We start from the raw sequence: 144,179 nt of genomic DNA, 5'->3' as shown, positions 1-144,179 counted from the left end.
CATTCATTGTTTCCAGAGTGAGCATCTTTACTCACTGAGCTGCTCCTTCAGTCCATTAAGTGATCTGATATCATGCTTACTAATGGAAAAGACGGTTATATCAACAGCTGTTATCACTAAAGTATCCACTTAAGGTACAAGCACATTCAGCATAGATCTGCGCATACTACAGCAAGAATACTACATGGCGTGAAAAGTAGAGATGGTGCAAATGTTTTGCTAAAAATGGAATTCACTGTAAATATTCACAAATTCGCAAAAATATATATTTGTAAATAGGAAAATATGCACAAATTCAGCAAGAAAAATCGGTAAAAAAAACTATTGCAAGTTTTTTTCAGAAATGCGGAAAAACATTTTTTAATCAAATTTCGACTAATTCACCCATCTCTAGCAAAAAGCCATGGGCTGCTAATGAAATAGTAGGAAGCTGGATTAGGCACTGAGGATAAGACCTGCAGACCGAGCCCTGCAGAGGCTTGAACAGGAAGTACAGAACTGATGGAGTTAAACAGAGATTCTGTATCCTTGGGAAACGGTTTACATAGCAGAAATGTTTATTGGCGACAGCTTTATTCCTTTATTTTGTAGCTGCAGCATATTTAACATGGTTCTGTTCCATTCCAACAAGGATTTGCCTGGAATTGAGAGCAGGGTGTGATGTAATATGGTGTACTATTTTACTTTTCAAATACACGCTTATTTGCCAGTAATCTGCAAATGAAAATAGCACTTTGCATGTATAAGACAGGTCTGCAACCCTGCTTTTCACCATTATCTCCTAACATACAGTGCTTCCACGGCAGCAAGGGATTCTGGGAAATGACATGCAAACAGTGCGCCTCCTTTTGCTTCAATTCCATCTTGGCATGGACCCCTATAAACGTATACAACTTATGCAGCTTGAAGCATCACACAGCTTTTCAGCACAGCCTGGGTTAAAGTGCATAGCGAGAAAACCTACTTTTTTACCCACCATAACCCGTTTATCTGCCATACTTTGCAACTCGGCGGACAAACTCTAAACTCTTTTTATTCTGGTAACAAGACATGCATTCCAGATTTACTTCTAATTTTGATTGATTGAATGCGAACCAAACACTAATTAAGCAATATGATTGTAAACAGGGAAGGGAATGGGAGTTGGTCTGGCTAATTGTATTTGCTGGCACGAATATTAGGCAGTTTTGGTAATGATCTCCTAAAACTTGCACAAATAGAGTAGTTGTAATCATGTACGGAGTTATCCCGGCCAGCAACCCAAATCAGTTTATCAAGAGGAAGCCATGTAATGCCTCAACAAAGGCAGAATCATTTCTAATCTGTTACTGATGGATACAGTTGCTCAGAACAAGCTGTACTGAAACACATCCTGAGTAACTGGTCCAAATGCAAATGCAAACTGGTCCAATGCAAATTGGTAACCGGTTTAGACTGGGCTTTGTTTGCACAGCTATCTTTCTGTAATTCAGTTTGTAGAGAAGTCTTGTGATATTCTGTAGCAGGAGATACCGAATAATGCCCTAGAATAGAGTTTGTGGAAACAAAAAACATACTTTAATATTACAAACTGCAGAAAAAAGCAAAAATGTTAAAGATCGATGTGTTTATTATTATTATCGTTGTTTATTTGTAAAGTGCCAACATATTCCATGGCGCAGTACAATAGGTGCACAATGTTATGAATATTACGTAAACTGGATGACATACCAAATAAGGACAAACAAGGGCAAAGAAATACAGAAGATAATGAGGGTCCCATGCATCACATGACATCCCATACATCACGAGGGTCCCGTGCATCACATGAGGGTCCCATGCATCACACGAGGGTCCCATGCATCACACGAGGGTCCCATGCATCACACGTGTGTCCCGTGCATCACATGAGGGTCCCGTGCATCACATGAGGGTCCCATGCATCACATGAGGGTCCCATGCAACACATGAGGGTCCCATGCATCACATGTGGATCCCATGCATCAAATGTTTGTCCCATGCATCACATGAGAATCCCATGCATCAAACGTTTGTCCCATGCATCATATGTGTCCCATGCATCAGATGAGGGTCCCATACATCACAAGGATCCCATGCATGTCATGACCCATACCGGCTGCATTTGTTCAACAATATACATGTATCCATTGCTACTAGTGGTCCCTGTTCCAAGTGTTAAAAAGTAGTATCCTTGTGCTAAATGTAACCCTTCCAATGCAAAGATTTGCGTGCGCCTCTTGCAGTGCAGGGGTTAAACAGAAAGGCAGAGACCCTTTAAACATATCCCATTTTATTTCAAAATAAAATGAATGTAATCCCTTCCCAGTGCATGCATTTAATAATAAAACCGTCACTAGGCTGCCCATTCTCGCGTGTGTGTGTGTGTGCGTGTGTGTGTGCATGTGCGTGTGTATGTGTGTGTATGTGTGACCTCTTCCTGAATGTCTGTTTGTGATTCTCAAACTAAAATAGCCTATTGTGAGTACTGGAAGAGGCAGTTTCAACTTACCTTAAAAATGTGGAATGACCTTATCAGTGGCTTCTTTATGGTTGGTCAAAAATCAATGACTATTATTTTTTTATTTTCAGCAGATAGTGCATTGTTCCATGTTGTTAATGGCGTATTGTTCTTTACCCCTGGACTTTGGGCTACAATAGGATCACAATCACTTTTTTTTTTTTTTTTTTAACAGTAGGGGAGGGGGAAAGAAGAGTTGGCACCAGGCCAAGTGAAGAGAAGGCCCGAGAAACTGTATAATCAGGTAAAAAGGTTATGCAAAGGTCAGGGTCGGACTTTGACCTACTGAGGCCCTAAGCTATGCCCAGTTTAAGAGGCCCCAACATTTAGAAATAGATTTCTTCTTCTGACTGCAGGGACCATTGAAAATATAAGCCTGAAACTGAAATGAATGGCAGCCTTATCCTAGCATTGTTATATACAAAGATGACGGTGTGAAGCTAAAACGAAGTGTTAGCACGTCACATTCATTTTAATATTAAAACATTCTCTTTGGTGATTTTTGGAGAGTAAATTCATTGATGATATCTTCAAACGATAAGCTACAACGTTTGTCACTTTCGATGCACATGGTGCTTAGGGTCATATTTGAACGAAAATGTCCATATTTTTAGATAATCTTCTTTTCCCCATATCTTCTTTATTTATCGTCCGATTTTTACCGTACAATTCATACACTTGTCTAATTTTTAATAGGCATTAATCTGGTATATTCAACCAGTGAAACATGTCAATGCCATTAGTTTACTTTGGTCCAGGTGGCATTACGCCTTTAAATAGTTAACATTTTTATATTATGCAAGGGTGCCAATGGGCAATGCCCTCAATGATCAAAAATGATTTAGAGATTGTCTTCCGTACCAGGCAAGACGAGGTTTTGTGATTCCACCTTCCACATGGGCCTGTATCAATGAATGGAATATTTAATGCCAGCGTCAAAGATTTTAAAAAAAAACCTGGAGGACTGAACTCACCCCGTTGAAGATAATTACTCTTGAAGTAAGTGTCCCCAGTTTACCACTAAAGACCAGATGGGTCAGAGATTAAACTAGAGAACCTCCTGTCTGGGTTTCACTTGATCTCACTTAACCTTCTGAGAAATACAGCAACAATCTCAGAAGAAGGTTGACCATATTCATCTCATTCAATGCAAATGCAGCAATTCATATTCAATATCTGCCCCAGAAAATGTACGTTGTGCACTATACAACAATAATGTATATCACTACACACTTTAAAACGTGTAAGCTTATTTTTCTAGAGTAGTAGAGACCCAAAAGGTATTGCTTTGAGTACCTTGTTAGGAAGTCCAATCTGGCACACCCGGATCGTCTTGATTAATCCACAGAGAAGTGTCTCAGGACATGCGGGATTAAACACAAGAAAACAATCATAGTGTATACTGCTACATGAGACAGACAAACAGAAAAACAAACAATACAATACTAGCACACCAAAACACAACAAACAGACAACAAACTACAGAAACCACACTACAAACAAATACAGATAGCAAAGAATAGATAAAAATGGCTGAAATACAGTTAAGGTAATTTTTTAAAAAGACAATAAACTTCTACAAACATAGTGGCGTGGGGCTACTGGTCTGGTGGTAAAAGCCAGAATCCTACTCACAACAATGTGGAGTAATAAAGGCACATCCAACTATGGCAAATACTGCTACTATCTCCTCCATTGCAGGGGGACCTCTGTATGGGCGTTCCGATGCCGTCTATGTGCTCGGTGAAACGAGATCGAGTACAGGAGCAGACGCCGGGGGGAAGTACCACTTGATGCTGCTTAGTCGTTTTCACAGTGCCTAGAACGCTGCGCATGCGTCTCTGGCAATTAGTTGTAACCTCTGACCCTACACGTTTCGTGTGCGTCACTTCCTCAGAGGTATATGGTTGAAAACCACACTATGATTTTTTTCTTGTGTTTAGTCCTGGATGTCCTGAGACACTTCCCTGTGGATTAATCAAGCCAATCGGGGTGTGCCAGATTGAACTTCCTAACAAGGTTTCCCAATACCATCTAGCAGCATATTTGAACATTTATAGGACATTTTTGAGGCGCCGGTTTGTATTTGTTATATGTAATTGTGTTCTGAACTTGTTCGGTCAGTTTGACATCAGGCAGCCCTGCTCATAATTATGCGTTTTCCTTACACTGTTGATTTTATTTAATCACTTGAAGTCACATCACATTCTTTTAGAGCGAAAGCGCTTCCAGGACCTTCTTTTGTGATATATTGCTTGGAGTATGCCATTATTACAACTGAGAATACTCACTGTGCAGAAGGGCTCTATTCTTGTTCACTACTTGGGCATGAGATTAACAAGAGGCATCAAATAAGCAATGCATACTGTATCTGTCATGGCAAGTTCAAAAAAACAAAGCGCAAGTGCCTTCAAAGTAAAAAAAATAGGTAAAAACCAGTGCATGTAATAACACAAAGCTGTGACTCAGGTCATTAATAAACAAGTTAAAAAGTAGGAAAATTCTTATGTACTGAGCTTAAGTACAGAGAGCCCTGTTGGAAGATCCTGAAGGTCACGTCACGATCTCCTAGTAACTGTATGAGCCTTCTGGGGTAATAAGTTGCTGATGGTAAAATCCCAATTGTTTGCTTATAGGGTTGCTAGTATAGCTTTTGGACAAGTTAAATGAATCCCCTGACATAGTAATTTCAATATATAACGGGGCAGAGGGCATTGGTGATTAGCAACCCCTATATTCACTTATAATAATAACTTAATTTCATATGGTGCTTTTCTCCCAATGGGACTCGGAGAGCTTCACAATTACAGCACACGGTACAGAGCACATACTGTAAGAATTTCTTTCAAGAAATAGCCTACAAGTAAAAAGGACAAGTGTCAAGTGGTACCCACATGATGTTACTGAGTGTAGGACTTATCCCTTTCATTACATATGTCATACAAAGATATATATGATGGGACATATTCATGGCACAAACACATCAACAGGTGGATCTGATATTGTGTTATTTTCATGGAATAAACTATACTATGCTTTGTAATGATTAGAGGGACTGTAGAATATGTTTGTGTGGCCTATTATTGTATGTAATATTGCGTGTACAATAATGAAACTATATTGGAACAAGAATTACCAAGAGACAGAAGTTGCCAAAATATATAAATATATTTTATTCACATACAGTAAATTCACTGCGTGAAATTATATAAATGGACATTTTTAACATATGTATATATATATATATATTAATATGTAAAGCATGTGACAATGTATAATTCTAAATCCTAACCTAGCAGTATGGAAACTTGGTTCTCACTATCATGCAATGTCAATTTAGGCATAGCTGAAGGGGAAGGCAATCGTTTGGTACTCCTGTTAAACATCTTTAATTATCCTGATTGTGTGCCTAACATAATGGCCACCTTTCCGTTTCAATCAATCCTTCAGTCAGTATAACTCAAGAGTTACAATGTATCCTTATATTACTAAGGTAACATTATCTATTGGTACACTTTGCAGTTGAAACTGCTGGGAACATTGACAATAAATTATCAGAAACAGGAAAGAGCTGCAAAAAACTTGCACTGCTGGAGGGGGGGGGGGGGGGCGGTGGCAGGGGATAAAAAGGTCCTTTTCTGCCCGTGTATCTTATATGTCTTCTCTTTCCTGGTCCAATGAAGAATAAAAAAATATATATTAGTATGCACCACCCAGCATATCTCCCTCACCAAGGGCCTACCTCGCAACCCATGGGACAATCTGCTGCTGTTTCCATGTCTACCAAAGTATCTCTGGGACATAACACCCAAGTTGGCCCAAAGGTGTCTCCCAAAGAGAGGCTCCCCAATATGCCTTCACTGCCCCCTGTCCACTAAGCCAGCATGGACGGGGTTAACAGCATGAGGAAAAGATACAATTCAAAGACCACCTGGAATTCATCAGACCTTCACCCTATATGTGTGAGGTCCTATGTCCTGCTGTTTCATTTCTACCAAAGAATCTATGGGACATAACACGCGAGTTGCCCCAAAGGCATCAGCTGAAGGGCAGCCAAAGGGTGTCGCCATTTGCTGCTGTTACAGCTGCTCGATTATTGGGATGGGTAAAGTATTGAAGCCTTTCCATCTTCACACATTATCCTGCTCTCACAGCTCCATCTCTGCACAGTCCCACTTACTGCTTCCCCAGCGCCAACTCCCTCAATAAACAAGCAGCTATCAGAAACACACCAACCTGCTTATCCCCTGTACCCCATGTTTCCTCTTCCTTATAGATTGTAAGCTCCCTGGGACAGGGCCCTCCTTACCTACTGCAACAATGTATGTTTGTTACTTATTGTTTTTTTGTCCTCCAACCCTATTGTACTGCGCTACGGAATATGTTAACGCGTTATAACTAATAATAATAATAATAATAATAATAATAAAAACAATATTCTTCCAAAACGTTGCACTGTCCCTTTCTCTGTGTGATGGAATGTGCTACTTGTTCATAGTGGTGCATTGTTTCTTTTGTTACTGAACTTTTGTGGCGTTGCTAGAAATTAGATGAAGTTATTATATATTTAGCTTTTTTTTCTGGATGAAGTGTTTCCACATTATATAGTATCAGATTCTTTGTGACAAAGATTGGGCGTTGTCTGTTTTATTTTCTTCGATGACCTTTATTATGTGTTTTTAGAAGGCCGTCTGAAACCCCCATTTTTGTTTTTAAATACCAGTAATTAGCAATTGCCTTCCCCATTCAGCTATTCCTAAAGTGACATTGCATGATAGTGAGAACCAAGTTTCCATACTGCTCTGTGGCAGAAGTAAGTATGTGTAACGTAGAGTTAATGATGCATTAGCTTCATGTTCAAGTTAATGACCTTGAACGCAATGGATTGCACGCCATTCTTTCAGCTAGGAAGGGAATTATGGGCAATCTCAATAGTATTCCCCTCTGTTCAGAGTAATTTAAGTAAATGACAGTTTCTTTCTAAAATATGTATAGAAAAAAATGTTTACCTGTTGTAAGATAAATAGTATAATAAAGTAGGATACATTTGATTCTATGGGCCAGATCCACAGAACACTGTTGTATGTATGTTTCTATGTATGTTTGTATGTATGTTTGTATGTATGTATGTTTGTATGTATGTATGTATGTATGTATGTTTGTATGTATGTATGTATGTTTGTATGTATGTTTGTATGTATGTATGTATGTATGTTTGTATGTATGTTTGTATGTATGTATGTTTGTATGTTTGTATGTATGTATGTTTGTATGTATGTATGTATGTATGTATGTTTGTATGTATGTATGTATGTATGTATGTATGTATGTATGTATGTTAACTAAGAACTCATAATGTGACATTACCGAAAGGTAAGCTTATTTTCCCTGAGGTTAATATCTATCCACAACTGCCAGCCAGGGGGTCAATTGCCTCCTGGGCTTCAGTCAGCGTGGGCCGGACGCAGTCTGTCCCATGCAGCGGCCGGCCCGGCCTCAGCATGCAGCCGCGGCCACTAAGGAAGCTGGCGCTAGATACTGCTAAAGAGCTAGGAATGATAGCTCAATAGATATGATATGTAAAAATAGGAGAGTACTGTATATGTATATACATAATACTATATATATGGGAGGATAAACGTAATGTGTGTATAATGGGTAAATTATCTAAATAATCCACTTGTGTGACAATAATACACTAAAAGAGGGAGTGCAAATGCTGAGGAAAATGGCAGTTCTTCAAGGAATAACCTATTCCTAAAATACATCAAACCAAAAAAAGGAAGAGCACACAGTCCTAGTGCATGTATGAATGTATAACAAATTTATTTAAAATAGGACAACCTAGGTTCACCAGCAGAGATAATAAAAGTACAAACAATGTATAAAACAAGAGATAATCAGTAGGACACCAGATATACTGTCATCTCTCCAAGGGGAGGAGAGGATAAGTAAACTCGAGGGCTTACTGTGTCTCTGGAGCTGGAGATATAGGTGGGTGTGGTACACAGACAATTGCCTAGCACTCAAAACAGTGTCGGACAAAGTCCCGTAATTACTCTATGTGGTGGAGACAGATGTAAAGTTATTATAACCAATCCGGCAAATTGTAGCAGATCCAAAAGCTTTTCATGGTAAATCTTCACTAACCTTCCTGCTCCTGAAGCGGAGAATCCCAATTATGCTGATAATACCCCTGATGAAGTCAACAACCCAGCTGACGAAACGTGTTGGGTTACATCATCACGTCAGATACAGATCAGCTGTTGAGGAGTTCCCACCAGAGGAACAGACGGCTGATGAGAATTGTTTGCTCTGGAGCTTTTTTGTCTGTTACGGACTGAGTAAAGTTGTCCTGCTGTGGCCACACAGATTCTTCTGGCTACGGAGGACTCTGGGATTTCTGCAGCGGTATTCCGCACTTGTAGACATCTGTTGTCTTCCATGCAGTGATTTCTGGCTGTGGAGGATCAAGGGAGTCCCATGGCACCACCTGACATCTGCGGATACTTTGCTCCAGTGGTGGGGCTATTCCAGCTTTGCCTATTTCACACGCCAGAAGATCGCCTTAATTTACCATGAGCTGACCTTGCCTTGCTCACGGAGGTCCCAGCTGACGGGTGCGCAACTTGCGGAAATCCCGAATCAGCATAATTGGGATTCTCCACTTCAGGAGCAGGAAGATTTACCATTAAAAAGCTTTTGGATCTGCTACAATTTGCCGGATTGGTTATAATACCTTTACATCTGTCTCCACCACATGAAGTAATTACGGGACTTTGGCCGACACTGTTTTGAGTGCTAGGCAATTGCCTGTCTACCACACCCACCTATATCTCCAGCTCCAGAGACACAGTTAGCCCTCGAGGTTACTTATCCTCTCCTGCCCTTGGAGAGATGACAGTATATCTGGTGTCCTACTGATTATCTCTTGTTTTATACATTGTTTGTATTTTTATTATCTCTGCTACGGACCTAGTTTGTCCTATTTTTTGGTTATATATAATATATGGACACACACACAAAATCATGCATGTGCCGTACATGCATGTCTATAAGTATACTGAATGTATATACAGTACATGTATTGTGTGTGTAACCCCTCTCCTTACCCGGCTCAAAAGGAGGGTGTTGCACAGTGAGGTAGTGTTTGTGGAAATGCAGGTGGGGTGTACTGGGCTCTGTTACCTTTGCTCTCTGGGCTGGTGTCCGGCTGGCTGGTTATAGTAAACTTGTCTATTTTTGGTAATGGTGAAAAAGGGCGCCAGAGACTTTTAGGTGACAGACACAATAGACATACTTTATTCTTCATAACATGATAGGTTTTCATACATCATTGTTACGTCCCTGGATCCCACACAGGGTTGATCCAGAGAGGTCCACATGGCTTTAGTCATCACAGCATACATTCTTGGCAAGGAACATCATTGACCATTTTAGTTACAAGGAGGGTACACATCCTTCAGGGCTCTCACTCCCCGTCATCCTATGCATACTTCCCATCAGGCTCTTACGTATTAAGTAGTCTGCAGTGCGTGATATGAATGTCACAGTATACGCACATCCAAATATGACTTGGCACACACTGTTCCCTCATAGCTAGAGATAGCACGGACTGTTCCTTATAATAGTGGCCCTATTTCTAATAGGAGTACTTTCCCTAATGTGTAAAACAACAAAAGATGACTTCAGGCAATCACATAGAACAAGTTACACATTACCACATGGGACAGAGTGAGACCCACACCTTCTTCTACCTTGATGCCATTAGGCTCCTCCTGGGGTCTGAGGCCTTGAGCCCTCACCCTCAATATTTATAGGCCATCTTGACATCATAGATCACCATGGTAACCTGGTCGGCAACTTGGACTCTTTTAACATACACCCACTCTAGATGGCAGAGTGGGTCCTTTCTGGAAGAGGGGCGGAGCCAGACTGAATTGCTGAACTGCAACATGACTTACTTTAATAAGAAAAAACTTAACCCTTGATCTCCCAAATAGAAAACCCAACAGTAAATACTGTTCTAAATATTTACAGTACACGACTGGATTCCAAGAGAGATTAAATGACCAAGAAGGCGACTAATAATTAGATGGGTGGATGAAATCAGAAAATGTGTTGGAGAAGAGAGGCCGCAACCGCAGTACCTGAAAGATCACTGGGGTGGCTTCATCCAGCAGTAGATTGATAAGGGCTGAAGATGATGATGATGATGATATATACAGGGGCACATGGCAGACATACTGGCCCGGGCGATTCTTTCAATAGCGGCCCTCCTCCTGCAACATCATGACGTGACGTCACGTTGTCGTGGCAATGCGTCGCCGTGTGCCATCGCGGTGTCATTTGACATCATGACACAGTGTCGCTGCAAGAGTAGGGCCACTCCGGAGAAGGTAAGTGACACCCCCCTCTCACTCACACACACAGTCTAGGGACCCCGCAGCTTCCTCCTTCAGCACCCTCCTCCGGCCGGGCAGAAGTTGAACTTAAATTCTGGCGCCAAAAGGAGGAGGAAGAGTATTGCAGACAGTGACCGCCGGACTGCTGTATGGGGAGCCAGGGAGCCGCCGCACCGACCCACAGGGGCAACCCTGATCGTCCAATAAGGCAATCCAACCCTGGATATATATATATACACACACACACATTTATATATTGAATATGTTGAAACAGCTGTCTGTGAGTAGGGTTACTGACTATGCACTTCTTTAACCCAGGCTGTGCTGAAAAGCTGTGGAATGCAGCAGGCATTGGCTTATAGGGGTCCGGGTCAAAATGGATTTGAAGCAAAGGGTGACACTGAGTGCTCATTTGGATATCATTTCCCAGAATCCCTTGCTGCAGTGGAAGTAATGCATGCTGGGAGATAATGGGGAAAAGCAGGGTTGCAGACCTGTCTGAAACTTGTGAACGTGCTCACAAGTGATATTTTCATTTGCTGTATGTATATCCAAATAATTTTGCCCATGTTGAACTATGTTTAAGAAAAACTAACGCACAAAGCCTTGCTGTTTGTATCACACAGTTATATTGTAATTATTTCTCAAGCATCTTTATCCAATTCAGTGTTCTCATTGGACACAAGTCAAGCATCCTCATGTTTACTCGGCACAATAGCATCAGGCACCGATGCTATCATATCATTTCCAAACCGACTGAGGACGAACGGAATATCTGACTAAGTGATAGATAGTACTTTTTGTGTTCAACCCTTTAGGGCCAGATCCATAACGCACCGTTATATGACCTAACGTGATGTTAACCTACGATACTGTCACATTTTGCATTGCCGCATATCTTCAAAGGTCAGCCAGGGCCGTGTAGGGTTGCCAGGTGTCCAGTATTCAACTGAACAGAACTGTATTTGAACAGCCTGTCCAATAAAAAAAAATTGAGGTAATGCTGGACATGTATGTGTCCGGTATTACCTCTCTGGATATAGTAACCTGACCTAATTGGGGGCTGCAGGATTTCCCCAAATAGGGAGAGAGCAGGGCTGTTGCTAGCGGGCTGCATAGCCTCCTCCATCCTGATTGGCTGCATTACCCAGCAACAGCCAATCAGGTGTTGTTAGGAGCCTGGGGGTGGGGCCAATAAGATGTGAGGTGTGTGTGTGTGTGTGGTGCGCGTCACACTTTTCGCCATTGTGTCCAGTATTTTTGGAGAAGCCACCTGGCAACCCTAAGGGCCGGCCTTAGGGCAAAGCAAGCACTGTGGCCGCCTTGGGCCCCACTCCTTTGGGGACCCCTTGCTTCCTCCTCTCCCTCCTGTCGGCGCTGGGAGCCAACTTTCACCCGACCGGAATGGGGAGATGGAGGAAGCGCATGGCCTCCGGACTGGCAGAAAGGTAGGTGTGTGTATGGGGGGGATGGTGGTGGTGAGTGTATGTTCGCTCTTACCTTCTTCGCACAGGGCCACTTCCTGCAGATTTGTATTGCCATGGCGTCACATGACGTCGCATTGCCATGTCAACGTGATGTCACATTATTCCGACATCACAGGACGCCAAGCCATCATTGCACCATAACGCTGGCAGAGGATGGCTGCTGGTCTAGGTAAGGGTTTGTTTACATCTGGGCCCCGCTGCCAGCATGTTGCCTTGGGCCTCGCAAAGCCTAATGCCGGCCCTGATTTAATATTTTATAGTAGCATTGCATTAAGTAAAATGGCTGTTAGTTATGCTAAAGAGACGTTCCCGCTAACAGCGCATATCTACTGAAGACCGTTAGGGTTAATGTTGGACTTGAAGCGGCGATCCAAGCGCTTTTTTCCCCCATTTATTTAATTTTTTTAACACAGGTTTGAAGCAGGGGGTGTCTGTAGCGAGCTGACCCCCTACTTCCTTAGAAATGTACCTCCATACTCCATAAGGGGTGCCAGTATCCGCTACGCTACCAGGGTTCACATTATTTATTTATTTTATTTATAAAATGTTTTACTTGGAAGTAATACACTGAGAGTTACCTCTCGTTTTCAAGTATGTCCTGGGCACAGAGTTAAGATGACAGATACATGGTTACAAATACATAGTTACATTAAATGAGCAGGGTTATACATTACATATAAGACATAGCATGCACAGTAAGAAATAATATGTTATAGGCGTTTGTAACAGTTACAGACCAGATTAAATGTGAGACAGCTTTAGATATTCAAAGAATTTAGACTGGTGGTGGCTGTGAGAGTCTCTGGTAGATTGTTCCAGTTTTGGGGTGCACGGTAAGAGAAGGAGGAGCGGCCGGATACTTTGTTGAGCCTTGGGACCATGAACCGACTTTTGGAGTCAGATCTCAGATGATAAGTGCTGCATGTGGTTGGGGTGAGGAGCTTGTTCAGATAGACAGGTAGCTTGCCCAGAAAGTATTTGAAGGCAAGACAGGAAAGGTGTTACGATTGTGCTCGCCACAAACCGGGACCGGACCGCGGGGCTGAGGTGAGGTTATATAATCACCGGCCTTAGTCCGCGCTGACTGATCCGGAGTGTGCAGTTCGGAGTCGTACATAGCAGGGTCAGGATTGGAGAAGGCAGCATCGTCGTTATTCAAGCAGGAGTTTGGCAACAGGTAGTCAGGAGTTCCCCGCTTCAGCTTTGGAGCGTGAGTGCAGTGGTGGCCTGTGCGCGAGGAGCAGGCTCGGCCCATGACGCCGGTCTCAGCAGGGTGAGACAGCAGGCTGGCCGAAGTACACCGCGGGGCAGTGTCTGGGAAAACCAACACTTCAGCACAGAAGTCCAAAGCAGGCCTCTGCATGGAGAATAGCAGCAGGCTTCTGGAAACGAAGGGTAACCTCTGCTAGGGGAGAATGCAGCAGGTACCAGGAATCTGTGCTGGCTAAACAACGCTTCAGCACAGGAGTCAGGAACAGGCCTCTGCGTGGAGAGTAGCAGCAGGCCTCAGGATAATCAGTAAACACAGGCCTCTACGGGAAGAGTAGTAGCAGGCCTCAGGATACTCAGGAAAAACAGGCCTCTACGTGGAGAGTAGTAGCAGGCCTCAGGATACCCAGGAAATACAGGCCTCAGGAACTCAGGAACAACTAACGATAATTAGAGAGGTTAGTACACAAGGAGACAAGCCAGATGGCTTGTGGCAGAGACAGTAACGTCCAGAGAAGGATTATGCTTGGCTCGGATTCAGAGCCAAAGCACAACATATAAAGGGCGGAGATCCAATCACAGGGGGAGGGTGTGTGAGCATTCCTCCAATGGAGCACAGGGCAGAAGCTGCAATGGGAGGCAGCACATGTGCCATTGATTGCCAGAGGAAGCCCTTGTAACTGCAGAGGTCTGCAAGGCTAGAATCAAAGCCAGGAGAGGATTCCTTACAAAAGGTGAACTTTGCGCCTAGACTCAAGTGATGACCAATCTAGTTCTTTGAGCATTTTGCAGTGATGTGTGTTGTAGTTGCATTGGAGGACAAAACGGCATATTGAACTGTAGAGTGTATCGAGTTTGCTAAGGTGGGTTTGGGGTGCCGTGCCATATACTACTGAATGTCCACATAGTCTTTAATTGGCATTAGCATCTGCTGTGCGATACGCTTTCTGACCAGGAGTCTTAGGCCTCAATTATACCAGAAACTGCAGAGGTGCAGAGAGATCCGGTGATGTCATCGTAGCGACGCTACACGTGCACATGCAAAAGCGATTTGAAGCACTACTGCAGAGGAGAAATGACCAGTTCATCACTTCCTAGTTTGACAAGGCCAATCACAGTGCATCTTAAAGAATCACGTGATGCAGCCGTCGCTTGTGAAAAACAAAATCTCAAATCTCTTCAAGAGACAGAAGCTTTCTAGTACGTCGCAGTGCTACCGTCGCGATTGGTATGTGCGCTTTCATTGCATTTGATTGTTTTGTTTTGAAGCTGTGCGGCGTAGCACCAAGCAGCGTCGTTAGCAATTTCTGGTATAATCACGGCCTTAGGGAGTATTTCCGGTAAAGTACACATAGTTTGGCATAGGCTTTGGATGTCAAGGTATCAATGTGCAACCCAAATGTTAAATGGGAGTCAAACCATATGCCCAAGTATTTAAAACTAGTCACAGGGGCTAGAATGGTATTAGCGTTGGTTCAGATCTGGAGCTCATTCATTGGAAGCTTTAACAATGTAGTCTTGTTCCCACATACCATTTTTACAGTCTTGTCAGTGTTTAAAAACAGTTTGTTTTGGGAAATCCCATTTTCAAGTCTTAAAAAGTCAGATTGAAGTACGTGTTCAAGGTCGGAGAAGATAGGGCTGTGTGCATATAAGATTGTGTCATCTGCATACATGTGTATTGAAGCTCCCTTACAAGCTGTAGGAAGATCATGGATGAACACTGAGAAGAGTAGGGCCCCCAGAACAGAGCCATGCGGGACAGCACAGATGATATCCAAGGGATCAGAGTTAGAGCCTTAGATAGACACATGTAGGGTTCTACCTGATAGGTAGAAATTAAACCAGTTTTAGGCCTCGGCCATGTTTACTATTTGCTGGCGGAAGCGTGTTAACGCGCGCTCCCACTCAGCACTGAGCCCCTACAGCCCCAATTAGAGCGGCTTTAGTAGGGGCTCACCTGCGCTTCCGCGTGCTTGCGGAAGCGCAGGTCTTAGGGGAATTTAAAATTCCCCCGCTTGCCGGCGCGACAGGCTGGTCACGTGAACGGTTCGCCCAATGAGGGCGAACCAGCTCCGTGACGTCACTGGCCCGCCCCCGGCCAGTGACGCGCCCGCCCCCCGCCCGGCCCGCCCCCTGACGGCCCGCTGACGGCGCGTGCGGTAAGCAACCGCAAGGCCAGGGAAAGCACCCGCTTTCCCTGAGCCTCAGCGCGCCTCAGCAAGCAAGCAGGGAGCATGGACTCAGCCTAAAGCATGCTTCCCTATTCCAAAGCACTGGAGTTTGTTTAGCAAGAAAGCATGATCAACAGTATCAAAAGCCTTTGCAAAATCTAGGAATACTGCAACAGTGAGTTGTCCCCGTTCCATTCCACACTGGATTTCATTGCAAACTTTTAGGAGGGTAGTTACCGTGGAGTGTTTGGGGTGAAAGCCAGATTGGAATTGGCTAGGGAAATTTGTCTTTTTATAGTTATCGCTTAACTGGGAGTGGACACATTTTTCCCATGACTTTGGATAGTATTGGGAGAAGAGAGATTGGCCTGCAGTTTGAGACCGTGTTTTTGTCCCCACTTTTGAAGATAAGGAAAACTCTGGCAGTTTTCCAGGTCTTGGGGATATGGCCTGCACACAGAATAGAGTTGACTAGGGAAGCAAGCGGTTTGGCAATAGCTGGGGCACCAAGTCGTAGGAGCTTAGATTGAAAAAACTCAGGTCCACATTGGCTGCTTAGTTTTATTCTGAGGAGCATTATGGCGACGTTTCAAAGCTCCCACACCCTGCGAGACAATAGGAAGCTGGGACATCAGGTCTGGATTCCTATTGATGTAAAGATACTCGGTGGTATACCATATACCACTGTGCTATTACTGTGTGTTTGATCTGAGCTGTTTATCTGTTGTGTGAGCTACTTTACCTACTAATCAGTGTATTATCTCTGTTTTCTATACTATCTTGCGCTCCCCTACTCTTTTCCCTGGATTCCTATTGGCCCACGTGACGCGGGAGCTTTAAACTTTAAACCCCAGCTTCCTCAACCAGAGCGGCTACCGGCACCCCCTACAGAGGTAAGAATCTCTGGAAGCAGGGAGCTCCCGGAGCTGAAATTCATGGGGTCTAGCACCGGAGGCCCTCTGCTCCAAACTTCTGTAAAAAAATGTTTTTTTTAAAAAGGCACTTGGTTTGCTCCTTTGATGTTGCATTAGTTAGGTCATACCTAAACTTGGCGTTACTCACATCCAGACGCTGGAATAGGGCTTGTACAGGGTGCAACGGCACAGTTAAGTATGAGTTAACTAGCAAAGCGTATCTCCAGCTTCCCTCGCATTTTTTTTGTTTTTTACTTTACTTAAACAAATATTTCAGGGTCTGGATGGGAGTAAGGTTAAAATACATGGGAGGTTGTGTTTTCTGCAAGCTTACACAACATTGCAGTACAACAATGCCACTTTAAGCCTGTGCTCATGAGCTATAGGCTGGCCGTTGTGTTTGCATAGAGTTAGCTTTGTGGCTACGCATGAAGCTGGGGAAATAACATGTGTTACTGTTTTAGGTGATGTCACTTTATGAGCCACGATTTCATGGAGATCCGTGAATCTGTCCCGAAGTGTTTCCAATGTACTCCTGTGATAGAAGGAAGTCGTGGCGATTTAGTGGTCAGTGGTCCCTGTAATTGCAAAACCCAGTTTGCCAGCTCATGTGACCACGGGCACTTTACCTGCTAGAACACAGGTGACAAACTCCAGTCCTCAAGGGCAACCAACAGGTCAGATTTTCAGGATATCCCTGCTTCAGCACAGGTGGCTCAATCAGTGGCTCAGTCTTTGACTGAGCCACTGATTGAGCCACCTGTGCTGAAGCAGGGATATCCTGAAAATCTGACCTGTTGGTTGCCCTTGAGGACTACAGTTGACCACCCAGGTAATAGCTCTTCACCGCCCAAAAGCATGTCTCATTCTCTGTGATTAAAAGGCAATTGGAAAGCAGCATCGCAGCACATTACCATCTGAGATAAAAGTAGCTAAGTAAGTAGTGTGGAACAAAAAGGCTTCGACAGGGAAAGTGAGCAGCGGTACGATGCAGGAAATCGGAATCTTGATTTTCTTCAAATGCATTATACAGTATTTGTTATCATTTAACGGAGCCGGCAAAACCTTGACGTTTTTCCTACATAAGCAGAAATAGTTACACAAAGTTATATTCCGTCGCCGCATAACGATTGTGCGGAAATGTACATGGATAAACTTTCAATTACATCTGACTTCTTTTTTTGTATAGATATTCAATGATAAGCTGCGCACTCGCCAAACAAAATCTTAGTCACGTTTCTAACATGCCAGCACTTAATCCAGCTTGAGCCATCAGCAAGAACGACAAACAGGAGACAGGAAATATTAGAGTGTGGGGCTGTTCCTGTGAATTCTGCAGCTCCTTCTTTCCAAGTTGACAAACTCACACTTGCCAAACAGATAGGGAACACGAACAAAGTTTAGCCCATTGTTGCAATTTGATATCAAAGAGCATGGACGTGGAAAAAGCTCCCTGTCCGGGCTCTGAGACAGTGCAAGTTTTTGGTGGTGTGCTGGAGAAGGCGGTTGAAACTAAGTTAAGGACATTTTGTACTGACATCTATTGCTATGCCAACTTTCAGCTGCGGTAAATTGCATACAGGCCTGTGTACTTACTCACTGCGGCCAGTTTTATACAATATCCTAATGTACTAAGTTTGTCTGCCAGACAACGACATGCCAAAAAGGAGATGGCAAAAACTCTCCTCTGGAAGTGGTGTATCCACATCAAGGCTCAATACAGCAGAGGAGGAGAAGAAAAGGTTGTAACACATTGTTGGGCAATAATAATCTTTTTTTTTTTTTTTTTTTTAATTTAAAGTGTCAACCTGAAGCATCATTTCCAGTTAGCAAGGTTCATCATCCATGCACTAGAAGAAAGCACTCACTCCTGTAACACCTCTCTGTAAATCAGATGGCTTTAGTAAGTAGAATGTGTTTAATACCATTATAAAATTGTGTTTGTAAGCCATACTACGGTAGAGACCATGTTAAATATTGAAGGATATAAAAAGACACAAAACGTGTGTAAGAATGCCACACCTAATTATACACGTGACTGTTTAATAGTGTTCAGCATCCAGCTCCTTAACATGTAAAAGAACCCTAAAAATTATGTAATGACAAAATGGCTACATTTGGGGTAGACATATATTATTGTTATCATATATTTATAATGCGCTAACATATTTCATGGCACAGTGAAATAGGGCTGGAGGACGAAAAACAGTAAAATAACAAACAATAACATACATTGTTGCAGTAGGGAAAACAGGCCCTCACCAAGGAGCTTACAATCTATAAGGAAGGGTAAGTGGAAACATCTGTAACATCAGCAAACGGCTGACACCCAATATTACCCGACAAATACAAATAATGTGAATTTTGGCATAGTGATGAATTAATTGTCAACATTCACCCCCCATAAAAAGCAACACAAAAAGTAAAGAAATGCACTGGTTTTTCCACTCATGGTTGTCAGAAACACATGGTAAACTTTAACTTTGTAACAAATTGTGGAAACTTGTTAAAAAGTAACAGAAATCACATGGTCCACGTTTTGGCATAAACCACTGATTTTAAACCAGTCTCATAAACTTGTGTTTGCCTAAATAAGGGTTAAAGATGGGTTTACAAATGTTGTATCTACATTACCTGCTACTGCTGGAATTTGAGTGCATAGCACACTTAGCATACTGTAGGTCATTAGTTCCCATACAAACAGGTCGGCTTTCTGAACAGCTTGTATTTGTCAGACCAAGCAAGAGACGGGTTGTGCAAAAGGCATCATGCCTGATTAAAACACGGGCCAGGTCCCCTGGCTCACGTAGGTTTTAACACAGCAAATAATCTGTAACAGATCTGCAACTGGCTTAAGTGATACTCTTAATTTGAAGACATAAGCAGCAATATGCACTCAGTCTCAAAGTTGCACTCTTCCATATATATGTATGTAAGTATATTTTTATTTATATAGCGCCATCTATGTACACAGCGCTTCACAGCAGTAATACACGTGACCATAATATAACACATAATGGGAATAAGCACTAGAGACATAAAAGTAACATTGGGAAAAAGGAGTCCATGCCCCTAAGAGCTTACAGTCTAAGTATATATACATTTAGATGTGTGTTTCTGTGTACAGTATGTATTGTGTTGCATTATTGTTTAACTGTGTATTGTACCACATTTCCTTAATTGTGATGACAAAACTGGACATACTCAAGAACTGTAATTAACTGAAAAGATTCACTTGAAGCAGGGATATCCTTAAAACCGGAACTGTTGGGGGTCTTGAGGACTGGAGTTGAATACCATTGCTGTACATCCTAGCATGTAATATATATTGAAATAAACCATGTAATAGGTAGGCATACCATGCGTACATTTATATTGACACATATAAGATTATTTTTATTATTTCTATTGTTTCGTTCTTGTTTACTTTACTAGAACTCAAACAATGCTAACTGCACACACATGATATCCCCTAATGCGCCCATTACACGCTTTATTAAATGAACAATAATAAATACACATGTAGGAAACCAAGCGATGGATGGATACATAATTCCGTCATTACTTAATGTAATATAATTTTCATAAATTGACAAAACGATTAGGTTGCACCTTCCACAAAAATATCATACAGTATTTTAATGTCACAAGGAGCTCAATTTTCTACAATAAATGTGCAGACACTGTACACATGGGAAATGGTTAGGAGACTGCATGTTATCTTGTATCTATTTATATATGACATATTGCAATGTCTCTTTTCAATGCCGAGCATGATGCTGATATTCCAATCTGTGTGATATTTCAAACAAACACATATTAGCTAAACCAATCCTGGTTGTCCTTGGTACCAAAAAAAATATTCTGCCCATGCAGAAAATCAAGACGGCTGTTGCATTCATCAATATAAAAATCTAAAGGTCGAAAGATTAGAATTCAATTCTGCAGCTATCCATTTATATAGGAAAACATTGCATGATTCAAATATCATTTTTCCATCCATGTCCAGCAGAAAAATTGGGATGAGATTCATGTTTCTTTATTACGCCCAAAGAAAACTCTGGAGTACTTAGCAGTTTTTATATTCATTGTAAACTGTGAAAACTACCACTGAAAAAAAATGATTCCATACTAGCATCTATATTTATCCAAAATCAAGAGTCTACATTACTATTTTATGTGCAAACGAAAAAAAAAAAACTATTTATTGCAGTCTTAAAAAAAAACCACACTCTGGAGCCAGCAACAAATTACATGCTAATCCTTAGTTGTATAATTTACCATTGTCAAAACATCTTCCATGTGCGAGAAAGAGCCAAAACAGTCTATTTTTATATGCCATGAAACTTGACAAGAAACCAACTATAACACACAAGAGGAACGGGATATGAAGTTGTGAGGTCAAAGAGGAGAGGAAACTTCAAGGGGCTTCCCGGGGAATTAGGGTTTATAAATTACCCAAATCTGAAAGAAACGCATTTCAGATTTCCAAAATGTCATTCTAAATTATTTAATATAATGCGATTGTGATTAAATTGCCAAGAAAACCATTCACCGAATGTATAGACTGTAGAGTTTATCCAGATGCCTCACGCGAATCCCCCAAGCCTGTTCCAGGTCTTTCAAACTTCATGTTGCGTTTAAGTTGTAAAAAGGAACATGCTTCTGAATGTGGACATGGAAAAGAAGCAGTGCAAGTACATCCTTTTTAAACAGGGATTGCCCTAATGCTTGGTTCAAAGGACATGAAGATTCTGAAACCATTTATAGACATCTGTGTTATGATTTCTGACTGCGCACACTGAGTTTCGTTCGTGGTTTTGTACCATTAGGATAGGAGTAGGTTGCACATTTTCTCTTGGCTGTACAATATGTTTAATGTTAGCTGAAGCTTCAAGGGAACCCCATGAGTCCAAAAGGGTACTTGGATTTAAAAGTAAGTAATATTTGTTACCCCGCAATCCTATTCAAAAGCGTTTAGAGGGGTGGGAGGCAGAATTCACAAACATTCTAAAATGACCTTACATTACCCTTAAACCTATGCTTTAAAATAATATCTAAAGAATATTGTAGGATTATAATTAAATAGAATTAGGCCATTGCAATGGCTAGATCATTTGTTCTTAGGGGGGGAAGGGCATTTTAGAGCTTGCATTCCTTTAGTACTCACTGTAATGGAACAAATAAATAGTGCTGCACCAATCGCTGTCAGGGGTCTGATCCTGTGATTGATCCCGTTGTGTGAATAGATTCAATAGCAGGAAGGCATCGGGCTCTCGTAGAGTTGAAAAAAAAAGTTTTTGTATTGAATTTTACATGTTCTTCCTACGCGTTTCGGTCCCAGGTGCGACCAAAACGCGTAGGAGGAATATGTCAAATTCAATAAAGAAATTTTATTTTTCAACTTTACAAGAGCCCGATCGATGCCTTCCTGTTATTACATCATTTGTCCAAAATTCCCTTTGTGATGCAGTAGTTACATTTCAATAGCAAGCTGTGTGTACAGGTAACCCTCCTCGCATTTCATTCAGATAACTAGATTTACATAGCGTGACACCACTGAAAGCTTTCTTTTTCCGTTCCGTTTTAGTGCTTTTATCATTTGGGAAATCAGTTGTAAATGTCCTAACGTTCTTCAAGCCTCCTGATTTCACACACCTGTTACCCAAGGCCAGAGCCATTAAATCATTGATCTGAGTTTGCACAACTAAACGATTCTTCTTATTTTCTTAGTTGGTTTTCTTGGTATTTTCTTATTCTGTCGCTTAGCATTTTAATCTCTACCTGACCTCTTTGGTTGACATATTCAATGTTCAAATGGTTAAGTTATAAACCAGAGCCAATTTACTCTGATCTCACAAACAATAGGCACCCAGAGATCTGATAGATAATTAAAACGTTCACCTAAAAACCAAAGTTAATCTTGGTTTTCTCTTTAGAAACTGTTGTTTCTGCGATCTTTTCTGGCACTCGGTTGAATAAGTGCTATTGTCTTTTTTCAGGCATAGCAGAGTTTAGACTCTATTACAGAGAGCGGCTAGAAGGAGATATTGAAAAAGAACTAAAGAAACAATTCCAAATGTTAAATACCATGATAATGATACATTGTAATGTATGTAATGTACTTTGCCCCCTCAATGCCCAACTACTCTCACTGAATCCCACTGCCTCAATCCCCTCCCACAACACACGCATATTACCTATAGGGTGAGGCCTACGGTGCTGCACTAATCTTGTGGGCGGATGCAGAAGTTGGGCTCAACTTTTGGCTCCATCAGGCACGTGGGTGGGGGTCTTACAGTGAGAGCTGGGCCAGGACACAGAGAGACAGAGAGAGAGACAGAGAGACAGAGAGAGACACAGAGAGAGAGAGACAGAGAGAGAGAGAAAGACACACACACACAGACACAGAGAGACAGAGAGAGAGAGGGACAGAGAGAGAGACACACAGAGAGACACACACAGCGAAACACAGAGGGAAAGAGAGACACACACAGAGAGACACAGAGAGAGACAGAGAGATAGAGACAGAGAGAGAGAGACACACCCACAAAGAGAGAGAGAGAGACACACGAGAGAGAGAGAGAGAGAGAGAGAGAGAGAGAGAGAGAGAGAGAGAGAGAGAGAGAGAGAGAGAGGGAGAGGGAGAGGGAGAGGGAGAGGGAGAGGGAGAGGGAGAGAGAGAGAGGGACAGAGAGACACAAACAGAGAGAGAGTGAGATATAAAGAGAGACAGAGACACAGAGAGACACAAACAGAGAGAGACAGACACAGACACAGAGAGACACAGAGACAGACACACAGAGAGAGAGAGGGACAGAGAGATACAAACAGAGAGAGAGACAGAGAGAGAGAGACACACAAACAGAGAGAGAGAAAGAGAGAGAGAGAGAGAGAGAGAGAGAGAGAGAGAGAGAGAGAGAGAGAGAGAGAGAGAGAGAGAGAGAGAGAGAGAGAGAGAGAGAGAGAGAGAGAGAGAGAGAGAGAGAGAGAGGTGGACAGAGAGACACAAACAGAGAGAGAGAGAGACAGAGAGAGAGAGACAGAGACACAGAGACAGAGAGAGAGAGAGAGACAGAGACAGGGAGACACAGAGAGACACAGAGAGACAGGGACAGAGAGATACAGAGAGAGAGAGAGAGAGAGAGAGAGTGAGAGAGATTCAGTTAGTAACTGTTGTTGCGTTGCACACAATACTCTGAAGTGAGGAGTGCCCACCTAGAGAAACTCACTGCTGTTATCCAGAACTTTAATAATACAGAAGAGAACCAAAAAATAGCGATCCTCCTGGGAGAAGATGAAACCACAGCAGAACTGGCTGCACACTATATCAGCACCTGCCACAAGCTGAGAGACGTCCACTAACCCCCACACCCCTGTGTGAAACTGTTACCCATATACCCTGCAATCATTATACCCTATCCTTAGTATTCGTGTAATTATTGTCCCCCACCCCCTATTATTCACGCTTTGGCAATACTGAAATGTTCTTTCGTCATGCCAATAAAGCTGATTTGATTTGATTTGAATTTAGTAAAGGAGTCTGAAACCAATGATATTGCCTCTGAAGAAGGGGGAGCTGGTTCAAATTGCAGTGTTAGCTCCTTGTGACCTCGGGGCAATTCATTGTGTCCCCCTGTGCCACCAAAATTACATTGTAAATTCTACAGAACAGGGATTTATAGTTAGAACAAATCCTACCGCACATACATTTAAACCAGGGGTCGTCAACTCCAACCCTCAAAAGCTACCAACAGGTCAGGTTTTAAGGATATCCCTGATTGGGCACTTGATTGAGACACCTGTGCTGAAGCAGGAATATCCTGAAAACCTGACCTGTTGGTAGCTTTTGAGGACTGGAGTTGGCCACCCCTGATTTAAACTATTATATTATTATAAATCCACATAGAAAAAGCGCGTTTTTGGCTACTAATATCCTGGTTGAGCTAAAGGCTTCAGCTTCACATTGGCCCTTCAACTCTTCCAGCCATTATTGACAGACATTATTGACCACTAATGTTCGCATGAAAAAGGTAATTCAACTCATTAGGGAGTCCCTGCCAGACAGAGCTAAAACAGCTCATCTCCCATCTATTGAAGCAACCTGGCCAGCCTTCAGGTTGGATTTAATGGAAATACTAAAATACCAACAAACTGGCTCATATGCGAGATTGAGACATTTGGGCCATATCGCAAGGATTTGCAGAGCCGAATGAAATAGTGTCTAAAAAAAGCCTTTCCCGCACGGTTTGCACATGCGATAAGGGTAGGGTGGGGAGAGAGAATGGGGACGGAGAGAGAGAAAAGGGAGGGAGGGAGAGAATGGGGGGAGAGAGAGAGAATGACGGATGGGGAAGAGAAGGGGGGGCGAGGGAGAGAGAGAGAGGTAAGGGGGGAGAGAGAAGAAAATGGGGGGGAGAGATAGAAAATGGGGGAGAATGAAGGGATGGGGAGAGAGAGAATGGGGAAGGGGAGGGAAGAGAGAATTAGGGAGAGAGAGAATTAGGGAGAAAGAGAAGAAAAATAGGGAGAGAAATAAATCAATAATACAGCATAAATGGGGACACTATTAGACAAATACCATCTTACGATTTATTTTTAAGTGACTGAGCCACTGATTGAGCCACCTTTGCTGAAGCAGGGATATACTTAAAACCTGGCCTGTTAGGGCGTCTTAAGGACTGGTGTTGAGAACGCTTGCTAAAAATGATCAGATAAAAATGCATTGTATTTGAGGAGGCTCTCTAGTGTATGTAATAAATAATATGTATTTTGACCATAGGCGAACACAAAGTTGGGGACTCTTGTCATAACAAACTATATCCACAAATCAGAGGGAAACCCCTATTAATAAGACTTAGGGATGTAACTCTTATTTTTACAGGCTTAAGCCATATTGCTATATGAGCTGCCTGCTTAGGGCACATAAGAATCGATGACATGGGAATGATAGAGGCTCGGTGGCTGTACACGGTTTAAACATACAGTTTAAGGGACACCAGCAGACCAAAGAAATGTGTTGAAGAGTTTAATCTCCAGGAAAAATTGACTAAACCTGAACAAATTAGTCCACACATGGGACAAGAAGCATAAGAACACATTATATAAATGTGTTTTTGTAGAGTTTCTTGACTACATTTCCTTCAATGTGTACGTATCCTGTAAAAGATCGTAGGTTATGTGAAGGTTTTTTTTTTTACTGCCTACAATATAATATTCATAAATTAGAGAAACTTGGCAGAAGCAAGTAAGCAATTAAATGAATACGTATTTATGAATGTATTAGACTTGAAACGAGAAATGTGCAAAACATTTGTGCCCATTTGCAATGTGTGGAATTTTTAAACCTCAAAAAATGTAAAATATGCAACAAAATTGCTAATATTTTTACTTAGTCATTTTCCAATAAAGTTGCACAATTTTAAAAAAAATGTATGACTTACAAACATTGGTGGTTTTCACAAGGCCATTGATGAAGTTATAAAATGCTGGGGAAATGCTCTTATGTTATAAAAATAAATAAAAAGAGTGTGATACAGGATTTTACAGTTTTGTCAATTATTTCCCCAAACTTTCAGACACTTTTTTTCCCCCAACATGCACATTTCTCAATATATTTGCTCAGCCCGTTTGGCACTGGCCGGCAGACTATAATTTATAGATTGTAAAGTCATCATTTAAAGGAGCAATCCAATTGCTTTTATTAACATTTATTTACATTTTACACAGGATTGAAACAGGGGGGGTCTTCAGAGCAGAACCCCGTTCAGTTAAGCTCCGGGGACACCCCAGGCTCCGGAGATACTTACCTCCTCCGTAGGGGGCGCCGGTAGCCGCTCCAGCTAAGTAGCTGGGGTTTAAAGCTCCTGTGTCACATGGGCCAATAGGAATCCGAACCTGATGACTTCACAGCTTCCTATTGGAGGTTTGAAACGCAGCCATAATGGGAACCCTGGTAGCCGAGAGGAGCGGTGACTGCCACCCTCTACGGAGGTAAGTGTCTCTGGAAGCAGTGGATCCCCAGGGCATTAATTACTTAATGGGGTTCAACTCCAAAGATCCCCTGCTTCAATCCTGTTTCAACAAAAACATATATTTTTTTTTAAGTGTTTGGATTGCCTCTTTAAACAGCTCAGGAAACATTACTGTTGGTTTACATGTAATACAAGGACAGGCCTCCCACTGAAGACTGCATAATTAATTATCTGTTAGTATTCCAGCAATGTGTACTGTATTTAGGAATAATGGCCCAGATTGGCTAAACTGTGCTAATCCATGAGGCACCACGGTGCATCAAAATAAATGTGCTTTAAGGTGCCTGAAAGATTAACTTGGGCCAATGTCCTTAAACGGTTTATGGCAGGACAATAGTCCCCTGCTGACCACCACTTCAGGACAGTAGATGTCTATGTAAGGTCACTAATTGGTGTTCAGACTAAATGCATTCTCATGCGTGTTAATCCATTGGTGATTCCTCAAACCTGGTGTATCTGGGGTTTCCTGAGGAGAAGGTTTGTCAGTTAGGACCTAATCCAGAAGTAACTGTATTAAAAGTGATATATGGATTGACTGCTGACACAGAACACACCTACTCAAACACACACAAACACATATATATATATATATATATATATATATATATATATATATATATATATATATATATATATATATATATATGTAGCCATGCATAATAATGACTGCATACTTCTTCTCTGTTAGCAGTAAGTCCTGGTACACACAGGCCTGCCCACAGTAGTTATGGAGGTTTTCCCTCACACCCTAGTGTGGTGCCCTGTGTAAGGATGGGAGTGGCTGTATGCTCTGAGTCCCTGGATAGTGACCTCAGAGATGCGCCTGCCCCCTGGAGTATAAAGGGCACAACACTGACAGTTAGTGTTGTTGTTCGGAGCAGAGAGTAAACCGAAGATACAGATATTGTAGGAACACTTTTGTGACCCTAGTGCAGTAACTAGCGGGAACATAGTGATAATTCCAGTGTGTTTACGCCACGCTATGTCCAGGGACCTGGCACAGTGGTGATCTCCCTAGGAGAAAGGGAATCCCACTTCAATACGGGAGGGCGTACCTGGCAAAGGGACAGCACGGAGAGATGTGCGGCTAGAGCCGGCAGCTGCATGGGGCAGTCTGCTACATCCCTGTATTCAATAAAGATGTCCTTGAGAAAAAGAACCCCACTGTGTGAGTGTGAGATTACTCAACAGTGGATGGCACCAAGAAGGAGTTCCTCACCAGGACCATCTCCCTGCGGAAGCACAGATCCTGATGAGGTGGAGGCGCTGCCCATGATGTAAGTTGGACTCGTACCCACTACCTCAGCTACCTGTCCTGATGACATCCCCTAATAACACCAAGCGGGAGACTCAAGAGTCCTGTTACTTGCAGGTGCACCACCACACACGCCTTGTAATGGGAGACTGGTTAGACTACACGGGCCAATATGAGATTGGGGGGGTCAGGCCAGAGGGAACACCAGTTACAGTTGGAGGCGCTGCTGAGATACCTGTCAACAGGACAGGCTTTTGCTAGGCACACAGTAGGAATTAAGGAAAGTGTCTGCTGCCACTTTGTGCTTGAGGGACGGAGCCAGGGGTAGTCAGGGAGATGCTGGAGATGCATGCCGCAAAGACGCCTTGGGATCCGTTAGGGGTTAGGGTTAGGGTCTGGAGCCGGGGGCTATTGCTGTTCTAGTCGCCTTGAGGTAGCGCTAGCGGGGGACGCCTGAAGGGGTAAACTGGTAACTGAGAGCAGGAATTCTGGACGGGTCCGCACTAGGCTAGCCAAAAGTAGGTCGACGCCCAAAGTGCTGCATGGAAGAGCCAGAGTACTCTAGTCTCCATTCCAGATCACTTACCAAGGAGCACAGACTGGAGGACGTGTTACGGTAGACACAGGAAGGGTGAGCCTAGCCTGAGGTAGTGCACACACGAGTCAGATCTACGTTAGGTACACAAGGTGGTGCACAAGGCATGTTTGTTGTATAGATGTGGTAGCTGCCCAGCGGAGCTCCACGTACAGAGAATCGGTGTTCAACCAGAAGAAACAGAGAGAGAACTGTCAAAATGGAGGATCTGTACAGAACAGAAGGTCCAGGATGGCAGGGAAAGAGAACCACAAGAATGGAGGATCTGCACAGAGCAGAAGGTCCAGGATTGCGGTCGATGAAGAACAGGCTACAGAAGAGACTTTGTAGGCTTGTTATGGAAATGGCGTGAAACCGTGGCTGCGCCGTGTTTGTCCTGCATATGTTCTCGGGAAGATACCCCTGAGAATAGTGAGGACGAAAGTCTTACGAGATGGGAGGAACGAAATGGACTTTGTTATACCCCAATTAACAGACAGCCAGACGTTGCCTTCAGTGAGAGAAAAGACAGTGAAAGAAAAGACAATGCTTACCCAGATGGCGGTTCCCGCGTTCCCGGGACACCGCGTGGGCATGCTGCAAAAGATCTTGCAACTTTGCAGTCTGCTAAATGTTGGCCAGGATTGGCGCCAACGAGGAAACTCCACCCCGATGGGGAGTTTGGCGCGAAAGCTGGAGCCGCGCCCTCATGGACTATGACTCACTCCGCCCCTGTGCTGGGTCAGCCTACAAGTCTACGAGACATCCCCCTAGTTTCAACCAGGGGGAGTGGTTGCGGTTTCACCGGATGTCGACAGAGAAAATGAGAGGAAGGGTTGCTACATCAGCCCATGCCTTTCAGTTGCGAAGAGCCATTGACCAGTATAGACCTCTGAGACGAGTGCCTCCGCTGGTAAAGATGGCTGAAGCTGCTGATAAAGTGGACCAAGGTCCTGTGATTTCCACTCACCCTTATTCGGCTCCAGGAGGCTTCCTGATAATCCGGGTGGAGGGTGTGGAGACTGTGGCGTGTCTTTGCCTGCAGTGCAGACTGCCGGGCGGAGCCAGTGGGCAGCGAGGCCCGATGCCCCCACTGCGGACTGCAGTACATGTGGCCAATGACCACATTCGTACCGGTGCAAACTGTGGGAATGGCCGGGAATGTCCCGATTCCAAGAGAAGAACAGCCGGGAGCTCTCTGGAACAAGAGTGCCAGTCCCGCAGAGTCGGAGCCATCATTGGTGCTTCCGATAGAGAAACTCAGCCATCGGAGAGGTGATCACCGAGGAGCCCATCGCCGGTCTCCTACTGGGATGCCTCGGCCGAACTGCAAACTGGAATCCTCGGACGAGGAGTGTGCAAGGCTGGCGAGTAAGACAGTCATCAGACGAGACTGTCATACCATTGGTACGCCATGGAGGGATGAAATTCCTCGTGGTATGGAGACGCGGAGTCGAGTGTCTCCTGTACCGCGACCACCCGATCGCCGGAGTCCCACTGCCGTGGTGACTAGTGGATTGGAGGCGGGTCGATCAACCCCGACCCTGCACGGGACTAAGACACCGTGTCTGTCGCAGACCCAGGGAGTGGAAGATCCGGAGGAGCGAGTCCAGAGCCAGACGGATCGCGTAGCAGAATGGCGTTGGAGGAGATCCTTGTGGAGGAAGAGATTCCGCTTGGGAATCCACCGCAAGATGGCGTCGCAGCACGTGCGTGTGCGGAAGTGGTGCCGGAAGACCAGGGAGGCCCCGAGTGGGAGATGGTGCCGCCTCTGCGATCGAGCAGCGGGAAGCGATCCCCTATTGTCCAGGGAACGGACGGTTGAACGGAAAGCCCAGGAGTCCCAAGGTTGAAGACAAAGATGGACTTTGTGGCAATGCTAAGGCAGGTACCGCTGGAGAGCAGGTGGAAACCCTGTCTGTGCCTACTGTCGGTCCCGTCCCCAAACCCCGTCCACCCCCAAGGTTAGTCCTAAGGCCCTAGCTAAAGCCCCTGTACCCGTCCCTATCCTATTTGGATCTAGTTCCAGTTTAGGGTTGTCCGGGGAGTCACGGGGTCCTTTTGATGATCGGACTGGGAGCCTGGACTTGGGTACGTCGGATGATGGGTCGAGGGAGGAGGGAGCATGTCCCGACAAGTGTCGGTGTTCAGTGATTGTCCTAGCGGGATGAGTATCACTGTTAGGAATACCTCTCATCGCAAGGGAATTAATACCCGATCTGAGGGTACATCTGGAGTGTCTTCTGGTGGGCCTGATGAGGAGTCCCTAGAAGAGAATGTAGATTCTAGCTCCGAGGAACGGAAGGAGACTAGGTGGTGGGCCCCCTTGTACGAGGGGTATGTCTCGTGGTTTGACCGCACCCGCTTTATTTTAGAGAGGGAGGGGGTGGTTGATCACTGGTGGGCTGCCGGGGATTTTGATGATGAATCCTACCTTAGGGCTCTAAGGGTACGATGGGACCGTATACAGGCAGGCCTAATTATCCCTAAGGGTCCGCAGGGTTAGATGATCCGGTGGAGACACATGAGCCCCTATCATGGGTGTTGCCCGGGACGGCTGGTCAAACCAGTTTAACTAGGGCTTGCAGAGCTGAGCGAGCTATCATTGCCAAGTACCGAAGTCCCATGGGCTTGATTACCCCTATGTCCCTGAACCTCTAATGACAGAGATAGAGGAGAATAGGGAGAGATGGCTCAAGAATGATATTCAGTATCATATCATTGAGAGAGGGGGAGCCATTAAAGGTATACAGGCCGAGCAGAGGGTAGCTCAACTGATGCGGGTCTGGAAGATAGGGCGCCAGTGTACATATGCACAAGGTGGTGTACTGTAATGAGAGAGGAGTACCACGGGAATACAGCGTGACTGTGCATGATGCCGCGGGGCGAGAGGTGAAGAAAGCCAGATCCTCGGCATTACTATTGAGTGTCCAATAGAGTGGTCTGTTGTTTCTTTTGCGCTCCCTGCTGGTCAGTGAGTGTACTGAGCTTTCATTATTATGTTCATGTGATGATGTTTGCTGTGTTATTTGTGTGTTCTTTTGCAGTGTTTCCTGGCGCAAGGTACACCAAATTTAGGTCCCAGCCGGGACGGTGGGTATTCACCAGGGGGAGTGTGTAGCCATGCATAATAATGACTGCATACTTCTTCTCTGTTAGCAGTAAGTCCTGGTACACACAGGCCTGCCCACAGTAGTTATTGGAGGTTTTCCCTCACACCCTAGTGGGTGCCCTGTGTAAGGATGGGAGTGGCTGTATGCTCTGAGTCCCTGGATAGTGACCTCAGAGATGCGCCTGCCCCTGGAGTATAAAGGCACAACACTGACAGTTAGTGTTGTTGTTCGGAGCAGAGAGTAAACCGAAGATACAGATATTGTAGGAACACTTTTGTGACCCTAGTGCAGTAACTAGCGGGAACATAGTGATAATTCCAGTGTGTTTACGCCACGCTGTGTCCAGGGACCTGGCACAGTGTGATCTCCCTAGGAGAAAGGGAATCCCACTTCAATACGGAGGGCGTACTGCAAAGGGACAGCACGCAGAGATGTGCGGCTAGAGCTGGCAGCTGCATGGGGCAGTCTGCTACATCCTGTATTCAATAAGATGTCCTTGAGAAAAAGAACCCACTGTTGTGAGTGTGAGATTACTCAACAGTGGATGGCACCAAGAGGAGTTCCTCACCAGGACCATCTCCCTGCGGAAGCACAGATCCTGATGAGGTGGAGGCGCTGCCCATGATGTAAGTTGGACTCGTACCCACTACCTCAGCTACCTGTCCTGATGACATCCCCTAATAACACCAAGCGGGAGACTCAAGAGTCCTGTTACTTGCAGGTGCACCACCACACGCGCCTTGTAATGGGAGACTGGTTAGACTACACGGGCCAATATGAGATTGGGGGGGTCAGGCCAGAGGGAACACCCGTACAGATACATATACGGTTATGTATATATATATATATATATATATATATATATATATATATATATATATATATATATATATATATGTATATGTGTTTGTGTGTGTGTGAGTAGGTGTGTTCTGTGTCAGCATACATGGGGACCTGGACACCCATGGGAACCACCCGAGGGCCCCAAGACACCTGTGGAAACCACCTGAGGGCCCCCAGACACCTGTGGGAACCACCCGAGGGCCCCAGACACCCATGGGGAACACCTGGAGACCCACAAACACTTGTGAGGACCACCCAAGGGCCCACAGACACAGGCAGGGACCACCTGAGGACCCCTGGACACCTGTGGGGACCACCCAGGACACCCGCCGCCTCTGGGATCAATCATGTGTTAAAATAAATAAAATTGTTTATGTGGGGCACAGGGGGTGGGTTGTGTTTTGGTGGTTATTACATATTGTAATGTATATTGGGGGCAGAGGGGGTAAATGAAGGGTCAAGTACCTTCTTCAATCACCCCCTCGGCTCTCAATAAAGCTACTATTGTGCTTAACACCTTCATTGCCTTAGCGGATATCCGCTAAGGTAACGAAGCTCCTTTAATATAATTATTATTATGAGTGTACAGGAGCAGGGTGTCTCCTGTGCTGAACCGCGTTCATTTGAGGTTCGGGGACTCCCTAGTTCCCGAGATACAGGCCCCGTTATGGGGTGCCGGTATCTCTTATGCATTGAAATGTCCCGCGTCACATGACCATGGGAATCAAATGCATAGGAGATACCGGCACCCCATAACGGGGCCTGTATCTTGGGAAACAGGGAGTCCCCGAACCTCAATCAACGCAGTTCTGCTCCGGAGACCCCCTGCTCATGTACACTAGTAAAAAATGTAAATTAAAAATATATATATTTGCGGGCGATATTTGCACAGAGAGAGGCGGCTCTCTCTCTCTGCAGCAGAAAGAACTCGCAAGTGAGCCCATTTCAGAGGGCAGATCATCCCGTCGTTGGCTACCCGCCATTTTTGCAAATGGTGCTATCACTTTAATTCAGGGCTTTCTACATACCGTGATAGCAACGCTGTAAAAAATGGCAATTTAAAAACCCTGGAGCTAAGTGCATAGGCCCCTACAACTATTTACCCTTTACCGTGCACCACACTTGCTTCTGCTAAGGCTTTTTCAGGTGTGTGCTGCCATTCATTCTCTCATTCTCCTCTCTCTCTCTCTCTCTCCTCTCTCTCTCTCTCTCTCTCTCTCTCTCTCTCTCTCTCTCTCTCTCTCTCTCTCTCTCTCTCTCTCTCTCTCTCTCTCTCTCTCTCTCTCTCTCTCTCTCTCTCTCTCTCTCTCTCTCTCTCTCTCTATATATATATATATATATATATATATATATATATATATAAAAAGACAAAATACAAAAGGCGCAAATCAGAGACAACAGATTAAATGTCTAACACCTGTGGATAAATACGTAGAATATCCTTATAAGAATCCAGGACGAGATATGATCTATAAAAGAGAAAAATGCCAATATAGTGAAGTACGTTTTATCATTTGAGTAAAGCGCACGAAAAATAGCTACTTACAATGTAGCTGAAATAAACAGGCATGTGAGGATAAAATCCTTTCTGTGACTGCAGCAGAGAGGCTGGTCGATGTCAGGAACTCCTCTCAGGTTACACACTGTGTTCACAAGCACTGAAGTTCCCTTGGTTGAAAGTGAACTACACAGTCCCAATAGCCTTGGATAAGCTTTGCAGCACAGGCAGGAGAATAAAATGTCCTTATTTCAGTGTGTGCTCTCTCTCTCTCTTCTCTCTCTCTCTCTCTCTCTCTAAAAATATATATAATATAATATATATATATAATATATATATATATATATATAATTAAAAAATAAATAGATGATACTGTTCTGTGGCTAACGAAATGCTTTTATTTGTGCGAGATATCGAGATACACTGATCTCTTCTTCCGGCGATGTTACAATGAATGAAGCAAAAGGTATACTTATAAACAGTGTCTCTTGGAATGTTATCTGTGCTGGTCCTTCCCCCGATGTGGATGTGTTTTATGACTAGAGGTGTCAAAAGGTTACTGAAAGCAAGTGAAGAAAGAGTGTGTATGTGTATCAGTGTGAATAAAAATGAATGGAGAGCCCACAGTATATACAGTGCTTTACACAAGGTGTGAGTGGAGTGGATACTTTACACAAGGTGTGTGTGGAGTGGATAATATATATATATATAACAAAACACGGTACTGATACCTCTACATGAAAATATGGAAGATACCACATTGTACCGCACTCAAATGAAGCTAAAGGATTTACTGAAAAACCGGGAAGGACCAGCACAGATAACATTCTAATAGACACTGTTTATAAGTATACCTTTTGCTTCATTCATTGTAACATCGCCGGAAGAAGAGATCAGTGTATCTCGAAAGCTCGCACAAATAAAGCATTTCGTTAGCCACAGAACGGTATCATCTATTTATTTTTTGATTATATATATATATATATATATATATATATATATATTATATATATATATATATATATTAAAAGTAATTTATCACAAAAGAAAGGACATACTAGTCACTTACATATGAGTTAAAATCCCTGGGTAGCCTCTATGGGCCGCTGGCGTCCCCATAAGATGGTGAGGTCACAGGGTTTTTGCGTCCATCTTATGGGAACGCCGGCGGCCTGTGAAGACTGTTACACCTGAATACACGGCAGGACTCTAGCGCGCCGTTATCCCAAACGTATTTGTTGACATCTATCTAACCATACTTGTGCAATACATGGCTGCCGGCGCCCGGTGATTTTAACTCACATGTAAGTGACTCCTATCTCTTTTCTTTTTGTGATAAATGACTTTTATACTTACTCCCAGTACAAACTTGTGGGTGTTTTTCTTTTTGAGATGACCCCTTTGAGGGGTTTTACGTGGGCGGGGAGCACCCGGCTACATGAGCGCTGCACGAGGGAAGTGATTGTACTACCAATTTGTTTGCTGAGAGTCCTGCACACAGTCACCTGTGTCGGACACAATAAGAGTGCCCCGCTTCAGTTTGAATGTGATATAATTAGTACGGGGGAAGGGTGCTGATGGGTAAGATAAATGTGATGAAATTACATATCCTCTTAGAGTTAATTGATCCAATCAACCTCAATTAACTTTTAGAACTATTGATCCAGGGTGTCACATTACACCCGACATAGGATTAATAGCGTGCGTCCATTATATGTCTATTTTAAACACCTTTAATTTAACATTTATGATCATTAAAGTATAAGTTTTAAATTTGACATTAATCACTCTGTTTGGGAGTTCGAGGGCTATCTGTAGGGTTTCTTTTCTCTCAGAGTATCACACAGTCACCTGTGTGTGTATATATATCAAAAAACAAAACAGAAAGGGAGCACAGAGCCACATCCAACGTGACAAAAAATACACAGTGAAATACTTATATATTTATCTCTTGAAAAAAGGGTCATTTAGTTTAACCCTTTGGCCAAAGCATTATAAGCCTGCTAGCCACTTCAAGGCATGACCAGGTATCGCAGGTCCTAACACTAACTGATTAAAATTCTTATTTACCTGTATAATTACAGGAAGAATGATCTGCATTGGATCACAACCAGCTGCATGAAAAGACCTGTATCCCTCTCCCTCTCCCCCCCCCCCTCCCTCCTCCCCCTTTCCCCCTCCCCCTTTCTCTCTCTCTCTCTCTCTCTCTCTCTCTCTCTCTCTCTCTCTCTCTCTCTCTCTCTCATAAAGTTAAGAAGTCAGCAATGCAACCATGGTTTTAATATTTTCAAAATGCATTCCCCAGACTTAGGCTAAGGCCCCGGTCACGGCGCTGTAATGCGCGGCCGCGCTTTTGGCTGCGCGTTCCGGCGATTCCCCGGTCTGCAGCTCACTGCAGGAGCAGAGACTGGGGGGGGGGGGCGTGGTGGAGGAGTGACGGGGGCGCGGCCATGACGTCACCCGGCCGGTTCACCCTCATTGGCTGAACCGCCGGGGGGCGTGCCTAGCCGCTCGACGCGAGTTCCTGCTCTCAATTCTATTGAGAGCAGGAGTAGCTCTCGCGCGAGCGCTGCGGCCCCCCCTCGCAGCGGGCCCGGCGCCATTGCGGGGAGGGCTCTCGTGAGCGCAGCGTCCGCCACAGCGGATGCTGTAGCAGGCAGCGGGGGCAAGGCCTTAGCTTAGCACAATAAACACCACAACAGATATTATGTGGTTGCCATATGCAAATAAAAAATAAATATCACTGGAATTACTAAGTAAGACTGCTCCATTAGTGCCCATATTATTATAATAATGTCTTATATTTTAATGGGTTCAAAGTCAGTGTACTTACACCAACCTTTATCATTCGCTTAATTTAAAAATACCCATCATTCTACATGTTGTCAAAATAAAATTGTATAAAGCGACACTGAGCCCTGTGTCAGTGCTCTGTGCTGAGCCCTATCCTGATGGGGTTATGCCTAGGTAATGACCTCTTATAGCCCTTCCATTGACAGATGGTAATCTGCTTTCTTAATTGTCCTAGAGAGGGTGTATCAGGGTTTGCATACAGCTTTTGAATATTCCAGAGAGAAGAAAAATATCGATTGCTACTAAATTGAAAACTATGCCAATTATGTAACAGTGCAGCCCAACAATTTATGTACTCTAAGCAGCTTGTTGGAGAGAGAGAAACTAATATTAGTTTACATTAAAATATGGTTAAATGTGCAAAGCAAGGATCAGCCAACAGCTACCCCTAGTGGTCACACGAGAAACTCGTCCTGGCTATTTCTCGCGCGCAACAGGTTGGCTCCTTTAATATGACACTTCCCAGTGAACGCACAGTAACCAGGCTTCATTTCTCTTATCTGCCAGAACACATGGGTTACTACTGTACGTGCAGCCACGTCTCGATCCCTTTTTGTAACCTTTCCAAGAACACCAGGGTTAAGCAGATAAGCGTGCCCGGGGCAGACGTGTTTAGCAAATCGGTCGCCAAGGAAGGCAAGAGATAAGATCGGGACCTTTAAAGAGAAGCACGTTTCCCACGGACCCTCGTATCCCTAGTTATGTAACGTGTCCTGGTGCGGAGCATATGACTCCCTGTTGCAGCATGAGGGGCTGGGCCAGCCCAATGTGGCACAGCCATATCAGGGGATTCCGATGTGATTTCATGACAAGTCAAAAGGGGACGTGTTGTGACCAGCCCTGCAAATGCAGATCAGAAGGAAACAATGATCCGGTTACATTCAGAAACTGCCATTTCAAAAATATATATAAATAAAATTAAAAAAATAAACCAATGATAATAAGCCAAGCACTTGGCAAAGTTGCACTTGGAATATATGTCATGCGATCTGCTCTTGTGGGTGTGGTGGGTGACATTAGTGGTGTTTGAGGTCTTGTTTGTAGGGTCTCGTGTCCTGTGTGGAACTGTGACCCTCAGCACTACGGTTATCTGTAGAGAGGGGTAGTGGGGGGGGTGGGGTACATTTATCCTTTGCCTCCCTCACCCCCCTTTCGTTTATTTGTAGGTCATTTGGAGTGGAGTGGAGGGGTAGGTAATCCCCAAAGCTCAAGTACAAAGAGGCGGTGCTGTCCGGAGGTGGAGTCATCCTTTCATTTAAATCTGTGGCTATAAAATGGGGAAAAAAGGAGAAGCGGGATCTCAGATGAGCCTGGGAGTCCCCCCCTAAGGAGGTGCGGGACCCGGGGATTGCGCGCCAGGCACCATGCTGCACTCTGCAGGCACCCACAGCAGCAAACTTCTCAAACAGGTGGCAGCCTGCTGCCTGCTGCTACCCCGCTTCCTCCTCACAGCCCTGATGCTCTGGCTGCTGGATTTCCAGTGCATCAGAAGCAGGATCCTGCTCGGAATGAAAGAGGGGGGGGAGGAGGGGCAGGGGGAAAGCGTAGACCTGGATGACCCCCCAGTCTGCGTCTCTGACGCCAACCGCATGTTCTCCCTGGAGTCCCTCAAGGCTGTGTGGCACGGTCAGAAACTGGACTACTTCAAGTCAGCCCACCTGGGTTCCCCGGCTCCCAACACCGAGGTGGTCACGCTGGAGGGGCAGCAGCTGTGCCGGATCCTGGACTTCTCCAAGCGCAGGAGACCCCTGGTAGTGAATTTTGGGAGCTGCACCTGACCACCCTTCATGGCTCGTCTGCAGGCTTACCAGCGCCTGGCAGCCCTGCACTTTGACATTGCAGATTTCCTGCTCGTCTACATAGAAGAAGCCCACCCTTCGGATGGCTGGGTGAGCACAGACGCGTCCTATCAAATCCCCAAACACCAGTGCCTCCAGGACCGGGTGGCAGCGGCTCAGCTCATGACGCAATGTGTGCCAGGGTGCAGGGTGGTGGTGGACACTATGAACAACGCGTCTAACGCAGCCTACGGTGCTTACTTTGAGAGACTTTACATCCTCCTGGAGGGGAAGGTGGTATACCAGGGGGGCAGAGGGCCAGAGGGCTACAAGATCTCTGAGCTCAGGAACTGCTTGCACCAGTACAAACACCACAGAATGGACAGCAGCACAGTGGTGATTCAAATGTAAATGTTTCATAATTATATATCTTAAAAAAGTATTCCAGTACTGTAAACTATTGCAGCCCAGCAGTATTATGTCCCCCCCAATTCCCCCTAAGACTGACAGGTGAATGGGGAGTATGTGGGAGGGGGGGGGGAGAAGGGGTTAATTGGAGAAGTGACCATCTATGCGAATCATGTTGATTTGTAAACTGCAGAAATAAGCTAGTGTGTGTGTGTGTGTGTGTGTGTGTGTGTGTGTGTGTGTGTGTGTGTGTGTGTGTGTGTGTGTGTGTGTGTGTGTGTGTGTGTGTGTGTGTGTGTGTGTGTGTGTGTGTGTGTGTGTGTGTGTGTGTGTGTGTGTGTGTGTGTGTGTGTGTGTGTGTGTGTGTGAATATTTGCCTTCCTTGTTTTAAAGTGTTTATTTCCAGAGTGGAGGTGTGTGTCAGTGTGTGTGTGTGTGTGTGTGTGTGTGTGTGTGTGTGTGTGTGTGTGTGTGTGTGTGTGTGTGTGTGTGTGTGTGTGTGTGTGTGTGTGTGTGTGTGTGTGTGTGTGTGTGTGAATATTTGCCTTCCTTGTTTTAAAGTGTTTATTTCCAGAGTGGAGGTGTGTGTCAGTGTGTGTGTGTCTGTGTGTGTGTGTGTGTGTGTGTGTGTGTGTCAGTGCTGATCCTGCTGGTATTTTAATGTGACGACCGATTTTGAAATGGTTTCACCAGAAAACCGTGTCTGATGTTCCGAAGTACCTGCGCCCATCAGTATTCCGTTCAATCGTTTTATTTATGTGATTTTTTTTTTTGTAAGCAGACTTTTATATAAATGTTTTTTTACGATTAAAACACAAGTGATATAAGGACGTGTGTGTGGTGTGTTTTTTTCTTTTTTGTGTGTGTACAACCCACAGGCTACAACTTGTCCGGAGATCAGGAGCTGAGTCCGTTCATTAGGTGTGTCCAGCAGGACGGTGCGCTGTGCAGAGCCCAGAGTATCTGTATGGGGGGTCTTCAACCCAAGCCAAATACCGGTGGGAATGTGGGCAGTTGGTTTGATTACTACGTTTGAGGGACAAAAACATGTGAGTCTGGGGAACATTTTGCAATGTGAGCAGTATTGGTGGTGGGGATTGTTGCTAATGGATTATACTTCCTAGCCCTTTAACTTTTTACACAATGAATAATAATACATTGCAGTGAGCTGTGGGAGGTTATATTAATATGTATACAGTTGTCTATCACACACATTCAGATATATATTAATTACAGTTGTCTATCACACACATTCAGATAATTGAATCACCACTCCTGTTATACAAGTAGTGTATGTGTGTGTGTGTGTGTGTGTGTGTGTGTGTGTGTGTATATATGTATATATATATATATATATATATATATATATATATATATATATATATATATATATATATATATATAGTGGTTTTGAAGCAAAAGGTGGCACTGTGTGCTAATTTGAATGTCATTTCCCAGAATCCCTTGCTGCAGTGTAAGTGCCGTGTGCTGGGTGATAATGGTGAAAGGCGGGATTGCAGACCTGTCTAAGACATGCAAATGAGCATACAGTAATATTTCCATTTGCTATATATGTATGTGTGTGTATATATATATATAACCTACACTTTCTTTTAATCTGTCCTCGTTTTACTTTTTAGTGAACTTGAGTTATTTTCTTTTTAGTGGAAAAACTGGATTGCTTAACATCTTAAGCTCTATAAGGAATTATATTGCAAAAGATGTGCTGATTTTACGCTCTAACCCCTGATATCAGTGAGGTAGGACATGAATAACCTTAACCTTTTGTGGCATTTCAGCACTGAAGGTCATTCCCTTCTATACTGTATAACACATTCAGTGCTGGAGGGGCCTGATTGCCAAGACCTTTCACTACCATTGCTGGAGAAGCCAGTCAGTATTTCACGGTCCTGTCTCTATATTTTGGTGGCTCTCTTGGGGCCTTATTCTATATATTCCGAAATGGCAGTTTTGGGGCAAAAAAAAATCCCATTCAAGTCAATCTAGATTTTTGTTTTAAAATGTCCCAACCAGGCGCTTCGGATATATAGAATTACCACCTTAGGCCCCATTTTTACTATGTTGTTGACATTTTCCCTGTGTTGGAGATGATCTCTTCTCCCGCAATGGGAAAACTGCTCATTGAATTTGGGACTTAAATGCTAGATGGCTTTTGATTTGATCAACCTTACAATTTCCGTCTTCCATAGGCAAGCAACATCCCCTAACTCTGGTCCATGTTCAACACGCCGTGAAGCTGCTTCTCCATGTCAGAGAAGGCCACCAGCTCCATTTATCAGAATGTAAATGAGTCTTCCTTGACATGGAGTAGTGGCTTCTAAGCATATTAAATGGGGGCCACAGACCAAATAAGAAACAGGTCACGTTTCTCTCTTTGAAACCCGGAGGCAACCATTTCCCCCGGCACCTTGGACAAGGAGTTCAAATCACATGCAGCACTGTCCATGGGTAACTCCTTCAAATACCCCAGGTTCACGCAAGAGCTATAAAGGGTGGTGGGCGCAAAGGGGAAATGAACAGTGATTAGTAGTAATAATATACTTTTCAAGATAAATGAGCTCGATGGGTGGGGGGGAGTGGTGATTAAAATATATATATATATATATATATATATATATATATAAATACTGTACTCACACGGTCGTGTGTGAGAATGGCTCACATCGGTGGGTTCTTTATGCATTGTTGTGCCACCTTCCGTCAGTGGCTGATTCTCTGTATCCCTGTGCGGTGTATACGCAGACGCCCAGCGTCCTCGCGATAGACCCAGTAAGGAAGAGAGGCAGCCGCAGGGAAGATGTCAAGTTTTGCCGTTTTATTGATTAAAAATGAGAGTATGAAGTTACTCGCATGTAGAAAACTCGTCTCCGGTATACGCAGCCACTCTCAGCATCTCAGCACAGTGTATTCCCGCGTCCGGTCGACAGGACTGTGAGCGAAGCGCTTAGGGAAGCTACGGTGGCCATCAACGGACAATAAGCTACACGTCCCAGCTTGGAACTACGCGTTTCGCGTACTGTGATGCTTCGTCAGGTTCCTGTTGGGATCTTGTAGTGGACGTGGCTTTTATACCCTTGATAAGTATGGTGTTCAATTAATCAGAGATTGTACTTACATTTGTTCTGATACAATTTCCACCCATCGTGATAATCACTCAGAGTTCCTCTAATGTTGGAGTTTCTTATAAAATCTGTAATCTTGATTGATACATGGTACAAGCACAAAATAATATTAAAAGTTCTACATTGTGATTTAAAATACTTGATACACAATCCTTATGCATACAATAGTTAGTTCATAATATGGACTTGTCTACCAAACTCTATATCCTCCACATCAGTGTATTGTTTCGCACCCTCTGGTATAAAAAACCGCTGATAATTGTAGTGGTAGATGCCATTAATGCAGTAGTCCATATATATACAATTTAATCCATATCATTCTTGGCATGTCTTATTACATATTTTTAGCATAGTTTTATACATAATTGTTAAATTATTACACAGCCTGTATTTTATTTTGGGCGTCCAAATACAATTATTTAAATATTCAAAATATTAAGAAAAGTATTAGAAATATTTAAAAATATTAAAAAAACATTAAAAAATGTCTTTGTGTGTGGTGTATTTAGAACTCTCCTTATTTAGGATAAACATGTACACCAAATGCTAATATTCTATTGTTATTGGCCTGCAAGACTGCAAGAGCGTCATTACAATCAAAAGATTTAGTCATCTGATGGTATCACATCGCTTGCTGTGCACAAGCACACAAGAAATGAAATGAAGGCGTAAGTTGGTTTCTGATACCATAATATTTTGAACACTTACAGCCTCCAGAGTTATAGCTGAAAGTAGCCCCAGTGAAGACCATCTGTCATGTTCCTTTGGTTGCAGTTAGGGGGTCATATTATTTAGGGAAGGAGCCCAATGCTGCTTTTGGGTTCTAGCAGTTTTATGGGACCAATGTGTTCTTTAGAAGTTAACATCTTTTAAATTCAACCAACTACAAAAAGGTTGTGTATATTAGAACACGTATTGGCCCATTTGTATGTGTATGGTATATGCTTCAGTGGAGACATTGTAATGCCACAGGTACGAACCTAAAACGTAAAGCGTTATAGATGAATGCAAATAACTTACCTTAGTTCAACTCGAAATGAGTTTCCTACATCGCAGAGTTGAAGAAATTCAGTGAAGTATATTGAAAGAGGAGGGACTGGATTTAACTGTGGTTCACACCTGCCTCAGGCTGACAGGCACCACAACCTGAGGGGTATTTCATTTATAGAATGTGCAGAATAACCATGTAGTAACAAAGGAGGGAGAGGGAGTAAGGGGTATGACGTATTTTATTGGACCAACAAGTAGTTGATATGTTACAAGCTTTCCAACCTCTCAGGGTCCTTCATCAGGTCCAAACGACCCTGAGGGGTCCAAAAGGTTGTCACATAACTACTTGTTGGTCCAATAAAAGGTATCATACCACCTACTCCCTCTCCCTCCTTTGTTACTACATGGAATAAGTGATAAAAAGAAATTAAGCGCAAATAACACCACTTTAACAGAAGAAAACAAATGGATATACTGTCCTTAGAAAGTGCAGCTCCCGAAACAGGACTCAGACCAAATCCAACCAGCAATCGATGAAGAATAGCAGGTGCGCAAATTTAATCAGGACATAGAAGAGATAAATGAAGACACCAAAATAGTGCAATATTGTCAAACACAACAGTGTAGTCAATGTTGAAGTTTCTATAAAGTTTGCATTCACGTGTTAAACGTGATACCCAGGCGTTGTGGTTGTTAAAAGTAACCAACTTTACTATTAACCGGACAGATGCCCTTAGACCGCATTCAGACCACCCTTGGAGTCGTGGATTACTAAGTGAGACTTTGTTGGTGACATTCAGAGTGGAGGACTGCATCGTTCAGCCCAGTGTATGCTATATCGGCCGTGGAGCAGAAGCTGTCGCTGTGTGGAGTGCTACCTGTTCATGTGACCCAGGGTGGTCTGAATGCCTACCACAAAGGCACTTATGTAAGTGTAATACTTTGTGTTTTTAATATTAAAAAGCAATATTATACTATTTTGCTTTTTCCTTTTGTATGTGGATTTCCCTTCATTCCTATGGAATAACATCGGTGTTGATCCGGAGCATCTGTCCGGTTATTAGTAAAGTTGGTTACGGTTAACAACCACAACGCCTGGATATCACGTTTAACACGTGAGTGCCAACTTTATAGAAACTTCAACATTGTCTACACTGTTGTGTTTGACAATATTGCACTATTTTGGTGTCTTCATTTATCTATTTTACTACATGGAAGAAAGGACCAACACAGCTACCTACCCTTTGCCCAAAATAACCTTGGGTTTAATTAGTCACCTGTGTTGTTTGTTCAACAGCATTTGAGATGTGAATATATTTATGCACCATAAGAGCTGACTTGTACACTTTTAAAGGGTTTAGGATTGCTTAGAATACGGAATTATAAGTATGTATATCTTTATTTGTATAACACTTCAGAGCCCTAATACACCCCCATAAATATGATACATAATGGCAATAAGAGCTTCAAACAAAGTGAACATGAGGAAATGATATCCCTTCTCCAAAGAGCTTACTTCTCAACTCCTTGATTGAATTATTAAGTTGCCCCTAAATCTCCCGCCTCGCATGTATTTCTCTTCCCTGTGTCTCACTCTTAGGGCCTCATGCAGTAAGCACCGATAGGGCTTTTATCGGCATTTTCCCACCAAAATTGCATTTGAGATTCAGTAAGCGCCGATAAGTGCTCAAAATCGGCAGTTTTTCTTGCCGATAAAAATTTATCGGCATGCGGCTGCCGATAACCCACTTATCGGCACTTTTCGGCACTTTTTGAAATCGGCTGTATTCAAGTAGCCCCAAGCAGCTTATCGGTGCTGATCGGCACTCAGAAATGGAGATTTCATCGGCAATTGGTCCCGCCAACTAAAGTTGGCAAGTTGGAGGGGAGAACGATCGGCAAGGTTGCCGGGATGGCACTTAGAAAAAAAAACTAATCTCTACATCAATGGAGTCAATGGAGCGGGGTCGTATAACATTATAGTAGTGTTTACGTTCTGTTGCTCATAATACAAATGTGCTTGGCATTACAGTGTCGAGGTCATTCACTTCATCGTGTCACCCCTTACGTTTATTATTTGCATAACATTGTACTTTTCTATGTTATGATGATTTGCGTGTCACATTAGTCTTCATGTTATGATGTGTCAAGGGAAAATCCTATACTCAACTCTTAAAGGAACAGGTCACATCATATCAAACATGTTACTTAAGTGTGCTTCAATTTATTATATGATGTAACACATTTCACACATCTAACACATCCAGCGTATAGTAATGTTGCAAAACATTATACAATGCTTGTAATGTGTAACGCATGATCAAACGTAAATATAGCTGTTTGTTTTCATGTTTACGTGTACTTTGTGACCTCCCTCTTCTCATGACGTCCGCAATTGGACACTCAATAACATTGCATGTTTACATTGTACACGATGCATTACAATCACTTCATGTTAACTTATACATACATCTAGAATAGTTACTCATTTTTACACGATTGAAACTGAATCAATAGCAACTATCCTGATGCCATTAAATTATGCATATGCACATTACAATAACTTCATGTGAACAGGTGACAATAACATGCCAAATTACACATGTTGCAACGTAGTTTCTCAACGTCAATGTCATGGTTGTATCCTAATTAGATGACTGAGTGTTGCGTTCAGAAGTGGTACATGCATTACACATTCCAGAAATACTTGACAATAAATGCTTGTACAAAGCTTAACGTTACATCATTCTCAAATATCATGATTGCCTGGTGAACACACATACATAATTATTTTAATTGCTAATGCATACACGTTGGGAGTGAACTACTTGGATATGTTAATATAACACCTTGCACTTCAGCAAGTCACCTGACATCATCACATAGGTATTTAAAGGAGGGCAATTACCTGCGCATTCACAGCTACAGACCTGAAAATGATGCGAATGTTTATGAGATGGAGGAACATTCTATTAGAGCAGAGGCTTGCTGATGGAGAGGATGTCACAGGCCAAGGAAGGGACAGGGACAGACGCAGGGACAGTGGCAGGGACAGTGACAGGCACGCGGACAGGAGAGGTCGAGGGAGAGGGCAAGGAGATGAGAGGAGAAGAGAGAGGAGAGAAGTTGTGCCTTGTCCTCGTTTGTACAGGGAGAGAACCCTGTTAAATGGGATGAGTGAGGAGGAGATTGTAAGTCGCTATCGTTTGAGTTCAGCAGCAATCTTTGCTCTTTATGAAGAGATACAGGGAGATTTAGATTTTGTGACAGCCAGAGGTCGTGCAGTCCCTGGGCTTGTTAAAATGCTGTGCTCATTACATTATCTTGCTTCTGCGTCATTCCAGACAACTGTGGGCATAGTGGGCGGGGTCTCGCAATCTACATTCTCGCGGGCCTTTACCCAGTTTCTATGTGCACTCAATAGGAATTATATTAATTTTCCTACAGAGCACACAGAGTGGCTGGGAGTCAGGAGTGGCTTTTATACCATACCCGGGATACCATGTGTGATGGGTGCAATCGATTGCACCCATGTTGCTTTGATCCCGCCTAGTCAGAGTGAGCATGCTTACCGCAACCGTAAGCACTACCATTCCCTGAATGTACAGGTGGTATGCGATGCCACGATGAAGATTATGCATGTGGTAGCCAAATTCCCTGGTTCCAGTCACGATTCCTCTATCCTGAGAAACTCATCAGTCTTCCATGCTTTCGAAGAAGGCTATTTTGGACCTGGTTGGCTTGTGGGTGAGTACATATTATGATGTGTTAACAAACAACTCTTGGTTTTCTAGGAAATGTTGTATGTAATAATGTTAACACTAATTGTTTCATATTTGTGCACGATGGATTGTAGGTGACTCAGGATACGGAATTAGGCCATGGCTGTTGACCCCTGTGGCAAACCCTCAAAGTGAAGCAGAGGAGAGGTACAATGTTGCCCATATATCTACGCGATCCGTCATAGAGAGGACATTTGGGCTTCTCAAGACAAGATTTAGGTGTCTCGATAGAACTGGTGGGGCACTTCAATATAAGCCTGCTAAAGTGTCTGATATTATAATTGCATGTTGCATTTTGCACAATGTGGCACTCCGCAATAATGTACAAACAGACATACGTCAGGGTTTGGAGGAGGAGCATCCCGTCAATTTACCAGCTGACAATGACCAAACAGCCAGTGGTGTTGATACACGTCTGAATGTCATAAACACATTTTTTTCATGTAAGCAAATACATATATGTTCATAGTACTACATAGATGTATGTAGTCATTCTTTGTTATGATAAATACATTTGTCCAAATACCATTCACTTAGGAAACAGATGAATATGGTTCGCACACCTTTCTCTTCTCTGCTGTGTGGACAATTGCATGTGGCACCGGTATGTCATTCATCAACAGCTTGTATTATACTTCTTACCAATAAAAGGTGTTGTGTGTACATGAAGAAATAATGTGTACTAAATCTATATTTTATGTACATGCTCTTTTTGGTTATGCATACACAATAAACCTACTATGTCCATAGTCAATAGCTAGTGCAGTATGGTTACATGCAATGTTTCTTTTGCAGTGTGACATGTGAGTCACAATGATGTGTACACTATTGTGTATTTCTGATCATATTTGACGTATTCTAGATGTTGTTTCATATCACACACAAAATGGTCAATTTTGTGTGTTGCTTACCTTAATGAACATGTCATGACAATGATTTATATTCATTCATGTTTTCTTTTTCAAGGTATATCAATCACTTCAATGACTGCTCATGGTATGTATTTCAATTCACATCTGTCATAAGATGTGCAAACCTCGATACAGGTATAGTTACAGGATGTATAAACAGAACGTAATGAAAAAGATGTGACAATTGAAACATGTCGTTTCTGTATTGTGTATGTGCGTTTAGCTACACTTGGTGGTTATTGTGCAGTGTCTTTTAAAATCATTAGGGACATTACATAACATGTAATTTAGCAAACGTAACAACATCCATTCATGGAATATAAAGGTGGGGGAGAGAAGGGGATAAACCTTGCTCAGCTATTGGTTATGGGAGGAGAACATCCCTTGATGCACATGAGCGATGTTAACACTCAATGCATGTTTGTATGAAAAGACACCAATGTTTTAAACATCATTAACATTGCAATGTATGTGATTAGTTGTTGTATCACTCCATGTTCATGTTGATTACTACATTGTCACATGTGTATGTATAAGTCAAAGATGTGTGTTGATTTGACGTACATGTAACATGCGTCAAAATGTTAACACCATTGCAAAGTATAGTTATTTGGCTTCTCAACTTGTCCTAATTCATTCAACACAATGACAATGTTGTTAATATAATTTTTATTTCATTCACGTCAGTTCTTCATAATGATCATGATCCTTTATAACTAATGTCAACATATGAACATAAATTAAGTGGACATTTGTATAAGTAGTAGTTAATAGCAAACAAAGCCTCTTTTGAGCCATAAAGGCCTGTACTGTTAATTCTGATTATATATATTTTATATAGAGTGCTAAACTAAAGCCATTCATGTGTGTAAGTAGGCCTTGTTGTAATCATATTGAAAGTTAATTACAGGTGAGTGAATTATGGGCTCAATCATACTGATGCCATAATTTTAGCAAGTGTCCTAACATTTATATCTCATTAACACAAGGCCTGTTTGCTGACAACAGTGGCAGATATATATATATATAATTATAATTATATTATATATATACATATATACATATATCTGTATTAATCAGTTAATATATATATACACACACACACACACAGTGTGTGTGTGTGTGTGTGTGTGTGTGTGTGTGTGTGTGTGTGTGTGTGTGTGTGTGTGTGTGTGTGTGTGTGTGTGTGTGTGTGTGTGTGTGTGTGTGTGTGTGTGTGTGTGTGTACATATATCCATAGAGATACAGAGAGACTACAGATATATTCGTACACACTAACAGATCTGTTATTGCAACCAAAAATCATACATGATCACATGCCAACATTATGAACTATGAAAGAAGATTAAGGTAAGTAATGTGTTACAGAGTTAAGACACCAGAAAACAACCCACCCAAATGTATGCTGTTATATGGATAGTTACTTAAAGTTGTATGTCAATAATATTAGCATGAAATGACTATCTACATTACCAAACAAACCCACATACATCTCATCTTGAACAAGAGCTAAGTGAATGTCAGCTTCTATAAACATGGCAAGTGTGTAATGTTGTACCATTAATCAACTGATGATTAATACATATTCATATGTTATTAAATATGCCTTAATTCAGTCAGTGAACATTTCTAAACATTCATGTGTACGAGGACATACTTGAATGTTAGCAAGCATCTGTACATGATCATACATACACTATGCATGAAATAGAGTGCACTAAACACCACCAGGACACCAACACATTTAGTGAATGTAATTATTTATTTTTGTTTATCCTTTTGAGAGCGAGTCACAGGCCTGCTTGTTGGCTGTTGTGTTTGCCTTTTCCCTTTGCCAAGTACTTTGGCCTTAACTTTACGACTTGTACTGGCCTGTGGCACTTCAGGGGCACTGGGTGTGGGCTGTGGCACTTCAGGGGCTGGGTGTGGGCTGTGGCACTTCAGGGGCACTGGGTGTGGGCTGTGGCAGTTGTGAACCAGTTGCTAAACATTACACGACTGAGGTTGGAGCAGTTTCTTGTTTTGGTGTTTTAATCTTTTTCCAAAAGCTGGTTAGTAGTAATTGTTGCCCTAACTTTCTTTTTCGTGTCTCATTTGTAGGTGTCCGTTCCTGATTTTGAACAGATGTAAGCGGTTGGATGTTGACAGGGACCTGCACAGAACTTGCACCTACTGTACCGGTATCATCCACAACTGGGGAATGAAGAACTGATGACTCTGGAGAAAAAGTAGCAGCATGTAAAGATCCATCCTCAGATGGGGTAAAGTGGAATTGTTGTTCTCTAGCAGTAATTCGCAACTGATTTGCTTGGCTTAGATTCACAACTATTGCTTGTAATGTCCTGTTTAAATTTTGTATTTCTTTAGGAACTTGGATGATGACTCTTTCAATTTGTGACATTTGTGATATTGACCTTTCCTGCAGTGATATCATCCTTTCAAGCACTGACATCATTTCTGAATGGCGACGATTTTCTTCACCCAAGATTCTTTCTTCAGAAGCTGCAATTGCTGAGTAGGTGTCACGAGCAGGAGGACTTGAATGCTGGGTTAATCCACGAGTGGGAACATCTTCATGGTCACTTGAGTGAATTTGTCCTTGAGTGGCAACATCTGCTTCTACAAATAAAGAAAGACATTATGAACTGGCATGCAACTTGCACTTGTTTTTCAATATAATGAGAGTTGTTCTCACAGTGTAACACATAACATGTTTCCATAATTTATAATTTGTGTCCAATTAAAAGATGATGCTTGAAGTAACAATGATGTTTCGACTCAGTGTGAAAGAAGAATGAATGAAAGGTTGTTGTAACCTCACAACTCCTAGCTGATAGTTTACAACACACACAATACATGTTGTCATGAAAAACTACATCTTCTGTGACAATAACTGATGTGAAGTTAATTACATGTGAAAGGCATTTATTTCGCATGGCAAATTAACATCTAGAAATGTACACATTAGATGTGCTGCACCTCATACCTTCCATGCTTGATGATGAGCTGGATGAGCCAGATGATGAGACATGTTCAGTGTCAGGTGACACATGAGCTTCAGGAGCAACTATATAGAAGAATAACATAAGAATTTTATTGACATGTGTACATAATTAACATAAAGTTTGTGTAGTGGGAGTATTTATGGCTAAATATCAGCATCACATAAGGAAATGACAAGATGTTTTTGGCAAGCTGTACATTATCCATCTTAACATCAATGTACATGTGAACCTAATTGGCACATTTATTGTTAAAACCATACAACATACAATGTTCATGCAGGAATGCGTTGTAAAATTAAGTGTTCTGTTGGACATACACTGCATATGTTGTGTAGTAATCTAACAATAATAATGTACATCACTACCATGACAGCAAAGTTGAGTCTGCTTGTAATTCAGTACCTAATTGTGGAAATGTGAATGAATGTTTTTAGTGATCTGTGTGAACATTTAAGAGAAGCAGGTGTAGCGCTCAATGTGGCTGACACTCATCAACACATGCAGTGTGTCGCTCCAGATGCTACTGGTGTGACAATGTGGCGTATCTAAAAGGTTAAAAGAAGATAGGAGTGAACGAATGAGTAACGTACGTTTTCATATATAGTGGCCTGGTGGGTGAAAGTCTTCAGAGAATTACCATTTCAAATGAATGTGATGAACTTCTGTTCACCTTGTCAGCTTCTAACAACTGTAGTCCCTCCCCCAAGACGTGACAGCACCCTGACCTTTACCTGTAAGGCGTCCCACAAGACTTGACCGTAACCTGACCCTGTGATCTGGCTCGGTGCCCAACCCCACCCCCTGTGTTCTCCTCTATGCTGTGATTACATATTAATAGCAGCTGGTTTCCCACACCGGTACATGTGCGAAAGACAAATCTGAAGTGAGCTACATATGAACACAATTAAATACCATATGGTACATGTTCCTATTTATGCTCTCAGTATACTACATGAAGCGAAAAAAGATCTTTAATTAAACATAACGAAATGTGTTTGTGCAAATTATGAATGTTCGCCTTTGAATGCACTATCTTCCATGCCAGACTTGATGAGGCAGTAATGGCCTGTTTATAGGTGTAACATAGATTATCACTAATTTATGTATATATATATATATATATATATATATATATATATATATAGCAACTGTAAATATTACTGTATGCTCATTTGCATGTCTTAGACAGGTCTGCAACCCTGTCTTTCCCCATTATCGCCCAGCATACAGCGCTTCCACTGCAGCAAGGGATTCTGGGAAATGACATGCAAATGAGCACTCAGTGCCACCTTTTGCTACCATATATATTAATTGTTACTTTTTGTAGGACAACTAGATATAAATCTAGATAGATAGATAGATAGAGAGAGACATATATACAGATATATATGTAGGTATGCTTATATTGGGAAGAAAGTATAAGTTGCAGTGGAAATATAGATAAGAACTGTAACCTACGACACGCCTAGTACAGTAACATTTGTCACCTGGTGGAAATGGAGTAGAATAAATTCCGATATCTCTGTCCCCGGGCAAACCCTCCACGACGACAGGAAGAAATTTTTCCCGCATCTGCTCCTCCAATGGTGTTAAGATTAGAGCTTGTGCTGGTGGCCCATCTCCAGTGCCAGAAGCATGCATCCATTGTGCTTGTATTTTTTTCTTTAAGTTTGCCCTGATATCATCGAATCTCTTCTGACAATTCGCCCGGTCCCTGACATGATTCCCACACGCAGACACAGCCAAGGTTATTTGATCCCACATTTCTTTTTTTGATGCTGAACTTGTCCGCCCTTGAAATACATACAAAATATATGACGTTAATTATTATTATAAAAATGATCAGTTTCCTAAACTGCTAGCTGTTCCAAGAGATACCAAACATGCTGGTTTAGGTGTAATATGTGTACCACATGAGCATTTACGTGTAAACATAGAAATGTAAGGAAGCTTGCATGAATATTGTATGAACTTTGGCAACATTTTTTGACTGATTGTTATGGTCGTTCTAAAGCATGAAGGAATATGTGTGTAACAATTAAGTTTACTTGATAGATATTATACTATAATACTTTGATATTAAGACATCTCCCATGACCTAGGATAACATGTCTTTGAAGAATGAATGCAAAGATAGACTTACCTAGTAAATGCCCATACACACAGTCATAGTGCTCCAGAATCCCTGTGACAAGAACTCTGTTTTCCTCTTCATTGAACCGAGGATTACGTGGCCGCTCAAGACGTTTCTTCCGAATACGTGCAGGCCCAGAGCTTGGCTGCTGCTGACTGGACTCTCCTTCTTCCAATGGAAGAGACTCCAAAAGCGGGCCACCAGCAACCACCCCACCACCAGATACCCCAGCAGCACCAGCAACAGAGCCACCAGCAGCACTCGCACTCACAGCAACACCACTCGCACTCCCAGCAACACCATTCGCACTCGCAGCAACAGCACTCCCCTGAATCCTACGTTCACTCAGACGCGTACTCACACGACTACCAGTATAACTCACACCAGCATCACTCTTCCCACGCCTTGCGGCCATACCTCTAGCACTCACAAAGAACAGAAAAGAAATTTAAAGCCAATCGCACTGAACACTTACAAAGTGAAAACAAGACAAAGATGTAAACAAAACAACACAGGACAAACCTCTCACAATACACCACTACTGTCTCAGTCAATATGAAATATGTAAATCGGCCAGCTGTGTGTCTCTCTCTATCCCTCTCTCCCAAAAACACAGAGAATGAATAAAAATACACGCCGCTCAATCCAAAACATGTTTGCTTCAGCAGATTCAGCAAGAAGTTTCATTGGGGAACCTAACACCACCTCGCCATGCACGCCGATACACCTGTGTGTGATCAGCAAATCATCGACAGAGTGGGAGCAAATGTTTTCGGCTTGATTCGAAAGGGATTCGGCACTTATTGCATACGGAGAGGGAAAATCGCCAGAATCATGCCGATAAGGTACCCTTGGCGATTACACTTTTTCAGCGCTTACTGCATAGAGCCCTTAATCCCTCTTTTCCTCATTCACCCACTCTCTCCTCTCTCTCCGTCAATTACCCCACGCTCACTCATTCCCTCCCCCCTCACACAATTCACCCCACAAAATATATACTAAAAGACTTCCCACCCCCAACTACATACAAAAAAATCCCCCCCCAAAAAAATATATGTTTGTATGGGAGGTTATATGTATTGTTTTTTTATATATGTATTGGGTAGGTGGTTTTTTTGTACACATATACACGTCATATAAAATATACACATATATATATACACATCATATAAAAAAACCAACCCTACCCAATACATATAAAAAATACCCAAAACCAACCCTCCCCAATACATATAAAAAAAAAGACTTAACTTGTGGATGATCAGGCCGTGTCCACTGGATGTGGAGGCCCGGCGGCTGGCATTGCAAGTTGGGCTCGACCTCTGGCCAGGCCGGCTGCCGGTGATCTCGCGGTCGGACCCCGACTCTCCCCTTAGCAGCAGCCTGCATGTCTCCATCCCTCTGTCCCATGCCGAGCTTCCAAAAAGCCTCCCTCTCATGCCATCGCACGGAAGCAGGAAGCGCTGACGTCAGCATGGGATAGAGGGATACAGTCATGCAGGCTGCTGCTAAGGGAGAGCTGGGGGCTTGGCCGCGAGAGGACCGGCAGATCGGCCTGGCCAGAGGTCGGGCCCAACTTGCAGTGTCGGCCGGCCAGGCCCCCCCGACTCACCGGACCCGGGACGCCAACCCCGGCAGACCCTCCCTGCTGGCGGCCCTGGCTGTGTGGGTGGCACTGGTTTAACTTACTTAAAAATCTGCCTGATTTAATATATCAGCAATCTCTGCAGCACACAAATGATGGAGCTATGGTTCAAATCAACATTTTCTGCCTTTTCTGGCAGAATCAAAGTGACACAACATTTTTGGGGGAAAGTCCCTTTGTCAGGTGCGATGTATAGTAGTGCGTACAAGTGATTCATACACATTACTATACTTTGAACCTGACAAAAGGGTGCGTGTGTCCTGAAAACATTGCATCACCACTTTGATTCTTCGAAATAAATGACAAAATGTTTCATTATTTCATCGTGTTTGGTGGAGATCCCTAAAATAAGCAGCAAGAGGAATCCCTGCCCCTACTATGCCAGCACCATTGCACTGATCCAGTTCAACTACTATATGGAGAGTACACAGGTATCCACATTATTTGTCCTTCTATATAAAATATGCCATGGAGAAGTTTCTGGTGCAAAAAATAAATAAGGGAAGTGAAGGTATCACTATTTGTAGTTACAGGTCAACTTACTTAGCTTAAAACAAGTTGTGTAAATATTGTCTTTACTATTTATAGATCTTGATCGCATACATAAATTATTATCGTTTATTTGTAAAGCGCCAACATATTCCACAGCACGGTACAGTGTGTGTACAGAGATTTAATATTTACATAAACTGTTACTTTCATACAAATATGAACAAACATGCACAAACAGATAGAAACAGGTAAAGAGTGCCCTGCGTGTGAGAGCTTACACTCTAGATGGACAATGTTGAAACAAAAGGTAAGGTGGCTTCTCATTGTGGGACGGAGTATAACTCAAGATGGAGTATGGACAAGCCGCACAGCTGGTCCCATTAAGGTTTGAGGGTGTGGATGTTAGGGAGGAGTTTGGTCTAGCCATGCAGCTGGTACCAATAGGGTTGGGGGGGAAGAGAGGGGGTATAAGGGGTGTGTTAGATAAGCTTCCTAGAAAAGGTGAGTTTTTAAATGACTGAAAGCTGGGTGGGAGTCTGATTGTTCGTGGTAGGGAATTCCAGAGAGAGGGGGCAGCACGGAAGATGTCTTGTTAGTGGCTTGAGAGGAGGTGATAAGGCAGGAGGAAAGGTGGATGTCAAGGGCAGAGCATAGAAGGGGCATTTAGGTATATATTTGGGGATGAGATTTAAGGGGGATCAGTGTCCTTAAGAACTTTGTACGTCAGAGCTAGGGTTTACATTTGTTTCTGGAGGCTATGGGAAGCCAATGTATGGATTTGCGTACAGCAGCAGTGAGGTAGAGGAGTCTGGAAGCAGCATTTGGGATGGATTGGAGTTGGGATAGGCAGACAAGGGAATGAAAATAAGGAGAAGGTTGCAGTAGTCAACGCGGGACAGGATGAGTGAGTGAATTAGGATTTTAGTTCATCATGAGTGTGAAGTGGGAGTATCCTGGCAATATTTCAGAGGTGTAGATGGCAGGACTTTGAGTGACTGAAGAAGAGATCAGAGTCAAAGATCACCCCTAGACAGTAGGCTTGAGGTGTTGATGAGATTGTGGTATTATTGACAGTGAGAGAGAGTTTGGGAGTAGGGGTGACAGTGCGAGTAGAAGTTCTGTTTTGGACATGTATCAGTGGGACATCCAGAAGGTGATTGCAGAGAGACAGTTAGTGAAATGGGACAGGATAGAGGGGGAGAGGTCAGGGAGGAGAGGTACATTTGGGTGTCATCATCATAGAGATGATCCTGAAAGTCAAAAGATTGTATTAGTTCACCAAGAGAAAGTGTAGAGTGAGAAGAGCAGGGGCGAAGGACATAGCCTTGTTGGACTCCAACAGAAAGAGGGAGTGAAGAGGAGACACCAGAGAAACAAACACTGAAGGAGCAGTTGGATAGGTAGGATGTGAACCAGAAGGCTGTGTTATGAAGGCCAATAGAGAGTGTTCATGAGAAAGGGATGATAGACAGTGTCCAAGGCAGCAGAAAGATCCAGGAGAATTAGTAAGAAGTGGCCCTTAGACTTAGCTGAGAATAGGTAATTGGCCGCTTTTGTTATTGCTGTCTCAGTGGAGTGTAGAGGGCAGAAACCAGATTGCCAAGGGTCAATCAGGGAGTTGCAGAGAAAGATAATTAGGCGGTTGCATACAAGTCACTCAAGTAGCTTGGAGGCAAAGGAGAGAAGAGAAATAGGATGGTACTTAGAGAGAGAGGCTCAAGAGAGGTTTTTTTAGAATGGGTGTGATGAGTGCATGTTTAAAGGATGATGGGAATGTGCTAGGGGTGAGAGAGGTTAAAAAGGCATGTAAGGGTGGGGCTTAGTCTGCCAGAGAGGGAGCAGATATGTGAGGGAATAGGATGAATAGGGCAGAATGTAGGGAGAGATGATGAGGAGCACAGAGACCTCATCCTCAGTCACAGGAGAAAATGGGCTGAGGGTGGATTTAGGTGTGCAAGGGGAGGTATGTGTTGCGTGTAGAACTTGCCATGTCTAATTGACTTAATTCTGCCTGTGAAGATGGTGGCGATGTCTTGGGGCTGAGAGGGCAGAAGGGGATGCAGGTGTAGTCAGGAGGAGAAGGGAGTTAAAGGTGGTGAATAGGTGTTCAGGGAGTAGGTTCAAGCAGTAGGTTTGCTTGGCAAGGGAAAGGGCAGTGTTATAGGAAGAGAGTATGAATTTACAGTGGAGGAAGTCTGTTTTAGAACTGGATTTCCTACAGTAATGTTTCGTCATGTGAGAGCTTTGTTGGGGGTAACATATGGTGGTGGGAACCATTTTGTCTAAGGTGTAAGTCTAAGGAGAGTGTACTGTCGTAGAGAGTTGCTAGATCAGTGCAGGAAAGGCTAGAGATGGGGGTGAGGAGATGTCATTGAGATGCTGAAAATTGGAGGGGATCTAGAGCATGTAGGTTTCTGTATGTGCATGTGGAAGTAGGTTTTATGAAAGTTACAGAGGGTAGAGCAAGGCTAAAGTTTAGGAGATGATGGTCAGAGATGGAAGGGTGTGTTAGAGGAGTTAGACAGAAGAAGAAGCAAGAGAATCCCAGGTCAAGGGAGTAAAATGTAAAATACCGTTGTCGTTGTCGTTTTTATTGTAGAGAAATATTGTTGAAAAATTGATTTTTTAGAATCATTAGAATTTTGAACCAAACTTGCAAAGATATTATTAACATTATCTAGAATTCGGAAAAAAAAGTATGTATATTTTTATTTATATACAACCAACGATGTATGCTTTAAAAAATACAATATAATACTTAATGATACAATAAGTGCAACAAATAAACTTGAACAATATGAAAGGAAATCCCTGCCCCGGAGAGTTTACAAGGGCCTTAGTCTATATTATCTGAAGTCGCTGATTTCGGCTGAAAATGGCCCAAACTGCCATTTCGGTCTAATAAAGAATGACCCCCTCTGGGATAAACTACCTCCAGTTTATTTATTTTGTATCCTGAGCATGTTTCCTATTAAATCTTCAAGTTGGTTTCTATTTGGAGAGTTGATGTACAATATTACTAAAAGAGAACTTTATCACTACAACTTCGGAATATCCGATGTATCTTTTCATTATTTAATGGAGTAACAACTAACTTATTGAAGACCTATAATGAAGCACTATAGACTTCATAATGTTCTATTAAACAATATATTTTATTTACCATTCTCCTTTATTTATTCAGTCATCTTCATTACATATTACTTTGTAAAACCAAGATATTTGTTTTTATATAGGAGAAAATTACCGTTCACAGCTGAAAACTTGCAGCAAGTGTAAAGTATAATTCTCTCATTCCAAATTATTTATTTAATAACATTTGTTTTTCTAAATTATTCGAACAAACGGTCCTTTAAATCCACGTACCCAGTTATGGAAACTGCATACGTTTGACACTGAATGTATTATTTCTGCCTCTTGAATACGTGCAACATTCCAGCATTGTGTATTGCTGCGTGACGATAATGCCCGGGGCTCCTTCTTATTGCGGCACTTTCATATTGACATTTCTGCTTTTTGTCTTATGTTCACACTCCAGATAATACTGCCAGGTTACCCGAGAGCATTGCCTTTCCAATAGATATTAAGCACATCAACAATAGAAAACAGGGCCACACCCAGCCCCCAAAATAAAGGTACAAAGTAGAGCTTTACTTACAAAAGTATTTTTTTTCGGTAATATCCCATTTATTTAGGAACGGTAGAGATGTCTTTTTTTTTAGGGGGCTGGGGGGGGGGGGGAGATCCTGTTTTCTATTCTTTATTTACCTATTGTATTGGTCACACATACAAGTTTGTCCTCAATCAAAATTTTTCCCCATTTTTAATGTCAATAGATATTAAGAAAAGTGTTGATCGTATGTTATTTTTAGTTGCTATATCACTTGTGAGCCCATTCAAATGTCTCAGACAGGTCTGCAACCCTGCTTTTCACCTTTATCTCTTAGCATACAATGCTTCCACTGCAGTTAGGGATTCTGGGAAATGACATGAAAATGAGCACAGTGTCCGAGTTATACAAACTGTTCATATTTGTGGCAAAGAAGGAATATTTGCTTTGTATTTTTGGCTGACGCACATTTGTTTGTTTTCTTTCTCATAAAGTACTGCAGTGTCATACATAAATTTGTTTCAGATGCAAGTCTTAGCCCTTTGCCCAAGGTCATACAGGTCAGCAGGAGCTGACAGTGGAATTTAAACTGTTTTCACCCAATTAAAAAGCAGTGATGAACGATTAGACCACTTTGCTTTGGATCAGGATGTAAGATAGGATAGTGCAAGAAGACTGAACTCCAAATCCATTCCCCATTTAGTGTATTAAACCAATGTTCTTTTAGTACCTCTATAAAATGTTCTAATTACATTTTGGAGAAATATCAAAGAAAAAAGCACTCACAAAAACTCATGTATCCTGCCACGGGTGCAAGTCCTGCTGAAATAAAGAATTGCACTCCACTGCTCTTTGAGGTCCAAAATCAGGACCTAAACGTTGATCTAAAATGTTTGTTTAATAAACACAGTATTATTTCTATACAAAGACCAGTGGAATGCCGTTCAATGATCTGTATTTCACTTATTACATTTTTAACCACATCCCAATAGACTAGAGGATGATAGTTGACATCAGTATTTGCTAGCAATGTACAAATGTGATTTTCAGCTGTGTAATACTGTGGTTTACATAGCAAGGGGTTGGAAGATTGTTCTAAACCAAGTTTTGCTACACAACGTACATCTTACATAAAGCGCTGCTTCCTTCTTCAAGCAGCTTTGCGATATGCCAGGTATTTACAAGATGTGGTATACTGGTTAAAGATGATTCAGAGCTCTCAGAAACATATGTTAATGTTAAACCTATTATTTATGCGTTCTTGGAAAGAGGTGCACAAACTGAAACAATTATAAAGAAATATCCCAAACAACTGATCTCAAGGCACACTTCATAACATAAATAAAGCAAACAAGTGCATCATACATATATCCTAATCAATCTATTCTCACCTGGTCAGTCATTAATAAGTGTAATATAAATGGCAACGGATGGGGGATGGGGGGGTATACAATCATTTTACGCACATCCTATGTGTGATATGCTACAAAAATCTTGAGAGCAAAGCTCAAGGGGGTTTTAAAAGCATTCCATGCAAAGGGTGTGCACGATTCAAATTCTGGTTATACACATCCACCTACATTTTTTCATCTAATTCCATGACATGTTTTATTGGCTCTTTGCCAAAAGTTTGATTAAGTTGTAGAAAGAGCCCAATTCTATAAAGTGCGTCAGTTTCCATGCGCTATCGCATAGGGTCCTAAGCTTAACTGACAAATATCAATAATGGTTGTCATGGTATGACGAGGCTAAGGTATGGTATTTCAAGGATGGTCAGTTCTTTATTTTACTTATAAAATGTTTTACCAGGAAGTAATACAATGAGAGTTACCTCTCGTTTTCAAGTATTTCCTGGGCATAAAGTTATGATGACTAATACATGGTTGCAAATACATAGTTACATTAAGTGAACAGGGTTATACATTATATACAAGTCATTGCATGCACAGTTAAAGATAATATATGTTATAGGCGTTTGTAACAGTTACAGACTAGATTAAAATGTGAGACAGCTTTAGTTCTGAAAGACCGGTGAGAGGAGGAGAGGCCGGATACTTTGTTGAGCCTTGGGACCATGAACAATCTTTTGGAGTCAGATCTCAGATGATAAGTGCTACATGTGATAGGGGCGAAGATAGTTTGTACAGATAGGCAGGTAGCTTGCCCAGAAAGTATTTGAAGGCAAGACAGGAAAGATGAACTTTGCGCTTAGACTCAAGTGATGGCCAATCTAGTTCTTTCAGCATTTCACAGTGATGTGTGTTGTAGTTGCATTGGAGGACAAAGCGGCATATTGAATTATAGTTCCCCTTTGTTCAGTGACCGGTCAGCTTTAAGTAATGACTGTAACATCAACTGATATTGTGTCTGCTTAAAAGTGTGCAAGTCCAAAGAAAAGCAAGATATTCTGAGAATCTTTTGACCATAGCCAATTTTAATCCTATTTTCCTCAGAATCACATTACTTCGTTGAATCTTCCAAAGCGGTCATGTATACAGTATAACTCACTGTGATGGCTCTGTCCTCATGAAACCAAAATCTATGGTCCTATATCACTTTGCTGCCAACTCGCTTGAGTAAGCCTGAAAGTGCCTTACAGATAAGTAGTGTTTAGTAAATATAGCTTGTTAATCCAAGATCGTCATTCTGACTGAACCACTGATTGATCCACCTGTGGTGAAGCATGAATATCCTTAAAACCTGACCTGTTGGTGGCTCTTGAGGACTGGTGTTGACCATCCTGGCCAATATGGTTAATAGACAATTTGTTTGCTTATTTTTGTTCCCACTATTCTATTTATACAGCACACTATTCCTTCTGACCTCCTCTTCTAAAACAACTCATGAACAGTGTTGGAGCAGTAAATAACTTTAAATCGTCAGATCTTTAATTAAATATTCTTTATTTTTTAGACCGTTTGAAAAAAAAAAAAAAAAAAAAACTGCCCTAAACATCAACTATAGCTCAAACATTTCAAGTCATAGGAAACATTTTCATAAGGAAGATGGTGGCCTATATTTATCAAGTGGTGCATCCCATAGGACACAGCACCAGAAGACATCTTAGGCTAGGGCCCAAGTGCACACGCCTCGCGTGATGGAGCACCTCCCGGCGCTCTCCCCCTCCAGCCGAACGATCTCATGGACTGCAGATCACTCGCGACTGGGGGGCATGGCGAGGGCGCGGCCATGATGTCACGTGGCTGGTTCACCCTCATTGGCTGAACCACTGCCATGACGTGATCATTGCTCAGCCGCCGCGCCAAAATTCTTGTCTTTTGGCAAAGGCGGTCGTGCATCGCACATTGTGCAGGCGCGTGCATGCAGCCATAGAGGGCCGTACCTTGCACGCGCATGGGGCAGCCACCGGGGACAAAGCCTAACAACCCGTCCACTTCAATGGGCTGCAAGGTATCTTTCAGCAGCATGTTTTATGTAATAGGACAGCTTACTAAATATAGGCTCGTATCTCTACCTTTAATTTCTTTAGTGCCAGAAAAACCTTCCCCAACTTCAATATGTTGAAAGCCCATCAGGTACCGAAGGAGTTATGAACATCTGAGATCAGTTTCACAAATATCATCAACAAGTGGAAACCTTTGTGAACAAATAGATAGTTTTTATTAATTTAAGAAGAAAAAATTGTGTTGATTAGTTCTCCTAGAATTGTTATTTAAAACTCTTCAAAAAAATGTAATGGGATACTTACTTCAATCCGCGACACAACCTCTGTGTCTCTCTGACTCTGCTCTCTCCTCCACCAAAACCAGTACTGGGCATACCAGTAGAGGGCAGCATGATATACTTCAAGGACATTGAGCCCTCAAAATCGCTACACATTACCCTTAGGCCTCGTTCAAGGTGCTGGCTTCGGAGGGAGGGCGTGCTGCCGTGCGTGCTGCCGTGAGAAACAAAGTATTCAATTTGAATACTGGTTTTCAGGGTAGCAACCGCCCTGTCTCCGAAGCCAGGAGTTGAAGCTGACTACAGTTTCAATAAACGAAAATTTCGTTTTTTGGAGCTGCAGCAGCGTCACAGGGACCAAGGCAGCCAATGAAATCATTCTTCAGAATGATTTCATGACTGCAACTTGGATACTTACCCTGCCGTGTGTAACCCCGCCCCCTCCCCAACGCTGAAAAGTCTGCTGGGGGGTAAACACAGATCGCCCAGCAAACTGCAGCACTGCCTCCCTCACGCCCTCCCTCCGAGTCCTGCAGCTGACACCCTGAACGAGGCCTTAGCATTCACTAAGGCAATGGAACACATGGAGGGAAGAGATGAAGGGGGGGAGGGGTACAAGGTGAGTAACATGTAGGGAGAGAGGGTACCATGGGTGGGAGAGAGTAACATTGGGGGTATGTGGGGAGAGAGTGAAACATGCAATGTGTGCGAGCAACATCCCCACTCCCTCTGCACTGGGGAGAGGAAAAGCGGGCTGCTGAGGTCTACCGTTGATTTCCCAGTGGGCTAGTTTTACCCTGGACAGGTTCACAAGGCTCTGGAGAGATCAACGGTTGGGAGCTGTAGGTGAAGCCCCCGCGGATAATCTGTTGACCACCAATGACTTTTTGAGGCTTTGAATTGTATTACTAAATCTCTGCTGAAGTAGGCCGTATTTTTGCTAGCATATTCTTCATTAAAGTGGACCCTTCTTCATGGGAAAGACGTGCACCATTGTGGAGAACCTTTTCTAATGCAGACTGACCATATGTTGATCATGAAAACTTTACATTTAAATTGTTCTTTATTGCAAAGATTCCAAAATGAGGCCTGCAAAGATGCAAAGGGAAAGAGAAGGAAATACAATGATATGGAAATTGTTACTTTTCCACCAGATTTTTTTATACCGGTAACATATGAACGTCATTGGCATTGATGGTCCTGCCAAAGATATTCAGAGATCTTTCCTGGTGGTCTTATTGAACTGTATAATGCTACATATCGGACCAAAATAAACCTCTCCTCCTGGTAGTGTCCTTTTGACCACAAAATTATCGTATCACTTAATTGTGTGTCCAACCCTTCAATTCTGTTGTAATGTGTATTTAATGTTCTTTCAAATTCCAGCAAAAAATAAAATAATAAAAAGGTAAGCCCTTACATTGTGCATAATACCTATTAGAATGTAAAATATCAAAGAGAGCAATGAATTAATTGCATCTGTGCATGCTTTAGAAATATTTGCTGCAAGAGGCCTGCAACACATTGCTCAGTTTTTAACTGTAATGGTTGAGTATTGTTAATGGCTATTGCCATTGTAAAAAATAAATTAAAAAAATATGTTGAAGGTTCTGACATTCAACTAATAAACATGAGAAAGACAATGACGTTCTGAATATTCCACTAGAAGGGAAGTAGACAGGGGCGCAATCAGAATCTGATTGGAGAGGGCAGGTAAACAATGCACACCCCCCATCAACATTGCGTCGCCCTCATTTCACTGTCACATGGAAACGCGTCACCGTGTGACATCACTGCATCAGGTGGTGTGAGGATTCGGAGGTCACGGCAGTCACGTGACCCCCCTTACCTCTTACGGCTCCCGCTGCCGTGGGATGTCCTTGCCGCCGGTCCCACCCGGTTCCCGTGGATCTGGGGCTTCCCCGTCGTCCCCGACGGGCCACCACTGCCACGCAGGCAGCCCACACTCAGGCGGCTGCCATTTCTCCTGGGCGCGCGCTCTCCGACATTACAGAGCGCGCGCCAGGCGTAGATAATTTATTCACTGCTCTAGCAGTGAGACCTCGCCCCCACCACACACGCAGGCCGTTACTTAGTGCCAAAGCTGCTCACCTGTCTGCCTATCAAGGTAACCAATCCAGGACAGCTCCTCGTGCTCATCCAGACCTGCCTCCGCTTCCTATTGGTCAGCTGCACTATATAATGCCTGTTGTACCACTTTCACATTGCTCGACATAGTCTCTCCTTGTGGCTGTCTATTCTGGCTCTCTCTTGTCTTCGCTTATTCAGGTTACGACTCGGCTTGGCGGACTACACTCTCTGGCTCCCGACCCCGGCTCCCTCTTGACTACGCGGCTTCTCACGTCCCTCGATCTCAGCTTGGACCCCGACCTTCCGGATCTCTCCTCTCCCTGACCTTGGCTAACAGCAACTAGTACGTCTCCTCTTTTACTGGTACCGGCAAGTGTTGCTACAGCTATTCCCACCTGGCCAGGCAACACCAAAACACCACACTCCGGACACGCTCCTTCTGCTGCGGGTGCATGCACATATACGTCCCCACCTCAGTATAAGTGACGGGTCTGCGGGCAGCACCGGCGTAACAGGTGGCAGCACTTTGTCATGGCAACGTGTTCCTATGACGACGCAACGTCACATGACGCTGATGAGGTCCCGTTCTCTCCCCCAGGCAATCAGTTCATTGCCGTGGGGAAGTGCGCGGGTCTTCTGTAAGCGCAATACCAATTCTTGGGGAGTGCAAATACACCTTTGCACCCCCCCCCCCTACCCTCCCCTGGTTGTGCTACTGCTAGTAGACAAGAAACTAAATTGACCAGTTTCCATCATGAAAGGAAATTAATATTATGCCCTTATAATAGGGCAGAAACACTGGTTTCAAGTTTATATTAAAACAAGCTTTCTACTAGAACAGTGATTCCCAACAGGGGGTTTCCTACACCAAGGTGTGTAAGGTGTTGTAACGGGTGCTCACCACAAACAGGATGGGATCACGAGGCTGAGGTGAGGATGTTAGGGTACACCGACCTCCAGCTGCGAGAGCGCGTCCGGAGTGCAGAGTGATAGTCATATAGCCGGGTCAGGGTTGGAGAAGTGAGAATAGACGTGATACTTGCCGTGGCCAGGGGTTGGAGAAGTCGGATGGTCGTAGAGGGTAGCCGGGGTCCAGGGTTAGATGCAGATAACATCAGAGCAAGGTCGCTCAAAAATACGGTGCTCAAAAGTATCTCACCAAAGGGTCCAACGTTTCGGCAAAAGTTGCCTTTATCAAGGAGAGGGCCCTCTCCTTGATAAAGGCAATTTTTGCCGAAACGTTGGACACTTTGGTGGCACATTAAATTGTATTTTCATAAGACTGTGTGCCTGCTTCCATTTTCTACGCTGATCTCCTCTGGGATGTCTGGACCTTTCTGGACACAGTGCACCGGCAGATAAGTACCCCCCTCCAGCACCATTTTGCAGTGTGCATGCACTTCCACATATGGCTCAAAAGTATCTCACCAGTCTCTTGTAGAACAGAGGAACAGTTCTGCTGTATATTGTAAAAGTTTTTACTCTCAATGAGTCAGTTACTCACGGCTTGGTGACAGGCTGATTAGTGGAGAGAATCACGGTGTTTAAATCTTGTGGATCTGTTAATCAACCGCTCCGCGTGTCGTGTCCGGATGCAGATCTCGACTGGCCCATCACTTATGGCACTGATGATGTTATCAAAGCACCCTGCGTGTGAAACGCGTTAGAGAGACTGCATCAGTACTTGTTCTGTCCATGTTTTTAATGAATAAACCCTTTTGAATTACTTATCCCACGACTGACGCTGTGCACCGTTTTTTCCCTGTCTGGGAGTTGTTGCATGCAGGGTTAGATGCAAGCTGAAGTCGAGGTTTGGAGAAGTCAAGGGTCCAGGTACAAGCCAAGGTCAAAACACAGAGACAAGACAGCATCAAAATGCAAAAGGTAACAGGACAAGGCAGCAGGATGCTTGGGGTAAGCACTACGTTCAGCAACAAAGAATTATGCTCAGCCAATTTGCCAGAGGGCTGAGCATATAAAGGGCAGGTAGCCAATGAGCAGCCAGCAAGCAGCTGCCAAAAATTAGCTTCAACCGCCCACTCGGTATACAAGCGCCCAAAAAGTAATCAGAGAGCGTAGTGTGCCGCAGGTGCAGGTGATCCTGGGTTAGTGTTGAGTTTTGGGATTAACCCCTCACGGGATCTTCGTAGCGCGGCATCTGCGCGTGGTTTCCTGCGCTCGTGGTGCGTCACCCGTGTCGCACGGGATGTGACGCAGGTGCGGGGCCTTAGCCCGAACCTGGAGGTATCCCCCTGCCTGGTAGTGTGGCACCTGCGGGTAGCTTCCCTGGTTTGAGGCGTGTTCCCCCTGTCGTCACGGGACCTGTCGCGGGGGCGGGACCTATCGCCGATCCTCACAGGTGCCTCCAAGAATTTGCCCCCCAAAATATGTAATGACGGGTCACAGGATGTATAGTGGGTTCTTGAGCTTGTGTGGGAGCTGCATGCTTAGTAAGGCTCCAAACTGGACCTTAGCACGGGTGGTATAGCTATCAATTACATCAAGAGCTTCTAAAGTCGCTGCCCACAATGCATCCACAGCAGCAAGGCATTATGGGGCGTGACTCTGGAAGCTCCTGCAGTAATTGACAACAATACCACTCATGCTGTCTGCATACACCAAGGTGCAGTTTAGGGTCTTAATAAGCGTGTGTTCCCCCCACGAGCTCAGGACACTATACTGCCTGGGTTCGGTCGCATAGTTTTGTTAGCAATAGTCCGAGTAGGCAATAAGATTTATTCACTTGGAGGTTTGCAGAATTTTGTTATTCTAGCAGGGGGAACACAAATGTGAAAAAGGCTGGGAACCACTGAACTAGAATAACAGCATCAGCTACGTAAATGACAACCAAATGTTTACACATTAACCACTAGAGGACACAATTGCCATTCTAATCTATTTTAAAGTTTATGCTGAAACCAACAGAATATGGCATTTATTTCTAGTTACAGTGCTCATTCCTGCACAATAGCCGTCTCCATTTTAATGCGTTGCTGTTGCAGTTCCATTTGCCAACTCATACCGAAACTACAATACGGTGAACATTTGGCTGTGTATTTATATAGCACCAGCTATGTACACTGTAATTTACATGCATTAAATCAGCGGTGCGCAAACTGTGGGGCGCGACCCCCAGGGGGGGCGTGAGACTGCCGGCGGGGGGGGCGCGGGGTTTAGAGGCCCCACGCGCTTCCCGAAGGCACTTAAATTAAGTGCCGGGGGAGCTACAGCGCCTCTGTAAACCTAACTTACCGTGGCTCCGGCGGCTTCCTCCCTGCGTTGTTCATGGCAACGCGGCGTCAAAATGATGCAGCGAGGTCACGTGATGTCCTTACGCCGGAGCGCGGGTAAGTTGGGGTTAGGGGGGGGCGCAGGAGTGAGGGGACAGCCGGCAGGGGGGCGCAGGGAAAAAAGTTTGCGCCCCTCTGCATTATATAACCAGGCTCGAATAATACAAATACTATGTAACGGGTATTCCACCCCACCCAATAGCATATACAGGGTGGTTGCATAGAACAACGGTGTTACCCGGCGTGAGGTGCTCTACCTGTTGACTCACAGGAGATCTGAGCTTCCGCCACGGGAAACCTGGGGCAATTATATGATACTATGAGTACCCGCGTACTAGGTGCAGCGCCTCCACCTGCGATGGTTCCTAGCAGAGCAGGAATTGTTCCTCGCAGGACATCGTACAATAACCATATACACGTATGTGAGATAACCAAATACCTTTTACTTTGGAGCATAAGAAACACATATATCATCACACTGAATATAACAGGTGTCCCTCTCTAGAGAAGACACTACCCGCTGCGTCTCACACAACGCTAACGCTATCTTGCGCCACGGCGGACGCTAACACTTTACGCGCCACGGCGGACGCTAACACTTTATGCGCCACGGCGGATGCTAACACTTTACGCGCCACGGCGGACGCGAACAATTCCACAGAATGATCCCACCCCGTGTCCAGTAACCCCAACCCAATGTCTCGCACTCCCACAGCCACTATGTCTGGTGATAGGCCTTGTTGGTGCACGTGAGGTTATGGGTTACCTGCCGAGCACTCCAGTGCTCGGACCTGCAGCGGACTTCACAAAGGATCAAGGCGAACTCCCGCACGATATCCGTGATCCACTCTATAACAAATAGCTAATGGGCAGAGTCCCTAACCTAGGGCCTGTCCCTTCAACACTCCACTAGGGTGACTCAGGCTATCTGGGGCCTAGGGGAATTGCTGGCCTAGTACAGGGAGTCACTGACTCCTGCACCCTACCTCCTTCCCCTAGCTGCTCCGGTCACCAACTGACAACGTGCAGACAAGCCGCGAAAATAATCTATTTGCTCCTGCAGGGAGTCACTGTGCCCTATTGGCTCCCTGGCATCACGTGGGGCGCGCAGAGGCTCATGGGACTCGTAGTCCCTGCCTAGAGCCTTCCCTGGTAGGCTAGGGCTTCGCGGGCTTTCCTTCCTCTCCTGCGCCTGTGCAATCTTTCCCTGGGGCTCGCAACCTTCGCGCTACTTCTCCCTGGTAGGCTAGGCTTCCTTGCGCATGCGCGAGTATGCGGGCAATCGCGGCGCCCTCACCGCCCGGCTCCGGGAGCGCCGGGATCCCGGTGACGCGATCGCGGCCTTAGCAACCGGCCGCACGCGTCCCCGGCAACCCCCGAGCCGGAGCCTGACTGCCCTGAGACTCTGCGGTACCCGCAATCGCGCCCGAGGTGAGGGGGGTACGGACACAAAGGGAGCCCTAGCTACATCTACATAAAATTAAACATTGGGAAATGGGAGCTACCCGTTTAAAATAGGGTGTTGTGGAATACGCAGAGACAGGAGAAGTAGTCGCAAGTGCTAGTTTTATAAGGCAATGTCAAGAGAGCAAGGCCTTGAGCACACACAGTGCTACGCGACGTGCGCGCACTCGTCACTGACCCCTGGCGGCCAATGGTAGTGTTCATTGTTGAAACTGCCATTGGCTGCGAAGCTAGGCATCGTCGCTGCTGTTGTAGCTGGAGTCTTTCCAAACTGTGATTCCAGGCTGCAGCAGCGCGACGTCAGTTTCAGCAGCCAATCAATGCATTGAAATGAAAGTCAACAGACTCGGCAGCTCCCTGCACACACATACATATACACACACAATTACGCTCTCAATTCCCCACTCAGAGCTCCACGCTCCCCCCGCATTACATTATTTATGTATCCACCGCCCGCCCGCTCCCTCGCTTGCCCGCCCTCTCCCCCGCATTACATTATTTATTTATCCACCACCCGCCCGCTCCCCCGCTTTACATTATTTATTTATCCGCCGCTCCCCCGCCCGCTCGCGGATCATTCCGTCTGCTGGGGATGTTCACACTTCGCCCAGCAAACGGAGGCGCGTGCACAAGTGCTCGAGCCCTGAGGCACAGATCCACAACAGCGTGCCAAGCTTTAAAATGCTTTTAGCCCCATTCATTTCAACGTTTAGCACCCTGTTGTGGAACTCGGCCTAAGCACAGATGGTCAAATTTTTTGTGCGGCTTTGGATCTGCCTCGGATCGTCCGGTTCTTTAAATCTGCAGATTTCCGCAAATCAGTCTCAAAAAGAGTGATTCGTCTTTTCCTTTTTTTGTTTTTTTTAATCGCCGACAATACAATCCATGGATTTTAATAATCCAATCCGCGGATTGGTTTCTTAAAATCCACCAGCGGATTGTATCCAATGGCGGTTTTGGATTAATTTGCACGGAATTAAACTATAACAAATCTGTCAACGGATTTTACACTGCGGAACGGATTTTGAATGGAAAGCTTGGGAAATTCTCAAAACGGATCTTGGCAGAGTGTGGGGAAATAAATTGCAGAATAAACTGGTTGAAATTTATTTTTGAGGCACTCTTGCCTTGTTTCTTCCAAAATGCGCTCCATCCCATCTTCTTTCTCATATTGATTTCCAAAAGGTTCCCATCCATTGTTATTCGCCCGCCAAGGTAGATATACTGCAGTCTTCGACTTCTAGTTCTATTCCATTTATGTCAATCTTCGCAGACTTGACACATTTGTTTAACATCACTTTGTTCTTGTTGATATTCATATGAAGGCCCACATTCTTACTCACTTCGGCGAGTTCTCCAATTTGTTTCTGGAGGGCTTCTGGACTTGTGGCAACAATAACAAATGTCATCTACAAAGTGTGGGTGAACCAAGGGTATTTTGCGGACTGGGATTAAATCACTGTTGATTTTGATTCCTTTTTCTTCACAATCAAATGTCCTGAACAATTCAAGTGTTGCAGTGAAAAGCTTTGGTGACACATGGTGTTTCCCGGCACTCCCTTTCTGATCCTCGTCTTGCTTGTATCTTCATGTAATCTTATGGCCGATTCTCGTAAATGTTCTTTATAATATCAATGTTAACTTCTTTAACATTTAATTTTCTTAGTGCATTTAGGAATGCCAAGTTGTAGACAGAAACAAATGCTTTTTTGTAATCTACGAATCCTAAAATGAGTGGTGGATCATCTGCAAAATATCCCTTCTCTATACTGGGCAAAATCCAGGGTCTGTTGCATCCAATTAGTGAGCATCATAGAAATCTTGTAAGTGATTCAAAGTAGACCAATTGATCTATAGCTCTTGAGGTCTTCTCCTTTCTTATGGATCAGGATAACTATGGCATTACTCCATTGCTCTGGAATTTTCCTGTTCAAGCAAGTAAAGAGTTTTGCAAGGAGAGGGGGAGCGGAAGGGAGAGAGAGAAAAAGAGAAAGAGAGAAATGCACACACAATCACTTTCAATGTTTGCTCATCTAAAATTTTAGGTTACTCACAAGGCTTGATTGCTCTGCTAAATAAAATGAGAGGGATATTGATAAAGGAAATTGTGCAGTTTTACATTGTTCTATTCATAAATTGTATTGTCATGTCAAGGTAGTAGATAGACAACCTGTATTTTAGCTTCTGAAAATTTATAATCTAAATTTAACATACATTTCTAAATACTTTTTAATAGCTCACTTTTCTAAAAAGTGAAGCAAAACTAAAAATCAATATCCAAATTTTACCTCAAGAACATATCAGACTCATTAATTTACTTTGATTCGGGCTGGAGGGGGTGTACATAATGAAAGTATTAACGATTAGGGTGCTAGAAGAGCAACAGCACCAGACTGTCACAGCCCTGCCACAAATCACGAGCATGTGATTGTGGCGTCACTTACAGTAACCCGCAAACAGAGTTCTCTTCAATTTCCCGGCATGACGTAGTGGCTACGTCTTGGGGTATCCAATGAATGTAAAATCCGAGACTACAATAAAAGGCTCACTGCTACCTCTGCTTCTTTTGGGGTCTTCAAATCTCGGTCCTAGGGCTCGTGAGCACTGTCCATCAGAAGATTGCCATCTTATAGTTGGGAGTCAATTGACATAAACCGTCTCTTAAGGTATGGCTGGAGGGCTTCTGCGGAGACTGACTCGGGGACATGACGGATTTGTAAATTCTGCCTACGCTCCCTGTACCCTAGATTGTCTATAGTCCAGCAGTGAGCAAAGTGTGGGGTGCGCTGAATTTATCTGTGGGGGGCCACAGGTGGTTGCAGAGACCCCGTGCTCTTCCACGAGGCATTTAAATTAAATGCCGGGGGATCGCGTGAGGCCTCTGCAACTCTAAAAACTTACCTCGCCTCTGCCGGCATCACTCATCTCCATGGCAAGGTGGCGGGGTCATGTGGCGTGATGTCACGCGCGTCAAAAGACACTGCGGGTCACGTGACATCACATGACCCCGCAGCGTCATTTGACGCTGCATCAACGTAAGGGGGGGGCGCGAGCATCAGAGGAAAGGCAGGGGGGCGTAGCTGCAAAAGTTTGTGCTGTCCTTGTCTATACCAACCCTCATGGCTCTTATCACTTCATTGAGACGCAGGACCTCATCGTCAGTATTTACCTGATTTTGTAAAGAAATGTCCATTTTATTTTCAAGCTCTGTAGATCTTTTAGTCAATAACGAAACTTCTGCTTAAAATCATTTAAAGCTCTATCCACAGTTGACTGAAATCCCGCTTGCATTTCTTTAAGCATGTTCTGGAGGTCCTATTTAGTAATTACTGTGTCTCCCTCTGCCATACTCAGCTCTCTGTCATGAACAGCTCTCCTCGCTGCCTCTTCACGTGCTGTAACCCTCTCCGCCAAGTGTTTCTCAGGGTGGCCTTTCTATCAAACTTGTCCCCATCAGGTCTTGCAGCTTGCCTCACACCTTCTCTGGTTGTTGTTGCAGCTAAGCGCTCCCGTGTGCTCAGCGGCGCCATCTTTAATCCTCCTCTCTGCTGCCGCTGGCTGTGCGTGGCTGTAGCGGGAGAGATCAGGGGTCCCGGATTCTGCGTTTTTTCGTTGTCATCCCCGCTGGTTCCCGCGGCCGGCACGGCTGATCGGAGCGGCGATCAGGGGTTATTACTAAATTTATCGGCAGAGTGCACAGAGCTTCCCTAGCTCGCGTGCATCCGTGATGATGTCACGCGCGTAACCCCAGATTTGCTGCTTTAACGTCATGTGTCTGCTTGTGAAAATTATACTATATGATCTGCAAGACAAGAAAACATTGATTTAATGTATAAATGTATGTCTACACTGATATCGGAATATAAAAATAACCGACACATGGAAGCAACTGATTTCAATACAACAAGATCACCAGATGAGGTTAGACTAGGTATCTCAAAGCAGTCAAACTTATATTTTGATACTGCTGCTGGTATAACTCAAACCGATACAATGGAAACATTCTGCACATTGATTCCTGTGTCGTTTATTTTTCTCTCAAAATTTGGTTTAACATATCATTTTTTTTAAATACCACACTAAATATTTGTAGATAGGCCAATAACTGCCTCGGTAGCCCTTATTTGGCTTTACATAAAATCCCAAAGGGTTTTGCAGCTTTTTTAGACATATGATAGTTGCATTGTTTACATTTAATTCACAGGTTAACCTGCAATATGAACTAGAGAGTGCATTTTACACTGTGCACTCTGTTTGGGATTTGATTAAAAAATAAATATAATTTACAAAGGGGAAGGAAAAATGCAAAAAGCATGGTTTACATAGGCTATGTAAGCGTCGCTTAATAATTTTAAAATTGTTTATGCTGGAATATAAACACGCAGATACTATTCAGCACATTGTTTTATCTCAGGACTGGAAAACGTACTGAATTATTTAAGATGCACCAATTCCAAGTAGGCAACAGATACCTTCACAGTGGTCACCAGAGAATACAAATACTGACTGACATTCTCATTCACCTAACCCTTTGGGCCTAGACATGCCATCTACCTACATATGGGTTTGAAGCAGTATACTGTTACATCTATTTACACACTGGCATGGAGTTAACCATCACATATTTAAGCCAGTTCATGTATCTGCTTGTTGTTGGTAAAAGAACGAAAAGCATTAAATTGTCTCCTTCACAAAGTGCACAGGTCATATTTTAGCTAGTGTTCTAGCATCACTACTATAAAAAGCAAAGGCCTTGGTTCCACCTAAAACAAGACCCATTGCAGCCAAATATGCAAAACGGAGCTAAACCGTTAGCGGGCCTATGACCATGGAAAAATAATTTATCTCAATATTTCCCAGCAGTGAGTTTTGCGGTTCCAAAAAAGACCGATGACTAATATTTGTCATAAATAGAATCGGGAAACCGGATGAGCTAAAGGGGAAGATAGTTTTCCAATACTATTTTTCTACATACATACGTTAAAAAATACTAAATGGCATTGTGTCAATTTACCTACACATCATTTCATTGCTTTGAATACCACCCAAAAAAATATTTTTGAAAGGAGAATGACTGCTTTTTCCTGGCCAGGATGTACGAAGAAATGAGATGAAAGCCACTGATGACTTGTAGTGCTGTGGCAGTTTTTGACAAAGCAGCATTTTTTTCTTAAAAACACAGCTGATATTAACCAAATATTCGCTTTTGGGTATCATTTCCAAATTTCCCATGGTTGTACCATGTGCATTAATCCTGTTCACTTGTATATAATATTAAGCACTATAATAAAATACAAGTTCATCATGTAGCTACCGATGTTTAGGGAGTATTTCTCGAAGGGCGAGAATTCGTATTCATCCATAGTTTATAACTAAAGCAGGGTGGATAAGTCAAGACAGGCACACAGAAGACCGTTTTATTTAAATTGTTCAAATTCATATTTTCTTATGCACATTACAGGATGCAGTATGGGCATAATACTTAATAATAATACATGCAATGTAAACAATAAAATGAGGCGATTATATATTTGCTAAGTAAATGGAAAAAAGTTCAGTGAAGTACTAATGATGCTTCGTAGCTTATTTGTTTGTTAAAATTGCTTTGTGCCAAAAAATACAGGATTTAATTACTTGGGCACGGTTGCCAACACTTAGTCAGAACTCGCATTAAAATCTCACTCGCAGACTCACTCGTCCCCCCCCCCCCCATCATGTAAAAGGTCCAGGGAATTATATGGAGCTTTTAATCCTCTGATCATTTGCAAAGCTTTCACATCATTTGCACATGTTTATTGTTAATCCAGAATTTGCCCCTTTTGTTGTTTTTTATTTTTATTTTATAAAAATGTTTTACCAGGAAGTAATACATTGAGTTACCTCATGTTCAAGTGTGTCCTGGGCACAGTTATAAAAATACATGGTTACATTAACAGAACAGGGTTACACAGTCATTTCACAGACATTTCATGGATAGAGTTGGAAAATTGGGTACAAGGGGTAAATGGCTTGTCACTTTCAGATTGAAATAGAGCAGCTTTAACATTACCGAATGGCAGCAAACGGCTCACACCCTTTGGCTGCGCCAAAGGCAGTCCACCTTTGGGGCAACGCAGATGTACACTGGGGTGGTTGAGATTCAATGCAGCTGTGAACACAAAGTTCTTTGTGTCCTCTTGGCTCATTAACATTCCAGTGGGTGGGGTTGAAGATTCACAAAAGTACAAGCAAATGTTAATCCTTAGCATGCTAGTCCTGTACCGAGGGAAGCGGCTCTTGGGTAGCCCCATCAGGCTGTCCGCCTTTGGGGCAAGGCAGATGTACACTGGTTTGGTTAATGATGCCAGTATAATTGGTTTTAAAAAGAAGATACTGGGGAACAGGGTCGTGCTTACACATACACAGCCATGTAAAATAACTAAATTATTCCAGACGCATCATAAATCAATCACATACGAATTTGCATGTGTGAACCTACGGCCAGGGGAGAGTACTACGTACACAAAACCACATTGGAGGTAGTGCTGTCAAACAAAGGTCTCGCTTGCACAGTGCTATGCAAACCATCAGGAAATGTGCATTCTGCACAGAGATCGACAGCTCTGCCACCAAAGCGGTTCTGTGCACATGTTTTTTTCAGCGATCGACTCCCACATGGAAGGCAGAGCTGCCAATACAATAATCTCCTGCTCTTCTAGATGTGTATCTGCTTCTGACCTCCTGAACTTGCTCTGTTGGCTTCCTATTAACTTCCATCTCGACTACAAAAGTATCATTTTTTTATTGTTTATTTGTAAAACGCCAAGCTATTCCGCAGCGTGGCACAATTGGGGTACAGGAAGATGTAAATTAAACAGTTACCTGCCAAATAAGGACAAACATGCACAGACACAAAAGGTTACGAGGGCTCTGCTCATGAGAGCTTCCAATCTAGAGAGAATGAGGGGCAATGTTGAAACAAGGTAAAGTGGCTTCTCATTGTGGGATGGAGTAGGTCTCAGGATGGAGTATGAAAATTCACATCTTAAAAGTGCACACACACAAAATGGCCTTCTACTTGAAATTGCAGGCCTTCCAGACAAATATACAACATAGGCCCTTAAAAACAAACAGATAACGTTTCCTTGCTATGCTTGCCAAAGAAATCAAATTACTTTAATCCCGTCATTCTATTATGTATTAGGATTTTTTATGAAATAGCTAAAAGCCTACAAATGTACTATAAAAGCATATATTCCAGTTAAAAAGAAAGTGGTCAGCAGGAAAAAAAAGGGCCAGACCATCTCAAGATAGGAAGACCAGGGGTGGATTGGAGACCGATATCAGTCCAGGCGATATTTGTTTTACCAGCCCTCCCCCAACAATGCGGTGTCATGATGATGTAACGCCATGTGACATCCCTGTTAGGCCGCGGTCCCAGTGTACACTGTAGCACGCGCACCCAGCGAAGGGGGGGGGGGGCGGCACATGCACAGCGCTTCACCGCGACATGTGGTCTTTGGAGAGAGGCAGAAATTGCGACAGGAAGGGGCGTGGTGGGGGGTTGCAGGGGCGTGGCCATGACCTCACACAGCTGGTTCGCCCTCATTGGCTGAACCGCCAGGGGGGGGAGGCGTTTTTTTGTATTTTTTTGTATTTGCAAAAACGTCCACTAGAGCGCGGTTGCACCTTCCGCAACGAGGTAATTACTGGGCCCGAACTGATTGGGGGGCAGTGTTGTACGCACAGCGCACGCCTCTGGCCTCAGGGAGGCGTCCGGTGCTGTGCCAATCCCACGGGAGAATACAGAAGTTTTGCCTGAGTTCAGGGCAGGTTGAATTTCCAGCACACGCAGGGGTGGAGCTTACCCTGGAGGCTGGGCCACAGCAGGGGAGAGAGGGGGAGGAGAAAGATCTGGGGCAGGCAACAGAGGCCTTCGCAGCCGCCAGGCCCAGGACAGTTGTCCCAACTCTCCCCTCCTCCTACCCGTTCTCTCTCGGTACAGTAACGGTGTCCAAAGATGAATATACCAAAGAGAGTTGAACTATTTGATAGAAACAAAATTAAAAACAATATCTTCTGAAGGCTTGTAAATTGTATTTAAATCAATTTATAAACGTCCAATGGTCTTCCATTAGCTATAATCTTATTCTGCATTCAAATTCTGAAAACACATTTTTCAATACAACTATATCGGTGGATAATGCTGGTTTTATAGTAAGCGCTGGCGCGCATGCGGCTGCACGTGCCGCGCGCATTTTGTGCCTATAGTCCAAACGGTGATGTGTGCAGCTAGGGGGCGTGGCCATTGTCATGGGAGGGGGTTTGGCCCGGTATTAAAGGGGTTACACCCCATTTGGCCACCCCCTGCTCTCACTTGGGAAGCAAGGGGTTAACTGGAGTGCGGCACAGTAATGTGTTTTTACCCTGCTTCAGAATCCAAATGTATATTCCCCTGTAAAAATGTATTGTTCTCATCCCAGTGTTTGCACCAACACATACACTGGGGTTGATGCGGGAGGGAAGGGGTTAATGTTAATTCAGTGGTTACAGCCCTTTGTTCCCTTTTCCCGCCTTTTCAGGCTCAATTTTGCAGCCTTCCACAGGTCGCCATTGCAGCTCCATGCATTCCAATGGCAGATCTGGCGGTTTTGGACCTGTTTCCAGCGAAGACCAGCAGGTGGCGTCCGAGAGGAGGAGCGGCGGTTTCCCATTGTAAGTCAATGGGGCCATTGACTTAAATGGGGATTCCTCGACGCCGACCTCCAGGAACAGGTTGGCAGCCATCCAAACCGCAGACCGCAAAAGCGGATACAATGTCTTTGAAAAGAGCTTCTATCACTAAGTTCAAGTTCAACGGCGATTGGAGTGGCGTTAAAACGGCTAAGTCCGAAACTGTAAAAAGTGTAAGTCCATATCTCCGGTTCTGGGAGGACCAGAGGGCTGGGATTTGGGTCGCATGTAGCCACGTTTCCGGCATGAATGCAATGCCACTTCCAACCCTCTCCGACCAACCAGGCGGAGTGTGGGCAACTGTAAAGATTTGTGGTTTTCCCCATAGATTACAATGGCGGAGTTTCCCCATTGAAAGTCTATGGCGGCGGAACCCATTGACTTCAACGGCGGAGTTGCTCCATTAAAAGCCTATGGCGGCGGAGCCCGTTGATTTCAATGGGAACAGAGTGAAAAGCAGAGAGTCATTTCAAAGCGGAGAATCCTGTATTAAATTAAAAAGTGTATTAAACTGCATTTGTGTATCTCCGGTTCTGGGGGTCGCAGAGAGCTGAAACTTGGCCACCCTGGAGAATCCCCTCCGGCATGAGGGATTGGCAAGTATCAGCCCACTGGGCCCAGCAGAACGGATTATTTTAATATGTGAAGGTATTAAACTATGAATTGTATATTGGGTCTGGTATGAAAACTCAAGAGCCCATATGCTATGTTAATGATCCGGATAGCAGACAAATTGTCAATCATAAACTCCTGAACAAAGACTCCCCCACCCTGCTTGTGTATGCAAGCACAACAGAAGGCAGGACATGGGTACTTGAGATTAAGTGTGGTAATTCACACCTTGGACAAAGGGTATCCTGGCCAAGATAGACTTGAAGACGCCAGGCTTGTGGGAGGGGGACTGAGAAATTAAGCCCCCTGATTAGAATAATATCCACCCAGTGGGCGGGTGTTAAGGTGCCCCTCAGGTGAGGTGGCAAGGAGAGATTGGGTGCAGGTAATTGTTCTGCAATGGACTACACTCAATAATAAGGTATAGACTGGAAATTGCATATAAACCAGTGTCCAGCCTATCCTCAGTGTTTGTGTTTTCGTGACTTCAAGTTTACCAACTATTTGATGCCTGATGAATTGCTAATCCTGTTTCCTGATTATTTCATCATCCCCATTCCAACCCTAAGTAAGTGTATATTTTGCCTGTTATTTGTATATCTTGTGTGTTCACCTTCTTTAAGGAATAAACTTTAATTTATCATATCCAAGTCGTGTTCAATTCAACCCAGAGATATTTTTGGTGTGTATATTATAACCTTATCATAAGTTACCATGACAGCCATGACATCAGAAAGGTAGGCCTCACTGTGATTGGCTCACAGTGTCACATGGCGCACCAACAGCACGAAAATACAAATGTCATGTCTCCTCAGATCTGCCGCGCCAACGCTCACAGACGTGCGCGCATCTCAACTATATCAACGTCAGGCTCACACATGAAATTATCATTGAAGTGCACGCGTGCTCACTATATTACAGGTCTAAGACCGCATCACGTATACGAAGTTTCAGATCCTCAAGATCCCCTGGTTTACGGTAGATGGTTTTAAAAACAAAAACAAAGATAGGAGTCCAAATGGGTTAAACCGGGGGAACGAGCAGGATTTTAAAGCTGCAGTTCAGTCTTTTTTTTTTTTTTTTTTACTTCAATAGTTTTATGTGTGCAATCTCTAATTACCTAAAGAACTGTATAGCTGCAGGTCAATTCGTTCTCCATGTATTGATAGGTTGAAATTTGGTGACATAATTAGAGAAGGGATCTGTTTATATTCTGCTTGTCTGTCAGTGGAAGCTCATGAATATTCATGAGCATTCCTGCACTGACATGTGCAAGAGGGAGGGCAGGGCTGACAAAGGGGTGTGCCAGGGCTTGTGACAGGACATGAAGGGGCAGTGCCTTAGCAAATGGCTGTTAAAATAGAATACAAGAAAATTGGTCTTTAAAAGTTGTTTTTTTAAAAACAGAAAATGCTAAAAGTATTTTTTCTTACTACAGAACTGATTTATTAAAAAAACACACATGCAGGATATTGACTGAACTGCAGCTTTAAGTCTTTCCGTACTAATCCAACACAGGAAAGGTTTTGTTTAAAAAAAAAAAATTCAAAAGTTTTGAGAAAAGTGTGGGAGGTGCTCTATCCTGTTGGGAGATGGCTCTTTGTAACAAGCTAGGTGTTTCTTTCAACTGTGTAATAAACTCTTCTATCAAGTTTGGGTACAAATTGCTGGTCCCAGTTTGTCAAAACTAATAACATGGTCCATAGATGCAAGAACATGACAAAGCACAGACGTTTACTTTAAGGGAATAACTCATGTTCATAGATTTCATGCGGATCTTGTTCCTCCGTAACTGGTGGATTTGGGGCTATTAATTTGCCTGATGTGGAATGTAACCTGATCACTAAAAATTAGATTTGATACAAAGTATTAATCTAATTCTAGGCTATTAATTATTGACAAGTGTTTATTCTGTCAACATCATCACCTTTCTATAAAAGTTGCTGCATTACCTGAACTTTGTAGGCTTTTAACTTAAATTCTTCATGAAGAATTTTATGGACAGAAGAGCGTGGGATGTTTTACTATAACTTAGCCTCTCCACTCCCAATCGACTTCTTAGGGCTTCTTATAAATGATTCACAAACAGCGGGAGATTTCACTCTGTACAGTTCCAAAAACCGATCTGCCCATCTTCATATGCTGGGCCTTTCAGGTGCTGGCTTTCAAGTCCAAAGAGTCGTTGAGCAGCAACAATAGAACCATGGTCATGCACATATCTCAATGTTTGCCTTCTCTTCAGGAGTTCTCATTGTACTCAAAAACACAGTAAACAAAAACAGCTTTTCAGAAATGTCACACCCGCTTTGACCAGGTTGAGCTTGCACCTTTTTTGATACCTGCAGAAAAACAATTATAAATAACGTAAATAGGCATATTGAATTAAATAACAGTTCCAAGTCTTCAGAAGATATTTGGTTTAATTGTGTGCCTATCTCAAATGATAAAAGTGTGTGTGTGTGTACGTGTACGTACCTCAAATTATAAAAGTGTGTGTGTGTGTACGTGTACGTACACACACGTACACACACGCACACACACGCACACACACGCACACACACGCACACACACACACACACACACACACACACACACACACGGTAGGTTTATCCTTGGCAGATGCCTCCATTAATTCCATCACAATGTTTATTTGGTTTACATCCCACTCAGCTGATGGGGACACAGCCCTACATACTTGAGAACGGGTGGCCAACTCCAGTACTCAAGGGCCACACACACAGGTCAGGTATTGGGAATATCCCTGCTTCAGCAAAGGTGGCTCAATCAGTCTCTGCTTCAGCACACGTGTCTCAAAAGCTCTGATTAAGCAAGGATAGCCTGAAAACCTGAACTGTTAGCCTTTTGCCCCCACCGTAAAGACTACAACCCCACCCCCATCCCCCAGATGAATCCAAACAGCGCCGTGTCCTGGGGGATTCAAAGCCAAAACCGAATCGTTGGCCGCCGTTGAATTTCGAACTCACAGCCCGCGATCCCCTCTCAGCGCGAACACCACTGGAGTGTCACGACTCGAGCCAGCGCGCGCGCCGACTGGAGATTTCGCGGGGCGGGGTTGAGGGTTGAAGTGATGACGGAAGTTGGGGGAGGGCGGGCAGAGACGTTGGGGCACGTGATGACAGGGCAGCCAATGGGAGAGGGGTGTCGCTGGAGGTGAGGCGCTGCGGCAGCAGCCTGGGAGAGAAGGGGGAAGAGCAATAGTGAGAAAGAGGGAGTGAGACGGAGAGATAGTGTGGAGGAGGAGGGGGGAGGGGTGAGTGGCACCGGAGTCCGAAAACCACCACAGAGGGAGGGACACGGAGCGTCGCCATGCCGAATAAAAACAAAAAAGACAAAGTGAGTGGGGTTTTCCCTGGGCAATGTTACCCAGCTCTCCCTCCTCCTTCCCTTACTACGCGTTGTGTTTCCCGCGCCCCTTTCCCACGGGTGAATTTCTTGCCGGTGGAACGCTGAGGGGGGAGCACAGAGGCGGTGGGGGGCAGGAATATAACTTTAGCGGGTGCTCCGGGCCTAGGCCTGGGGGGGGGGGGGGGGGAATATGCCGGCTCCACCTCAGCAGAACTTCCAGGGAAGTGTTTGTCAGCTGGAGATGCTGAGAGTTTGGGTGCGTACTCAGGTCCCCGGGGGAGAGAGAGAGGGGGGTGAGGAAAGAAGAGGGGTGTGTGGATGGTGGGGGGGCTGTCTCAGGATTTGGACCAGGAATAATTTCATCCCCCCTCCAATTCTACAAGCTTGCCTGTCAGCAGGACGCCAATACAAATGCGCTGAGTGCATCCATGTTGCAGAGAAACTTCATCAGGTCACATCAATGTTGCATCTCCTCCTCGGCTCGCTTGCAGTATTGGTTTCCTGTTTGGTAGATTGATTTACAGGACCTGTTAAAGAGTGTGATGCTTTTCCTCCCCCAGGTGGTTGGATGAAAGCAGATGAACAGACATCATTCGTATAATGCTAACAATATTGTGGGGGTGCACAAGTCAAGCCACATATGTTATTACTAGAGGTCATTTAAAATGTGAAATAGTGCACCCATTCTCGTATTGTGCTCATTTGCATGTAATTTCCCAGAATCCCTGGCTGCAGTGCCACTGTGTGCTAAGAGATCATGGGGAGAGGCAGGGGTTACAGACCTATCTGACATGTGAATGTGCTCACAAGTGACATTTGTGTTTGCTGTTCACCTATTTGTACGTGTAATCTGTAATATTCCTGAATTGGAAGAAATGAGGGGAGGAATGCACGTTATAGATTGTGAGAATACGTTAGAGAAAGTTATTTTTGCGGGTTGTTGCAGTACCGTTCAACTTGGAAAATAATGGAATGATCTATATATATTTCAGGAACCTCCCAAACCTGGGAAAAGTGGGAAAAGTGGAAAAGAAGGCCAAGATAATCCTGAACATGAAGTAAGTTGTACAGTAGAGTCCTGATTACCCAACCTTCTGTTTCATCCAACATCCGTGCTCGCTGAGTAACTAATTTCTTTAAGCAATAACTGTTGAATAATGTACTGTAGTAATAAACCTAATACATGTGTTTGTATTATACAAACTTATACTGTACTGCATTTAATATATTACATACATTATATGATTATACTGCATTACTATTTGATTTGTTTCACTTCCCCCTCATATTTCCTGATTATCCAACATGGTCTCGGTCCCGTTTAGGTTTGATAACCGAGACTCTACTGCAGTATACATCTAAACAGAGAAGTGAATGTCAATTTGGCCTTGGGTATAGGCGATTTTTTTTTTGATTTTTTTAATTTTTTAAAAATCATTTTATCTAAAAAAAAACCACTAAAATTAGCAAAGGATTCACACAAAAATGACACTTTAATGTGAATTATATTGGCTTGTTCAATTAAGAAACATTGTCTGTGGAGGGTCACTCTCTTGTCTGTCTCTCTTAAATATGGGGACCACCAGACCGAAATCACATATTTTAAATGTGAATGTCTGTAAATAGCTAATTAATTGGCTCTCCAAGCAAATGTAAAAAATGAAATAAGATAACAAAAAAAATTATTGTCTTTCAACTCGAAACAGTGTCAGTTTTACAGACTCCAGTAACAATAATTACGTAAATGTGCGTATTTTGAAAGGTGTTTCAATCCTAAATTCTGATAAAAAGAAAAAATATTTTCAAATAAACAGAAAATAGCTTTCCCTTATTGGGTTTTGAATCACTGCACTTTTCAATAAAATCTCTATACTGTACTGTTCATAATTTAAAATGCACTTTTTTTGTAAGTCATTACAAGTGCATGTCAACGTATTACCAACAAAGCCAGTGTTTAGATTAAAAAAACATAAGTTTATAAATATTTCCATGATGAACTTTTAAAATGCTAAAAATACAGTACTTGTCTATTTAATGGTTTAAAAATATTTCTATTATTGCTTCCTATGTGGTACTGTACCTTTTTGAAATATTTTCTTTCAGTCACAAACATATTTTAGTATAATTGATTCTGATGTTGCATGTCTATTTAAAGAAATGGTTTTAAAGCATAATGGGGAGAGAGAGAAGGAAAAGATTTTGGTACAACATCTGATGTAGCTATGGAGATGACTAGAGCCTTATGGCCTACATTATAAATCGTGCAATGTTACAATCATTTTAGAAGATGACACTTCTCTCCATCCTTGTAACATATAAACAGAAGTGTGTGTGTATGTGTGTGTATATATATATCTCTATCTCGAGATAGAGAGATATCTCTATATATAGATATATCTAGAGAGAGAGATATTATATATATATTTATATAAAAATCTGAGAGAGATATATCTATCTACATGTATACACACTTATTTGTAGTTAGTATAGCTCGACGGTACAGCCTGCCTACACTACAAGAAGCGTAACATGTTTTTTATATAAGTAAAGAAGAGCAGTATTATTTTATACGAAAAAGATCTTGCGGACGTAGTGTTTTTGTTTTTCATGATTAGAAGTGTTGTATTTCGGATTTTGCTTTTTTGTTTTTTTGAATGATGTTGTAGTGTACTTGAATTGAAATGCAGAGTTTATTTTCTCCTTTGGGGACTGATTTTTGTTTTGTACTGCACACTGAATTCTGTCTAAGTACTGTATTGTCTGTTTTAGTATTTTGAGGACACACCAGAGTTAGTGTGACCTTTGCTGTTTTCTTTTCTGCCTCCATGGGGGATATTGTGTTTGGCTAGTAGTGTCAGCTTGACAGAGCATGTAATTCAGAGGATGGCACACCAGTCTTGAGAAATAAACGTTTTTTTTCTTGGTATGTCGATGTTTCAGTGTACACTTTCATCAGGACTTACAAATAGTGAGTGAACACAGGGTTATGTGTCTTCTTCGTGCACATATAAGACCTCATCACTCACTATTCAAGTTTATTCCTAAAGACTGGTGTGCAGAAGCAGTTGCTGCAAGGATCGAGTACCTAGCCAGTTTATACATTGTAAGGTGTGCATCTTTATTTCTTTTCATCTTGATAGAGCAAACCTTTTAGACGGCTCCAAAAATTGTAATTTACTCTGGTAACAAAACTCCTTAAGTTGTATATATACTTATTTTTGTTTGTATAATTTTTATTTTTTTTAAAGGTATCCAACAAAAAAGCAAACAGTACCCCTCCACCAACCCAGGTATCAAAAATAAAGATACCCACTCCCCAAAATGTTGTAAAGAAAGAGAAGCGACAGAGTTCCTCAAGATTTAATGTGAGCAATAACCGTGAACTTCAAAAGTTAGCAGCTCTCAAAGGTATGTTCACTGATTTCTAAGAATTGATAACTTTGTCTGGTTGTGGTCTTTTGAAACTTGTTTTATGTTTTTTTAATTTTTTTGCAACCACATTTTTTATTGAGCGTATGGTACAGGCAATCAATTATCTAACAACATATTGTCATACAGATCAGTAGCCACGTCGCCGCATTATTTATCAACATACACAACCAGACTTACAGGGGAGACTAACCGACGGACATGACTACAAACTGAGACAGAGGGGGGGGGGGTTGCTGTCCGGGGAGCTACCGGCTCTTTTTTCCGTGCGGTGTGGACCATGCCAACTTCGGAGAGACCTCTTGTGGCTCATGACTCTCTGTTCTAATCTTGCTAGCCCCAGTCAGCCCTACCTGTCCCTCAGTTGTCAAACGTCTTAAAGCAATGTGTTGCTGGCTCCTCAAGTGGTGCAGGGGTTAATATAGATTATTTGACATTAAAGTTCTTTATTTTTTGATTAAGGACTTTTACGGTAGATTAGGGGTGGGCAACTCCAGTCCTCAAGGAACACCAACAGGTCAGGTTTTCAGGATGGCTCAGTCAAAGACCGAGCCACTGATTGAGCCACCTGTGTTGAAGCATGGATATCATAAAAGCTGATCTGTTGGTGGCCCTTGAGGACTGGAGTTGCCCACCCCTGCGGTAGATCAATGTCTGTCAAGATACCTGCAGTTTATGACTTAATTGTTACTGTTTATAATTGATCTTGATTTCCACATTACATTTTGTGTACTTTTCAATCAGGAATGACCTATTATTTTGTAATTACATTGTTAACCAGGCCCAGAGCAGAATAACAGAAACATTGTTTACTGTTTATATGGAGACAAAATAAATAAACTCCTGTATAGCTGCTGGGGTCAGCCAATGAAGTCCTGATGAGGTCGTAGTGGTCTGCTGGACTGCGGCTGACCCTGGCAGTCCTGTTTCCCCTGGTCAAAAATGATGCATCCTAAGTGTAAAAAGCAATTGAGAGGCAACTGGCATAGAAAATACTGAGCTTCCGTAAAATATGGAGCGGCTCGGTGAGTAAAGGCATTGTCTGATAACACATTACATGGATTGTAGCGTTAGGCACCAAAAGATACATTGTAAGCTCAGTTGGGCAGGGACTGTGTCTGTAAAATTTGTAAGTACTGAGCACTATATGAGCAAAAATATAGATGCAGTTGAAAAGACTTGTCATATATTACAGTATTTGGATACAAATTATGTAAAGTTTACACAAGGGGAAAGGGCAGTCTAGTTCACTGACCTTAGGCCATGATTATACCAGATGTCGCCGGCGATACCGTATGGTTGGCAAATGAACTGCTGAAATCTGCTGATGCTTTACATACGAGCACGGTAGAGCTGCAGGGCAGCAGTCTCCTGAAGAGATTTGCAAAATTGTTTTCTTGACAGGACGCCCGCGTCACATGAGCGGTTCAGCAAGTGAGGGTGAACCGCTCACGGCCACGCCTCCAAGACTCCTCTGCTCTCCCTCCCCGGTATAATCAAGATGCTCGGTGGTAGCGCTGGGTGACGTTACAGAATAGCGCTGTCGCCCTGCAGCACTTGGTATAATTGAGCCCTTGGGTTTGCGTGGCCCAAAGTGGCATGCTGGCAGAGGTCCCCCCCATACATGAGCAGCCCTCTTCCGGCAGCATCACATTGCCATGGTATCCTCACATGTGGCAACACGGCACTGCAGGAGGTGGCCCCCCTGTGGAGAAGGTAAGGCCTCGGTCCCGCTGCGCTCGTTGGCGCGGGCGGCCACACGCAAGTTCCCCACCAGCAGGGGAATCCTCCCGAGCCGGTCCCGGTCCCCCCTGGCGGCACAGCGCACTACATGCTGTGGCGCGTCAGCCGCTATGGGACACAAGAAAATGGTGATCCCTAGCGTTGATGCGTCACGTGGTGTGGCTGTGAGCCAATGGGGAGGGGAGGCTTCGGGAGGAGGAGAGACTTCAGGGAGCGGGGAGGAGTGTGGAGTGAAAGCAGCGTGCCTGTCTGTGTGTGTGTGTGTGTGTATGAGTGCGTGACTGCCTGCCTCTGTCTGTGTGTGTGTGTGTGTGTGTGTGTGTGTGTGTGTGTGTGTGTGTGTATATATGAGTGCCTGTGTGTGTGTGTGTGTGTGTTGCTTACCATCAGCAGCTCCAGCCCGAGTCCGTGGAGGGAGGGGGGAGAGTAGCGGGTCCCTCCGCTCAAGCCACGCCCCCCCTCCCTGTCAAACCTCCCACTCCCGCCCACCTCCCGCTCCCTACAGACCGCATATCGCGGTCTGTGTATGTCAGCGCACCGCCTGTCTGCAGTGCGGGAGCGCTGACTCTGGGAGCGGGGCCTTAGCCTAAGCCGGCACGGCTCCGCTTCTAACAATGTTTAACAAAATAGAGATGCTTATTGAGTTGTATGTAATGTGTGTGATTTGTACATCTGATTTCTGTGCAAATATTCAGAGCATGTTATTTGTAGAAGTGGATTTGCAGGTAATTTATCCAAATATCTGGAATGCAGTTTTCTTTTGTGAATTGTAAGCATTGACTCTTAGGCCGCGTCCATGGTGAGCGCGACTGTGCCGTCACGCATGCCTGGAGCTGTTTGTGTCCTCTAGGAAGAAGCGACGGGGAGGCGTGGCCTTAACGTCACAGACCTGGTTTGCCCTCTGTGCGAACCACTCGCGTGACACGGCCGCCGCACGACAGAAACAAATGTCTTCTGGTAAATCGGGCGCACCGGCGCTCTATCGTGGTCCCACGCTCTCTCGCGACCTGCCTCAGGCACGGCATTTTGATCGCGTTGCGCACACCATAGACGCAGCCTTCGTTGTGTTTTGAGTTGATATTTTTAGTGCATATTTTAACAAACGCATGGCAATACTACGTTAAGAACTATAGGAATAAAATAACCAATTGATGGGAAAGAAAAATTGCAAATAATAGTTTTACATATCATACCAGTTTTATATTCAATAAATGTATGAGTTTAGAGCGCAATATTTAAAGTTTGCATTCTACCGCATGGTAACATTGGTGTTTTTATTCTTTTTCATATGGGTCTGTCCAAACAAGTTACTGTATGTTGGGTAGATTGCGATTGTCTAATGTAGAAGGGATTCTTTCACTTTTCTACTTGCTGAATAATATTCTTTACACCTGCATACAGAGTGCTAATCATCAGATTTCAAACTGAAATGAATCAATCATTCACAGAGATCCTATGGCAAGTAAAACGCATTTAGAACATGGTTGTCGTTACTCGATCTGTGCAAGGTGCGGATACATTTACGAATTATTTTTTTTGTTAACTTACGGTTTATATAAACTTTGATTTCAATCCTTGCCGCGTGTGTTATCACCATTTTTATTTATTTTTAATCCTTGTAGCAGCAGCACATCACCACCCAGTGCCGAAACATTTTAAAATCACTGCGTCTTTGCCAGGCTTTTAAACTGGCAGAGTTATCTGTATCTTTGATAATAAAAATGCCACACAAATATAGTTTAGACAGGAAAAAATTACTATGGCTCAAATGACAGGTAAAATATGCATTGAGGTCTGAGCCGGAAATCTCTGCCAAATCATATCTAGCAATGTTCTAGAAGAGGGGATCGCATACTTTTGGAGCTGCGCCCCCCTGCCTGTTCTCCCTCGCGCCCCCCTTAACTTGTTTGGCAATGTCAAATCCCGTTTCCTGAGGTCCAAGGGTACTTCCCTAGACCCTGCGTCCCCAACAAACTATGCAAACCCCAATAAGAATAACTGGTTATATAGATATCAACGGAAACAAGCAAAGGCTTAATGCAGAGTCCAGATGCAAAAAGAGGATGTATACTGCACTTGATATGAGTGAATAAACCATCCAGGTCCTCAGAAAGTCTCCCTCTCGTTTTAGCTGCATTTTAAAAAATGTAACTTTTTAGACTTTAGCTTTTTTTCATGAATTGGGATTGTAAAATTGAAACAAGTATTGGTTTTTTTTTTTTTTTTTTTTTTTAAGGCAACAATTTTCGATTTGCAGTGATACTTTTTTTTTATTTTTTAACTAAGACGCATGCAATTAAAAATGCACTGAATGTTATTTTAAACATTCTTATTATGTAATGCTTTGTTAAATATTTTGCCACATTGAGGGTACAATTATCTTCAGATCTTGAATAGCTGGTATACACACCTTAACTCACCATATTTAAATGACAGACAAGATGATTAGTTCAAAACCCTGTGTCTTCAGTCTTCCTGTAATGGTTGTACAGCAACTAGCGTACCATGTAATGTTCTGCATTCTTAGTAAAATCCCCAGCAAGTTACATATTTTTAAGTCGCCTTTTACTTCATGTCCATTTTAACACGGACCCTTATAAGCATATGCCTGTCGTATTCTGGTTTTCAATACAGCCTGAGTTAAAGTGCATAGCAAGTAAACCTACTAACAGACAGCTGTTTCAACCTTTCAGACCTCTTCAGTGCGAGGCTGATTATACTGGCTTGGCAATGTGCAGTTGGAATATGTTTCAACCACTTATTATATAAGTTATGATGGGTAAAAAGGTAACACTCACTCAACCGTATGAGACACGTGAATGTGCTCACAAGTTATTATTTTATTTGTTGGTCTAAATTTGAGACACTATTGTACCGGTCTTTTAATGGGGCAGTTGAACGTAGGATAAAAGTGTACTAAAGACAGTGGCAAGTTAAATAAGATTATTGGGGCAGACTGATGCCCTAATTCAGCAAGTCAGCAATTCATATTCATTTTTCACAAGGGCGAAATAAGACCCTAGAAATATTCAGTTGCGCTGATTTTTTTGATATCTGTTTTCTCCGGTTAAGTTGAACCCTCAGATCCTTAAATACTTGTGTGCAGGGGGCAGCTGCTTTTTTTTCTTTTTCTTTGCTGGTTCGGGGACACTACAAATATGGGGACATGGTCACCAATAGAGAGCCACGACATAATTTCCAGATGTCGCAGCTTTTCTATTGATATCTGAGCCCTGACCACGTCATCATTTTATGTCAGACGGGCACATATTCTGCCTGGTGCTGGAGTGTGAGAACCGGGAGATTCCCGGATGTCAGGGTGCTGTGGAGCAGCACCACAGGACCTTCCTGGTTGAGGTGAGAGGTGGTGGTTTTTTTTTTGTTTTTTTTAAGCAAACCGCGCAGAATGCTGTTTTTAAATGATGAACTGGGTAACATGCTTTTGCTGTGCCATTTGCCATAATAATCCATTACTCTTGGATATTACTATTTAATGAAATATTATACTGTTGGTCCCTTATTTGTTATTTTTGTAATTTGTGAAAATTAGTATTTTGCCCTATAAATTATTAGAATGTAACAATTATTTAATCTTCAATCTGTGCACAAATGAAATGCTATATTGACATCAATTCTTCAACCAATAGAAGCAAATCTCAATATTTTTGTATCTGGTTTATCAACTCTTGTTGACAAGTTAAAAATTAATGCCAAGATTATTATTGGGTGAGTGACTGTGCACGGTAATACTCATCATTGATGTGGGTGATTTTAAGGCAAATACGTTACACTAATTGACAGTGCGACAGGTCTTGGCTTGGTTTTGTAAACATCGCTGTGGTTGCATGGTAACAAGCTCTTTAATGCAAAATGAAGCTAAATACTCTCACTGATCGTCTAATTACCAAGTTATTAAAGATTGTCAATTGCGTTGGGTATTGTCAATTGCGTTGGGTAGTCTATCTAGTAGTATACGTTTCCACACACATTGCACATAACATAATCTGTTGTAACAACGCTGTGTAAGTGAGAATTCTTCAGAAATGAAAATGTTCTTTTAACGCAGAGGTTTTCACTGATTTGTATTTAATTTTTTGAACTCCCCATTTTTTTAATCCGGATGGAAAGCATGGGGTCCCCTTAGCTCAGTGGTGGCCAACTCTAGTCCTCAAGGGCACCAACAGATCAGGTTTTAAGGATATCCCTGCTTCAGCACAGGTGACTCAATCAGTGGCTCACACCTGTGATGAAGCACCGATATCCTTAAAACCTGACCTGTTGGTGCCCTTGAGGACTAGCGTTGGCCACTCTTGCCTTAGCTGAAAAAGACTATTTTGATGATCTGAGCCCCCTACAGGTAAAAATCGCGTATTACAATTCACCTTCAGGGGAAACAAAAATAGGGTTTTGTATCTGCCGCACAGGCCAATAGGAAGTCGAAAAGTAATCCATTGTGACTTCCTATTAGCCCGCGTGATGAGGGGGATTTAAAAACCAGGAAGTACCTTATTCATGGAGAGCAGGTCGCCATCTCCCCTAGCAAAACGAGTCTCCGTTTTATTTACATGGCTGTCACGTCATGGGGCCCTTTGAGGGCCAGACCCCATGACATGATGGGTATGTCCTCAGACACTCAGAGGGTTAATGTTATTCTGAACCGTTTGTTATACAATAATTGTGTCCCATCTGCATTGTCTGCAAAAGTATATTGCCTGTTTATCCCTAAAAAAGATGCACATCACCATGCCTGAGATAATATGTTTACCTGTACTAGACAGTGGTAATCAGGAGAGTCCTACAAGAGGAACTTTAGTGAGTACAAGGTATTTTAGAGAGCAGCTGTAATTATTAGGGTATTTCAGTAATGTATTTTTGCTTTTTATTTCTACTGTATGTTGTATTGTATGTCTTTATTTATATAGCGTCATTAATGTACATAGCGCTTCACAGTAGTAATACATGTGGAAATCAAATAACAGAGCATGGGAATAAGTGCTTTAGACATAAAAGTAACATTAAGGAAGAGGAGTCCCTGCCCGAGGAGCTTACAGTCTAATTGGTAGGTAGGGAGAACGTAGAGAGACAGTAGGAGGGAGTTCTGGTAAGTGCATCTGCAGGGGGCCAAGCTTTATGTATCGTGTTCAGAATATCCACAGTGCTATTCATATGATTCTTTAAGCAAGTGTGTCTTAAGGTGGGTCTTAAAGGTGGATAGAGAGGGTGCTAGTCGGGTACTGAGGGGAAGGGCATTCCAGAGGTGTGGGGCAGTCAGTGAAAAGGGTTTAAGACAGGAGAGGGCTTTGGATACAAAGGGGGTAGAAAGAAGACATCCTTGAGAAAAACGCAAGAGTCTGGATGGTGCATAACGAGAAATTAGGGCTGAGATGTAAGGAGGGGCAGAAGAGTGTAAAGCTTTAAAAGTGAGTAGAAGAATGGAGTGTGAGATGCGGGATTTGATCGGAAGCCAGGAGAGGGATTTCATGAGGGGTGATGCTGAGACAGATCTAGGAAAGAGTAGAGCGATTCTGGCAGCAGCGTTTAGGATAGATTGTAGGGGAGACAGGTGAGAGGCAGGAAGGCCGGACAGCAGGAGGTTACAGTAATCAAGACCGGAGAGAATGTGGGCCTGAGTCAGAGTTTTAGCAGTTGAGTAACAGAGGAAAGGGCGTATCTTTGTTATATTGCGGAGGAAAAAGCGACATGTTTTAGAAATGTTTTGAATGTGAGGGGCGAATGTGAGAGAGGAGTCGAGTGTGACCCCTAGGCAGCGTGCTTGGGCTACTGGGTGAATGATCGTAGTTCCAACAGTAATGTGGAAGGAGGTAGTAGGGCCAGGTTTGGGAGGAAGTATGAGGAGCTTTGTTTTAGCCATGTTGAGTTTAAGGAGGCGGAGGGCCATCCAGGATGATATAGCAGAGAGACATTCAGAAATTTTGGTTTGTACAGCAGGTGTAAGGTCGGGTGTTGAAAAGTATATTTGTGTGTCGTCAGCATAGAGGTGATAATTAAACCCAACAGATGTTATTAAGTCACCTAGAGAGACTGTGTACAGAGAAGAGATAAGAGGTCCCAGGACAGAGCCCTGGGGTACCCCCGCTGAGAGATCAATAGAGGAGGAGGTGTTTGCAGAAGAGACACTGAAAGTACGATGGGAGAGGTAGGATGAGATCCAGGATAGAGCTTTGTTCCGAATACCAAGAGTATGAAGAATGTGAAGGAGAAGAGGGTGGTCCACGGTGTCAAATGCTGCAGAGAGGTCGAGTAATATGAACAGAGTGTAATGACCTCTGTCTTTGGCCGCTTTGAAGTCGTCATTTATTTTAGTGAGGGCTGTTTCCGTGGAGTGAGCAGTGCGTAAGCCAGATTGTAGAGGGTCTAGGAGAGAATTGGTGTTGAGAAAATGGAGCAAGTGAGAGAATACAAGACGTTCAAGGAGTTTAGAGGCAGACGGGAGACAGGTCGATAGTTAGAAAGACAGGTAGGGTCAAGCTTGCTGTTTTTGAGTAATGGTATGACTGTTGCATGTTTGAAGGAGGATGGAAAGGTTCCAGAGCAGAGGGAGGAGTTAAAAATGTGTGTGAGCGTAGGGATTATAGTAGGAGCAAGAGGTTTTAGGAGATGGGAGGGAATGGGGTCAAGAGGTCAGGTGGTAGAGGGAGAAGAGGTTATCAACAGCGACACATCCTCCTCTGAGACAGTGGAAAAAGAGTCAAGGAAGGCAGGAGGAGAGTTAGGAAGAGGTGTAGGATGGGAGGAAGAAACAGGGGATGTTCTGACGTATGGATTCCACCTTTTCCTTAAAATAGTCAGCAAAGTCCTGAGCGGAGATGGAGGAAGGAGAGGCAGCTGAGGGTGGTTTGAGTAGAGTATCAAAGACAGAGAACAGTCGGCGTGGGTTAGACTTGTGCATGTTGATTAGTGAAGAAAAGTAGGCTTGTTTAGCTTGCGAGAGGGCAGAGTTGAAACAGGATAGCATAAATTTGTAGTGAAGGAAGTCTGCGAGAGTATGAGATTTCCTCCGTAGGCGTTCAGAGGAACGAGTGGAGGAACGCAGCATGCGCGTGTGGGAATTTAGCCAGGGTCTAGGGTTAGAAGGGCGAGGGCGGCAGAGAGAAATCGGAGCATGTAGATCAAGAGAGGAGGACAAGGCAGAGTTGTAGTTCCTGACCAAGTTGTCATGGTCTGTAGCAGAGGCGAGGGAGGAGCGTAAAGTGGACTCAAAGTCAGGTAAGTGAATAGAGCGCAGGTTTCTGCAGAACCGGGGGCTAGATGGAGATGGAGAAGGGGAGAAGTGAGATAGAGAATGAGATGAGGTGATGGTCAGAGAGAGGAAAAGGGGAAATGGAGAAATCGGAGAGAGAGAAGTTTTTAGTGAAAACCAGGTCTAAGTAGTGGCCATCCTTGTGGGTGCTGGCTGCAGTCCACTGTTGAAGGCCAAAAGAAGAGGTTAGAGAAAGAAAACGGTAAGCCCAAGGGAGAGAGGGGTCATCAATGTGGCAATTGAAGTCCCCAAGGAGAAGAACAGGGGAGTCTGAGGAGAAAAAGAAATAGAGCCAGGATTCCAGATATTCTACCACTCTGCATTGAAGCATGAGATCATATTTTGTGGTTTTACCATGGGGGTTATAATTGTGTTCCATGATTGATAGGTGAGGTGCCTAGAATGTTGTCGGTCACTGAACTTCACTCTCTTGCGTTGTCTCTGTGAGATCCTGCATCTCTGCAGGATAGCACAGTTAGATGGTTTTTAATTGAAAGCAGCAGCCTGTTTTTTTATTAAGTATAAATATTTAGTACTTTCTGTTAAAGTTGTTTACCTCATATATCACCGGTAATGATTTTGATACAGCAGTGCATATTCTTTAATAAGACAAACAAATCAGATTTGTTCAAATTAAATGTAAATGCACTCCATTAAAAAAAAACAACATAAATATGCACCGTTGAAGTCAGACTGAATTACATTGACAACAAAATGGTTCTTGATTTCATTTTGGATTCTGTTTTGTGTAGCTCCCTTTTATATAAAAGTACAATCTCTGCCACACGCACGTGCTTGATGTAACAAGCGAAAAGCAAGTGACATGAGTTTTGGGGAAAAGGCCTATAGTTTGTAGAATGTAATAGTAGTTATAAGCGGTTAATTCACGTGTCTGTCATGCTCTCTAGCCAACATATTTGCTATAGGGTCATGTCCTACATCATTATTTCATATTTTTTCTCCAAATGGGACTAAAAGCACTTTACAATTACAGTAGAGTGTGTGGTACGTAATACTGTAGGATTTTTACAGACACAGTTCCTTTCCAGGTGAGCTTACAATCTGTGTTTTTATACCTGAGGCACAGGGAGATAGTCACTTGCCCAAGGTCACAAGGAACTGACACCGGGATTTGAGCCAGGTTCCCCTGCTTCACTTTCAGTGTCATTGTTGACTGAGTTGGTGTCTTTACTCACAGCCTCTCCATCCCATTCCAAATGAGTTAAAGCCATTTTTCTCTCCTCTGCATATTTCTCAAGGGAAAGGACAAGAGAGCCTCCTCCCTTTCCTCCCAACTCCTGCTCTTCTTGTTCTCTTGGGGATAGGAGGAAGGTTGTGTAAGCTATCGGTGTGCTCAGGGATCTCGCCTGCTTTCCCTCCAGTCATGAGCTACTAGAGTGCTGCTACACCTAGACCCCACCCTCTGGAGGGAAGTGACAGCTAGAGGTACAGTTGAACCCCGTTATAACGCGGTCATCAGGGGCCATTGTCTAGCTATAACCACTTTGGGCAAGGATAAAATATGTATTATCAGCTTGTCCATATTCCACTCCATATGGTAATTTTAGTCCGTGACTCCTTATTAGCTTTGTTTTCCCCTAGAAGATAGCTATCTTGGGACAAGCCCACCAAATATGTTTAAATGTACCTATTTGGCCACAGTTTCGCCAGCAGAAGGGGGTGGTGGTTGGGAAAAACGAGTAAAGCCTGGCTGGTGTGTAATAACACAAACACAAACAAAGGAATTAAAAAATCTCCCAAAGATCCCTCTTAATGGCCATTCGTAGGCTTTTAGTGGCAACTGTCCTACAGTGTTGGGAGCGGTTACTTTGTGTACCCTAAGTAGCCAACAAGACAATTGTGTCTGGGAGTATTTAACCCCTATACAATCTAGCAGCCCTGGAGTGCAATTAAAGAGGGATCTTTGGGAGATTTTGTTATTTCCTTTATTTGTGTCTGTGTAATACTACCATCCGTTCTGAACCGGCTGTGCTTTGATTTAATTATCCATCATAATTATTGGGTGAGCGGTTTGCCACAAGTTATGTTAAATGGTGTGTAATAACGCCTGTGTAGAATTTTCAGGTTAGTTTCACGAACTGCCGAGCAACGAGATGACCTGGCTGATCTTTCATAGATCTCCTCTAGCGGTCGTCCAATATCTTTTTCCCAGTCTAGACTATTTTTTTATTAGTTTGACAATTGGTTTGAGTGATCAGAGCATAATACTACAGGCATACCCCGCATTAACGTACGCAATGGGACCGGAGCATGTATGTAAAGCGAAAATGTACTTAAAGTGAAGCATTACCTTTTTCCCACTTATCGATGCATGTACTGTACTGCAATTGTCATATATGTGCATAACTGATGTAAATAAGGCATGTGTAACAGGATCTATTGTCTCCCCGCTTGCGCACAGCTTCGGTACAGGTAGGGAGCCAGTATTGCTGTACAGGACGTGCTGACAGGCGCTTGCGTGAATTGCCGTTTGCCTATTGAGAGATATGTACTTACTCGCGAGTGTACTTAAAGTGAGTGTCCTTAAACCGGGGTATGCCTGTATTGTGCTTTTGTCCCTTTATGATATTGCCTTGCTAGGTAGAGGTTCTAAAATATAGATAATGGCCTAAAAATATCTTGTTTTGGTTGAATTGATACGACAGTGTCACAACTGAAAATATTGCTATAGATGCATATTTGGCAAATCAAACTCTCCTCTTCTTGCAACGTCTTAATTCTCACACACACAGATACCCAGCAAGCTCTCAGAACCCCCCCCAAATTACCACATAGTGTGTGTGTGTGTGTGTGTGTGTGTGTGTATATACATGTGTGTCAAAAGGAGTGCTACTGGGCGTGGCTAATTGTATAAAACAAGAAACAAAAGTCCAGAGCAACATCCAATGTGACAAAAATACACAGTGAAATACCTATATATCTCTCGAAAAAATGGTCATTTAGTTAACCCTTTGGCCAAAGCGTATAAGCCTGCGAGCCACTTTAGAGGCATGACCATAATATCGCAGGTCCTAACACTAACTGATTAAAATCCTTATTTACCTCTATAATTAGAGGATGGATGGTCCTGGCATTGAACTTGTCACAACCAGCTGCATGAAAAGGAAACCTGCTTACTTGGACAGTGAGGAGGGGCGAGCTTTAAACCCTGGGTGGGAGGAGCTACTAACCTCCAAAACAGTTGAGACCAGCTGGACAAAGTAAACAAACACACAGATACCCAGCAAGCTCTCAGAACCACCTCCCTCCCCCCCAAATTACCACAAAACAACATCTTAATTCTGTCTGTTTTTTTAATATCTCTAAGTTTTCCTAGTGCCTTTTCTCTCCATTGCTTATTCACCCTTAATTGAAGGGCTGGTGTGAACTCGGGGTTAGCCATAATTGGTGTCAGGGGGGAGGAGATGGACTAAATAGACTTGACTCTACAGGTCTTGTCCCATATTTGTAAACAGTGTGATATTACTGGGTGGATCCTGATTTGATCGGGCCTGAGCTCTTCCTTTTTTTTATTTTTTTATATATAAATAACCACAGTAATATTGCTGTATCTGGGTCACAGCCCTTTCTATATCCACCCATGATTTTATACCTTCTTCTAGTGACCAATATATTAGCGGGCTTAATCTAGCGGCAGATTTTTATCAGATCTGGTTGGGACAATCCCCCCCCCCCCTCCCTCCTCCTTGTTATTGTTAGCACTGTTGATTTTTTTTTCTTCTTTATTCTAGGCTTTCTACCATTCCATATAAACTTAGTTATTTATTTCTCAAGTTCCTTTGTGTTCTTTCTGTGGAACTGCGACTGGTAAAACCTGGAATAAATACAACAATTTGGGCAGTAGATTAATTTTTACCGAGGTTATTTTCCCTGCCCATGAAATTTGGTGTCCGTTCTAGATTCTCTTAAGTCCTTTTTTAGTTCTTTAATAAGTTCGGGGTAGTTGGCTCAAGAGTCCCTCATATGTTCTCGTAATAAACACCCACAGATATTTTATCTTATTAGGCTTCCATTTAATGGTGACATTTTTTTTCATCTCTGGTCTCTCTGCTGTGGAGATGTAGACTTAGGGCCTCCGTTTTGGTATGGCTTATTTTAAAATTTGATAGTTTGCCAAATTCTTTGACTGCTGAACAGAAATCGTATTGACGTTTTTAGATTAGTGAGTGAGAGCAGGAGACGTCATCTGCGAACAGAGATACCTTGTATTCTTTGTCGCCAATTGCTTCAATACAAAGGGAAAACAATAAAGGGGATAGAGGGCACCCCTGACGAGTGCCGTTTGTTATTTGAAAAGGTGCCGTTGTATAGCCTGAGGTGCGCACTGTGGCTGTCTGGTTCGAGGATAAAGCCTGTACCCCTTGGATAAAACTTTCATGTATCCCCATTTTGCTCAATATCTGGAACATAAATGGCCATGCTACTCTGTCAAATGCCTTTTCAGCGTCAAGCCCCAGAATCAGAGTTGGATTTTGGCTTATATTGCTGTTATGGATAATATTTTTAACCATGCGGATATTATCTGAGGCCTGACATTCCAGTGTAAATCCCACCTAATCTGGATGGACCAGTGTATTCAGAACCTTATTTAAATGCGTTGTCAGTATTTTTGCAAAAAGTTTGATATCTGTATTGAGCAGTGAGATAGGTCTATAACTCTGGCATAACATTGTGTCTTTCCCTTCTTTTGGGATTAAAATTATTGCTGCTTCAAGCATTTCTCTTGGAATCTGTTCACCTTTTATGATTAAACAGTCTGTCTAGATACGGCTTCAGAATAGCTTTGAATTTTTTGTAATATAAATTTGAAAACTCATCTGGGGCTTTAGAGTTCTTGAGAGCCTTAATTGACTCCGAAACCTCTTTCATTGTTATCAGGCATCCCAGCAGATTGACTATTAATCTTAGGGAGATCACAAGACTCTAAATATTCATCTATTTTTCCCTGCATACTTGTGTCTCAGCTCTTAGTTGTGTAAATTGTACAGATTAATGTAGTATTTTACAAATTCACTGTTGATTTCAGTCAGATTGAAAGTCTGAATACCCGGCCCCCCTTTTAAACCAAATATATTTAGACTAGCCATCTTGTTCCGTAGTTTCGCTGCTAGATATCTATCTGCCTTGTTCCCTTTCTCGTAGTAGAGTTGATTCGTCCACCTCATTGCTTTTTCTGTGTCCTCTATCATTATATTTTTTATTTTCTCTCCTGCCCTTATCTATCTTTGTCCTAATATCTGCTGTTGCGTTCTGCTGATACCTCTTTTCATTCTTTGCTAAATTGTCGTTGAGATTAGCTAATCTCTTATTCTTCTCCTTTTTTCCTGTGTGTTGCTATGCTAAACTTGCCCCTCATGGGTAGCCTTGTGGGTCGCCCAAAGTGTGGACTCCCTGACCTGGCCGTTGTCATTATGCAAAAAGTATTCTTGTATGGCTTTATCTATCCCTAGATTCAGGTATCCCTAGTAGCAAGTCATTTAATCTCCATCTACCTCTAGGGGGGACTCTGTTTAATATCTTTTAGGGTTAGCACCACTGGGGCATGATCCGACCATGTAATATTGTCCATCTCACCTTTGGTTTTATTACCAGCCAATTCCCCCGAGTATATTGGTCATGAGGGGCTGAGTAGTATGAATAACTCTTGTGAGAAAAGCCTCCTTTAAAAAGGTTTCCTGATCCTCATTTGGTGCGTATAGATTTGCTATAGACCAGGTCATTGATCATTATTTCATGCAGAATAGGAACATTCTCCAAAGCCTATTCCTTTTTATCTTGTCTAGTGAGAAGGGTACTGATGACCTGAATAAAATTGCCACTCCTGCTTTTTTATTCTGTGCTGGCGAGTGATAGATTTGAGGGAATGGCTTACCTTTTAAAACGAGCTATATCTTCCCTGTTCAAATGACTTTCTTAATTTTTCTTGAAATCTCTAAACATTAGTCTTCTCTTCCCTGGCGAATTCAATCCCTTCACATTCAGGGACACTATTTTTAATTAACTAGCCATTTGGCTCTTTGGGTCCTATTCTGTTTGAGTCTCATGAGTTTGTCCCCACAGTTAGTTTCGCCCTTCTTAGGCCTTTTAGTATGTTTAGGTTATTCTTTTTTTCGCACCGTGGAGTAGTGATTGTGATAATGGAAATGGTTGGGTTTGTTTGGTGAAAAAAAGAAAATGAGATATGTAAAAAGGTATAGGGGTCTTAACTTGGGTAGTGTTTGAGCCCATATACATCCTGGGCCTTTGACTCTACTTTTGGGGTAACGTGTGTGTGTGTGTGTCGTGGTACCTGAGATCCATAGTTCGTCTTACGCACCATCTCATCAGCTCTGACCCCTCCTGAGTGTTAAGTACGATAGGCGGTTCTGCTTTCTCCCCTCCACCTTGGGAGTGATTCTCTTTCTCTCTTTCTTTCTCTCTCTTTCTCTCTCCCCCTTGCACCTCCCACCAGTCATCCATGTCTCACTTAACATTCAACATAACTTGCTGTCTTATTGGGAGAGACTTATAAAATATCTCAAATATACATATTATATACTTTATGTATTGACTTAGGTGATAACTTGCAAACTATTAAACATTAACCCTTGCTCTATACTAACCAACATTTCCCCTCCCCCCAAAAAAGGGGCGTGCTGTAAACTGTCGCATATAGAAAGTCTGAGCGATGCAGTGACAGCTCTTTGATCAATCTGTCACTCCTATCATCCTCCCGCCATTTTGTCAAACCTTATCCAGTGTACAGCGAGTCCTGCCCCCTCAGTGGGGTATCGCCTTCAACGTGCTGAAGTAGATTCTTCACTGGGTGCACTCGGTTCTTGTTCTTCTCCTCTCTCCTTTGTCTTCTTGGACTTGGCCGCTACCCTGTTCCATTCTTCTCTCCTTGTGAGAGGCTGAGTGGGCTTTGATCTTCCCATGCCCTCTGGAGTAATTTCCAATTCTAGGGTTTTGATAAAGTCCGGGCCTTCTGCTGGTCTTCTCAAAGTGGCCTGCATTCCATTATGCATAGCCTGAAGACGGAAAGGGAATCATCATCTATAGCGGACTCCATGGCTTCTTGGCAAACTTGTAATTTCTCTGAGGTCTCTCCTTTTAGCCAGTGTCATTGGCGCGATGTCAGTGAAAATCTAAATATCTGTCTCTTCAAAGCGTATCACTTTCAGATTTCTGGTCTTGAGGAGGGTCTCTTCCTTCACGGAGAAATAATAGTCTAGTTATAATATCTCTAGGGCCCCTTCCCTCATACTCCCTATGTCTCATAGCTGTGTGTGCTCTATCCATTTCCAATATCAATGTAGCGGCTTCCGGTAGGATATTCTGGAACAGTCTTTGTAGATCAGGTTTAATTTCGTCGGATTCCATTGTCTCACGCACGTTCCTTATCCTGTTATTGTTTAGTTTGAACCTATTTTTTCCTCTTCTTGCGCCTCTTGCATCCTCGCCATAACTATGTATTTGTAACCTTGTATTATTTGTCATATTCGCTCTATGCCCAGGACATGCTTAAAAAACGAGAGGTAACTCTCAATGTATTACTTCCTGGTAAAACATTTTATAAATAAAATAAATCAATTTGTTCCTTGAGTTGAGCGACGTCCGAGTCTATATTAATCTGATTCTCCATAACTCTTTCCTTAGCCTCATCGAGTCCTGTGGTTCTCTTTTTTACCGCACTAATCTCTGATTTTAAGGCTCCTTGTAGCTCTTCGTGGAAGTCTGTTTAATTTCTCTGACCCACACTCTTAGGTCCGTCCTTATACTTGAGTCTCTCTCTGAGCTTGAGTCCGACTCTGCCTCCTCCTATTCACGTGAAGAAGCACCCTCTTCCCTTCCTGGTATCATGGGTCATATGCCATACCCTCTTCTCCTAGGTAACGTCTTGCAATATGTTATTTTCTGCTGTAAGCAGAAGCACTTTATCGCAATTTCTTGCCCTGCAGAAAAATGGCCTCACATCCTTTATGTTAGGGTATTGTGAGAATATTATTAAGAGAGGTTACTCAGAGTTTGTATAAGATAAGACTCATGTTTATTGAGATACAACATGATAATAAGAAACAAAAAGCAAAGATGCTAACAATCCTATACTTGTATCTATCTATCTATCTATGCAGAGGTTATTTATTCAGTATGCCGTCATACTCACAAACCAACTAGGTTATTACGATATGTCATGCCAGTCTCGGTAGGTCTCGTCTCATGTGGCTCGCCACTCGGTTCTGATCTAACCTGGCCTAATGCTAACCTTTTATTGCCCTTGTCATACGTCATTATTATCTGTGTGGAAACAAGGGAAATAACCCAAAAACTAGTAGAGTTTCCTAACTTATTTCTACCTGCGTAGCAAATTAATCAAAGGATGTCTGCGGTCTCACATCCGTGCCATTTATCATAAGCTCATGCTCTTCGACAAAAGGTGTTAAAACCTGCTCTGCTAAGATTTTCTGGCTCATCAGAGAAATTCTATCTGCAAACTTCAGATAGCTTATGTACCTTTTCCAAAGCAAAAAACTAGTTAATATGCGTGTGACAGGGTAAACAAAAGCCACCAGTTATATGCCTGGAAAACCTATGTCTAGTCTGCAGTGCAGCACTGACTAGGTTAACTTCAGCTGTGAACCTCAGGACAATTAGTTGGATCCCAGCTGCCTAATCAAGGTGTGTTAAAACCCAGGCTGTAGACACATGGAGGCTGTCTGTTGAGGAGCGAGGAGTAAGCTGCTAAAGAGATTGCTAAAGAGTTTCCTGATACAAGGTCTGATTAGAAAAGTAGATGAATTGTGAACTGTCTGTCCCCTGCATAGAAAAGGGCAACTGCCATATACACTGTCTGCTAAAGAGAAACTGTTTTGTCTGTCTGCTGAAGAAAAGCCATTTTCCTTTTGTTACTTCCAGCCCTGATTGGGGGGAAACCGTCCAGGCCCTTGTAGATTCGGGCTCTGGGAAAACTCTGGTCCTCCAGGAACTGTTACCGCCCAACGTGTGTTCTTTTGACTCCCCATGGAGCATAGAATGTATACACGGCGATGTAAAACGCTATCCGACGGCCAAAATCCGGCTACAGGTAAAAGGTCAGGAGGCTTACCTCGAAGTAGGAGTCGCTCCATGAGGAGCCTCCTTCTAGGGCTCAGGAGAACCCTGGCAAACTGTTCCCCTTCTCGGCAGACCTTTTTCCCAGTAGACACCGGGTTCAAAAGACTCGGAAGCAAAGACGCTTGGACAAACAGGACTGGTTGCAGAAATCTGGGTCTCAAGGTGACCATTCTAGTAGTCAGAGGTCACAAGTGATGGCTGGGGATGGCCAAAGGGAGGAGGATATGGGCCCTGGAGCTTTACCAGACCTGTACCTCCCTGACTTTCGCCAGAAACAAAGGGAAGACCCAGTCCTTGCTAGACAGTATGACAAGGTGGTGAAAATTGATGAACAGATTTTAGATGCACAAGGGGTGATAGTATTCCCCCAAGGCTCAACAAAGTATCCGGACGTTCCTCCTTCTCCTACCGTGCACCCCAAAACTGGAACAACCTACCAGAGACCCTCACATCCACCACCAGTTTAAGTTCTTTCAAATCTAAGGCTGTCTCACATTTTAACCTGGTCTGTAACTGTTTCATACGCTCATAATATATATTTTCTTTAACTGTGCACGCAATGTCTTGTATATAATGTATACCCTGCTCATTTATGTAACTGTATTTGTAACCATGTATTATTTGTTTTACTCTGTGCCCAGGACATACTTGAAAACAAGAGGTAACTCTCAATGTATTACTTCCTGGTAAAAATCTACTATATATTTGTGAAAGCACTGTATGTCTGCGTCCCAAGGGCCAATCGCATAGCACCTTTGGCCTGTCACTCCGGCTCAGGCCATGCCCGCCCCCGCACACCTCTCATTGGCCTGCGTCCAACACCAATGCCACACTGTCCCACCCCTCACTGACTCTCATTGGCCTGCATCCAACACCAATGCCACACTGTCCCACCCCTCACTGAGCTACCACTTCCACACTGTCCCACCCCTCACTGAGCTTTGGGAACGCTTTGCATGCCATGCTTCACAGCTCTCAAAACCCTCACCGTCTGCTACCACACGCACGCCACAGATCTCCCGCCAAACACCATCGGCACCGGCCCACACGCTCCTCCTCCGGAGGAGACCGCACGCCAGATCTCCCGCCAAACACCATCCGCACCGGCACGCACGGTCCTCCTCCGGAGACCACGGCACGCCACAGATCTCCCGCCAAACAAACGCCCACAACAAACAAACACACACTATGCTAGGTACTCACTTCGGCACCGGCCCACACGGAGCTCTTCCGAAGGCCAGCGAACGCCACAGATCTCCCGCCAAACACCATCGGCACCGGCACACACGCTCCTCCTCCGGAGGACACCGCACGCCACACATCTCCCGCTACCACACCCCCTCCGCTGACAAAACACCTACCACTGGAACTCAGCTGTTCGTTCAAATAAAATATATTTTGCTAACAATGCCAATTTAACCGTCTGTCTCATTTCTTGCACAAACACTAATCACACCACCACTCACACACAACACTCACCCACACAACACGCAACTAACATACACTTCGCAAATTTGCCCTCATATACATGTGCTTTCTACTGCTGTTGCTTTACAAACACAATTTTAACTAATATTACATAACATTCACATGACATTACAACTTTCACATACAACATTTACACGTACTTATTCACACTTCACATCCCGGGCAACGCCGGGTATCTCAGCTAGTATTTTATAAATAAATAAATAATAAATTTTGAGCTATCATAAGGATATCCTATATAGGGGGAATAGGCAGACACAAACAGGGGAGGTCACCAGACAGATATTGGTTCCCAAGGCGTTTGTTAAATCTGTGTTCACTCTAGCCCATACTGTCCCTTGGGGTGGTCACCTGGGCAGGGATAAAACATTGGACCGTATTTCATCCCGATTCTATTGACCAGGGATGCATAGTTATATTGCTAAGCTATGTGCAGCTTGTCCGGAGTGCCAGTTAACTAGTCCAAAAGGACAAAAACCAGCCCCTTTGGTCCCTCTACCCTTGGTGTCAGTTCCCTTTGAGAGGATTGGGGTAGACTTGGTAGGACCTCCTAGAACCTTCTGCGAAAGGACACAGGTTTATCCTTGTCAAAGTTGATTATGCGACAAGATATCCTGAGGCGTTCCCCCTGAGAACAGCAACGGGGAAGCACGTAGCCAACAAGTTGTTGGAACTGTTCTCACGGGTTGGACTTCCCCAGGTTATGTTGACAGACCAAGGTACAAATTTCATGGCTAAACTAATGCAGGATGTCTTAAAGTTACTAGAGGTCAAGTCTGTTCGGACATCGGTCTACCATCCACAGACTGACGGATTGGTGGAAAGATTTAACCGAACTCTAAAAGGGATGCTGAGGAAATTTGTAGATTCAGAGAAGAGATCCTGGGATGAACTTCTCCGTTTTCTGCTGTTTGCAGTGCGGGAAGTCCCCCAGGCCTCCACGGGATTCTCTCCATTTGAATAGCTCTATGGCCGCCAACCCCGGGGTATCCTAGACCTCCTAAAGGAGTCCTGGGAGGAACAGCAGTCCACTTCTAAGAATACCCTGCAATATGTACTAGACCTTAGGAAGCGCCTAGATGTGGTCGGCCATTTTGCCAGGGAGAATCTTAGATCAGCCCAGGACAGTCAGGAGAGACATTACAATCAGAATGCTCGCATGACAGTGTTTCACCCAGGAGACCAGGTGATGTTATTGTTACCCAGTTGCGAGAGTAAACTCCTGGCCAAATGGCAGGGCCCATTCGAAGTACTCCGCCGTACGGGTGATGTGGATTACGAGATAGCTCAACCAGGGTCCAGGAAGGGTAAACAAATTTACCATGTGAACTTGCTGAAACCCTGAAAGATGCAGCGGTCTCTATTCATCTACCCGGTGGTGGAGGAAACGGACTTGGGTCCTTAGCCTCCACGGGAGAACATCGTGAGTGACGATAAAATCCCAATGGGTAAACAGTTGTCCTCTGAACAAAAGGGGACTTGTTAGCAATAATTACACAATTCCAGGATGTTTTTTCTGACTTACCAGGACAAATTAACTTAATTTCCCATGCAATCGAGACAGCACCTGGGGTAAAAGTACTTTCCCGTCCTTATAGGTTGCCTGAAAGTCGTAGGGCTCTGGCAGAGAAGGAGATACAAGAAATGTTACACTTAGCAGTGATTGAGGAATCATGCAGTGAGTGGTGTAGTCCACTAATTATGGTCCCTAAACCCGATGGGAAGGTAAGATTTTGTGTGGACCTCCGAAAGGTCAATGCGGTATCCAAGTTTGACGCATATCCGATGCCAAGGGTGGACAAATTAATTGACGCCCTTGGTAACGCGGAATATATATCCACGTTGGACTTGACAAAAGGATACTGGCAAATACCCTTAGAGGAAAAGTCCAAATGCAAAACAGCCTTTGCCACTCCCATGGGTTTATACCAGTTTGTGACAATGCCATTTGGACTGCATGGAGCCCCAGCCACATTTCAGAGACTCATGAATAAGGTACTGAGGCCCCATAGGACGTATGCCGCAGCTTACCTAGATGACATTGTCATTTATAGTAAACACTGGCGGGCCCATCTAAATAGGCTGAAAGCGGTCCTCAAATCTCTAAGAGAGGCAGGGCTCACAGCCAACCCTAAGAAATGTGCCTTGGGTAAAGCGGAAACCAAATACTTAGGGTATGCAGTGGCAGGTGGAAAAGTAAAGCCACTAGCCGACAAAGTATCTGCCCTGAAAGAAGTTCCGACCCCCCAAACAAAAACGCAGGTACGCTCTCTGCTGGGTTTAGCAGGGTACTACCGGCAGTTCATCCCCAACTATTCGGAAGTGGCAGCCCCTTTAACGGACCTCACAAAAAAGTGTGCCCCTACACAAGTGGTGTGGTCAAGGGATTGCCAGAGAGCCTTTGAGGACATAAAAAGGTGTCTATCAGAGGGTCCCATCCTTAGAAGCCCAGACTTCAACAGCCCTTTTATAGTGCAAACAGATGCATCAGAGATGGGGCTAGGGGCAGTGTTGTCACAACAGTTTGAGGGAGTTGAACATCCTATTCTTTTCCTGAGTAGGAAATTGTTCCCAAGGGAAAAAAACTACTCAGTGATTGAGAAAGAGTGCCTCGCAGTAAAGTGGACAATCGAGGCTTTGAGGCATTACCTGGCAGGAGTCCATTTTACTTTGGTGACGGATCATGCTCCGCTGAAGTGGTTAAATAGCATGAAGGATTCCAATGCTAGATTGACTATGTGGTATATTGCCCTCCAACCCTTCTATTTGAGATTCAGCATAGGCCGGGAAAAGAGAATGCAAATGCTGACTTCTTTTCTAGAGAAGGGGTGGATGGTCGGGCTTCAGCCGTGCGTAGCCCCAGCCACACACTAACAGGGGAGGAATGTGACAGGGTAAACAAAAGCCACCAGTTATATGCCTGGAAAACCTATGTCTAGTCTGCAGTGCAGCACTGACTAGGTTAACTTCAGCTGGGAACCTCAGGACAATTAGATGGATCCCAGCTGCCTAATCAAGGTGTGTTAAAACCCAGGCTGTAGACACATGGAGGCTGTGTGTTGAGGAGTGAGGAGTAAGCTGCTAAAGAGATTGCTAAAGAGTTTCCTGATACAAGGTCTGATTAGAAAAGTAGATGAATTGTGAACTCTGTCCCCTGCATAGAAAAGGGCAACTGCCATATACACTGTCTGCTAAAGAGAAACTGTTTTTGTCTGTCTGCTGAAGAAAAGCCATTTTCCTTTTGTTGCTGATGAAAAGCTATTTTTGTTTTGTGTGCTGTATATTTTTCAAGGCTAAATAAATAAGCCTTGTCAAGAAACCCGCGTGTGTAGTTGCATGTACCCTGCAACAATGCGACAGTATGCTCAAAGCTGTACTAAGACATATGTATGCTATGTATGTACCTGTGCTACCTGTAATCCATAACACCGTTATGGTTGAATTCTTTGTTCTTTTATCGAAGAATGTCGACGCCTCCGCTTTTTGTGGCTTTTTAGGGGCCATTGCGTTATTGTGCGGGACTCTTTTGGTGCTCTTTTTGTATTATCTATTCAAGGTCGTTCGTTATCTGATATTTGCTCTGGTGTGCAGACAGAACCAGGATCTCATGTAGTCATTTTAAGTGGTGGCGTGCATGGATGTAAGTAGGTCCCTCTCCGGGCCTAGACCGCACATCAGAGAAATATATATTTTAGTATAATAAACAATATGGTTCCCAGCACTCAAAAAAGGAAAAACAGATAATCTGCAATGAATATTAAATTTGAAAGCATATAATATAAAAATATATACAGAATGAAAGTTGTGTGAGTAAACTGAACTCAGAGTGCTAAATGGCACCTCAGGGAAAAGGGTATATAATGGAGGATGTGGATAGGGGGGAGGGAAAGATAAGGGGTGGAGTGGGGGGGGTAAACAGACAAGCTAAGGAGGATAAAACGAAAGGTAAGTAGAGGGGGCAACGTTTCTGGGATTAATCCCTTCTTCTGGGCCGTTCTCTATGGTCTAAAGGACCTCAGGTAGGTACTTCCCTCTCCCTAGATCCTAGCCTCCAAGCAAATAACCTCAATATATCCCTATATTGAGGTTATTTGCTTGGAGGCTAGGATCTAGGGAGAGGGACCTGTGGTCCTTTTAAACCATATGGAACGGGCCAGAAGAAGGGGTTTATCCCAGAAACGTTGCCCCCCCCCCTCTACTTTTCGTTGTATCGTCCTTAGCTTGTCTGTTTACCCCCCTTTCCCTCCCCTTACCGTCCCCTATCCACATCCTCCATTATATGCCCTTTTCCCTGAGGTGCCATTTAGCACTCTGAGTTCAGTTTACTCCCACATCTTTCATTCTGTATATTTTTATATTACATGCTTTCAAATTAAATATTCATTGCAGATTCAGACGCGTGCCGCGGATGGAAGTGACGCGACGGCTGAGAGACCCAAGTAGAGGAGGGGGTGAGAGCCCAAAGCATCACTTGCTTTTTACTATGTGCCTGTATTTGTTTTATAAAATCTAAGTGTATGACCACAAGTGTTACATGAGATAAAGTTTTTCATATACTGGTGTGCAATATATCTGGTTTCTCTCCACTTTTATGACACAAAATTGCGCTCCCCTGTCGTCCACAAACTTTCAGGCATCTTGGTTAGAAATCTGTCATCTATGGTGGAACTAAAGGAAAGGCCAAGATCATGAATACGTTTCCTCCTTTCTCAGACTAGAAAAGGGCATACGTTTATTGTGAGTCCCTGGGCTAGAAACCTAGAAAATATTGTCCATTGTGCTTTTCTTGCGAACTTCACATTTAAGTGTCTGTCTTTGTAGACAATTACTTGTTTTTATTGTAATTTGTTTGCACCCTTTATTATATTCTCTGGTCTGAATTATTCATAGTTACAAAATAACTTTATTCCAAATATGTGACTTTAATGTTAAGTAAATGAATTAAAAATATATACAGCGTTTATCAAGGTACATAACAAGTAATCCACGAAGCACAATTATTTCTAAGGTACATAGAATATATGTCAAGTATTGGGTTCAGACTTTGCATCTATAAAAGTTGTACTTTTGTACTGTCTTAAATGTTGTGATTGTGGAGCTCTTCAACATTATTGAATCCATATCTATAATAACTTTAATTACTACTGTGCAATGCAGAGTGGTGCATTGTGGGATAAATCAGGTCTCGCTAACAAAAAGTAAAAAATGCACTTTGATTGTTTCATTACAGGTTGTATGTATTTTTTGCCAAAATTTATAGTGAAATTGTGCAATACCTCAATTACCCCACTATTCTATCCAGTCAACCCACGAATCTCAACTTCCTTAACAAAAGTATCACCTCAGCTGGATTTGTAACATTAAATTCTAAATAAAAATATCACATGGACTTTTCACCATTGGCTAGCATAGTGCTTCCACTGCAGCTATGAATTCTGGGAAATGACATGCAAATGAGCACACAATTTCACCTTTTGTTTCAAATCAATGTTAACGTGGACCCCTATAAGCGTGTGCCTGCTGCATTACACAGCTTTTCAGCACAGGCGGGGTTAAAGAAGTGCATAGCCAGTAACCCTACTCAGACGGCTGTTTCGACCTTTTTGGGTCAACAGATACGAGTATTGAAACCATATAATCAAGGTTTTGCTACAAGTTTCTCCTAAAATAAAAGTAGTATATTTTTGGTTTTAGTAATTTTTTTTAAAAATTTTTTTTAAATTAAATTCATGTTTTTTTTTTTTAATAAGAAAAATTTGCATGGGCAATGGGGGGGGGGGGGAGAGGCAGATGCATATTTTGGATTTGGTGTTTCTGTGCGCCTTTTTATTTTTAGTTTATATACTCCTTGTGTTGCCTTTTGTCTCTTCCCTGTGGCTGGGCTTCTAAGAGTATTAAATCGGTATTAACCAGAAGTGCACGGTGATCAGCTGATACGTTGTTCCCTGTGTGGTTTTCAGTTAAAACCTAAAAGTTGCAGATGAATGGAGACGGAGCAGCAAGCCGATAAGTGTCCAAGCCTAATGCATTGCGACAGCCAATCAGAAATCCTTTTCTATTTGTAGTTTTTAGTGTCATTTTCAGTTGCTGCAGCTAGCCAATCATGTTTCTCCTGTTTACTGACATCACTAACTAGCCAGTTCCCTCCAGCTGCAGAGAGCTGCTTCGGTTTCCTTTTTTTTTTTTTTTTTAACACTAAAATGGAGGCTGGATCGTTGCCTTAAGGAGTACGCTGCTTTTTCTGCTGGATTTTTTGATGTTGACATGTAATAAAACAGCCAGCAGGATGGTAGTAGATGCAGCCAATTCCAATGGGCCTTTCCAGCCCGCAGCCCTTTTATACATTAGAGGTGAGTTGCATTTTCTTCGGTGTAATTGTAACCTGGTGTGCTTGGTTAATATCTATTGTGATTGTTGGATTAGGAAAGCAGGAAGTGCTGTGTAGATTAACCCATTTCCTGCCAATACAGGGAGGCCTAAATGCGACCTGTTATGTGCCTTGATATGTCCGGTACGTTTCACATATTTGAAGAATGTAAAGTATTGCATTCATAGTTTTAAAAGCTGGTTTTACTGCTTCCTTGTGGGTGTCTCCCATCCCCCTTCAAAGCTATGCTTATGTCAAAGGATGTGAAATTACTATCCAAAGAAGGTTCTGGGTGGGAGGCAGGCTCTGCAAATTCAGTCTGTAGAGTTCAGTGCTTAGCTTCTGTGCAAGGGTTATTTGTAAAGATTAAAATGAAATGTCTCCAATGTGGCACATTTCAGCTGCCTGTTGTATGTTTATTCTGTTTGCTTGTTATCTTGACAGTCTTGATAGCATGAAGAGAAATGCACTCAACAGGGTAAGAGAATTTAAATGGTCCTGGCTAAAATGTTTCTATTTTTGGACTTATTTGCCACTAGTGTCTCTTGGGTGGAACATTATTTTGGTATGACACTTCCTTTTTTTTCTTTCTTTTTTTTTTCTTCTTGGAACGTATTGCCAAATCATGTTGCTGTGTCATTTTGGTTTTGACCTGTTAAATGTAAGTGCAATCCAACTAAGGCCAAACCAACACTTGAATAACCTATAGTATTTGTTTTAAATCATTGGACAATGACTCTAGGTTATTTTCAAATTAAACAAATATTTAACCGTATTTTAAAAAGGTTTGAGCAATATTTACGCTGATCATGTACTGTTTACGCTGAACAGGGAGATGTATGTATATTAAAAGAAAAAAAGAAAGTGTGTGTGTCATAACAAAGTATTATCACACTTTGACCCCTTTTGTATTTATGCACATATACACACACACCCACACTGGAAGCCCAAGCAAAGAAAACATAATATCTACAATAAATTGTCTTTACATAAACCAGTATGATGGAAAAAAAACCTATATAGCCTGTGCAATCCAAGTTGGTATTCTTTTGTTTCCTAAACCTTTTTTGCTGGATTTTATAAAAATAAATAGTTTTTCTAAAAAGAAAAATAACGTTCCGACAGATTGAGTTTACACTTGTTTGGGCGTCCTGAATGCTGATTGCCAAATTAGTTGAATGTGTATTTGTACCGATGCAGCTCCCACTGCAGAAAAGGCCGCATATGCACTTTCTTCATCCTCAGAGACAGCTGTTGGTTACCGCTGTGCTCCCCGAAGTCGCTCCCCACAATGCTTTGCAAAGCGCAATACAAGGCATTGTGGGGCTTGACAAATCGAGCCTTTGGAAGCCTGAGCGCCCCCACAAAGACATGTGTGTGTGTGCGCGCGCGCATGTTCACACGCCTGCATTTTGTGAAGCTGGGTGCAGGGCATTCTGCCACCCTCTCTCTGAAAGGTTGGCACTGTGCACACAACAGGTGCCACGAGAGACATTTTAGGCGACCGGACACCTTGGATTTTTCCACCCCTGCTTATATGCAAGGTAAACGATGAGGTGAAAAGTGTTGTGGCATAAGGGTACTTATCTCTATGTGAGGGATAAGACAACAAGGACATACGTTATGATTTTGCTGATGGGAATATATATAACCAAATTCTATTAATGCTCCTGATTTCTAGTTGTTGCATAGCAGAGCCACCATCTTAGGCCCAGATTCACTACAGGGTGCTAAGTCCTGTTATTGAAATCCCCTATTTCATACCAATGAAGGTGAAAAACCAAGGCGGAACTTCACCTTTTAAGATATGTTCAAGTTTAGCATCCTTTGGTGGATTTGGTCTTTAAGTGACTTTACTAATAACGATTTTAGATTCTTGTATCATCTCTCCTTAAGCCCCTGACATGCAGAAAGGGGCCCAGTTCCCTACACCTGGGCTCAGGACAGCAGTACTAATGGGTCGCCACAAAATCAAATATTTACTTTATTGTATTAACTTCTTGATTTCAGAGATTTTCATGTAATCCGTGGTGATCGTGTAATTTGTATATTGCCTCCTCAAAATATATTTTAACAGAACCCTTCTAAATAGTGTCTGCTACAGTAAGACTGACTTACTTTTTTTATGACATTCAAATAATTCTTCAACTTTTGTCATTCAAAGTGGTTCCCTTTTAATTAATTATTTTCAGCGACTCAGTAAAGCTATTTGCTAATTTTTTTTAATGCTTTCTGTTTTACTTTGCAATACCCTTACTCGGGTATTAGGACTGCTGTCCGAACAAGGAAGCCACTTCTCCCTGGCGTCTGGTAACAAACACGTGGCTACTAACCAAGTTTAAGTGTATCTAGGATTTTACCATCTATCATCAAAATGTTTATACTTTCTTAAGCTTACGAAAACCATATTTAAATGTGGTTTGTTTCTTTACCATGAAAATTGTAAATTCTACTAATTTGCTATTGTTGGTCAAAAATAGTGAATATCACTTGGCAATTCTGATGTCTAACACATTTTGGAGAATTATACAAGCAAACATTCACACAATCTTAAAGGGGTTTTTTTTTTTTTTTTTTTTGTGTTTTTACAACCACAATAATAGATTACTGTACTGGGGTCTTTGTTTGGTTCTGTCAGACATATGTGTTTTTTATAGGTCTGTTAAAATGTTGCACCTTTTGATGAGGTTTAGGAAGTTTAGAGCAGACTTGCCCACCTATCTTCTGGGCAGTGACTGGTAAACAGATTTGCAATAAGGATCCTGGTACAAATAAAAAGCTTCGCCCAACAAATATTTTGTTATTCAGAAATTACACATTCAGTTTTTTGTTTTTTTTGGTCAATATAAATATCAACTGCACTTATTTCAACCAGTCTATGAGTTTTACTCAGTTTTTCAGTATTACAAAGAATTACTGCATGATTATTAAGACCATTATGCACTGTACGCCACCCCCTAAAAAAAATTCCCGCCATTTAGGCTTGAAATAGACCTTTGTTAGGATCTGTATAAAAAAAAAAAAAAAAAAAAACTGCTCTCAATACCAACTACTCTTACATATTTTTCTCAAGAGAGGCTGAGGTAGAACATGATTAAGTCAATATAATGTCAAATGTAAATTACGATTTTTTGCAGTTTGGAATATTAATAATTTCTTTCTGCTAATTTGCCGGTTTCCACTTTCTGGGCTCTGTGAAAAGGGCCAGCACAAAGCTGGCTGTGATCATCGTGCATTTTGTACTTGAATCTGCGGGGAGATCACTATAAAGGTTCTCAGAGAGCTGTGTTGTCACAAATTGAATCCAAAAAGATGACTTCCTGTTTGGTTCCTGACATCCGGAGGCAGATTGCAAAATGAATGTACAGTGTTTTTTCTTTCAGTTGGCAGGACAAAACATCCTTTACATCTGCTTAAATTTCACAAATTCCCTCCACTGTGCCTGTCATGAACGGCATACCTGTGAGCACGTGACTTGTATATGTGACATGGGTTAATGCACACGGCTATCTAGCTGACTCACATCTCTCCCTGCAGGGTCCCTCAAATGAGTAATATCTCCCCTCCAATCCGTCACAAAAAAACTTAAATCGCTGCCACCACCGGGATAAAGAAGTCTTATCGCTAAGGCTGCGATTATAGTGCCGGCGACGCAACCGTCGCGTCAAAACAAATGCATTGTTGCCGTCGCTTATAGTGCACGCGACGGCAATGGAGCGACAGTGCTACCAAACATTTGGTAGTCACTGATATTTGATTTTTTTTCGGCGACGGTCTCCCCTTGCAGCCAATCAGGAGCTTCTCCGTCCCTCTGCCCTCCCACTTTTCTGACGTCACTGGCCTTGTAGCCAGCGACATCGCCTAAACTTTAAATATAACTTTCGCGACGGGTGACGTCATCGGTCGTGTCGCCGTCACTATAAGCGCAGCCTAAGGGTCCTTGGTCCCTGTTTACTAAGAAAAATGTAATTAACAACCAAAAATCTATTGTAGCAAAATGTGTCAAAATTAGTAATTCTCTTCAAAACATGTAAAGTTCAATTACGGCCCATTCCATACTTATTACATTTCAGATTTAATATACAAAAATAGTACAGTGCTTAGTTACAGAAAATAAGGTTAAAAACAAATATTGTAACGGTGCCAAAAGTTAAAATAAACAATGTGACAATTCATATACAATGAGATACAAATTTTGCTAATGTAACCAAATACAGGTGGTCCTCGCTTACTGACGTCCCGTTTCCGACAGATGCCTTATCAGACGACGCACAATGCAGTCCGCCGGCCTCATTATCCGACACCAAATGCGCTTATCCGATGTTCACTGCCGCCGATTAGCATGGGATTCGCAATCCGGCGGTTAGCGGGACGCATTCCGTTGGAAAAAGGACTGCCTGTACTCTGATCAACAATATACTATGATCAAAAGAGAATGTCTGTTGATACAACCATGAAAATGTCCTGCATAGGAGTGTCTGGTCGCGCCGATGCTTGTTGTTTAAAGCGATGTGGGTCACAGCACATGGAATGAGAAACATGGCAAACATAGTGTGATACTGTATGGTATTTACAAGGACCAGCTTGCGAGCTAAAGAAAGTAGAAAACCTCAGAGTTAGGAATAATCTAGAAAGTAAAGTGAAAAAAAGTAGATTTAATAAAACAATTTAAAACAATCACGATATACATTGCGTTGATATCCAATCCACACACTGGTAAAAATGTAAATCCTACTTACAGGAAGCAGGTAGGACATGCGCTTTGGAATACAAATGTTTGGCGGGGGTGGTTGCCTCTCATCCAGGGCTGTCACGTCTGGAGTCCTGGATGTTATATAGAATGTCGCTGACTGTGTTCCTGTTCGTACTCCCGCGAGAGTAGATGATGGGTGATGCCGGGTTCAGGCTGACCTGAAGTCTGCTGAGACGAATGTCAGAAGATGTTGTGCACTCATGTGCAGGGTGATTTGCGATTAGCGTGGGACTGTAGATTGCTTAACCCTACACATTTCACGAACACCTTCGCTTCGTCGGGGGTACGAGAAAATAAGGTTGCAACAAACATACAGTATGCAGACAGTTTTTTTATGTATAAAATAACAGGTGGAAAAAAATCTAAACGTTACCACATAACACAATCAGATTCCGTCATAGGCTTGAAATTGGAAATATGAAAATCCACATGTGTAATTGAAATAACACGCCGTCTATGTTGAATTCCAAATGCATATTTTTTTTTTTCCTAAAAATCATCTGTCTTTAAAACAGAATAAGCCCACCTTCTGGGCGTGTCCTTAACCAAACCCCCCCCCCCCCCCCCCCCCATATCAATCTCCAGCGACCCCTTTATGGCGTGAAGAGAAAAAATATAGCTTTCCTTTTTAATCAAAAAATGTCTGACTATAGAAAATACCCCATAACTGTCTTTTCTATCGTATCTGGAAGGATGCCACTTGCAATTTAGCATTGGTATAATTATAAAACACAAGTGGATATCCAGCTTGATGCAGTTAATGCCAAGTTTGAGAGACAAATGGATATCTGACCTTTGCACCCTCACAATCATGGATTGTTTAGCATCATTTAATTCGTCAGGTCGCAAATGTCAAAGATATTTGTAATTCTTGTAACGAGTATCAGATTCGCAATATTTGATATTAAGTAAACTTAGACATTGGGGCGGTCTTCCTGGTACAACCCAACCCCGTTATAGCGCGATCCGTTTATAACAGGGTCTGAGTGTGGCTTCTGATTTGAGAACATTATCTACCTTTCTTACCCCCCCCCCCCCCCCTTTTTTTTTTAAATACATTTTCAATGCTTTATTGCTAACGGACACACATACACACCTATCTTCTGAACCACTAGAAATGTATTTATATAATGATATTTAGTTGTATATACACCCCCTGAACCCATAGTGTAATCTAACTGTATGTACACCCTGTAAACGTCTAGGACAGCAAATATCATTATAGATAAATATATACACACTATATATATATATATATATATATATATATATATATATATATATATATGTATATATATATATATATATATATACACCATAATACTGAGTTAAGTTATGGTGAGTAAAAAAAGTGACAAAAACCCTCCACAGGAAAGCAAATATGCAAATACAACTGTACATACTGTTGTATTTGCATATATATATATATATATATATATATATATATATATATATATATATATATATCTATATAGATATCTATATCTATATATATCTCTCTCAGAACTCCTTACCAGGCAGACCATCAGATCCAGGACCACGCAGCAAAGAAGAGACAGCACTCGTAAAGTCCAAAAAGATGTATTGTATGAACAGGCACAGTCAACCGACGTTTCGGTCCTAACAGGACTTTTCTCAAGGGAGCACTTCGGTAGTGTGAAAAGAAACTCAGTAATACAAATATGCTTGTGAGCAGTAGTACAGATTATTTGATCCAAGCTAAACAATTTGGAAGTGATTAGAAACATACCAAAATAAAAAATGTTAAATAATAGCTTCATGTTTTATTTGGCTAGTCTGAATACAGATTGATACTTGCATTTGTCTAAATATGCATATGGATGTACAAGGATTACTGCTTTTTTTACAGATTGCGGAGAATATCACAAATCTGTACTTTCAACCCTATGTGCAATACAGCAACGTTTGATCTTTAAATAAGCCCTACAGACGTTTTGAATATTTATTACAATTATAATTAAAAGGCAGCAGCTTCCAAGTGGTCATTTGTGACGCACAAAAATGTAGGTCAGTTGTCGGGGTATGTTGTAGAAGGGTCGTTTTATGAAGCGCCAAAGGAGGTTTGTGTACAAATAGATGACTATTGCATTGTTTTTGCATATTTGGCAAATTTATGTAGAGAAATGTTATCCCTTTTTCCCATCTGCCCTTAAGAAATGTCACTGTAGTTTCATCATCAAGTGTGTGTGTGTGTGTGTGTGTGTGTGTGTGTATGTATGTATATATCTCTATATCTCCTTTGATAGAAGAAACCACAATCCTACTTAAGCGAAATAATATTTTCTTGTGTACATTTTTTGTTTTGTTCACATTGAATTTGTGGAATATTCCGGTTTGAGACCGAGTGAAGCAGTTGCATTGCTGAATAATTTGCAACTGAAGTCCGCTCTCACTTATGCTTCTTTAAAAATGGCAACACAACTCCATTAGTTACTTAATCAGTCAATCTTCCATTTATTGGGTGTCTATGGTCATTTCCTTGTCACTCTGTAACCTTCATAAATCTAAAGTGTGTAAAATATGTGAAGCTGTGTGTATGTATGTAATATAATTTTATTTTGCATGTTTTGATTATTTACCTCAGTAATTTTGCAGCATGATAATTACTGAACACTTTAAAGAGTGTTTTTTTATTCGATAGAAAACAAGATAGACATAAACATTTTTTGTTGTACGGACCTAATAGCCTTTGTACCCTTTCGTTTTTTGTTTTTTTTCTAGTATGTCCTGATAAAAATGGCTAATGCTTTTTTTTTTTTTAAAGAGCCGTTGTTTTTCCTAAATATTCACTTGATAGATTAGATAGAGGAGGTTGTATATCTCCATGTATTCAGTTCCTGCTTGGAAGGATTTGCACATATCTTGTCACTTACATATTGTAATTTGCTTGTCTCCTCCTGGTTTTACTTTGCCTCTCATATCAAAAAGTTTAAAACATAGCACGCAGAATTACTGCCAATGCACCTGCCATTTAACTCTTATTGCCTCCTTTTCGTCCTGTACGTGCTGAAACACTCCTGGGCCTCATGTATTGTCCTTTTATTACCATTTCTACAGGAAAGGCTTATGTAAGTTTTCTGTCATTCATTCTTATTTGCTGAGGGACTTCTTCTTCATTTTTTTTTTCCTTCTCCTCTCTGAAATGCTAATACAGTGCTTCAAATTGTGCTTTCACCAAGTTCAGGCTTGACTAGTAGCAAATGACTTCTCATCAAGTTCTATATAATGAGAATCTGTAGTATTTGACTACATACCGAACACCTGTGATTGACTGCCTTGCTTACTGCATTCAATAGTTTCTGCCAGTAGTGGGAGGTTTTCTGTCCTTTCTTAGTGCATGTGTATGCTTGTTCGACTCCGATGCATTTTTCTTCACACCAACCAAATAACCTAGTCAGCGTTAATGTTTGTGTCGATGGTGCTTTATTTTGTGTTCGTGAATTATCTATATTTTTAAAATATTCAATCTATATTACAGCACCATGATAATTTTCCCATGAAAATACACATACTGCGTTCTACAACAAAGTGGTAGGCTATATCTTTGCAATAACACCCCCAAACTTATTAAACTTTAAGTAAAACAATACAGGCAGTCCTCGTTTTACAACGCTTCGCTTTACAATGAATGGCTTATCCAACGCTATGCAATGCATACCTATGTTCATTTAAACAACGCTAAAACGGCTTATCCAACGCTCTTACGACGCTTTGCAAAGTTGTTTATGTGTATATAATATATATATTATACTATATACTGTAATATATTATATTTTTATATTATATTATATATTGTTATATTATATATATATATATATATATAATACAGTATATGCACTATATAATGTATGTGTGTGCTGCATATCTTATTGTCTGCGTAAAATATTTTGTGTATTTTAGCATTAAAAATGCCTTCAGGAACGGAACCTTTCATTTAAACAGTGTTCCTATGGGAAAACGTGTTTCGCTTTACAACGTTTCGCTATCCAACGCCATTTTGAGTAACTCATTGTGTCGGATAACCGAGGACTGCCTGTAGTAACAAAAATCAGTTGTTTGTTCTTCCTTGTAGATTGAGTGCTGCTTGCTCCCTATGTCCTTTCACACACCGTAGTAATAATCAGTAGGGGAGTCCTTCCCTGTAGCTCTAATTAGAAGCTATTGGGAACATACGTGGGGTCAGCAGCTGTAATGATATTGGTGCTGCTGCAATGTTTGTCCTGTGCTTATTAAATAAAATATGTTTTAGACAGTGAAAAATGGAGGTACCCCAGTTACTGCATATTTATTTGCAGTTGCCGAATTTACAGTCTATACAATTTGGACCAATGTTTTGTTTTTTGTGCATTTGATTATCATAAATGACATCTTTAAATCAGTACTTGGTGCTTATTGAGTGAAAAGAATCTGTGTTAGTGAGCTGTTGTCATTTTGCACCTTTCCAGTTGGAGAGCTCTTTGCCATCAATGGTTTCCTGGCAACAATGACGAAGGCTGTAATTGAGTTTTGCCATGTATTGTATGTTGTTTTCTTTGATAAACTAGCTAGTTGCACATATACTGTAAGAAAGACCATTTGGAATCTGAATACCAACTGGAAAAAAAATGGAATTTTTTCTAAAGATTAACTTCAGTTATGTTTTCAAATATTTTACTTGGAAATACAATTATTGTAATATTTATTTCTATTATGTAACTGTGAGTACTTCCATCTCAACATCCAATCAGCATTTTCTATTTTAACAGTGGAAGCATATTTATGTGTTAACAGGATATGTTTAAATGTAACAGGATCGCCAGTTGGACTTTTTGGACCGGTTGCAAAGTACTGTAGGCAACACTTTTTTAGCACCCCAATATACAGTATAATACCCAGCGTGTCCTATGGTTTGTCGGTACAGACCACCAGAGTGAAAGCTCTATTCCTAATAGGAAGTCATTTTTCAGATTCCCTTCCACTGTTCCGCTTATCAAGATTAGCTGGATAAGTTGCAGTTATTAGAAGTTTGATTAGTATTTGTTGTCTTTAATAATTTTTTAATTTTTTTTAAAATCATATTTCAGGTACTAAATGTGAACTTGCAACACGTTGGGTTTTTTTGGTGATTAATCCCTTTCCTTATATTTTCAGATGTGCCCCCGGCAGAACAAGAAAAGCTTTTTATTCAAAAGTTGCGGCAATGTTGCGTTCTATTCGACTTTGTTTCTGATCCCCTAAGTGACCTCAAATGGAAGGAAGTAAAAAGAGCTGCTCTTAGTGAAATGGTAGAGTACATAACTCATAATCGAAATGTGATAACAGAGCCCATTTACCCAGAAGTAGTTCACATGGTAAGTTATGGAAATACGGTCTGCCTCCTAAACTGTTGATCTGTACAATTCTTAGGCGTATATTTAAAATGTATTCAATTATTTTTCTTTTGCATGCTTTTGTTTAACTTCTTTTTATACCTAGTTTTATGTGTTGTGCAGCTAAACCCCCTTATAACGCTACGCTTGGGGTCCAAAGAATTACATCGCGCTATAGGCGGTTCGCGTTAGAAATAATGTACAATTGTATGCATTGTACAATAAAGTATTTAAGATGCCAATAATCGTTTTGTAAAGTATTCATAAATACAAAAATTGGGAGTCCCGCTTGCATCGCATTATAAGCGGATTCGTTTTATAACGGGGTTGAGCTGTATATGTCATGTCGATTCTTTCATAAAAGTAACAGTTCGTTTTTCTTTGGAGGGGGAGGAGTGGGGGAAGTGTTTTACCTGAACCAGGGGATTCCCCAGAGATCTGTTGTGCACTGACCTCCCCAAACCTCCTGGTTCTTGAGATAAAGGCAGTTCCTCTCCCCACACGGCTGCGAGGGAAGTCATCAGAAGGCGGGGACTCCGTTCATCTCCTACAATGCCATTCTGATGATGCTCCTGTTTTCTTCATCCATTCCAGGCGTGGGGCGGTGCTTCTCACACACTGTACCATCCACACACGGCTGCGATAGCAGAAATCCGTTGTATATAATGTATACCCTGTTCACTTATGTAACTGTACTTGTAACCATGTATTATTTGTTTTAACTCTATGCCCAGGACATACTTGAAAACGAGAGGTAACTCTCAATGTATTACTTCCTGGTAAAATATTTTATAAATATATAAGAATATCTCTCCCGTAGACACAATATAGCCACTGAAGTCAACCTTGCCAATATGGCCAATAGAGAGCTGCAATGTCACTGGAAGATTAATGTACCGACTTTCTGGGCAGGGAGGGGCGAAGGGCAGGGAGGGGCGGGGGGGGCGAAGGGCAGGGGGGGGCGCGGGGGGGGGCGAAGGGCAGGGAGGGGCGGGGGGGGGGGCGAAGGGCAGGGAGGGGCGGGGGGGGGGGCGAAGGGGAGGGGCGGGGGGGGGGCGAAGGGGAGGGGCGGGGGGGGGCGAAGGGGAGGGGCGGGGGGGGGCAAGGGGCAGGGAGGGGCGGGGGGGAGCAAAGGGCAGGGAGGGGCGGGGGGGGGAGCAAAGGGCAGGGGGGGGCGAAGGGCGGGTGAGGGGAGAGCCGCGTGCTCTGTGTGTGTGTGGGGGGGGGGAGCGCCGGGGGGGGGGAGAGCCGCTCAGTGCTCTGTGTGTGTGGGTGGGGGGGGGAGCGCCGGGTGAGGGGAGAGCTGCTCAGTGCTCTGTGTGTGTGGGTGGGGGGGGTGAGAGATGAGCGCCGCGCAGAGTGTGAGAAAGAGTGTGTGTGTGTGTGTGTGTGTGTGTGTGTGTCGTCACTCCGCCTCAGGCCAATGAGAGGTGCGGGGGCGGGCGGCCCAAGGGACCAATGAGATTTCCCTTAGGGACACAGGAGATGCAGACAGGCATACCGTGCTTTCACAAATATATAATAAGATGTGTGTCAAACACAGGCACCAAACAGAAATCTCAGAACCCAGGGGCTCCCCCAAGCTAAGTGGATGAAAGACTAGCTCTGGGGGCCCCCTTGATACAGGAACATTAAAAAAACAAAAAAACAACAGGGGGTTACTTCAACTATTTGGGTGCTTCATGATTTATCCTGAATGTCATGAGAGCAGGAACTCAAGGGGTTGTCCACTCACCAGATGTCAAAACATAACCATTTCAGCCGTGTAAAAATAGAATGCACCATTTGTATTGTTACCTACAGTATAAACACAGGTATATAACAGGGGTGGCCAACTCCAGTCCTCAAGGGCCACCAACAGGCCAGCACGAGTGGCTCAAACAGTGACTCAGTCAGACTAACTTAGACTGAGCCACTGATTGAGCCACGTGTGCTTAAGCAGGGATATCCTTAAAAGCCCTTGAAGACTGGAGTTGGCCACCTGCGGTATATCAGAAGACTATTATTAAGTTGGTGAGACTGTTGCTTTAAAGTTCCTGGATTCAAGCCTAGTTTTGCATTGCATTTAAATTGTCAGGGCTTTTTTATTATTTTTTTATATATAGACTGCAAATTATATAACACATACACGAACAAAAGCCTTTGATGTATTGAGAAAATAAGTGGTTCGCTACTTCTATTGAATTATTTGTGGGAGTTTTGTTTGTTTTTTCCTGGCCCTGGAAATATTTACTGGTGAAATCCTGATACTCGATGAATTCAAAAGTGGAGCAGTCCAAATAATTGTTGAGGCTGCTGCTATATGGCACTGTACATTCCTCATTCACTGATAAACATTTTATTCTTAGGGAGTTCGCCACAGAACATTACTAGAACCAGCCAAGTTCCAGCTATTTCCCCTTTTTAGATAAGTATTTCTCCAGAATAGAAAATGATTGCACGGTGAAGTATGTGATCCAAGGGAGAGAGAGGACAATTTAAGCAAATTATTCAAATTAAAAAAATATTTGCATGAGAACATGAAACCAAATCTTCCTTTTTATGTAGCATTAATAGATCAGTAGACTTATTGAGACATAGGTTAAACACTTTTGAACTAATTAATTCTCAAAAGCATTTCCCCCACTTATAATTAATATCATAATATAGTTATACAACATGAATTGGTAGTGGTTACTTTGTCAGTTCTCTTTTGATACATCTTGTACTCTAAGTTTAGAACTTCATACAGTATGTTCATAGTTAGTTTAATAAAAAAAAAGTCTGGTTAAATGCAAATGAAATGGAACAATTAATAATCTGTTCATAATGACATAACTAAAGTTTATTTTCCCTCCTGTCACTTTTAACGCCCTCATTGCAATAACTATTTTAGATATAGAAAAGTAAACCAGTCTTTCCCTTTTTTAGTTTGCTATAAACATGTTTAGGACGTTACCACCATCCTCCAATCCAACAGGAGCAGAGTTTGATCCAGAGGAGGATGAACCTACATTAGAGGCAGCATGGCCTCACCTGCAGGTATGTGAATATTCAGGAGTCTTTGTATTTACAAACGAGCAGTTGTAACAATGTAAAATGTTAGTGGTGGGTGAGGATACGGTTTTGTCAGAAGTAATGCTTCTTGAGTAGTAATGATGTCCTTCAAGTGACCCATAATTGGAAATTTCCTGACTTCCAACTATATAGTCTGAAACACATTGTTCAAAGATTGATGGAAAAGCTGCTTTTTATTTAACAAAATTCACACACACACACACACACACACGTACACGCACACGTACACACCCACTTACATACATACCCACACGCATACACTTACACACGCATACACACACTTACACACAAACACTTACTCACGCACAAATACTTACACACACAACACTTACACAAACATTTGCGCACACACAAGCACTTGCACACACATACCCACTTGCATACATACGCATACCCGCATACCCTCTTACACACGCGCATACCCTCTTACACACGCGCATACCCTCTTACACACGCGCATACCCTCTTACACACGCGCATACCCTCTTACACACGCGCATACCCTCTTACACACGCGCATACCCTCTTACACACACACACAGGCTAATACTCCTAACGCTTCCTCTTTTTTTTTCGTTCTCTTTTAGCTTGTTTATGAATTTTTCCTACGGTTTTTGGAGTCTCCAGATTTCCAACCCAATGTAGCCAAGAAATATATTGATCAGAAGTTTGTTATGCAGGTATATAAAACTAATATTCCTATAAAAAAATAATAGATATTAATAGTTTGAATTTGGTATTCTGGCATAATTTAAATGTCTTGTCTACAGCTATTGGAACTCTTTGACAGTGAAGACCCGCGTGAGAGAGATTTTCTGAAAACTACACTTCACAGAATCTATGGGAAATTTTTAGGCTTGAGAGCTTACATCAGGAAACAAATTAATAATATATTTTATAGGTACGTTCCCTCCTCCCTTACTCTCCCCAAGTCTTATTTTTTGTAATCTATTAAACCAGATTTGTCCTACTTGATAACTTATCCTAATTAAATATCTAATTTATTGAAAAGGTTTGATTCTAAATGTTTAGTGTTTTTTTTAAAGGATATTTGGTATTCTCGTTTGAGATATTTGATATTATGCCTTTCTGCATTTTGATTACATTTCAAATTAAAGCTGCCATGTTTGTACTAAATGTATGTACTTTTTCAACTCTAAAATGTAATATTTGCAGGAAAATAACATATTCCCAGGTGCTTTCTTTCTCTTCTGTGCATGGTATCTCCATTTGGTGGTAATCAATCACACTTTACCATATGAGATCTTAAGCAATTTCTTTTTTTTTTAACGTTGTTTAGGTGCTTCTTTACAAGTTTAGAAGCTCCTGCTTTGCAGTTCTAGAGTAGTGGTTTTAAAGGAGCAATCCAAGCCGGCAAATTATTTGTTTTAAATCTAGAATTGAAGCAGGGGTCGACAGAGCTGAACCCTGTTAATTTCAGCTGCGGGGACCACCTACTTACGGAGATACCTCTGAAGTAGGTGCTGGTAGCTGCTCTGTCTCCAGCAAGCGAGGCTTTCAAGCTTGAAGCTCCCGCGTCACATGGTGACATACCAATGATGTCACAGACTCCTATTGGCCCGCAGGTGGGAAATCTCTGAACCATGATAGCCGAGGAGAGCAGCTACCGGCATATAATTTGCAGGTAAGTATCTCTGGAAGCCAGGGGTTACCGGAGCTGCAATGAATGGGGTGCAGCTCCGGAGATCCCCTGATTCAACCCTATAGATATAGAAGAAAAATCGCAAAAAAAATTGCCGTCTTGGATTGACTCTTTAAAGGTGACAAACAGGGTAACATATTTTGATGTGTTGCCAGTTATCGCTTTAGTGCTCGTATTTAATCGTAATGAAGATGTTTGTGTTAACGATAAAGAGAAATGTTCTATTAAATTGGGTTTGTTGCCTGGCCCATTTCCAATTTGGTATTTGCACTTTGTGGAATATTGTATCAACATATTAGAAATAAGGAAGAAGAGGTAACAATGATAAAAGTGCATACATTTTGATAGCAATTTTAGAGGGGGAAAAAAAGTATGTTTTAGCCAGGACCGCAAAGAAAAAGGAGCAAAATAAATTGCTTTAAAATGTTCTCAGGAACATTTTATATTGTTTTAGGTTTATTTATGAAACAGAGCACCACAATGGCATAGCGGAGTTACTGGAAATCCTGGGAAGGTAAGTTTTTACAGTTCTGATTAGTAAGCATGTTCTGTAGGTGTTTGGCAAATATGATTTTGGTGGCACTTAAAAAAACAAAAAAAGATTAAGTTCTGTTTAAAACAATAGTGCCTTCCTTTTTAAATTGATTTTTAAATTTTTTTTTTTTTTTTTTTTAAACGTGTATTTAAGTATCCATTTTTGTACCTCTAATCCTCTGGGCTGCCATAGTCACTATCTTCGTTACCAACAAAGCTGCATTTATAATCGGTTTCATCATTGTCTTCTGTACTTAAAAGGCAATTGTATACCATTTTTACTTTTACTCTCTCAAACATTTATGAAATAATACATTAATTAAAACTTGTTTTTTTTAGCCTGTATTTTAATGTAAAAAATGTTTGTTATGGCAATGGAAAAACTGTGAAATGGACAGAAAATAGTGTAATTCATGTTTTTTTGTTTTTTTTGCAGTATAATAAATGGATTTGCCTTACCATTAAAAGAAGAGCACAAAATTTTCTTATTGAAGGTGTTATTACCTTTACACAAAGTGAAGTCACTCAGTGTCTACCATCCACAGGTAATTTGTATTTACCAGAGCAGTACTGTGCAGGCTTTGTTAAATGTGTGACTGTTCCATGCTTTCCTAACCTATATTTGTATGCTGTCTGCTAGAGAGATTTAAAGAATAAATTTGTTTCTAATCAAAATGTTTTATTTTCTTTGAAATAACGAATTCCGATTCAGATTTACAAAAGGTTGGGACTAGTGTTGTACCGGGTCCATGTAAAAAAAAGAAAAAAAACGGGTAACGGTACCCGGGCAAAATGAAACATTTTACCCGGCCGATTACCTGGATGGCACTTACCTGCAGGGACGGACGACCGGTGAGGAAGACCGTGGCGACATCTGGGACCAGCAGCAGACGTCCTGGTGGCGGTGGCAGCAGCCGAAGTGCTTGTTCATCGGGCGGGAGCAGCAGGAACAGAGCACACAGCTGATGCCTGTGAGCCGGGGAAGCATGCGACCGGAACAGGAGCGTTCCTATTGGACAGCCGGGGAGGAGCCGGCTGTTCAATAGGAACACTCCTGTTCCGGTCGCATGCTTCCCCGGCTCACACAGGCATCAGCTGTGTGCTCTGTTCCTGCTGCTCCCGCCCGATGAACAAGGACTTCGGCTGCTGCCACCGCCACCAGGACTTCTGCTGCTGGTCTCAGATGTTGTTCCTCACTGTTCTTCCTCACTGTTCTTCTGTCGCCGGCTGCAGGTAAGTAAGTGTTTAACTATTTTCAGCTGCCGTGAAATTTCCCGGTGCCGGTCCCAGCCCCCTGCTGCCGGGTCAGGGTAATTTCCGTGTAGCTGAAAAAGTGCCGGGAACCTGGTACATCACTAGTTGGGACTGAAACATCCATGTTATTGCGCCTATGAATGGTAGTTTTCTTGAATTGCACCTTCAAGGGATTTGTTGTTCAGGGACAAGATCCCTGATTTCTAAAAACCCTACCGAATACCTGGTCAATAATTACCCTACCCCTTCAAGGCTTTTGCACAATAACTTATTCCATAACCGCAAGAGTAAACCACCAAAGATTAACCTACACTCTGAGAAGGACAACATGAATTACTGCTATGTAGGCCTCTGTGCTGTGAAATTCATCATTTCTCTGAGCGTCACTATTCTTAAACGGATGGATATGGCCATGTGCGTTTGTATTGCAAAGCAGAAGGAACATGCAGAGACCATGAATACCATTCCTGTAAGAGAGGCAAATAACAGTTGGTAAAATGATATACTGTATTTAGTTTTCTGTACTTTTTATTGGTATTTATTACTAATGACCCATTTCTCTTTCTATAGCTGGCGTATTGTGTAGTACAGTTTTTAGAGAAGGACAGCACACTTACTGAACCAGTAAGTTTTCCCTATTTAATCAATCATCGTGGGCAATGTGAATGGTCATGCATATAGCACGAATCCAGCCCAGTTTGCTATAGCACCAGTGTGTTTTTTCATGATCTGCAATGAAACCCACAAGAATTTCATCTATTGGAAATTGGTTGCTTAGCTCCTTCTACAAACATTGTTGAAATATTCTTGGTCGCTGAACTTGGTGTGCGCTGTTGTATTCTTTCTCTATCAATGTTGGCTATAAATATTAAAAGGTCAATTTAAATTTGTACATGTAATGATTTATGTTGTGTACTTAAAGCATTTTCGGAGACACTTGTGCCTGCACCATTAATCTGATATAGTTTCACTTGTTTGATTAATGGGAGGATTAAGTGATTAAAATCCTAAAGCTCTGGTTTAAACTGATTTCATTACCTGAATTAGAATTATAAATAATGTAAGTCACTTTCAAACTCTGTGATTTCTTTTTAGTCTCACAAAGAGTGCTAGACACAGCACAAAATGTGAGTTTTTATTTGATTTACCAAAGAAGAAAACAGCCGTGATTAAATATTTTTGTAAAATCACACTTTTAAAATCCATATTCTATTTTAAAACCTAGACCAAGTTGTGTTGCTAATTGATTTTGTGGCAACAAAAACGGAATGTATTTTAATACTTAGAATGGGCAGTTTGTGGTTTATAATTAAGACACATGAAACTTGTTTGAACATGAAATGTTATGGTCCCGTGGTCTTCCAGTGAGATAATCTACCATTGCTTTGTCTTGGCCCTTGCTCTGCTCTGCTCTGCATTTGGCTGGGTATTTTTAGATCTGAAATCTAACAAGTAAAGAAAACTTTTCAGGATGTGCACGGAATCAAAGAGAAAAGGGGCATTGATAGTGTAATTTTATACATGTATACATTATGGTTCATTTTTATTAAGCAATCTTCTGCTATAAGACACCTTACAGCGTATTGACTTGAATGGGCAGTGTTCTAGAGCTCCAAGGTCTCCTATGGCAGAACACTGCTTAGTAAATTTGGCCCCAAATGTCTTGGTAAACATTTTAAAATGTAAGGTTACACACATGCAATGCTACTTAAGATGACCTCTGTGTGACCGTATGCCATGATTGTAATTGAGTCAGTTACTTTTCTCCAACACATACTTTTTATGCATGTTCTATTCAGAAGAATATGATTGAGGACTATCGTCGTGCATATCTTGCATATTGGGTTTTGATTGTAAACTATTTGTGCAGGTGGTGATGGCATTGCTCAAATACTGGCCGAAGACTCACAGTCCAAAGGAAGTCATGTTTTTAAACGAGCTAGAGGAAATTTTAGATGTGATTGAGCCTTCGGAATTTGTGAAGGTCATGGAGCCTCTCTTTAGGCAGCTAGCCAAATGTGTTTCCAGTCCACATTTCCAGGTAGGTGTTTACATAAACAGTACATTGAAATGTGTAAGAAAGTGATGATATTAATTTTGATTGTATATTGTAATAACGTCTTTATCCTTCAATATGATAAAGACTATAATATAGTATTTGATAGAGGTTTAAAGCAGCAGTCCAAGCAAATTTTTTTTTTATTATATATATATATATATATATATATATATATATATACAGTATATATATATTTTTTAACACACCTTTTAATATGTGCCTCAATACAATCCGTACAATGATAAGTAATTAGCTAAGTTGTAGGTCGATCCGTTCTCCTGTGATCTATTGGCGAAGATTCGGCTCGGGGGTTCACTAAATGGCTGCAGCGGAGTATTGACTCAGTATCTGTGACTTTGTAAATGGTTGCTATAGACACAAAAGTTTGTTACATTAGAATACATAAAAATGTAATTCAGAGTTGTTTAAAAAAAATGCTACACGTATTTTCTCATAGTACAGAATTAATTTATTTTAAAAAACAAACACACACATGTAGGATATTGCTTTGTACAGCTTTAAAGAATAAAAATCTGCCTTAAAAAAACCAAAGTAATACCGGTAATAACTTCACCAGTATCTCCAGTGCCGAGGGCTTCCCAGAGCTGAAAATAGCGCGGTTCAGATCTGGATCGTGGATCTTCACCATAAATATAAATTTCTATGTACAAACTTCATGTCTCATCCATTGCTTACTTGTGCTTTATTATTAAAAATTCAAGCACATCTGAACTTCTGTGCCAGGCCTTCTACCATTTTGTAGATTTACGCTTTAAAGCTCAATTGGGAAGTGCGAATCAACAACAAATGTCATGGAATAGACATAGGGTGGCCAACTACAGTCTTCAAGGGCCAACAGTCCAGGTTTTAAGGATATACCTGATTCAGCACAGGTGGCTCAGTTGTAAAAATACAAAATGCTCATTGGGATGTGGAGATGGAAGTACTCTGTTACATAATAGAAATAAATATTAAAATATTTTTATCTCCAAGTAAAATATTTTTAAACCTAACTGAAGTCTTTGACTAAGCCACCTGTGCTGAATCCAGGATATCCTTACACCCTAACCTGTTAGTGGCCCTTAAGGACTGACGTTGGCCTCTCCTGGCATAGATCTTAAATCTTTATTGAAAGATGGCAATAATGAAAGTAGCTTTTTTGTTGTTGTTAAAGCGAGTGACTAGATATGCCAAATGTAGCGTAATGTTACCAGAAACATGAACAATGCCTCTAATAGATTGTGGCATTATAACATTGTAAATACACACATCTATTCATTTTGATATCTAGATTTTAAAGCATTGATTCTGTACATTTTGCAGACCAGTTAGCTAAAAAAATAAAAAAAAATTTGGTTGAGATGTGACTGCTACATTTTGCAGCTTTGTCATTTTAGTATACTAGTGTATTGGCCATCAGTGATAAATAAGGAGTTTAATAACGATATTCTTATTTTTCAGGTGGCAGAGAGAGCATTGTATTATTGGAATAACGAGTACATCATGAGTTTAATTAGTGACAATGCAGCAAAGATTTTGCCCATTATGTTTCCATCCTTGTACCGGAATTCAAAGACACATTGGAACAAGTAAGAAAATACAGTATTACTTGTCTGTAGCACGAGTGCCAACCTTCTGCAGTTACCAGAATGAATAAAGCAGAATTATCTATGCTGATGCACACTTGAGAGAATCTTAAACTCTCAAAACTTCCTGAGAATTTAAAAAATATATATACTGTATTTAGAATAATTTGTTTATTTACACACATGTAACTGTAATAAGCACTTTAAAATTATGAGCACGTGTATCTTAATTTGGTCTGAATTATATTTGCAACGGTGTTGGTTAATTTATATAGTTTCCTCCTTCCAGTTAACCAAAATGTCTACTTGCCCGTTAATGTAAATATTTTGGTATGTTGTTATCTAAACCTGAGTTTTTCTATGTTTTAATACCTTCAACTTAACTTTAGGACCATACATGGATTGATATATAATGCTCTGAAACTCTTTATGGAGATGAACCAAAAATTATTTGATGACTGCACTCAACAGTTCAAAGCAGAGAAACAGAAGTAAGTTCAAGGTTTTAATTTTTTTGCCACACATTTCACTTATATTTAAGTAGCTATGGTGATTTGCCAAGAGAATGATTTGTGTGCAGTTGCTTAGCATTTATTGTCAATACATTTAGCGCCCAATGATTGTAGGCTGTACAGTTACCAATAGTGTTAACTGCAGATCTCATATCTTACACCAGAGGTCATTAGAAAAACCAAGATGATTTGTTCAGATAACTGTTCTGGAAACATTACATCCAGCTTCATATCCTATATTCACTGAACGACAACATAAATTGAGCAGATCTTATAAAGCAAGCACAAGGCAATTTGGTCTCATTTACCATAATCTCAACTGACTACTCAAATAGTCCCAGCAGTAATTTTGGATAATTGAAGCATTAGAGGGCTGAACTGAAGCGCGAGGGACACAGAAAACCGGAAATACAACATAAAGAAGATGAGTGGGTCCTTTTTAAATACAGTATTACATCCATATGTATTGTATATTGTATTGTATGTCTTTATTTATATAGCGCCATAAATGTACATAGCGCTTCACAGTAGTAATACATATATTATATAAATAACAAATAATATAAATAACAGATCATGGGAATAAGTGCTTCAGACATACTGTAATAGTAACATTAAGGAAGAAGAGTCCCTGCTCCGAGGAGCTTACAATCTAATTGGTAGGTAGGGAGAACGTACAGAGACAGTAGGAGGGAATTCTAGTAAGTGCGTCTGCAGGGGGCCAAGCTTTATGTATCATGTGTCCATAATTATCCAGTGCTATTCATATGCTTCTTTAAGCAGATGTGTCTTAAGGTGAGTCTTAAAGGTGGATAGCGAGGGGGTAGTCGGGTATTGAGGGGAAGGGCATTCCAGAGGTGTGGGGCAGAAAGTGAGAAAGGTTTAACGCGGGAGAGAGCTTTAGATACAAAGGGGGTAGAAAGAAGACATTCTTGAGAAGAACGCAAGAGTCGGGATGGAGCATAGCGAGAAATTAGGGCTGTGATGTAACGAGGGGCAGAAGAGTGTAAAGCTTTAAAAGTGATCAGGAGAATTGAGTGTGAGATACGGGATTTAATCGGAAGCCAGGAGAGGGATTTCAGGAGGGGAGATGCGGAGACAGATTTAGCAATTTATGGAAAGATTACAGCAGATTGTCGTAATAAGGAGAACCTACCACAGAAGAAAACGTTCTTTAATTCATGGATCAGAACAGTGTAATATTTAATATTCCTGTTTATACATCGGACGTAGAGTACTTTTATAAATACTTAACTTTTTTTTTTTTTTTTTTTTAAAGAGACATACTAAACGTTGGTTAGGAAATGTGTTCAAATGGATCGCAGGATGCAGAAAGTATCTGCCTTTAACACTGCAGTTAGTAATTGCATGTTCTTTTAGTTTTCTAACCTGTTTGTTAAACATCCTCCCTTCATATTGTCTTCACCAGAGAAAAGCTAAAGTTGAAAGAACGAGAAGAAGCATGGGTTAAAATTGAAAATTTAGCCAAATCAAACCCCCAGGTATGTATGGTTTTACTTCGCCACTGATTTTCAATGTTGACAGAAGGAAAACTGAACACTGGACTGGAGATGGCTTCCTGGCATGGTCTTAAATTCCAGATGAACATATCCTTTTGCCTTGTCTATGTACAGTCCATGGGATGAAACCTCGTGACTTTTTGTTAAATAGGCGACTATTTTTCCTGCAATGTATTACCAGTGATTTTGCCCCTTCCTATTTAATCTGCTGTTTCTTTTCTCACTGTTCAATGTTTGGGCAGTTTGAGAGGTCCGTTACTCTGATCAATGCTGCAGCTATGAGGGTTTTTTTGTCATTAAAAGTCCAGCATGTAAGTCAGTTCAAGTAAAGATACAAGGTTCAATTTATCTTTATTGTCAACTCTAGAAATTGGTGAAAGCAACTGCAAGGTTATTACAGAAGTACTGATGTCCAAATCCTTCTTGATTAACATTTCTTTGGTTTCCTTTTGAAAGTATGTTAGAAAATTACTGTTTTGTCCTACTATGTTTTCCGGAGATATTTGTTGTTTTTTGTGGCCAGTGTTTGACAAAACCCCCCCAACAAATATGGCCACTGGATCAGCAGTTGAAATCTTGTCAAGGTTCTAGCTGCCTATTGGCTGCCCGGAATCGAGCATCACACACAAGATATTTTCTGTTTGGAAGATTGTATTTTGTGTCCCCGGACAAAAGGAATAATATCTCTTAACTGGGTGGTTCCTGGACAATGGGGGGATTCATTGGTTCATGTTATTAACCCCTCTACATCAGGAGTGTTAAACGCCTGCGGGTTGCATGCAGTGCACCGAGTGCTTTTGTCCAGCCCGCAGAGCAGGACTAGAGGGCCTGCATGGGGCGACAGCTCCTTACATTTTTCAGGGAGAGCCGGCGCTGCTTCCGTCACAGTGCCACGCTGCTGCCACGCTTGATTACTTTCGTGAGGCTTCAGTAACGATGATATATTTCTCATTAATTAATTTTTGTTTCCATTACTTCATTAACGCTTATAATGTGAGTGCAGGGAACCCTTTTGTATATATAGTGTTTGATTAAGGAACTTTCGGGTCCCTTTGTGTTCCCATCACACGATCCTTGTATTTGTTTCTTGCTACTTTTCTCCATATTGGAACAAGCAGTGTTGTCTGCTGCACTTGTTGCTATATCTCTTGATCTGCCTTTTTGTCCCTGCTCTTTGGTGTTCTGTACCTAGCCTAGCATGCTGTAATTTCTTCACTGGTAATTTGCAACGGTATTAACTTCCGTTTGCATGCTCCACTTTATAAAGGAATTCATCTTAAAGTAGGAAAGCGAGAAGTGACTGACTTTCCTCTTCTGTATAAATGTTCGGACAGGATTTACCAAAGTAATCCAAAATGAACACACATATCGCACCAGTTGCTGTGTTACAAGGTGTTCAGAAGTTCAATGTTTAGCCTAATATTTAAAAAACATCTCCATTTATATCCTAGCTTCCCTGTGTTTGCATTTAGCTAAGAGAAACATTACATATAGTAAAGCAAAACTGCAGGAGTAATACTTTATTTCTATTTATTACCCATCAAGTATATGAATGCAAACCATATTAAGAGTTGCATTTTTATCTCTGGTGTTATCTTCCTGAGAGTCAGAAATAGCTGCTGACTGAATCCAGATACTTCAAAACAAAGATATGCAACTTGAGTGTGTTTTGTATATATACACTTTTCTATTTCACCACCTTGGCACACAGTGAGTGGTAACCGTCGGGACAACTACAGACAAGTAGCTGTGCATGCCAACCTACCCCAGTTCAGCTATAATTATATGTCCAGAGTGGTCCAACAGACCTTGCTGATCTCTCTCCTTCTTTACTCTCAAAAGTGAGTGTGTTTACATGGAGGTCACGTAACATACTTGGGCTGCTTTTGCTCTCAAAGCAAACAGTTGAGCATGTTGAAGTGTGATTATGCAGAAATGTGCAACAAAGCAACACAGGTTGGCTTGGCTCTGGTCCACTCTTGTCCTTTAGTGAGTTATGTAGGGGGTTGTGTTGTTCGGCTCTATTCAAAGTAGCAACAAAAAATTGCCATTGTGTGCAACATAGCATGTTGGTGTCTGTATAATTATTACCACAGAGATCTTTCTAAACGCCACTCGAAATTGATATGGGGAAAAACATGGCTAAAAATCAGCATTTGTAGCAATACTAAAAATGTTAGGCTTGTGTGTGCCCTTTGCATTAATTATGTAAAACCACAATACAAATAAAGGTCTACTGCCTTGAGGATGTCATCAGACCACATTGAATATGCAGTGAGTTCATTAAATTCTGCCCAATTCAAAGAATGGGACTAAAATATTTTCCTGCATGCGGGAAGTGTCTTCGGACCAAGTAGCAATGTGAATAGGTGGTAATGAGGTGCCAAATTTAGACAAGCACCTGATGTACAAATACAGTGGAGCTTTCATTATACTCTTTAGATTATTCTCCAAGTGTCACGGATAATCAATTTACATTTAAATTGCAGCCAATGTTTTGGTCATTGGACATCAGGAGTATAAAAAAAAACGTTGAATATTCAGTCTTCACAGCTGAAGGGAAGGGACCACAGTTGGGTAACAGGAATATACATGGAAAATAAGTGGATACAAGTTAATTTACAGAGAGAGCCCTATTCAAAGTGGACATGTCGACAGGGCCAAACGGGATAAATCAAGGATATTAAAAGCATAGGGGTGTGCTCGCAACACACAGTAGTCCCAGATGACTGGAGAAGAGCAAGTGTAATTTAACTTCACAAGCTGGGGAAATAGGGAAGAGACGGGTAACTACATGCCAGTGAGCCTGACGTTGCTGGTGAAAACACTACCAATAATTGATTATCTGTGTATATATATATATTCTGCAGTATCGCAACTGGACTAACATATATATATATATATATATATATATATATATATATATATATATATATATATATATACATACATACATACACACACACACACACACACACACACACACACACACACACACACACACACACACACACACACACACAAAATGTACATGTACACATACATGCAGTGGTCGACAAATCACCCAAAAACTCTACTCGCCACCTAGTCCCGCCCTAGTACTGCCCCTAACCCTGTCCTAGTCCTGCCCTAGTCCCGCCCTGCTTAAAAAAAACAAATAAAATAAATTGAATAAATTCCTAGTAAGAACAACATTCGTTTTTGACATAAGTTTATTTATTGTATTACATTATACTACAATTAGTCATTGTTGCGTGTGCGCGTGCGCGTGTGCGCGCGTGTGCGCGTGTGTGTGTGTGTGTGTGTGTGTGTGTGTGTGTGTGTGTGTGTGTGATCTTACCTGATCCGCAGTCCAGGTATCTCATTCCCGCAATGTTATATGTTGGAGATGAGGTGGTTCTTACCGGTCTTCTGGGTTAGGGGGGATTCCGATGTCTCCTGTGTGAAGCTTGGGTCAGATCTGGAAGTAAGCAGTATATTTATTTCCGTGTAGGTATAGGGCAGTTAAGATATATAGGGTAAGTAACAGAGGAGAGGAGGGATACAATAGAAAGTTTAAAATGCATAAAGGGTTTCAACTGAGGGAAGCCTATTTCAGACAAACGGTCATGCTCTGAAGCTCGAGGTTTGCAGGCTAAGAGGAGATGTTCGGAATTACTTCACAGAAAAGGGTAGTGGATTTATGAAAGAGCCTCCCAACAGAGTTGGAAGAGGTCACAGTAAGGTAATTGTAAGGGAATAAACTTAAGTCTATCCTAAATCAAAAATAAAGCCAAGTATCAAATGGGTCTGAGGTTTTGCAGCAGATGGGACAATGGGCAGCATAGATCAGCAAAGTGTTTATCTGCCATCATTATTTCAGGAGCTTCCTTAGTGGATCCCCACTATGCTTTGTATCCACAGCTGCAAGGCATTGTGGAGCGTGTCATTGGAAGCTCCTGTCGTCATTGACAACTATACCACTTACGCGGTCTACACACTGAGGTGCAGTTTAGGGCCATATTCCTTTAGTGGTCCCCTCTTAAACTCGGGACTGTATACTGCCTGTGATTGGTCACAGTAGTCAGAGTAAGAAATAGATGTATTTATTGGGGGTTCACCGAACAAATATTTTCCAGCAGAGGGTGCATAATGTGAAAAAGGTTGGGAACCACTGTTGTCGAGCATTAGTTGGCTAATAAATTTCTTGTCTCCTGTGAGAGCACTCATGCTAGTTTTGATTTGTACATTTCTTATTGACAGAGGCTGGTACAGTGTTAGCCCGGTAGAGTAGACAGAACAAAAGTAAGGTAGAAGAGATGCATTTCTTAGTGTTCTTCACTTTGCTTGACTCGACAACATGGTAACACGATAATCGATGCAGTTTCTTGGTATCTGCGTTTTGTTATTATCGATGACTATTTTAATACTTTACATTTTAGTATCCTATGTATACTGACACCTCTGCTCTGAACAGTCCGGTTGCAATGGAAACAGATGGGCCCTTACTTGAAGATGTACAGATGCTTAAAAGGACAGTGAGAGAAGAGGCTTCTCAGGTAATTCATATACAGGTATTATAACAGGGGTGGCCAACTCCAATCCTCAAGGGTGACAAACAGGTCAGGTTTTAAGGATATCCCTTCTGCAGTGCAGGTGGCTGTCAGAATGACTGGCTTGTTGGTGGCCCTTCAGGACTGGCGTTGGCTACCCCTGATGTAGGCAATGTACAAAATAGACAATAGTACAAGACTCTACAACTAGTTCATTTTCTAAAGGGGTCGGATCAGAAATTTTGCAGTTAGAGCCACAAGTATTAAAATTTAATTTTGAACACATTTAAATATTTTTACAAGTGTATAGAACATCTGTGCCATATATATTTACATTACCTTAGGCTACCAAGTGAATTCTTACACCCAAACTCACTTGTAAGCCAAGTAACCTACAATACATTGGCATAAGCAGACAATGTCAACTCCAAGGCAACCAGTTGAGTCCTGTTTAGAATATTGATAATTCTAATACAATAGGTGAAAAACACACAAGAGGAATCCCTGCCCCAGAGAGTTTACAATCTAAGTGGTACTTTGCCAGACAAACAGACTATGGGAAGGACATAGCCTATTGCCTGACTGTGGGTGTGAGAAGTAGTATATGTGTAGTCCTACAGCATCTTGGAGTGCTAAAAACTCAGTCCCACAGTATTTTATATTTAATTGCGCAACTGGTTAAAAGACCACAAATCTACAACCATAAACAAAGAAGCCCCAATGCACATCCAATATGGCAACGTATTTGATTCATTTATATGTTTTTTCTTCTCATAAGTATGGATCAAATAATTTGCCATATTGAATGTGCATTGGGGCTTCTTTATTTAAAGAAGTACACGTGTAGTCATGACTCCAGGCTATTGAATGCTTCATTCAGAAGAGATGTGCACGGATTTTACTGGAAGGTAGGGGTGACTTTGCTTGGCGTATGCAGAGTGTAAGGAAGTTTCACAGTCAGGGAATTCTGCGGGAGAAAAAGGTTTTAGGCGAGTGAGAACAGTGGAGATAAAAGGGGTGGGGAAGGAGACCGGACTGAGAAGAGCACAGGAGATTAGCAGGGATATAATAGGAAATCAAAGCATAGATGTAGAAGAGCGTGGAGCCTTGAAGGTGGGAAAGTATCTGCGTGTATTTTGGAGACTTATATCATATGCTTGTATAGTTTTGCTCATTGGAAAGTAACGTCACATTTTTAGTACGTAATTGCATGGACTTCAGTGGATACTCAATTTGCTTTTCATTGCAGGAGCCGAGTGACACTTTTGGGGGGGGGGGGGTTGGGGGGAAGGGTGGCACTTGAACCTTGATGACAGATGTACACGATATTCCATGTTCACAATTATACGGAACATTTTACAGTTGTAATATTCGTTTACAAAATAGCGATGCAATAAAAAAAAACTTTGTGACTTACTCTGCTCTTCGTTTTTCAGGCTCAAAAAGATCTAAAAAAGGAACGACCTCTTGTGCGACGCAAGTCAGAATTGCCTCAGGACATCTATACCATGAAAGCCTTGGAATCCCATTGCAGAGCTGATGAAATAATAACACATGATGGGCATTAGACTATGACAACTAAATCTTATTTTGTGGATTTATTTTTTTCCGGAAGCAGTTACACAGTAGAAAACAATTCCTTTTCCGTGCCATACCAATCTGTTATACGCAGTCAAAGCTTTCTTCCACCCACTTCTGTAGGCAATAACTTGACAGTATACAGCTCAAGATCAGCAGTTCAAACAATGGTTAATTACCTGATACTGTATGCAGAACCATGGGTTGTCATTAAGTAGCCACATAGCTGGCTGGTGTTAACTTGAGTACCAATTTAAGATCTACTTAAAGGAGTGTATGATTGCTTCGAGGAGCATATTGCTGCAAGTTCCAGCAAAACGACAGCCATGCAAATTTCTAATTGGTGCTTTAAAGAGATGAGCTTATTAGTCAAAAAGCTAACACTTCTTTGGTCTCTCTTTAATGGAGTGTCTGGTATACTTGCAATTAGGGGGAACAAAATATGCTTTACATGCATGTGCTAAATGTAGTTCATTGGGGGACTTATGACAATCCCAAATAGGTTTGTTTTTTTCTCGGTTATGTATGTCGTTTGCTTTGGAGGAGCTTCTATACTGTTGAAGTACTTTCTGTGTATTGAAAGCCATATTTTCATCAGTCATAATTATATAAGTATTACAGTACCAATATTCTAAAAGTGCACTAATAGATGGTTTATTGCCCGTAAGTAACTTAATGAACTAAAAAGATAACTTTAAAAAAAAAAAAAAGTGTTAAATTCGCTATTGGGGAAAGAAAATACAGTTTCACTGCTGACCTTTTTCCTGAGCTGTTGGACCTTTTGCGTTGGTTGGGCTATAAATTATCAATGTTAAATAAGTGATAATATTAGTTTATCTTAGCTGGCAAGTAGCATGCTTGCAAAAAAAAAAACCAATAAACATAATGTAAGCTGTTGGCTTCTTATAAATGTGTATATTTTTGGAGGAAGAAAATGCGTATTTGAAATTTTTATATAAAAGTTATGCATTGAACATGGACAAAAAAAAGCTTAAGTTGAAGGCAGCAGTGATTGTGAAAATACATTAATATTTTCTATATTTCTATTTTAAAAGCACACTTACAGGTAAAATGTAAATATATCCATGTTGCTGTTAAACTTCAGATGCTGCTATATTTTCACCAAGGTTAAATGCATGTTCAGTCTTGTAGATAAACAGAAAAACAGACTGAAAGATAAGTGCTGTCATCTTTATTTTTTCTCTCAGGGTGGCCAGTATTGAAGTTATTCTGGAAAGCATACATGTAAGGCTTTTTCTAGGCATAAGCAGTAAAAGTACAATTTTCCAGTGCACCCGGATTTGAATTTGATTTCTAATAAGTAATCCAGTTTAGTTTTAAATAAAAATAAAAGATGCTTCTTGCTATTTGTGCTTACAAGATGAATAGTAAACAAAAATGGAAATCAACTTGACATTATAGATACTTGCACGAAATATCTAAAGCAGGGGTAGCCAACTCCAATTCTCAAGGGCCACCAACAGGTCAGGTTTTAAGGATATCTCTTTTTTAGCACTGCTGACTCAGTCATTGACTGAGCCACTGATTGAGCCACCTGTGGTAAAGCCTTTTGGTGGCCCTTGAGGACTGATGTTGCCCACCCCTGGTCTAGAGTTTGCTTTTCTCTGGTAATGATTTTATTTGTGGAAACCAGTCAAGGAGAGGATGGTTCAGCGGAAGAGAGAGAATCATTAAAAGACCTCCCATGCTCAAAGTTCCCTATGTAAAAAAAAAAAAAGGATACTTCCTGTAAAACTTGAAAATGAATGTTTAACCAATATTACAAACTAGGGGTAGTGATACCATCTCCTTTAGGGGACACTGGGTACTTGTGTATTGTATATCATATATATGGTATACCATTGTTTGAACTTCCATCTTTTGCTGTTTTTTGTTTATTTTATTTTGTTTGGGTGTCCGTATATTTGGGCAACAAGTTGCTGGAAATAAGTATTCCTTTATTTTACCCAACATAAAATTTGTATATCAATGTTATGTTGACTGTGTAACACTCTTCGTGTCAGAACATCTATTCTTGTCTAGGTTTTATTTTTGTTCTTTATTGAAGATAAACATTCACCAAATAAGGGAAATGCCGTGGCACTTCTGGAATACATTTTTCCTGTAGAAAAATGTTCTTTGATTGTATACATGGTACAATTCTGAAGTAATATTCCACAACAAAAATGGAGTAACTCATTTTTGTTTTTGTTTTAGACCTTCATAAATAAAATGTGTAGACTACACCAAACTTAATGTAAACCTGTTACATGACAGAAAACAGAGACGTTTTGGTGATTGTTTTTCTTAATAAAGTTCGTGTTTGACACCTTCACGTGTTTCCCAGAATTTTGCCTGTACATGAGGAATGTCAACAGTAATATGACGAGTGTCTTTTAGTGTGGCTTTAGTATGGCTTCATTTTAATATTGTACATACATTGTACTTTGTTTTATGGTAATAAGTAATAAAACTTTAGAATTCATATTTTGTACTAAATGGTCGTGTGTGCAAATTGCAGTTCCAAGAAATAGGTAAGTTGGTTTTTTGGGGGGGGGGGGGGGATTACACCATGCATCCAACTAACCCAGGGGTGGGCAACTCCTGTCCTCAAGGGCCACCAACAGGTCTTGTTTTCAGGATATCCCTGCTTCAGCACAGGTTGCTCAGTTGAAGCAGGGATATCCTGAAAACCTGAGTGGTTAGTGGTATTAACTGCATTATTTCAATGTTTAAGTTCAACTAACGTTTTTGCCATTTTATAACTGAGAATTTCTTTTGGTTGGAACATTCTGTATGAAGATACCTTTCATACTCTTTCCACTTAGTGTGCTTTAATTTTAAGATTAAAAAATCGTGTATAAGACGGACTTAATAAAGAACTGGAATTGTACTTACTCTTTATGGGGAATAGTCAATCTAGTGAGTGAGTAACATGTCCTCCGTGAAAGAAATATAGTCACATGTTTTTATTTCTCATTACAGCATTTTGCATCTGTGTCCAAATATATATTGGAGCTTTTACTGCAAAACATAGTAGCATTTTTACCATTGCTACCAATATAATTGAAGGCAATTGGGATTGTTTTTCTTTATACTGTAATAGTCAATTGTAGCATGATGCATGAATAAGTATTACATTAGTCTGTAGATATTTCCTATTTATAATGGTTCTAGTACATTCAAATAGACTTCAGTTGACATCTTGCTTTATACATACTATACTACCATCTTTATTTGTGGTTCATATTTTGAAGTTGCACACAATGGGGCTGCATGTTAAATGTATTTGATACATAAATCTTTAAAGAAAAAAGTTACATTTAAGCTGAAACTTTTGAAAGGTATATGCAAAAAACAAATGAGAATCAAAATATTCAAATGTATTCTTAATGAAAATGTTACTTGTATAATACATTAACAATGGATTTAATGCCAGTGTACCAGCTTTTAAATATCCATTTGGGTACATGTCACGATCAGGGTTGATTGCATGATTCTTGATAGTCCAATCGCGAGACAGAACGCAGGGATTTAATAAACCTAAGTTTATTTAGCTGGAGCGAACAGTAAAACACACGATACACCAGGAATACTTCACCAAATACAGGGAAACGCCCAGGTGGAGGACGCTGCCGAAAAGTGCTTACCTTCAATGTTCCTCCAGGATCTGTATGTGGGAAAGTCACAGTTCAAGCACAGGACCACAGCGGGATCCACACAATAGTCTCAACAACACGTAAAAGGTCTAGATATTGACTACTGCACTGACGGTAACTGCAAAAGTCACAAACTGAAGAACCCTGATCAACAGCAGTGGTTATACTCTTTCCTCACTCTGTAAAATGTTGACAAGTTTGGGGGAAACACAATAGCTGATATATGGGACCGTAGTCTCGTGCTGGGTGGCTGATTAACCTGGACACCCAGCTCACTGCCCAGGCTTGGTGAGCTGATTACCAGGATGTTGTGGACCCTGAAACTTAGGCATGACCATGTTTGGGCATCTCGCCCTATCTCCAGCATAGGCCACCGGATGTAAGCCCAGGAAGCTTAACTGCCGCAATACAAATACATTAGGCTACAGCCCGAGTGAGCGTGCACTCGCGAGCAACGGAGTGCCTTGCGGCGCTTGTGACCTTCATCCGAGCGATCTGATCAATCGCAACGGGCGGGAGGTTGGCGTAGTGCGGCCATGATGTCACGGGGCTGGTTCGCCCCCATTGGCTGAACCACCAATTTCTTGACATTTCAAAATGTGGTTGCGTCATCGCGCTTTGTGCACGCGCACGTACCGACTAGGGCCGGCCCCATAGAGGGCTGTCTCGTGTTTGTGCCACGCAGACCGTTGCGATCACTGGGACCG

At 42.2% G+C, this 144,179-nt stretch overlaps 3 protein-coding genes and 1 long non-coding RNA gene across 15 annotated transcripts; 2 read left to right on the top strand and 2 right to left on the bottom strand.

Annotated features, from left to right (window-relative positions):
- The first annotated feature begins 38,104 nt into the window (after nucleotides 1–38,104).
- Nucleotides 38,105–39,890, top strand: DIO3 (iodothyronine deiodinase 3). The gene has a single exon (XM_075615064.1). It carries the CDS (start codon nucleotides 38,242–38,244, stop codon nucleotides 39,064–39,066), a length of 825 nt encoding a protein of 274 aa, XP_075471179.1. The 5' UTR covers nucleotides 38,105–38,241; the 3' UTR covers nucleotides 39,067–39,890.
- Nucleotides 39,891–49,758: 9,868 nt separating this feature from the next.
- On the bottom strand, nucleotides 49,759–50,952 carry LOC142502299 (uncharacterized). The gene is made up of 2 exons (XM_075613118.1): nucleotides 50,876–50,952; nucleotides 49,759–50,508 (listed from the first exon to the last, which is right to left on the bottom strand). The coding sequence occupies exons 1-2, from the start codon at nucleotides 50,880–50,882 to the stop codon at nucleotides 49,880–49,882; spliced, it is 636 nt and encodes a 211-aa protein (XP_075469233.1). The 5' UTR covers nucleotides 50,883–50,952; the 3' UTR covers nucleotides 49,759–49,879.
- Nucleotides 50,953–69,834: 18,882 nt separating this feature from the next.
- Nucleotides 69,835–81,494, bottom strand: LOC142503096 (uncharacterized). The gene is made up of 3 exons (XR_012803939.1): nucleotides 80,581–81,494; nucleotides 72,474–73,106; nucleotides 69,835–71,230 (listed from the first exon to the last, which is right to left on the bottom strand). It is a non-coding gene; the product is annotated as an uncharacterized LOC142503096 (long non-coding RNA).
- Nucleotides 81,495–81,820: 326 nt separating this feature from the next.
- Nucleotides 81,821–142,298, top strand: PPP2R5C (protein phosphatase 2 regulatory subunit B'gamma). Of its 12 annotated transcripts, none has more exons than XM_075615061.1 (16): nucleotides 81,821–81,982; nucleotides 82,987–83,052; nucleotides 85,243–85,402; nucleotides 121,301–121,500; nucleotides 124,429–124,539; nucleotides 125,163–125,255; nucleotides 125,346–125,476; nucleotides 126,693–126,752; nucleotides 127,209–127,317; nucleotides 128,597–128,650; nucleotides 129,897–130,067; nucleotides 131,547–131,674; nucleotides 132,061–132,162; nucleotides 133,613–133,685; nucleotides 138,160–138,241; nucleotides 139,672–139,808. In XM_075615061.1, the coding sequence occupies exons 1-15, from the start codon at nucleotides 81,956–81,958 to the stop codon at nucleotides 138,193–138,195; spliced, it is 1,521 nt and encodes a 506-aa protein (XP_075471176.1). In that variant the 5' UTR covers nucleotides 81,821–81,955; the 3' UTR covers nucleotides 138,196–138,241; nucleotides 139,672–139,808. The 12 variants fall into 12 exon arrangements, with proteins under 12 accessions (XP_075471176.1, XP_075471172.1, XP_075471169.1 ...); XM_075615054.1 differs by having other exon boundaries at nucleotides 81,822–81,982; nucleotides 138,125–138,241; nucleotides 139,672–142,298; XM_075615053.1 differs by having other exon boundaries at nucleotides 81,822–81,982; nucleotides 126,672–126,752; nucleotides 138,125–138,241; nucleotides 139,672–142,298.
- The last annotated feature ends 1,881 nt before the right edge of the window (nucleotides 142,299–144,179 follow it).

This window comes from Ascaphus truei, chromosome 9 (genome assembly GCF_040206685.1).
Source record: "Ascaphus truei isolate aAscTru1 chromosome 9, aAscTru1.hap1, whole genome shotgun sequence".
In the NCBI taxonomy this organism is placed as follows: domain Eukaryota; kingdom Metazoa; phylum Chordata; class Amphibia; order Anura; family Ascaphidae; genus Ascaphus; species Ascaphus truei.
This window is presented reverse-complemented; position numbering and strand designations above follow the sequence as displayed.

Excerpts from the sequence above, each read along its gene's own strand:
- PPP2R5C (XM_075615053.1), top strand. The coding sequence starts at position 81,956 with ATGCCGAATAAAAACAAAAAAGACAAA. Across the intron at positions 121,501-124,428 it reads ACCCAGAAGTAGTTCACATG|TTTGCTATAAACATGTTTAG; the intron begins GTAAGTTATGGA and ends TCCCTTTTTTAG. Across the intron at positions 125,477-126,671 it reads ATTAATAATATATTTTATAG|GAACATTTTATATTGTTTTA; the intron begins GTACGTTCCCTC and ends AAATGTTCTCAG.